The sequence below is a fragment of the Vigna angularis genome, chromosome 6, assembly GCF_016808095.1.
Source record: "Vigna angularis cultivar LongXiaoDou No.4 chromosome 6, ASM1680809v1, whole genome shotgun sequence".
Taxonomy (NCBI): domain Eukaryota; kingdom Viridiplantae; phylum Streptophyta; class Magnoliopsida; order Fabales; family Fabaceae; genus Vigna; species Vigna angularis.
In genome coordinates, this window is record NC_068975.1 from 8,561,674 (window position 1) to 8,705,852 (window position 144,179).

Genomic DNA, 144,179 nt, shown 5'->3' on the forward strand with positions numbered 1-144,179 from the left:
GTTGTCATAACATGCTCTCACTAACAGGGCTTTCCTAAATTGTACTCACTAACAGGGCGATTTGAATCGTCTTCCATCGCAACTTCAGATCTATATCTCTGACTTCTCAATGGACTAACGAGTAAAAACATCGATATTATGCGCACCGGTGCACTATACTTAACACGAGCCGAAGCCTTTTGGGCGAGACATCCAACTCTCTCATGTCCTCGCACAAAAGGAAGGGTACACTTGAATCTTTGTCTCTACTCGAGACCCAACATCCTTAATGTAGCGCAATACGAAAAGCTCACACATGATCGACCATAGTACAAGAAAATAACATAGTTTCATAAGTGAGAGAAAATACAGAAGTGAAGGGTGTGGAAATTTATGAAACATTTAGTAGAAAATTGAACATTGGTATATCTAGGAGTATGGCTTCTAGGGCCAAAGCAATTGCTTCAAACCAGATTGATAGGTCCTTCAAAGAACAATCGTTTAGATGTGTATTTGTTGAACATAAAAAGTGGGGAGATTGTTAAGACAAAATCATGTATAAGACTTATATGTCTAAACACTCTCATGTCACTAGTACAAAAACAACGTACAACGTCAATTATTTTGGCCTTTTAACGGCAAATTCGTGATCGACGTCATATCGAGAGACGTAACTTTGACGTCGAATACTATAGGTCGGTGTTACTTGTTTATATACACGTCGAGTAGTACGGAAAATGACATCAAATATGTGAATAAATAGTTATATTTAAAGGAAGATTTGGCGTCCACTCTAAGGGGATAAGACATAAAGTTGACGTCCAATAGAAAAAGGTTAGACGTAAAGTTGACATTGAATTATGAAGAACGACATTACTTGTTGTTTATATACATGTCGAGTGATAAAAAGTGGGACGTCTAATATGTGAGTAAATAGTTATATTTAAAGGAATATTTGACGTCCTTTGTTTGGGGATTAGACGTAAAGTTGATGTCGAATTATATGGGCGTCAACGTTACCCTCGCTGAGCTAGAGAGAGCTCACCCAGCATTGCATTGCGTATGGTAATCTACTGTAAATGGTTTAATGTTAATCAGTGTACGGGTTGATGATAATATATGTATATTAACGTCGAGCAATGTATAGTTGGACGTCAAATCCAATGTTTTTTTTCTACTTTTTTAACCAGACCTGAAATACAGTAACCAGTTTTCCAATTCATATATTCACAGAATTCATCAATTCATAATTTAAACCATGTTATCATCAATTCATTATATCCAATTCAAAAGTAAAACTAAAAGACTAAAGCAAATGCTATCATCAAAACAAAAAGAACCCAGTTTTCCAATTCATATATATTCACATAATTCATCAATCACTATTTATTTAAAACATGTTATTATCAATTCATAAGTAAAACTAAAAGCTAAACATATGTTATCATCAAAACAAAAAACACCTAAAGCTAGAGCTATTTAAAATGTTGATTCAAATATTCTGCCCATTCCCCTCTTATCTTCCTTATTACGGCCTCTAGCAATAAAGTGGTATTGTTGAACCGCTGCAAAATCAAGGAAACTTTACTATTAAATTCATTCAAATGTGAAAAGTTTATTGGTATTTGTAAGATTTCAAATGTAAATTTTTACCTCAGTCCATTTTGTTGCGAGTCGTGCTCAGATGATTGTTTTCATCCATGACATGATGTAGTAGCCACATGCCCACGAATTTGTCTTCTTGTTACATTAAACATGTGAAAGAACTTAGTCAATGTGAAACAACTTCAAGAATTTCTAAAAGAAATCCATTTTTACAAAAAGTATGTTCATAAATGAAAACAAAAACAAAAGAAAAGAATAATAACACTAAACATAGGACAAAAATGAAAATCGAACTACGAAAAGATCCACGGGATAGTTAAAATGTAGAAGGATTTTGAAAGGGTGCAAGATCTAAATCTCTCAACCTTTTTCTTTGGATTTCTATCACTTCTTCAAGCTTTTCACCATGCACAAAGAATTCAATCACAAGGAAATGACTCGCTTTTGTAACCTTGAAGGAGCTAATAGAAAAACAAAGAAAAAAGTTAACAGATTGTTATGAGAAATTTTATGAATGGAAGTTGTAGCGTTTTGAAAGGGTGTGAAATCAAAATGTATTAACCTTTTTTTTTGTGTTTCTATCATTCCTTCAAGCTTTTCAACATGACAAAGAATCAAACCACAAAGAAATGACTCGTTTTTGTGACCTTGAAGGAGCTAATAGAAACACAAAGAAACTTTGAAGGAGTTGTTATGAGAAATTTTATAAATGGAGGTGTAGAGGTTATCCAAGGCTCTAAAACTGTATTTATAGAAAAAAAGAAAAAGAGTAATTGTTGGGAGCCAGAATTAATGCGCCCACGTCGAACCCCCCCTATGAATTCGATGTTTTATGGAGAGACCCTTGGCTTCATCACATAATAAAACGTCGAACCCCCAAAGAATTCGACGTTCTATGGTTGGTTTAAAAGAAAAAGAAAAATATAATGAAAAAGGGATTGAATTTACGTCCATCTAATTCTAGTCGTGATGTTAATTCATTTTAGACGGCGAGTTGGATTCCAAAACGACATTGAGCGATTGAATTTATTTACAACAATACCATCGGTCATTGTTAACGTTGGTTGTTTTGTTATGGGACGTTATACGCGATTTTTGTACTGGTGTGTTTTGAAGTTTAATCAAATAACATTAAACGAGATAAGAATCTGAAAATGCTTAACTAGAAGAATAGGATAGTCAGAAACATAAGTATTGGGCTCAAAATCCCCTATCATCTAGAAACATAGAAAAGCCTTAGGAAATATGAAATGCAAAACAATTAAGTTAAAGCTTCCAAACACAACGCTAAACTACTTACAACTCAAAGCGTTTATGATAGTTATGCTAAATGTGTAAGCTATACTATACCCATCGGTAATCAACTGAATTCTCAAGAAGTGAAAAGTTGTCGAGATGATGTCTTTGATTAAAACCTTTAGAAGTTTCAAACACATGTAGAAAATAAAACTTGCTAAATGTTCTAGCTCTAAAATTACAATATCCCAAAAAGCGTTTACAATAGACTAGACGATACCATGTGATAAAACCTTTACTTCATCCGACGATGAAATTCTTACTCAACATTTGATATCTTAAAGAAAAGCTTAAATGATAAAGCTACCTCAATGGTAGAAAATGTAAAAAACACTTTGTTACTCTGAATATTCATTAAAAGTCATTAAATGTTCAACGCTCAAAAACAACATAAGTGATAAGAGATAAGACATATCTATTGCATGCACAATCTACTCTATTCTATGCAGATAACCTACAACATGCATCCATATGCTTTATTTGAAATATATCAAAAATGGACATTGGAGACAAAAAAAGACATTCGTAGAATGTTCTCTTCATAAGAAGTTATGTCTGAAAGATAGTAGAACCTACTTCGAACAAACTACTAAAAAAGTAAGTTGCTCTGAAAAGTTGCCTCTAACCAACGATTGTTTCACGTGCAAGACAAAAAAGACAAAAGATTTAAGGTTAAAAGCTCAGTCTAACATATATCTTTTGAAGAGCCTTTAAATAGAAGATCTTTCAAAGAAAGAATAAAAGAAGATACCTTTCAAAGAAAATATCAATCATACAAAAAACATTTAGAAGAAAAGCATATAGTACCTCATGCTCAAAGAGAATATCTGAGAAGAGAAAAAGAAAAGTCAAGCAATACTGTGAAGTTGTATTGTAATATTTGTTTACTATTGTAAGAAGAGAGAAAAAAGAAAAGACAAAAAATACCCAACGAGTCTATAAATTGTATTGTATTGAAAACATATCCTCTCTATGAGAGCAATCGTCTAAATGACTTGTAAGCAATTGGTTTTTCGCAATTCTGAAGAGAATTAAAACACTTGTTGTATTACTTAAGCGAGTTAAGGAAACCTAGGCAGCGTATCAGAGGATACCATGATTGTTCAGTACCAAGAGTGGTGAAACTCAACCTGTCTAAGGTAACTGGAGTTATATGCTAACTAGCGATAACAGGAGTGATGAAGAATATTGCAATACCAAGAGTGGGTGAAACTAAACTAGGCAACGTATCGGGGAATACCAAGAGTGCCCAAGGATACCGGTAGTGGTGAGAATACTCAGTTGTAATCTTGTTGAAAATTATAGTGGAACCCTCTAAAGATAGAGGAGACTAGACGTAGCTTAGTTGGAGTGAACCAATATAAAAATAGGTTTAAACCCTCAGATCATCCTCGTATTTGTTGGGGAATCTCAAGTGGGTCCTCGTATTTTCAACTGTCTCAATTGGGTCCAAATATTTGAAAAATTGAGCCAATTAACCCCTGTCCGTTATGTTTTCCCAAACGGCGTTAACAGATGCTGAGCTAAATATTTTTTAGATGGTTTGACATTGTGTATTAGTTTGTATGGGTAATGTGTTGTAGAATCAACAATTCCACTTGGAAAAGTAAAATTTTTAAGGTTGGTAACCCTAACATTTAAAGGGATCCCCTGACATTCAAAGTGTTATACATCTTCGTCTTGAGGAAGAAGTTGTGGAAGCACTACTCAACTGAGGAATGTCTCGTTCATCTTCGTCTTACAAATGCAGAGGTTAGGGCGTTCAACACAATAGTGGCATTGGTAGCAGGTTGGGCGTAAAACCCACTTGCTTCTATGGTCACAATGTAGTGTTTCGCATTACGAGAACCCCTAAAAACAAGGGCAAAAAATTATGGGGTTGCTCTAACTTCAAGGTAAGTTTAATGGAAGCGAAAATGTTAGTTTTATTTTTTGTGTTTTGACAAGGGAATGTGTTTTCTTCTTCAACAGGGTGGGAGTGAAGATTTCATTTGATGCAACTTCTTTCAGTGGTGCAGTGAAGAAGGAATTCATGAAGGAAATGTGCTGAATGTAGAAGAAAGGAGTGGAAGTGCAAGAAGTGAATAAGTGGGTGGAAGTTTCATGAAGATGGAACAAAGTCTGATGAAGATGGAAGAAACAGATGTTGAAAAGATGAAAATAGCTTGTTTAGAGAAAAGTGTTGTTATGTTGGAAAAGTAATTGTAATATTAATGTTGATGAAACTTGGTTGATTTGTTAATACAAGTTTATGTATTGTAATTTTCTATTTGTAATGTTAATGTGTGTTTTATTTATAAAGGTGACTGATTAATGTTTAATACTGTCTGATTTTATTTCTTTAATTATAATGGTCATTAAATACAGAAATGATCACTTGAAGTCTATAAGGTAAAGAAAGTGCAAAAGAAACATCATAAAGCAATGGTCAATAAACATGATATAGGAATGATCACCTAATAAATAAGCAATGGTCAATAAACATCATAAAACATTGTCTTATAAGCAAAAGAAACCTAATAACAATATTGTCTTACATTATCAAAATACACCAAAAGAAAACTGATAAAACATTGTTCCTTGATCATTAAACATTACATCATATTTAAAAGACTGTCTTCAAAATGAAAGTGCAAACGCGGGTTAATTAACTACTTTAAGTATGATTTTCGTTTGTTTTAACCGATTATTTTCGTGTTTTTGTCCTTCATAGGTGCATTCTACTTTCTCTCTCACGTGTGGCAACACTTTATTCCGATGAACCCACCTTTTGAAGGTTAGTTTTCGTTTTCATTTTGAAGAACTTATTTGTTAAACTTGTTTCTTGTTGTTGTTTGATTGAACTTGTTTGTTGTGGTTGTTTGGTTGAACTTGTTTGTTGTTATTTGGTTGAACTTGTTTGTTTTTAATACTACACTGCACGTTCATAGTTCGTACTTTATAAAATACTAAAACCTGAAATTTGTTGTTTTTATGTTTTTCAGGTCTTCGTAGAGTTGTAAAAAAATATCACAAAGGATCATAATTAATTAAAAAAATAAAAAAATTGATTAACGTCATATATTAACAAAAATCGACGTTAAATAAGGTAACATCGAATTTTTTTAATTCGACGTCAATTTAACGTCTCTTGATATGACGTCAGTTTAATTTTAACGTGAAACGCCAAAAAACACCAACGTTATACAATGTTTTTGTATCAGTGCCTTCTTGGCATTGTCCTCTTCTTTGGGGGTAATACATCTGGATATGATATAATTTCCTAGACATGTTGATCATTGATAGGATAAATGATTGTGTTGCAGGTCTCTTTATAGGTAAACTTCCTAAACCAATGCCGAATGTAGTCTTGTGCATTTAAATTCAAGAATTTCATTGTAGTAATGGTGTGAGTGCAAGGAATGCCAATAATTATCCATTTCCTACAACTACAGTCCTCATTGGCAACATTAACAACAAATTGAGAAATGTTTCTAACTTCAAATAATTTATTAGATGCCACCTGTCATGAATATAAATTGACAACACAGTTAGCAACAAAGTAGTGATAATATGAACACAAGTTAATTGTGTTACCAATAAGGAGCATTGATATCTTGAAGATAATGATTTTGATGATGTTACAAAGCGAACAATAAGAAGACTTCTGTTGTATGAGTTTAAAAGCATTTATGTATAAGAGAACACACTAGGATCGAGCAATGACCGAACGGTAAAAGGCATGAACAAAGATCGAGTGGTTGGAAGGTGAAGTGGTGGTAGAAAGAATTGAACCTAGCAACCGAACAAAGGCATGACTAAGGCCAAACGATCACAATCAGTCAAAGATCGAACAATATGTAATAGTTGAAGGTTGGACGGTGTATAGCAGTTCATTGCCGAACACTGTTCAAGACCGAACGGACACTCATAGGACCGAACAGAGTTGAACATTGGCCAAAATCAGTTGAATACCAAACGGTCACTAACAATAAAGGCCAAACAACGTACAATAGTTAAAGGGTGAAAACTGTTCAAGACCGAATGGTCATCATTAGTTGAAGATCGAACGATCGTATCAAATAAAGGCTGAACGACATATAGCAGATTAAGGCCGAACACAGTTGAAGGTTGAACAAAGCTAAAAGACCGAACGGTCACTAACAGGTGGAGGCCGAACACAGGCTAAACACAGGCAGAACAGTTAATGACTGAATGGTGTCGAACACAAGGTGAACATAGTTACGAACTGAACGACTTTGTAAAGAAGCTGAACGATATTGAGTCCAACAAACACTAGAATAAAAAGTTAAGTGTTAGAAGGTATAGAGAAATAAGCTGAGCGGTGGAAAGCTATGGGAAAGACCAAGCAAGGTATGACCAATAACGAGCAGTTAGCACTGAACGTTGGAAAGCTGTAAGGAACCTAGTCGAACGGCATGAGGATGTGTCGAATTAAACCGAGCGGTAGAAGGTTAAGAACTAGAGCCGAACAGTCGAAGAGTTAAATATCTTAACGATTCCAAGTCTCGCATATAATCAATTAGCACTTACAGTAATCGGTTATCACTGGCAGTTGTAATGCGTCTTTTAATTTTCAGAGCAATAGGTTATAAATACCTTTGCCAAACCTTTAAAATATAACTTCACGAATTTGAGAATACAGTGAAATCTGAGGAAGTTCTCAAGTGCTAGTTCTTGCTCTTGTCAAGTCTTGTGAATAGGAGAAGCTCGCGCTTTGTGTGTCAAAGGTCGGAGCGACTCTCTTCAAGTTGGCAGAGCTGTTGCTTCCTGTTCGTTTGTCAAAGGAACCTCTTCTGGTTCGTTTGTCAAAGGAAGGTTTTTGCCGCATTCTTCCGGTTCATTTATCGAAGGAAGGTGTTTTTGTTTTTGTTTTTTGTTATTCACTTTCATTGTAATTGTGAAACTGTTTTAGTGAAAAAAGTTAATCACTATTCATAGTGATTAACAACTAGACGTAGAATCTTTTGATTCGAACCAGGATAAAAGTCATTTATGTGATTTTTCTACTCTCTGCACTCTTTATATTTTCTGCTCATCAACTGTTTGATAAAACGTTTGAGAGAAAATTAAAGGAACCATTATTAATTTGACCGAACACGTTTTCCGTAATTTTTTATTACGTTGTGCGACTCGAAGATACCTGTTGTTCTAACCAACAAATTGTATGATTAAAGTTACCTTGGTAACCAATATTTGATTAACCATGATTCCTTTTGAAATTTGTTCATAACCTTAGAGTAGATAGAACCTTCATATGATGTCATCTTTGTCCTGTTGGTAGCCTATCTCTTCATAATGTAAACCTTAATGTCTTCTAACATGGTAATAATTGGCTTAGACCTAGTATGAATTACCACAATATTGAAGCCCTCACACATGTTCACAAGAGTGTCACACTGTGATGTAGGGTTGGATCTAGATCTTGACCAAAACCTAGGAGAAGTAAATGTCAGTAAATATAACTGTCAAATGTGAGTATATAAAACATTTATAAGAGTGAATACATATCTAGGTGGAATGACGATCAAGTATTTAAATGACTCTAAATTGACCTCTTTAATTTTCCTCATTTCAGACTCCCATTGTTGTGGATATGTGGTTGTTGTTGCCCTCCTCATGAGATGTTTAAGGTTTTTTTCCAGGATATTTCTTTCTGAATTTGAATATAAATGTTTAATACAAAATCTTTGTTCTACTTGAGATAGAAGATCTTGAATAGCTGGCAAAAGACCTTGACATTTTAAAATAGTGAAGTCAGTTGAGCTATATGTGAAATATATTTTAATTAACATCTACATCATTACTATTACCACCACCATGTCCAACTACATGTTCCATCTCTTTAGCAACATCATTGCCAACCTCCTCTATTTGTGTTCCAACTTGGGGATCACCCTCACCCTCCACCATTTATGTTCCAACTTCAGCATGACCTTCACCCTCACTTTCATTCGTTTTTGTTCCAACTTCACCATCACCATCACCCTGACCCTCTACCATTCCTCTTAGAACTTGACCATCACCATCACCCTGACCCTCCTCCATTTTTGTTCCCACTTGACCATCACCATCACCTTGACACTCCTCCCCTTGTCTTGCAACATCACCTTCATCATCAACATGACCATTAACCCAATCAATCCTTTCTATTATGTGTGGTTCCATGGTATTATGAACCACGTAGAGATAAACATCATCATTTAACCTTGCAATGTTCACCATATGCATAGCACCCCGATCATCAGTAGATCATTCTAACATATCTGGCACCATTGACTTACCTCCTAAATTGTACCAAAGTTCTTTCAAGTCTATATGGCTTAACTCTTTCACTCAAGCTAATATGCCAAAATAGCTCCACAAGTCGGGATCACAAGACCATTCTACTGTCTCTTCATCAAATTCTAACTTCCCATTATCATCACTAATAAAATGTCCAGTATGGTGGACCACAACTTAAATACATTCATTATCCATGCTATATTATATATGAAACACAAGATTTTAACACCTGCCCATTATGGGGGAAAACATTATTATTATTACACTCTCTACCACTCAAATAGGGGAACACTCACTAAGGAAACACTCACACAGACAGGGGACATAAGACAGAGGAACAAACTAACATCCCCACTAAGGAAAAACTCACATAGACAAGGGACCACTACTTCTAAACAATTCAAAAATGCAAAATCGAGACCACAATGTCTACACTATACATATTTCAACATGAAAAATAGGGACCACAACGCATAAATAGTGAGAGAACAACACAAAAACCCATTTCAGATTACCTATCCCTAAAATGAATACGCAGTCGTCGTAAACACAAAAACCCCTTATACATCTACACATTCCAAACAGAAAACCAACCACGAAAGGAAACTAACCTTAACTCGTGTCCATTTTCGGTTCGGTTCGTCCACCTCTAGGTGATTGTCTTTGTCTTTTCTAAGATTACAATTCCTCTTCTCAAACTAACCAAATCAAATCCCTGACTCTCTTTCTCTAATCCCAATTTCAGTAAAAATATCCTAATCTGAACAAATCCCTAAAGTAAACAATTACATTGGTGCCACGTCAAACATTCTTTATTTAAATAACAAATTCCACGTAATATAACACTTATACATCAACATATTATGTGTGTACCACGTCAGCATCTGTTAACGCCGTATGGGAAAACTTAACGGATAGGGCTTAATTGACACAAATTTTCAAATATTTGGACCCAATTGAGACAGTTGAAAATACGAGGACCCACTTGAGATTCCCCAACAAATACGAGGACAATCCGAGGGTTTAATCCTATAAAAATATCTATGCATTTATTGTTTATGTTGAGATTTTTGATAGGGGGAGCACTGGTTTAGTTGAACCCATAATCTCAGTAATATATGAGTTTTTGATGATTACAACACATAATTAATAACACATGTATTTTGTGTTACATGTTCTATGCTTACATGTTATATGAGTATATGAGAACATGATTGTGTTAATTGTTGTGTTGGTCATTGCATTTTACTGAGTTATATATGTGATTTTATACATGAATGCATGACACATGTTTTTGGATGAAAAACCACAAGCACTAATGTTGAACTTTAAAATGTGTGGCAAAACAACAGTTTGAAATCGATTACATTATGGGGTGAATCGATTAAAACTCGTGTATTTGCACAAACTTTTTCAAGTGTGCTGTGAGAGTTTTTCAAAGAGAAAAGTTTTCAAAACTTTGCATAATCGATTGCCTACGATATGTATTCAATTAAGTTTGTTACTGTTGTGAAATCTTAATGCTTGATATAACTATTACAACAACTATATTTTTTAATATGTTGACCAAGCATTAAATGTTATTAAATTAAGTGCTTTGACTGCTATTATCTGTTATAATTGAATTGGTGTATTAGACTGCATTAGTAGCAAAGTCGATTATGTTGCATCTGATACGAGTTCATCTATATATTGACGCGAATTTGATTTCTGTAAGAGACTTTGTGACTCTAACATTTTCATATTCTTTTTTAGAAAAGTGCAAAGTTTACAGAAAGAGAAAAGCTCCAAGAAACTACTTTGACCATGGTGATCAACTAATTGTGATTTCTTGAAGAGCTAGATTGTTGAGTTTTCAAAGTTTGATCTATCTGCACATTTAGGTGTCTACTGCAAGATCAGGTTCTACAATCTGCTGAAGATTGGGTTGAGTTCCCTGGTTTGATTACAGGAAGAAGGACATGCTGCGTTCTTGACTTTGAGGGTGCCTCAAAGGGGTTGGACTACAGAAGAGAGGATTCTTGCTGCTAGTCTGTTTGTATACTACCTATATTTTGATTAGAGGGTTAGAGAGGTGTTTTATATTTTTGACGTGAGGTCTCTATAAAAACCTTGTTGTAAAAATCTTGATCATTATAGTGCATTGGCTTCTTGTGGTTGGAAGGACACTAGATGTAGGCTTTGTCGAACCAGTATAAAAACTCAGCGTTTGATCTTTCTTATCCCTACTCTGTTACATTCAATCGATTATAATTTTTACGCATTCAATTAAATTTCCGCTGCATTGAAAATCTTTTAACTTGTGTTTCAAGAAAAGTATAAAGGCATCTCTTTTGGTGAAAAAGATTTTGAAAGTTTTAAATTTCATACTTCACCAATTCACCCCCCTCTTGGTGTGAGAAATTGAGCCATTCTATTTTAACAGTTTACTTTTGTCTCAATGCTTCTCTTATAAAACCTGTAATTGCATTTTAGTTTTGAATACAAGAACTTCCCAAACTGAACGATTTTTCATTCAGAGAAAGTTCTTACAAACACTGCAATGAATATTCTAAATAGAACATGAAAAGAATTTATTGTTAAAAATCATTTATAAGGTTGAGCGATTAACAACTACTTCAAAAATCTCGTACTAATGAAATTGCTATATTAGGAAGGTTGCAAAAAAAATTTTCCATTAACACTATTCAACCCCCGTTCTAGTGTTTTTCAGGTACTTCATCTTTTTCATACCCCCAAAAAATATTTTATGTAAGAACTATCTCTTAAATAACATTATGTTAACCTAACTTGTTCGAGGAAATTTGAAAGAATTTTTTATTTTATTTTTAAGACTCAAAATAGGTTATAAGGGATGATAATTTTTTCGATGAAGAAACATGTCCACATATTAAATCATGATCATTTTAGTTTTCAAACTCTTAACTCAGAGGAAAAATAAAATTCAAATGCGACAAGTTTTCCTTGGTTTTATTTTTTATTCATTTTAATTATTTTATGTGCTAAAAGGAACACTTGCGATCATTTTAAGATAGTGTCCCTTGTAGGTTGATTCTTTATGGATAAAATGGATGAAGGAAAGTGATGAAGAAGGAATTCATTTTGGTGATTTCATGCCACAATTGCTTCAAACTAAATGAGAAATGTTTTATTAATTGATTCTATTAAGTCATTTGACTAAATAGTGTTTAGTTTGTCTCATTTATTTATTTTTTCTTTTTTTTGTCATAAGAATAATTCCAAGGATAAATATGAATTCATTAAAGCAAGACATTTTTATTTTTATTTTAAATATCATGACACATTTATTGTTATGTACAAAGAAAATGTGAAGAACAAATAATAAAAGTTTTTTTAATGCATATGATGCATGAAGATGCATGTAAAAGAACCACACGCTTTTTCCCTTTGTGCTTTAAGGTAAGTTCAATGTTTTTAACGTTTAGGCATTATATATGCAACCTCACAGGGATAACTTCCTAAACCTAAACTCAAGGCCACCAAAGTTATGGTCCTTTTCACAACACTTTTCGTAATAGTTAAGGCACAACTAGATGTGAAACTATAGGTGAAGAGAACGAACTCTGGTTGGGGTTCTCACGATAGCCAAATAGGATGTAGTCCCAACTGACACCGCTACACAATACCACTAATTTTGTGTTACACTCAGACTCGGGTATAAGACCTACTCATGATATCCACAATACAATTATTGCAATAATAAAAATGAGAATATAGATAAATTATCAAAATGAATAAGAACCAATCATATGGGTGAATCGAGAGAAAAGGAAAATCACCACTGTAGAAAAGGCCTTTGACATCTGTTATATTGGCCATTCAACGTCAAACCTAACCCTAACATCTTATTGGGATGCCATGTGGACACATGTCAAAAGTGGCGTTGACTCGCGTTGAGCACCCAGATGCCTCGTTGAGCATGAAATTCCTAGTTGGCCACAAGAAGCATTTAAACGTCGGATTGTGCATTACCAGATGTCAATTGACGTCGTTTTTGGCACCAACCGACGTCCATTTTGTTTTTTTTTTAATAAAAAATAAATTTATTTTTACAATAAAACCACACCTGAAATACAAAAAATGATCCTAACACATCATAAAATTACATATACTATGCATTTCAAGTGATTATAATACTAAACAATCTAAAAAGTAATCTAAAACTTAAACTATCAAAAGTAAGCTAATTGATGTATTCAACAACAATAAAATTGTTCCTAAAGGGATGGCCATGGGTCCTAGTCCATCTTTGTAGAAGACAAGTTGTCCACTCTTGTCGTATCTTCTTAATTGTGTCTTCTGATATAGGTGATGTATTCTTGAAGCGCTACTAAATTAAGTCAAATTCATTATGTTTGCATACAAATGTTCAAAGCTGGATTTGATTTGTAATGTATGGAAGGTAAGTATCATTACCTCAATCCAGTCATTTGTAATTCCTGCTTGAATGATGATTTTAATATAAGACATGACATAATAACCACATTCCCATGAATCTAGCTGCTTGTTACACTAAAATGACAAACTAAATAGTCACACATATAGATCATACAATAACATAAAAAATGAATAAGAACTATAAATGAGTTGCAACTTTTAGATACATGATTTGAACTAGCTGACCTCTAGGTTTACCCATAACTCTATTTACATTGAAAATATAGGGTAATTTTAATATAACTATACTCATCATAAAAAAACCATGTGAACATGTTAATGTAACATTTGAAACATAAAGAGAGAAACATGTACGCTTGTAGCACAAATTTTATGTCCTTTTTCATCCTCCTATGCAAGGAACAAAACCATAGAATTGTGCATTGTCTTGGAATGATGACCATCAGTTGCCAATGAGACCTATCATAAATCACAAAATAGTTAGTGGAGTAATTAAGTAAAATTTAATCAAATTTAACATTTTTTAACACATACCCATCAATGTATGACGCAAGGTATACATCTCTTTTTGACTCATCCATCCATGTTTGCAAATAATTTTGTTTGGTCTCAAGTGTGTTACCAGAAGGTTGAATGGTATGAGGTTCAATAAATCCGTACATGGAAGACCGACCTTGTTCCACAATGACTGCGTCCATGTACCCATAACAAGAAAGTTGAGTTGTTAGAAACTAACAATCTAAATATAATTAGTATGGAAAACAATGAAATATCTTACATGCACCATAGTTGAAGGATTGAAATATTCAACATCCTATCTCCCTCAATGATCTTCAATGCATCATTTAGATTGATATATACTGGCACATGGCACTAGAGGCAAAATACTCTTAAATCCCAGTATAATTTTGTTGGTCCTTTTGACAACCTAGATAATGTTGCCATGAGCTTTGTTAGAGTGTCATCCTCTGCTTCTTCCATGTCATCATCTTCATATATCACAACCTGATGCATGGGCTGCTTTTCAAGACATATGAACGGAAATTAATATTTTCAAAGTAATCAATCAAAATTTATAAATTTAACATAAAAATACTAATAATAGAAATATAATACTTGTAGTGTGAGAATGTGTGGCATGATCATTGCTTATAAGTATTGGCATAATATTGATTCAAATTATTATCATATTAAAAAAACATACCTTTATATAGAAACCAATATTTTAAAAATATTTTCTAGTGACGTGTCTAGTGATGGGTTTGAAGAATAAAAAGGGGTGAAGATATGCATAAAACTATTGGGCTTTTGGGCTAAATTAAAGTTTGAAAATTATATATCTTTTAAGGAAATTTATTTTAATTTTTTTCTTTGCTTTTTTTTTACCCACCAATAATTATTTTTCTTTTATTTTTTATATTAGTTTTTTGGTTTAATCCTTTTCGACATCCCTATTTATGTACGAATGTCTCAATTGGGTCCTCGTTTTCTAAAGTGTATCAAAATGGTCCCTAATTTTGAAAATTGATATCAATTGAGTCCTTTCCGTTAAGTTGGCTGGACGGCGTTAAAAAAATTGATGAGTGGATGCTGAGATGATGAACGAACGCTCGTCCACCAGCGACCGAACGCTCGTCCATCAGCGAACGAACGCTCGTCGACCACCGAACGAACGGTCGTCCAGTGTGGAACGAACGGTAGTCCAGCAGTAAGAGGTCGACGAGCGTTCGTTCTATGGTGGACTAGCGTTCGTTCGCTGGTGGACGAGCGTTCGTTCGCTGGTGGACGAGCGTTCGTTCGTCATCTCAGCATCCACTCATCAATTTTTTTAACGTCGTCCAGCCAACTTAACGGAAAGGACTCAATTGATATCAATTTTCAAAATTAGGGACCATTTTGATACACTTTAAAAAACGAGGACCCAATTGAGACATTCGTACATAAATAGGGATGTCGAAAAGGATTAAACCTAGTTTTTTTATTGACTTACTTGGACGAAATTGGGTATTGACACCGATCTCATCTTTATTTGTCAATTGTAAATTGTTATTCATTTTAGTGAAAAAGGTTAATCCTATATTAGAGAGATTAACAACTGGACATAGAATCTTTTTATTCAATCCAGTATAAAAATTATTTGTTGAATTTTTTCAATTTTGTTTATGTGCTTTTAATCAACGTAAGTTTTTAGATTTATTAAAAAAACTTTTAAAAGCAAAAATTCGTGGAGGTTATTTTTAACTCTAACCAAATCACCTACCCTCTTGGTTTTTGTCCTATGATAAATATTTCGCTACATGTTTTCTACAATATGCAGACCTTTTATTAGGACACTCAAAAGTATAGTGTCGTCTTTCACCACATCTAAACCATTTGATCTCCTTACTCCTATTATCTTTGGAAGGTTCCTTTTAGGTACATCTCTCTTTTTCTTTTTCCCTATCCATAGATCCCACATATTTTGATTTTGAGGGGTAGCCCTCCCTTTTTGAATTTTCCTAGGGTAGGAGGGGAAATGATAGTCCTTTTTAAAGGAAGTTTTCCTCTTCAGTTGTTGCTCTACCTTAATACTTAGTTGGACTAGGTCATTAAGGTCCCTATAAGGTAAAAGTTATACCCTATCCCCTATCTCATAATTCAAACCACTTTGAAACTTAGCTATTGTTAACCTTGGTTCTTCCCTAATCCCAACCCTCAACATGAGCAACTCTATTTTTTGCCTATATTCTTCCACACTCATGTTCTTTTGTTGGAGCCTTTAGAGCTTGTTCATCAACTTCCTATCATAATAAGAAGATACATGCCTTCCTCTAAAGGAAGTCTTAAGCTCATTCCAATAATGGCAAAAAGAAATTTGTAATTAAGTAAGCTAGTGAACCAACCCGTGTGGGCTATGGCGGGTTCACATTTTTTTGACTTGCTAATAAATGAGCTGGGTTGAGTTTGCTCACTGAGTTTGCTCACAATGGGCATGCTCAAAAACCAAGTCCTTCATAGAGAGAGTTCTCTTAGATTACCATTACCTAAGCTTCTGGGAAAAAATCTTCAAATTTTTTTGGGTTAAGTATGTTTTTAGTCCCTAAACTATTGGTCGTTTCTGGTTTTAGTCCCTCTTTCAAAATAAGGTACAATTTGGTTCTCATTCTTTTAGAAACTTTGGTTTTAGTCCTTGAAAACTAATGTGAGACCTCGGAAAATTAAACCATAATTATCATGTCTAATCTGTTATTAATGCACTGCTGAGTCACCTGGCTGCTTCCATAAATGTACCGCGCCACACGTCCAGTGCATTAAAAACGCACTTTCCACTGCATGCACGAGCGCCACGTGTCACGTTAGAAGTTTCGGAAGTCAGAAGTGGGAGTGCAGGTGTCAGCAGAGGAGCCGCTCGTTCGTTGGGCGTGGAAATTGACAAAACTGAGTTTCGAAAAACTCTCTCTCACCTACACGCACTCTTCTTCTTCCTCAGAACCCAACCCTTCATTTTCTCTAACTTCTCTCTAGAACCAGTTCATCTTCTCTCTACTGTAACTCATCATCTCCTTCTCCGATCACGTTTCAGAACCGTAGAAACGTTCCTGAAGACGTGAACGTCATTCTGGACCGAACAGAATTTGGATCGGAACTGGTAAGTTCTCGTCGCTAATCATTCGTCCTTTTGGTTTCATGCGAACCCTAGCTCTGGTTGCATGCATGGGTTATAGGTCTGAGTTGTTTATGCTTTCTAGTGTTTTAGATTAAGTGAAAGTTGTTGAGCGAAACCTGAGGGTAGGACGCTGTTAGAAGTCGCACTAAACCTTGCTTGTTGGGAGTACACTGCTATCCAGGTAAGGGAAGCTTAATAATTTAGTTTATATGTAGACGATTGTGTGCAAGCATGATAGAAATAGAATGTATGAGATGTATGTTGTTTTGAGTATGCCTGAACGATCGCTGTTATGCCTGAATGAATATGGTATGTGTTGGTTGATACGTATGAAGTGGATAATGGATGATTATTGCATAGTATGAGTTGTTAATATGAATTCTATAAAGTATGTGAATTAAATGATGAATTGGAAATTATAAGATTATGAATCGTATGAGAAATGTTGAGTTAGAATAGATGAAAAATCTGAATATGATAAGCCTTACTATGATAAAATACGTTCGTCATCGTACGGTCTTATACCGTTCGGTTTCTAGTCAATTGCTTAAAAAGGAATTCTTTTATTTGAAAAGAGTTCTGAAATTGAACGAGCGTCTCATGAAACACTATGTTGAGCGTTCGGCTCAGCCTAGTGGTAATCTTGTAAATTAAATTAAGTTATTATCCCTTATATTTATAAAACGGTAGCGCTCGGTCTTACACTGAGCGTTCGTCCTAAATAGCGCTCGGTCTTATATCTAGCGTTCGTCCTAAGAAGTGTACGGTCTTATACCGAACGCTCATCCATACCTTTGATTTCAGAACGTACGTAAATAGCGTTCGTCTCAAATGATCAGTAAAATAATATTCGTTTTCGGTCATTGACTGACAGCCGATCCTGTTAAACAAATTGTCCTCGGTATAACTAAATAATCTTCTTTTGTATCTCTATCCCATTGAATTGGTCTAAAGTCTTTGAACCTCAATTATTTTGAACATTACGTTATATCTCTAAGAGTCGGTTTATTCAACTGATTCTAGTAGTAGTCACGTTCGTCATGTAAAAGGTGTCAGCTTTATGCTTTCTGAACAGAAGATCCTTCGGTCTCACTCTTGACGTTCGTTCTCGTTGTGTAGAGGATTGAACGCTCGTCTTTTTATGGAAGTGGAACATAGAATGAAAATGTAAATAAAAGGAAGTATTAAGATGTGCGAACACTATAAGAATGGAAATTATGATTGTGGTATTTGAACGAGCGTTCCATGGAGGAACTACTCTTATATATATATATTGAATATTAAATTTTGTAAAGTATGACTGTGGATAAGTTAAGACTCGCTGTCCATCCTGATGTTCCGTGAGTACTATCTTCATGTAGAGGAAGTATGTCATGTGTGGGAACGGCAGAAGGTCCTTAGTCCATAAGTTAACATGGGCGACGTAAGAACGGACTGACCTCGAGTGGCAGCTGTTTGGTGTATCCCAGTTACTACATCACTCGGGTGCAAGGACGCTTGTAACAACACAGATTCATACAGTCCGGACGGTCGGTCTAGTATTTATATATATATATATATATATTTTGGATGATGTTATATATTGAAGTTATGTGTTTGTTTGAATTGAAATGTTGATGTATATGTTGAAGTATGAATTAAATTACTTAAGCTTACCCTTTTGTTTTTCCTTGTGTTGTCGTCTTGTCTATGTACGTTCGACCTGTCATTGCAATGATCATCCGTGTGGATGTGAGCAGATGGAGGTGCGTCACTTGAAGAAGTGCTAGAAGAAGAAAATTTGGAAGACGCAAATCTGGTGGAAGTGGAAGTTAAAGCCGAGCCTTAGAGCGCTCGCGTGTTTGCTTTATTAGTTTGTTAGTTTTATTTTTGGACGTTCGGTCATAGTTTTGTAAGACCGTTCGTCTCTGAACTTGTGTCTTTATCGCGTTCATTTATTTCTGTAATTTTAAGCCGTTCGGCTTTCGACTCTCGTTCAGAATTGTAAAGGCTGCACTATTTTATTGGTTTAATGTAATTAATTCTGATTATGGTAATTATTATATTTCGGGATGTTCCAACTAACACCGTTAAAAATTTGCTGATGTGTCTAACGTCTCTCTGTCCACATGTACGTTTTTTACGTTTTTAATTATCCAGTACTTCCTTTTAACTACGTACGACTATTATTGGAGAAAAAAATATTTAAATGATAAATTTTGCATCCGACCCTCAATAAAAAATTTCTCTCAGGTTTTAGTAATATTTTATTTTTTTCTGTTTTGTTTTTTATCATTTACTTACCTCCCTTAAATTAAATGGTCATCATCCGCTAATTCACGTGACATATCTTTTTAAGTTATTTTACTTGAAGAAAAACAATTAATTCGATACAACAATGCTATTTTTATTTAATTAAAAATTTATCTTTTCTATTTTTTAAAGTATTTCTCAATGATAAAACCCAAAGAAAATATAAGAATAGCTAACACATTTTTTAACGTTATTTTTGTTTAAAAAGAAAAAAAAATCATATAACGTGTGAATTATTTTAAGAAGAAAAAAAAATCATATAACCTGTGAATTATGAGAGTTTGTACTTTTTTTCTTTCTTTCAATATTTCTTATTTTACTGCCAAACTAAAAAACATAAAAATTTCAAATACATATATATAATCTTCATTCAATATTTTAAAGTATGTTTTCACTTTTCACAAATAAACACTTTTTTTTGTCATTTCCTTTTCCTGTTCACCTTTTTCATTTCATCTTCTTTCATACGTTTTCAAACACACTTTGTTTCTTTCTTCTTCTTCTTTCTTCATTTGCTCAAATTGCTTCTTCTTCTGCATTGATGCATTAAGGAACAGTAAATCCTAACATCATTTCCTAACTCCTCTCAAGAAACAGTACAGAACCTAAAAGAACTAGAAAATCCTAACATCATTTCCTACATAGCACGAGATAACAAACAAACAAAAAGAGAAGCACGAGAATCAGAATTCAGTAATTCACCTTGTGAAACATGGCCTTCCAAGCGTTATCATCATTCGCGGCCTTTCGCATCAAAGAATTGGTCATGGAGAGACGGCAGAGACTGGGATAATCCAAGTAGCTGAGCGCGTGCGTCGTAATCTCCGGAACCAGTTCCTAAGACCCCGTCAACAGCTCCCCCAAGACCACAGGCACCGGAACGGGACTGGGCTCAAACATTTCAACGGCGCCGTTGAGGTAGGGCACGGCGCCTGAAGCAGCCACGGACGCTGAATCGGAGGCGCAATCGCAGTGGTGCTTCCTCGAAAATCAGTCCCATCCCCATATTACTTAACACACCTAAGCAAAAAAACAATTACACGTGGACAGAGACGTTAGACATATCAGCACATTTTTAACAGCGTTAGTTTTTGAGGACTAAAACCAAAGTTTCCAAAAGAATGAGGACTAAATTGTACCTTATTTTGAAAGAGGGACTAAAACCAGAAACGACCAATAATTTAGGGACTAAAAACATATTTAACCCAATTTTTTTTTATGAAATGGAATGCAAAAATGCACAAAGACCAAAGAAAGGTTTAACTAAAATGCTACAAAATTACCTATATATCACGAAGACCTAATAAAGGAAACAAATGAAGGAATACATGGAATGTAAAGATGTAAATTAGCAGCCCTAGGTGAAAGTTCCAAGGACACTTTGGATCCCCTTCACACATACCTTCACTTCTAAAGTGGAATTAAAACTATTACAACAATTTAGTTATGGAGATGGGATTGCACCAAAGGCATTTTCCCACGACACCAAGCAAGGAAACAAATGAAACAAAATTACAAACCAAAATTACAAAGCAAGTGAATCAAATTACAACAAAGTTTTTTGATATGTAAAGCATATTTGTAAATGCCATGAGCTTGTCTCCTTTCTTCTTCAATGTTTGTCCTCACTTTATGTCACTCCAAATGTTTGAAGTACCTGAAAAACACTAAAAGAGAGGTTAAATAGTGTTAATAGAAAACTTTTTCGCAACCAGTATGATATAACACCTTTGTCGATATTGAAAGATTTTATGAATTATTTAGATGCTCGACTTTGAAATATATTTAAGAAATGTGTTCTTTTAAAGTGTTATTCAAAAGTTAAGAGATATTCGTGGTATAGTTTTAAATAAGACTTCCTTTTTAATAAAAGTTATTTATGTAAGATTGAGGAAAATTAGTTACTAGAATTTCTTTAAGATTATTTTTAATTTTAGTAGTATTTCTTAGACTTGATTATTGATATTCATGAAAATTTGGTTAGGCGTGATTATTGATGTTGATGAAAATTTGGTTAGACGTGGTTATTGATGTTCATGAAAATTTGGTTAGACGTGGTTATTGATGTTCATGAAAAGAAGGCTTTGTATGGTTTATTTTAAATTAATAAAAGTATCCTGAGGTTTAAATTGGCCAGAGTTTAGTATGATGAGTATATGTCTCGTGAATATGTTAAAGTTGGTGAAAAATAAATAAAATAATAAATAGTTAAGTTAAAATTGGAAATGTGTGAATTTATATTCTTTATATATTTATTATGTGATTAATGTGTTAGCTAATTAAGCTTGGCCTAGAAATAAATATGTTGATTGTGTATTTATCTTGTTGGACGCACCTACGAACTTGATGAGAACAAAATTATTTCTGGATATTTTGTCCCAGATATTTTTTTGGATGGCATTAAAAATAAAAATAGAAATAAAGAGGGCTGCTGTTAGCAGGGGAGGGGGAGAGCGTTTTCGAGAAACAAGAGAGAAGACCAGAGGGAGCGAAACTCACCCAACCTCGTTCTTCTTCTTCAATTATTTTTCTCTCCTTTTCTCTTTAGAACCAAAAACCCTTTTTATGCCAGTTCTTCTTCTTCTTCATTTTTGTTTTTCCTCTTTTTCGGACCAAACCCTAGAACCGTGAGCAATGAGGATTGGAGGCTGCCAAGGGTAGATTTATTGTACGAATTGGTGAGTTGAGAGATAGCCGTGAGGACTTCGTATCAAGGTATGGGAAGTTAATTTCCTGTATGATTGATGTTGTTTATGATAATTGATAAATTGGGTGCCATCCATGTTTATGTTGGGGTTTCGTAGGGGAAATGTTAGTAATGAATACACATAAAACTTGTTTTACATTAGCATGTATAGACTTGGCAATGGGGGTGGTATGAACTAGAAGGACATTGATGAATAATGGACAGTAGAAACTGAATTGCATGATTGATTGAAAGTATATTTAATGATTCGTCCTAGATGATGACCTTAATGCTGTTTTAAGTAGTATACATGTTGCGTCATATGGTAGAATAAAAATATGACAGACATAGAGTGACCTTATGCTCAATGTGAACCTCTTGTTTGACATAAGAGTCTTGTTGCCTAGTTTTAATTATGAAGCTGCAATGAATAATATAGAAGATATGTGTTTCTGTTTATGGAGTGCTTGTGACGTGACTATCATTTGGTTTGGTATAATTCCTTAGTTTAATAAAATGGGTATAAAAACTGGTTGCTGTTTTGCTATTTTTTTTACACTAGAAATGGTGCTGTTTTTACTGTTTCTGTCATGAAAATGCTGCTGTTTTACCTTGTTTTTGCCATGAAAAAGGCTGCTGTTTTTACCCTGTTTCTGCTCAGAAAAATGTTGCTATTTTTAAAGTTTCTGCACCAGAAAATGTTGCTGTTTGAATGAAAATGCTGTATCAGAAATTTGCTGTTTGCTGATTGAACGAAAATGCTGTTTGGAATTTTAAAGTTTTGATGTTTTGGGTTGAAAATCTGCAGAATCTACTTGCTGAAATTGCTGTAAAAATGATATAAAATACTTGCTCTAATTGTTGTAAATATGACAGAATATACTTGCTTAATGGCTGTAAAGAAACTGCGTAAAATGCTTGTTGGTTGCTATTATAATTTTGGTATAATATGCCTTGTTGTCCTTGCTGAAAAATAATTGCAGGATGGTATGATTTATACATTGTCTATGGATTGGTTGGTTATGTCAGAGTGGAGTGTTGAAGGGGTATGATCAATCTTATAATGATATGGGCTGTTATATACATCTGGATGTATTCGATCTGTATATGCTGGAATTGCAGGTTATGTCATTCATTATTATGTGTTAGGATGCATAATAACTGTTGAAGTCAGATGGGTTTTAAGTGGCATGAGATAAGGGTAAAGGGGCATATTTGCTATTATCCGTTGTTCAGATTTTAAAAACACATCTTTAATGATTTGTAGCTCACGCAAATTACTTATTAGGTAATTTTAAATCTGAGAAAATGATTGGATAAATAAAGCTGTTATAATGCAAATTTGGTCTAGTGTAGCTGGGTGTTTAAACTTGTAAATGATATGAAATCACTTGATACTATAATACTGAATCTGTTTGAGTTTGTTAATTATTATAAGTTGTTGTTAGGTGTGTTTATATGATGGGAGAATAAGTGTAACATTGATTTAGCTTTTTTTAATCTGTTAGCCATTTTGGTAATAATAAATCTATAGTTGAATGAGTGCTATGGATACTAAATAAAACTGTTCGTACATTGACATTTACATATTGATAATGAACTTGGTTGATTATGTTTGAAGATGTATGAAGGTTATAGATATTATAATTTTGCTTAATTAATTCCAGATTTGTATATGATTTTTTATGATATGAATCAATGAGGCTGGTGGAGATAAATTGATAGCTTGTGATGTAGAGATAGTATAATTATTGTGCATTTAAAAATATTGGAATGTAATTGAGAAGTTGATGGTTGTTTTAAGTAGTTCAAATACAACACCATAGCAGTTGTTACTGCACCGCTGTCTCCAGCCACCATCGTGGAGCATCCATCACCAGCCACCACTGTGACGCCATAAAACCAATGCCATCCAGGTTGGTCCTCCGTTTCCTTTCCTCACAAGTAATCATTAAAAGAACAAAACTAGACAGCTCCATAAGGAATAAAACGCCCTAAGTATCTGTTTGTAATCTTGTATATAATTCAGTAAGAGACAAACGAAAAACCACCAAACAAACAAAACACATTGTGCTTTGTTACACTTAATTTTGCTTGGCAACCAATTTGATTTGCTTCCAGAAGAATTGCTCCACAATGCACGTCCAGTTTTCTCTCACAAATTTCTTATCAAAGTGACCTTATTACGGTAACGACGAGTTCATTTTACTTTAATATTTATCCAAATTCATTGCTTTTTTTGAATCAGAATACCATTTAAGATTATGTGAAGACTAGATATTTGTGGATGGTTCAGGATTAGATATTTGTGGATAGTTCAATAGGGTCCGATAGCAACATAAATAGGGTCCACAAACCTTTCAAGGATTGGCTATGGTATCCACTTAGAAGGTGCTAAGTCAACCATGTAGAGCTGGCTTAATAAGGTGGTATATGCCTTCATTTATATACTATTATTTAGCCATTTCTTTAATTGATTTGGGATCTCCAGCAAAATTTATAATGTAACCTCAACTTCTCACTTTAGAGGAATTAAACCTTCCTGTAAAAACATCTTTGGAAACGGCATTGAATTTTACCATCACTCAAGGCCGAACCAATGTTGACGCCAATTACTAGAATTGTTATAATAACACATTTAAAGCACCGAGGAAAAATTGCAGCAGAAACCAAATCCAGCATTTCACAATTTTGCTTTCACAACCAGTTTCTAAATCTCCAACTCAAAAACTTGTATATTTCTAACTGAATCCCAAATCTGGAAAAGTGGGGCTGAACCCTTTTTCAGTTACAATGAATGAAAATGACTTTAATCAAAAGGTTCAAGCTTTTAGCAGTTTTTGTACCTTCATGACTTTGCCTATATTCCACCTCATCTTTTGCGCCTTCAGCTATTTATAAGCTGGTGTGCTCTCCGCTATTGATTCTGCCACCCTTTTGTATTTGTGCTTTTGTTATTATCTGATTTGTTGCCATGCTTTAGATTGATGATTATGGTTTTTGTGTAGTCTCTCTCTTGGTAATTGCTGAATGGAAACTAGAAAACTACTATCCCTTTTGAGAACTTGTAAGAATTCGAAGTCACTGAAGCAAGGCAAGCTCATTCATCAGAAAGCTGTAACATTGGGATTGCAAAATGATATATATTTATGCAAGAATCTGATTAACTTATATCTTTCTTTCCATTTGTATGATCATGCAAAGTGCGTTCTTGATACAATGAAAAACCCATGTGAGATATCCTTGTGGAATGGCCTGATAGCTGGTTACACTAAGAATTACATGTATGTGGAAGCCCTAGTGCTTTTTGAGAAGTTGTTACATTACCCTTACCTGAAACCTGATAGTTATACTTACCCTAGTGTTATTAAGGCTTGTGGGGGGTTGTGTAGGTTTCTGTTGGGAAAAATGATCCATACATGCTTGATAAAAACTGGTTTAATGATGGACATTGTTGTTGGAAGCTCTCTTGTGGGTATGTATGCAAAATGCAATGCATTTGAGAAAGCCATTTGGCTGTTCAATGAAATGCCTGAGAAGGACGTGGCATGCTGGAATACCGTAATTTCTTGTTATTACCAAAGTGGAAACTTCAAAGAAGCCCTACGGTATTTTAGCATGATGAGGAAATTTGAATTTGAACCTGATTCAGTTACAATCACAACTGCTATTTCCTCGTGTGCCAGACTTTTGGATTTGAACAGGGGAATGGAGATTCACAAGGAGTTGGTTAATAGTGGGTCTCTGCTGGACAGTTTCATTACCTCTGCTCTTGTTAACATGTATGGAAGATGTGGTCACCTTGAAAAGGCTCTAGAGGTTTTTGAGCAGATGCCTAAAAAGACTGTTGTTGCTTGGAATTCCTTGATTAGTGGATATGGTTTGAGAGGTGACAGCATATCATGCATTCGCCTTTTCAAGAGGATGTACAACGAAGGAGTCAAGCCATCTTTGACTACTTTATGTAGTTTAATGATGGTTTGTTCACAATCTGCTCGACTACTAGAGGGAAAGTTTGTACATGGATATATAATACGAAACAGAATACAACCTGATGTTTTTATTATTGGTTCACTTATGGATCTATACTTCAAATGTGGAAGGGTAGGGTTAGCGGAAAACATCTTTAAATCAATACCAAAGTCCAAGGTAGTTTATTGGAATATCATGATTTCTGGATATGTGACTGAAGGGAAACTTTTTGAAGCCCTTGCCCTGTTTAGTGAAATGAGAAAATCTTATGTTGAGCCAGATGCTATTACTTGTACCAGTGTTTTAGCAGCTTGTTCTCAACTAGCAGCACTAGACAAAGGTAAAGAGATTCATAATCTGATCATGGAGAAAAAATTGGACAACAATGAAGTGGTTATGGGAGCTCTCCTGGATATGTATGCAAAGTGTGGCGCAGTAGATGAAGCATTCAGTGTTTTCAACTGTTTGCCAGAAAGAGATGTTGTGCTCTGGACTTCAATGATTACTGCTTATGGGTCCCATGGTCAGGCCTATGAAGCTTTGGAGCTTTTTACTGAAATGCTGCAATCCAACGTAAAACCTGATAGGGTTTCTTTTCTTGCTATATTATCCGCTTGTGACCATGCTGGGTTGATTGATGAGGGATGCCATTACTTCAATCAAATGATGAATGTTTATGGCATTAAACCTGGAGTTGAACATTATTCATGCTTGATTGATCTTCTTGGACGTGCTGGAAGATTGCATGAAGCATACGAGATTCTACATAGAAACCCTGAAATCAGGGATGATGTTAGGTTGCTAAGCGCATTAGTTTCTGCATGCCGTTTGCACAAAAATATTGATCTAGGAGTTGAAATTGCTAGAATTCTTATCGATAAGGATCCTGATGATTCATCAGCCTACATTCTCTTGTCAAATATGTATGCTTCTGCACATAAATGGGATGAGGTACGGAAGGTGAGATCAAAGATGAAGGAGCTTAGGTTAAAGAAGAATCCAGGGTGTAGTTGGATTGAGATTAACCAAAAGATCCTGCCTTTTTTTGTTGAAGACAATTCACACTTGCATCTAGAATCTGTTAATAAATGCCTTTCATATCTCACTGGTCACATGGATGATGAGTCTAAACCATTTATATATCATTTTGATGTTGAAACACTGAGACTTTGCTAGTTTTACAGTTAGCTTGGAAGCTGCAGGGGATGGCAATCCTAAGACAATGATTCTTTGTGTGAGTAACTAGCCTTTACATAATCCAGAAAAGGACCAAAAATAGCACAAAAATAAATTTGCCTTTGCTTTGCTGGATTGCTAGCTGGATTAACGAGGCTACCTTTCATAATATATGGAAGAAAATGTACTTTATTCAAATGCTCATCTAATTTTTTCTATTTAAAGTGTATGCTCACAAAGAATGAGATCTTCTCTCTTTTAGAGGTCAAATAACTAACAAAGTTGAGCTTTAGAGCTGATAGATTTGCTAGTTAGCACAAGAGCATTGTATTCTTACGTAGGGCAATTAAATTTGTGGCTTATCTATTCTTACTGTTTACTTTATCTATACCATTTTGTTTACAGTTGTAATCAATCTCCCCTGTAACTATCATGTGTCAACCTTTTCAACCTTTTTTTCCTGCCCATTTGATGGTTGTTTCCTAATGTTATGTAAAAGATGGGTAATAATTAAATGGGTGCTTGTTTTTAATTTTCCCCCACTTTGTTATCATAGACATTGTCAAACTAACTTTGGTATTGTGTTATATAAATTTGGTGTGTCTAAGTGAGCTTTTAAGCAGTGATTGAATGAAATCTATTTGGTCCCTGAATGAAATTTATAAGGTTTTAGCCGTTAGATACATTTATGAATTAATGTTTGATTGAGATTATTACTGTTACTTAATAATCCATGTTATTGCAAAATTAGTTATTTGGTTCCTGAATAAAATTTTTAAAAGTTTAAAAATTGCTAGTGATACTAGGGATTTGAGGATAAAAAAGAAAGAGTAGGAAGATGGGATTTTGTAGTCTTGGAACGAAATTGTCACTAAGTCAAAGCAATAGAAGAGTGAAAGGGTTATGAGATGATATGATTGCATGTTGAGAGGCGAATGGGGAACGTTCCAACCTTCAATTTGAGGCCACCACTGCTGGTAAATGAACTAGCAGCAATTTCCATGGGCAGATCTGAGCAATTGGAATATGAAAGAGAAGAACTCCTTTGGGAGATGGTGATGTTGCTACCGATGTTGAATCTAATCTCCAAATTTTCTCTACTTTGAATTGTTCAGGATCAGCAACTTGATTTAATGATTGTTGCTTGGTATGTTCTTGAATATGGGTTCAGGATATGCTGATTTGCAGGTTTAATGCACATGGGCGGGTAGTAATGTGAGTTCTGATTTTGGATTCAGTTCTCGATTAGGCACATCTTTCTTGTCAAGAAAACCATGCAAGGATTAACAACTTTTCTGGGTATGACTTATTCTCTTGCATATACATTGAAGAGTCCACTTTGGCCATTATGTCCTCTCTGTAGAAAATAAACGTGATACACACTATGATAGGACTTTTCAATTCACTGTGGTAATTTTTATTGAATCTTGATAACCTTTAAATAAGTGCAAATAGGACTTTGGGCCAAGTACAAAGAATAAAAACTAAAAACAAAATATAACTGACTCAAACTAAAAACAACTACTTAATTTATCTCTATCTTATATCAACTAAATAAAATAATAATGTACCTAAATAAATGAAAAATCAAAACTACCAATCCCTATTTTATCTTTATCAAAATCAAACTAAATATTACTAGACCAAACTAATAAAATAAGACTCAAACAAAATTACTAATAAACCCTTAAAATATAAGTTTAGCCAACAAAACTCCCTTGTAAACTTAAATTTTCCATCCTTCATCTTTGCACCTTGGTTTTCCAGGTGCATCATCCCACATCAGGTTTGCTTCTTCGATTAAGAAATTGGATTCTTCATTTTTTTTCTTGTTGGCAGTGTTGTCTTTCACCTTAACTGAAGTCTTTAATGTTTTGACGATCTGGTTCTTTAGGTGACTTCTCAACCATCTTGACCGACCTTTCAGCAACATTGCTTGACTTCTTCACCTTGTTCGAAATTTTACTCATAAGATTTTTTGCTTTCTCAGCATATGAGATTCTCATACCTGGATTCTTTTCAACATCTTCATCTTCTTTCCCGTTTTTGTTTGGTTCAAGAACACTAGATGCTTCATCCTCTTTGTCTTTCACCGCCTTCATCTCTTCAAGCTCAACCCTCTGTGTATTCATAATCTCATTAGCTTCATCCAAAAGCCTCCCCATCTGCTGAATGTCTTCATCTTTTCGTTTGAGTTTCTTGTCCAAGTTTTTCTTCTCTATGTTTGTCGCACCATTTACCAAGCTCACTTCATCCATTGTTGGGAATGAGCTCTCCTCCATTTCCGAGCACTTCATTAGCATTGCTAAGTTCTTTAACAACTTGGCGCTTAATCGATCGACCTTCACCTCTTGGCTCTTGACAACCCGGTTTTCTATTTCTCGGCTCTAAATACCTAGTCTCCTGCTGTTCGACCTCAAACAACTCAGTCTGAATTTACTCGGCATCAAGGTTCTTGGTCTCCTGTTGCACTACTCAGAGTTTTCAGAAAACAACAAAATCCCCATTACTTCTTCATCTTCTTCTGAAAGAAGGTTTCTCTCACTTTTCTTCTCAATTCAATATAATTTAGCAATGTGATCGGGCTTACCATAGTTGTAGCACTTCCTCGATCTACACTTGTTTGCATAGTGGTCATGCTTGCCACACTTAAAAGACTCCACTTCTAATTGATCTCCTTGGCTTTTCCCCTGTCCTCGACCGTGTTAACACATTAGCAAGTGTACCAAATCGTATCAAGTAATATAAAATTAGTAAAACCAAGTATCGTTTTCCAAGAGACTCATGTTTACTTCACAATTGTGTAATACCTTAATTAATCAAGACTTAAAAAATATTTTGTTGGTGTTTATATGCAAATGCAACAAAAGTAAATATGAATGCAAATTGATCAATTGAGGCTTAACACAAGAATGAATGGATGAAGTTGATAATATGAGATGATGATGTTGTTGGGGTTAGATTTCACCTACTTCACTTTCATGCATATTAGAATTCATCTTCTTTATTGGAATGTTAATGTCACTTTCTGAATTACTTAGAATCCGATGTCTCGGCGTAAAAAGCCTAGTCTTGATTATTAGATAACAATCCCTTGAAAACTCTAACAAATCAATTCTGCATTAAGAAAAGAAGCTTAAGACAACCAAACGTCCTATCCCTATCTCTAGGCAATATTCCATTTGGATGAAATCCTCTAGATCATGATTCATAAGATATTTCTCAATACTCAAATAAATCAAACATCATGAGTGACCAAAACAGAACAAGCATTAAGAACAAGAGAAAATCACCAACATTCAATGAAAGAAGCATAAAATGTTTAAACCATATTAAAATACATGAAAGTTTAGAGGTTACATCATCCCCAACAACAAATAAGTTTAGTTCTCCATTGTCATGGAGAACCTTGGCTTACAATGGAAGAATGAATGAATGAAAACCTTAGAAAGTGAGAAGGAAAGCTCCAGCATGCCCAATCTCCCTCTAAAGGGTCGAAATTAGCTTTTCTGTGCTTCAGCCGTCCAAAGATGTGAACCCTAGAGTATAGAAACCCTTAAATAGAACCAAATTGGATGATGGGCCAATGTTGCTGGCACTCAGCGCCCCAACTAAGGGCGCCCAAGTGTGACTGCAAAGAGACTGGCCGTCAGCGTCCTGACTAAGGGCTTCCTGGCGTCCTACGGTGTGACTTGTTGGCGCTCAGCGCCCCTAGAGGGGCGCCCAAGCGTGACTGCGAGGATAGTGGCGCTCAACGCTCCAAATGGGGGCAGCCAGGTACCCTTGCGAGACTTGTGACGCTGAGGGCCCCTAAAAAGGGCAACCAGGTGTCGTACGGTCCTTCTTCAACCTTCTTCCAGCCTTCTTTCCCAATGCTTATGTTGTCCCTCCTGGGTTCCAACTCCTTGATACTTTTGCTCCTCTTCCAATCATACCAATAACCTACAAAATTGAGGGAATTAGTGATCAAATTCATAAAATATAACCTCTCTTCACTTATTCACCAAATTCAACTAAAACAAGCTTCCTTTGTTGATGCAACATTCGCTATTTTTTTGAATCTCGACTCATCTCCTGTGTTGTAGAGAAAATACAATGCTAACCCATCTCTTGCACGTATTTTCTTCAACACTGTCATCTATCCCTCGTCTGATGTTCATCCTCATCGGGTTCATTGTACATGTCTTCCACCATATTCCAAATGTCTTGTGATCTCAGCAACACCTTCATCTGTAGGCACCAATTATCATAATTGGTCTTTTTTGTCAGTTGTGACACACTCATTTCATTGACAACGTTTGTCATCTTCCTCACAAAACACTCAAGTACTCACTATTTCCCTCACGATGTTTGACTCTCCTCTCTCTTTTTTTCCCTTCTCGGTACTTTGAGCATAAAGCTCTAATACCACTTTGTAGAAAATAAACATGACACCCTTCAATTCACTGTGATAATTATCATTGAACCTTACAACTTTAAAATAGGTGCAAATAGGGTCTTAGGTCAAGTATAAAAAATAAAAACTAAAAACTAATAACAAAAGACTCAAAATAAAAACAACTACTTAATCTATCTCTATCTTATATAAGCCAAATTAAATGACTCAAAATAAAAACAACTACTTAATCTATATCTATCTTATATCAACCAAATAAAATAATACTGCATCTTTATTTAGATGGAAAATCAAAAATATCAATTCTTATTTTATCTTTATCAAAATCAAACTAAATATTACTATATCCAAACTAATAAAATAAGACTCAAACAAAATTACTAATAAACTCCTAAAATTTAAGTTTAACCCAACATTCTTTGGTAACTATGACCTCCTCTTGCACGAGGTATTACTATTGTTGAAGTTTCAATCACTAAAGCTAAATTTTCATCTTTAACCTTGGTAGGCACACAAAGAAGTCTAGTGACTAGCCGTTCATTCAAGGAACTTGATCACCAACTAGAATATGGTCACATACATAATTAAAATTTAAATGCAAACTTCTTAGAACCAGGGTGTTTTTGCTACAGGTTAGACCATATCATGGTTTGTTGTTTGAGGGAGACTCTCTCTAGGTTTCATCAAAGAGATGTTGAATGTGGTTAGCAAAATCATCTTGGACCTTCTTCCATAAAAAACATATCTGAAGGATCTTAGTCATCAGGCTCAACTATTGCCATAGAACAACATATAGCCAGAAGTCAAACTTTTGTCATGGAGATTTAAGTTTAGCAGGAAGAGCATTAGCTTCCTTCTCCAAATGGTCATGGTATCCTTGATCAAGAAGCCACTCATCTGAAGCATATACTATAAAAGTAATTGTTCAAGTTAAGTTTTGCAGTTGCAATAAATGGAGTACTAGAAAAAAAACAAAGGATTTGCAAAGGCCATTTCAAAGACGGAGCATGTTGTACTGAATATACCTAACAACATCAAGTATGTTAAAAGAGAGAACTAAGGGCAGCACAATTTCTCGTATTATGAGTTCTATTGTTAGAAATTTGTCTGCTAATTGGAGAGAGATATAAAAAAGAGTATCTCTTTTAATTGGTTAGCAAAATTTGTATGTGTAGTAAAATTTTATTGTCTGAATGAGTCATATGTTTAAAGTGTATCTAGGCCACTGTACAGTCAGCTTTCTGATTTTACAGTAAATTTCATTCACCTCCTTCCCTTACTTTGGCCTGTTGAAGTCTTGAATGTGAAAGTTTGGTGTGGTTCAATCTTGAAACTCTTGCTGACTAGTGTTTCATGTCATGCAGCACTGACCATTAAGTATCTGATTTGCTGCAGCACACTTTCTCCAACTTAACTGATTTGCTGTCTTATGGTATATATTTTTGCAAAGTTGAAATTTTCTTTTGATTGAGCAGGTAAATTATAAAGTTACTGAATGTGTACACAAAATCAGAAAAAGAAAATCTAACTGGGATTGGATTTCTGTAAAAGTTATGGTATTTTAATGATTGGTTGTTATTGTAAATTATAATCAAAATGATTTTTTAAATACATTTATTAGAAGTGATTGAACCTAAAACGATATAAACTTTTATGTAAGAAAAAGAAATCAATGTCTGAAGTTAAAAAGAGAGTTTTGTTCAAGAACATAAATAATGCAAACACCTTTTTATAATTTATTATTATCAAATTTCAGCTTATATACAAATATTTTATACACAATTTATTTTCATAAAAAGTAACAAAAGAAAAAGACAAGTTTCCCAATTTTAAATGCTCTAGATGAAAGGATCGGCAACATTAATGAAAGCTTCCCAGTTCTCTCCTGCTTAAATATTTTACAAAATTAATTCACTCAATATAGTGCATATAATGTTAGACAAAATTCTCTAACAATTCTTGTTTTGAAGTTTAATTATATTAAGTTTAACATAATATCTAAAATAAAATAGTGTTTAATAGTTTAGGACAATATATTAGAAGTGTTAAACGTTATTATTTAAAGTGCTTAAATGATCTATAGCGACTGTCTAGGATTGCTAAAAGTTATATCTTAAACATTTTAAAAGTTATTCAAAATAAATAAGTGTTAAATGCTAGTATTTGTATCATGTCTAAACGTTTAGGTCGTTTAACATATTAAATGCATGTACGTACAATTACTCTTTTGTCTCTTGTGTCATGCTGTATTTTCTGTATAGATTATCAATTTTATGAAAAAGCTTGTTGATAATTAGAATGACATTAAGAGATATGAGGATATTCAAGAAATGTCTTTTACATGTTTTATGTCTACTATTTTCGTACATTCAACAGAGTTTCTTTGTCAAGATGTAAAATTGCTTATGACTCAATAGAGTTAAATGTTCTAGACAACTATCCTAGTGTTGATACTAGGAGTGGTGAAACTCGTCTAACCAATTTGGTTAGTTTATATATCAAAAGTGGTTAAACTTATTTTAGTGGAACCCCTTAAAAGTGGTTAGTTTGTAAACCAAAAGCGACTAAACTTATTTTATAACAGACCATCGAATCGCTAAAGTGTATAAAAGAAAGTTAAACTGTTTAGGATACAAACAACCTTGCTAAATGCTATATCCTGAATGCTTTAAAAGTTACTAAAAACAAACAAACACTAAATGCTAGTATTTGTATAATGCCTAAAGGCTTAGGTCATCTAACACATTAATACACATACGTATAAGTACTCTTTTTTCTGTTGTGTTTTGCTCTTTTATTCAATTCAAATTATCAACTTTATGAAAAAACTTGTTCAGAATCAGAACAACATTAAAAGATATAAGCATATTAAAGAAAGGTCTCTTGTATGTTTTATGTATGCTCTTTTTGTACGCTCAACACAGTTTCTCTACCATAACGTAACATAGCTTATGACTCTACCTTAAAGGCTACTAACTAGAAGAAACTCAAAAGCTATGAGTTACAAATTCTTTTTAAAGAAGTCTATTTAAAGAAGTTTGCATGAAAAGAAGAGAAGAACTTTTGTCATCAAGAATATTGCTATGCTCTCTGCTCTCTTTCTAAATCTCTTAAGAATTTTCTTAAAAATATCTTTTTACAAGTTTTCAAAATTTCTTTGTAATATTTTATATCCTTCCTAAGAGAGTTATCTTATGTCATGTAAGATTTCAAAAACACCTTTGTTGTGTTAGATTCAAAAGTGAATTCAAATACTTGTCAAGTTTAACTTAATATAGTTAAATGTTTACACAACTGGTCTTGTGTTGATACTAGGAGTGGTGAAACTCATCTAATTAGTTTGGTTAGTTTTTAAACCAAAAGTGGTTAAACTTGTTTTGGTGGAACCCCTTAAAAGTTGTTAGTTTGTGAACCAAAAGTGGTTAAACTCCTTCTTTAATAGAGAATCAGATCGCTAAAGCATCTAAAAGAAAGTTAGACCGTCTATGATACAAACAACCTCGTTAAATGCTATATCCCAAATGCTTTAAAAGTTACTAAAAAAAAAACAAGCACTAAACAATAGTATTTGTGTCATGTCTAAACACTTAGGTCGTCTAACGCATTAATACATGTACGTATAAGTACTCATTTGTCTATTGTGTTCTGCTCTCTTATTCTGTGCAAATGATCAACTTTATAGAAAAGCTTGTTCAAAATCAGAATGACATTAAAAGATATGATGATATTTAAGAAATGTCTCCTACATGTTTTATGTATGCTCTTTTTGTATGATCAACACAATTTCTCGACAAAGACATAACATAACTTATAACTCTACCTTAAAAAGTACTCCCTAGAAGAAACTCAAAAGCTATGAGTAAAAATATTTTCAAAGAAGTCTACTTAAAGGAGTTTGCATGAAGAGAAGAGAAGAACTTTTGTCATTAAGAATATTGTTATGCTCTCTGCTCTCTTTCTAAAGCTCTTAAGAGTTTTCTTAAAAAACTCTTTTTACAAGTTTTCATAAGTTCTTTGTAATATTTTATATCCTTCCTAAGAAAGTTATCTTTTGTCTTGTAAGATTTTGAAAACACCTTTGTTGTGTTAGATTCATAAGTGAAATCAAACACTTGTAAAGTTTAACTCAATAGAGTTAAATGTTCTAGACAACTTGTCTAGTGTTGATATGATGAATGGTGAAAATCGTTTAACCAGTTTGGTTAGTTTGTAAACCAAAAGTGGTTAAACTTGTTTTAGTGGAACCCCTTAAAAGTGGTTAGTTTGTAAACCAAAAGTGGTTAAACTCGTTTTATAACGGAGCATCAAATCATTAAAGCGTTTAAAATAAAGTTAGACCGCCTAGGATACAAACAACCTCGCTAAATGTTATATCCTAAACGCTTTAAAAGTTACTCAAAACAAACAAGCGCTAAACACTAGTATTTTTGTCATGCTAAAACTCTTAGGTTGTCTAACGCATTAATGCAATGACATACAAGTACTCTTTTGTCTGTAGTGTTCTGCTATCTTATTCTATGCAAATTATAAAATATATGACAATACTTGTTTAGAATCAGAACAATTTTAAGAGATATGAGGATATTCAAAAAATGTCTCTTGCATATGTTTTATGTCTCCTCTTTTTGTATGCTTAACACAATTTCTCTACCAAGACATAACATAGCTTATGACTCTACCTTAAAGGCTACTCCCTAGAATAATCTCAAAAGCTGAGTAACAAATCTTTTTCAAAGAAGTCTATTTAAAGAGGTTTGCATGAAGAGAAGATAAGAACTTTTGTCATCAAGAATGTGGCTACACTCTCCTCTCTTTGTAAAGCTCTTAAGACTTTTTCTTAAAAAAATATTTTTACAAGTTTTCAGAAGTTCTTTGTAATGTTTTATATCCTCCCTAAGAGAGTTATCCTCTATCTTGTAAGAATTCAAAAGCACCTTTGTTGTATTAGATTCATAAGTGAATTCAAACACTTCTAAAGTTTAACTGAATAGAGTTAAACGTTCTAGACAACTAGCCTAGTATTGATATTAGGAGTTGTGAAACTCGTATAACTAGTTTGGTAAGTTTATAAAACAAAAGTGGTTAAACTCATTTTAGTGAAAATCCTTAAAAGTTTTTTTTAAGGGAAAACTAGACATAACTTAGTTTGAGTGAATTAGTATAAAATCAAAGTGTGTTTTTCTGCCTTTATGTTTAAACAAGTAATATTCAATACTATTTGTAAAAAGTTTTTAAAACACTATTCAAATCTCCTTATCTAGTATTTTCCCGTGTTTGAAACAATAGTGTCTAATGAAAAGAAATTGTCTAGGATAATACGCTAAATGCTATACGTGTGTTAACATCCTAAACGCATGATGTCACTCTAAAATAAACTTTGCTAAACGCTATAGTACACGTTTCAAGTTAAACACTAATGAACGTCTACTGTTTAAATACATGTACGAATAATGCTTTCTTGTTTTTGTGCATGTACAAAGTTTTATTCAAAAGTTATGCATTGGTTCAGAAGAACGTTAAAAAATAGGAAGACATTCTGGGAATGTTTTCTCAATGCCTTCTGTTTGATATATCCGTACAAGCAACACAGTTGGCTCTAGAAAAGAAATATAGCATTTGACCTCATACCAAAAGACTATACATCTACATGAAAGTCAATGTTCTGAGTAAAGGATCTTTCTCAAAGAAACCTATATAAAGAGGATTGCATGAAGAGAAGACAATAAGAATCAAGAATTATTATTGCTCTTACTTTGTCAACATTCTCTCTTGCTTGCATTGTTTAACCTTTCTTTGAAAAGAAAATTTTGGTTCCAAGTTTTTAGATATTTTTGTATTGAAAATAAATCCTCTCTACAAGAGTTATCATCTAGACTTGTTTTTCACAAAAACACTTTGTTGCTTTTGTCAAATCAGAAGTGATTTATGAAGTTACGAGAAAACACTAGAATGGGGTTGAATAATGTTTTCATAACCCTTTTTCATTTTCACCTAGATGGTTAGGCATGCTGTACATAACACTCATGAGTTAGTTGTACTTAACTATAAATGTAATTCCATGAAGATCGTTTACAGAACTAGCTCAATATTCTCCAATAGATGTATAAGCAGTAATATATTAAAGATGTAAACGCTAGCTAAAGATTTAATGCTAACTTGAGCGTTGACTGTCTTCACCAAGAGCTAGTTACAAACAATTTTTATAATGGTTCACTCGTTAGAGCTACATCGAGTTCTTCTCTAAGTTAACTGAGAGCGTTTTATTAAATATTCAATGAAGTACAATTGAGTGTTTTAAACTACTCCTGGTGTTCCTAGTCCTATTGAGTAACGATTGTTACTTCTGACTAGTTGAGTCTGACTCAGTCTTGATTGCGTAGTATTATTCAACACTCCTTGTATCCCTAGACGCTTCTAGTATCGTTTGTGATACATCGTCTAGTTAAGTATTACTCACTCCTGGTTGTGAAGTATTATTCACCACTCATGACATCCTTGATCATCGAATAACCTCTAGTTACCCTAGACCAGTTGGGTATTCTCACCACTCTTGGTTTCTTAGTCAACAAGTAGTTGTTAATTACCCTTGACTATATGAGTATTCGCACCACTCCTGGTGTTGAGTCACCGGTAAGTGTACCGGATCGTACAAGTAATATAAAATGGTACGACCAAGTATCGTGTCCAAAGAGACTGTCGACACTAGACAGTCGTGTGATAACTCGATTAATTAAGACTTAAAAGGAACGAAATCATTGGTTTAGAATGCAAATACAGAAAATTAAATATGAATGCAGTTTTGATCAATTGAAGAGTAGCACAACGATGAACAAATGATGTTTATGTTATGAGATGAATACGTTGTTGGGGTTAGATTTCACTAAGTTTATTCTCATGTATATAAGAATTCTTCTTCTTTCATTAAAGTCAACGTCACTCACTAAATTACTTAAAAACCGATCCCTCGGTGAAGAAAGCCTATCCTTAATTACTAGTTCATATGATTTCTAGCATCCCTAATAATTAATTCTTAAGATTATGAGCTTAAGATGACCAAGACTCATACCTCATCCCTGAGAAATACTGCTCTTGGGAATAATTCTACAAGAACCTGAATTGTAAGGAACCTCCCGACACTTATGCAATTCATACATCTTGCTATGAATGAGTTAAACAAAGCAAACATTGATCACAGAAGAATTACCCTAACAATTAATGAAAGAAGCATATATTATTAAGAATCAATTCAAATACATGAGAGTTCACAAGGTTACATGATCCCCCAACAACAAATAGAAGTTAGTTCACCATTGTCATGGTGAAACTAGATGTACAATGGAGAAGAATGAGATAGAAAAACCCTAAAAGTTGAAGATGGAGGCTCCCACATCCAAATCCGCCTTCAAAGAGTGGAAGAGTGTGTTGTTGGGCCTCCTCTGCCAAAGATACAAAACCTAGGGCGTCTGGGTCCTTTAAATAGAGCGAAATCAAAACAGAAACAAAGCCCAAGCCCATCTCGTTGGCGCTCAACGCCTCACTTAGGGCGCCCGGGCGTGCTGCGATACTAAAAATAGCACTCAGCTTCACTCGGAGGGCAAGCAAGCATGGTTCTTCAGGAAAAGTGGCGCTCAGCGCCCCCAAAAAGGGCGCCCAGGCGGTGTACGATGGCTTTGGAGTCGAGGGCTCCAAAAAGGGCGCTCAGGCTTCGGGCGTTCCTACTTTCTGGTGCTTTTTCAGATCTTTCTGAGCTCCATCTCCTTGGCACTTCAACTCTGCTTCCATATTATCTCATTTTCTGCCAAAACAAGGGAATTTAAGCATAAAATCATCAAGTTCAACCTTAACATGATTTCAAGCAAGTTCTAAGTAGAAAAAAGGTGCATTTAGTATTAAAATCACATCACAGATAACAGTATTTTCAACCGTTATCACAACCCCAAACTTAGAAGTTTGCTTGTACTTAAGCAAAACAAAATATAACTCAGCTTTTCTCAACAATTACTACAATGGCTCAGCATATTTCAAAAGTTTTTCTTCCAGGACAAGTAATCACTTTTATCAGCTCATCATAAAGATGTCAGTCAAGATGTACAAATGCCTTAATTCAATCAAACTCAATGTGATGCTCATGTACTTCGACAGATGCTATCCTTAAGAATGATCAACCAACCAAGCAAAGATGAAATCATGAATTCAAAGAACTACTCCTCACCAAGGAAAGTGTTTCACTCAAGCACTCAAAAGTATATCACTCAAACACTCAAAAGTGTATCACTCAAACTCAAAGGTGTATAGTGAGGTGTTGGTGTCTCTTTCACTCTGCTATCACAATGTCACACAAATTAACTTTGCCTTTCTTTTAACCACAATCAATCATACTCACAAGCGAGTTTTCATCACAAGGTCTTTTCTCGGCTTGTAGCTTGGCTAGGCTAAGAAGAACATTGGTTTTTCTGGACAACAAAATCCTTGAGTTAAGAGAGACATTTATGATTTCATCACTCAAGCACATCCTTTCTTTCCCAGAACCATCTTCACTTATTCCCAACTTTTCCTTGCATTGAGCTTTTTCTTTTCTTTTCATTTTTCCTTTCTTTTGCTTTTGCTTTTCATTTGCTCACTGCTTAGCTCAATGCTTTTTCTTTTGATCTCTTTTCTCAAATTTCCTAGCAACCCCAAACTTGAACCTTCATCAATACCCCACAAATGTTCTCAACTTAACTCAAGGCAAAGATTTTCGAACAGGGTTTTCAAAACATGCTTAAGGCTCAAGGTTCAAAGGTCAGAACAAATTGTTCTCTTTTCATTGGGCTAAAATCATGTGTAGGCTAAAAAGGGATAAAAAAAAGAAGGCCTTGATCATATGAAACCGGCAAGCAAGTAGTTCAATCACAGAAAATTTGGACAAAATCATTCATGCTTTCAAAGTAATAGCAACTATTCACAAAAAACTCTAAAGCCTAAACCTCACACAGGTTACTTTCAAGTTCCAGAATTCAGATAAACATCCTGCTCAGTATCTCAATCAACTTTTTACCTCAAGCATCTGTTTCATACAAACTGTAAGCCATCACCTTATATAAGCACATCATGCATCATCTCAACATCACCTAATAATAGAGCATCATAAAGCACTACTGCAGCACAGTTAATTCAAGCCAAGTACATCAACCTGTACTAAAACATAAACACGAACATAAATTAAAAAGATAAGTTTAGAAAGCTGGGTTGCCTCTCAGTAAGCGTTTCTTTAACGTCACTAGCTTAACACCATTAAACTCATGTCACATCTTTGATCTTGGTGTTCTCCTTTCTTTCTCCACACCAACTTATCTTCAGCAGCTTCCTGTTCACCTTCTTGACTCTTCTTGAAATTAGAGATTCAATCTTTATCATTCCATCAATTCTGAGTTCTTTTACAACAACCCATAATTTGTTGTTGAATCTCACTGGTATGCCTGGTCTAAGTTCTTCATATTTTTCCAGGAAGTCTTGATGAACACTTCTTTCTTTACTGTCTTTTTATTCTTCCTTCACCATCGACATAAAACACTTTTCACCTTTTCTTGCCTGGCTTAGCAGCTTTTGTACTAGTCCTTAATGCATCTTCACATGCAGCTTTGAGACTAGTCTTCTTCACTTGGATCTTCTGCTCAACATTGAAGACGCTGAATATCACCTCCTCTTCTTGGTCTTTGAGTGCTATAGTTCCATCATCAACATTGATGATAACCTTGGCCGTTTTCATAAATGACCTTCCAAGAATAATAGGGGTCCCCAAATCTTCCCCCATCTCCATCACCACAAATTCCACCAGGAATCTAAGATTGTCTGTTTGAACCACTACATCTTCCACCACACCATAAGGCTTCTTAGTGGATCAATCCGCCATTTGCAAAGTCACCTTTGTAGGCTTGACTTCAAGATCACCAATCTTTTCTATCTTCTCCCACATTATTCTCCTTTTCTTTTCTCTCAACTTCACTTTTTTTCTCTTCTTTTTCTTCTCTCTTTTAATTCAACTTTTTCTTTTCTTTCTACTTCTCTCTCATTTTCCCTCTCATCACTCACGCTCACAATAGTCTTGCACTCTTTCTTAGGGTTAACTTCAGTATTAGGCCAAAAAACTCTGTTAGGCATCTCCTTTAACTTCTTGGCCAGTTGACCAACCTGTATGTAATTATTTAATATTTATTTAAATTTTTTATAATTTTATAGAATTTAATATTTGATTTGTTTTTGTGAGCCCTTTAGAAATAGAGAGAGTATTAGAAAAGGTAGAGTATTTTAAATAAGGTTTAATAGCCAATTTTGTCCCCAGTTTCGTTGACAAATGTCAATTTAGTCCCTCGTTTTAAATGTGTTTGAAATTGATCCTCATTTTTTAAATTTTGAGTCAAATTAGTCTCTTCCGTTAAATATAACCAAACAGAGTTAATGGGGTGATGATCTGGCAGGAGTCAGTGGTTATGTGTCATAATTTACTTGTGTGCGTACTGACGTGTTATGAGGTCACGAAACTCAAAGTCAGATCAACATGAACAACCAAAACCCCAGACCCAAATTCAAAACGGAAAAGAGGATCAAAAGCTCCAATTCATCTCTGTTTCACACCAATCAACATGACAAGGTTAGGATGATGAAGCCTTCCAAGGGTCTTGATCTCATCATGGAATTGTTGAACACCTTGGAACTATCCAACTGCGAGTCATTTGACTGCCACCAGGATTCCTGATGCTATCTCCGCCTTGTATGTTGCCCCAAAACCTCCACTCCCAATACAGTTGCCAACATTTAAATTTCCCGTGGCTTGGACAACACTTTCAAATGTCAATGTGACCCCAATATCAGTTAACACTGTAACTTCTTTTATTGAAGACCCAACAACCCTGGAGCTTGGCTTCCACTTCCATGTGTAAAAGAATAGAACAATCAGGGCTATAAGTACCGAAACAATGGCTGAAGCATAAATTATAGATGCTATTTTGATAGAATTGAAGTCACTCTCACTCTTCTTGACAATAGCTTGCTCTATTTCCGAATTACAAGAGTTATTATCAATCGGCCCTGGTTGATTTCCTGATGGCACAGTCAGAGACACTCCACGGCAGGGACTTACGTATGGATTCCCAAAATTTGAAAGTCCTAACCTCTAAATTCCCAATTTAAAAAACCCTAAATTCAATCCCAATTTGAAATCCCCATTTCAAACCTTGGCTCAAAACAAAACAAGACCAAAACCTGCAAGGAAGAGACAACAACCCACATTCCCAAATCAGAAATAAGGTCAGGAACCCTCTGCAAGATGACCCAGAAAAGGAGAAACGGAAGGAAGCTCCCTCCTTCCGTTGCGAATCAAAATGGAGAGAAGAAACCTCCGCCATGCCTTCATTGCGCCTTTGCTGGCTACACCCTCGCCGCGCCGCGTTGTCGCCTTCCCAAACAACCAGGATCGCAACTCTTCTCTCAACGTCACACCGCGAGTCACCGACCAGGATTCCACAATACTAAGCCACAAACCAAGAATCCCCTTCTCCAAGGTGGGATGATCCGCGAATAATGCACATAGACATGAGGAACGAAACTGATTAGGGTTTGCTTGCTCGAGATAAATGGCAGAGAGAAGAAATTGGGAAAAGAACTTGTGAATATGGTTTGTTGAGAGGAACCAACAATAAGGAAAACAAACTGGTGCTTCCCCTCTTTGCAAGGCCAAACCAGAACTATTGGGAAAGGGGAAGAAGAGAGTTGTTTCCCTAGCCAACCTCTCACACGAGACAAAGAGAAAGGGAACGAAGCATCTTATTGCGTCAACCCAACAGTGACACGTAAGCACTATCTTTTGCCACATCATCAATCCATTAATGTCATTTGTTTCTATTTAAAGGAAGAGACTAATTTGACTCAAAATTTTAAAAATGAGGATCAATTTCAAACACATTTAAAATGAGGGACTAAATTGACATTTGTCAATAAAACTAGGGAGAAAATTGGCTATTAAACCTTTAAATAATGATACTTCCTTATTTTATTTTAGAAAATATCCAAAGTATAAATAGAATTTTAGAATAAGGAGTTTCATTATCTAAAAGTTTTATCTCTCAAGAACTCTTTCCCTTAAACTTTCTCTGCAATCTCTTTAGAAATTCTCACCATTCTCTCATTTGTTTGAATATTCAAAGCCGCCTGAGGAATCATTGAGGCGAGATCTTCCTTCTTGTCCGATTGATTTCAGCTAAAGAGTAAGTTGAAATTTTACCCATTTTCCCCTAAATTTCTAGTGCGTGAATGTGAGGGGTTTCTTTCATCTTTAGGGGTTTGGGTCTTTTCTAAGGCTCTTTGTGGATCAGTGATGGTAAGGGTAGACTCTGATCAAATTATTGTAAACTGTAGGAGCCAATAGAGGTTTTGAAGGTCTGAGCTATATGTGATGGTTTAAGGACTATTGCTAAGTCTTTTTAGACTTGCTTAAGTTGATAGTTGCAGAAAATATGTAAGGAAAAGTATTGAATAAAGTTTGATTGGTTTAAAGTGGTCAAATAGACATGAGATAGCAAATATGAGTTGGGAAGGTATTTTTAAATGTTACTATAGGTAGAAAAGACTCTAAGTCATTAGAAGGTAGGGGAAAAGTGTCCAGGTCAAAATTAGAAGTAGAGTATTTTACTGATAGCACTAAGTGTCCAAATTAGGCGCTGAGGGTTGAAAATGCAAAAATTACGCTCTGGGCGCTAGTGTTCTAGCGCTAGGCGCTATTCCTGGGCGCTACTAGGCGACACTATAAGAGTTTTGGATGGTTTTTGGGGTTTTGGGTGTTCGTTTTGGACGTTCTTTAAGTCGTTTTGGGGGTTTGGACCCTTCCGAAGCTATTGGTGAGGGTTTCAAAGTTGTTTTCCTTGCTTAAGTTTGAGTTTAAAGAAGTTTTGTGTTGTTTAGTGGTTCTTCTTGGGTTGTTCTTGTGTATTAATGTATATGGGATGGTTTCATGTGATTTTTGATGACTTGTTGGGATTGTTTATGGTCCTTTGAAGTATAATCAATGTTCTATATGTTTGTATGCAATGTAAATGTAAAAGGTTATATGTACATGGTTTCAAATGGATTCTTGTCCTGTATGTAATGTATATATAAATATAGGGGTTATATGAGAATGAAAAGTGGTGTGTAATGTAATATGAGAAAATTGTGTTATGAGAAGAATCTCAAGTAGAGATTCTATATTCTAGCAAGTTGTAAGAGAATGCTTGATAGAGAGACTACGGTAAAAAGGTATCTTGATTTTCTACCAATGATATAACTCATGTAGAGTTGAATGAGGTGGAAAAGAGAATGGCAGGAAGTCTTCACCCAAGTCCACTAGGATTTTGGAGTAGAAGATTTACCTCATGGATAGGAGGTCGAGTTACCCTTGTTTCTAACTCTGAAGTATAAATACTACCATGAGTGCATGCCTTTAGTAGTCTATATCAACATTATATCTAAATAATTGATTATAGGAGTCTTTTGGTGGTATAACTGACTTTTTGATTTTTCTTAAGTGTTAATTTATATTAAAATATGAAGTATTATTTTATTCACTAGCTTACCCAGTTTCTTGTTTCTGTTTATCTATGTGTTTGATTTAAAACTTCGACTATGATCACAATTTGGTGTGAGCATAGGAGGTTTTAGGAGACAGTTTACCCGTAATGGAGTAGAAGGATGCTCTAGAGGCTTGAGAAGGAGTAATATATAATTATGTGTATAGCTGTAAATATTTTTGAGGTTTTATATAATAGTTTACCTCTTTTTGAATACTCTATATATATTAAAGTTGTAAATATGTTTTTATTACTATAGTTATTTCCTCATATAACTGTAATGATGAATTTACATATTCTGTCTGATTGTTATGTTTTATCAATATTATTATGATTTTTTTAATAATATAATTGTATTTTATAATTGTATAATTATTTAAATTGATTATTTTTTGGGTAATGTTGTTAATAAAAAAATCTAGAATAGATATGACTCGTACTCAAGGTGCATCTTCACATCACGAGAAAGTTCCTCATAGGGTGTGAGGAGAAGACCTATTGCTTCTGCTCGTAGAAGGCATGGAGAAGTCAACTTGATGTTTATGTTGAGGAGCATGGAGATGTCAGGTTTGAGGAGGATGCAGTTCAGGAGCATGCACTTGAGGAGCATGATATTCAGGAGGAAGAGCATCAAGATGTTCCTGAAGGTGGATTTCCTGAAGGTCCAATAGTTGCTTAAGTATTGACACATTAGTTTACCATCTTGCTTATGCAATATGGTAGGGTTGGGTAAGTGAAAAACTTTAATTTTAATGGTTATTGTTTAGTTGAAATAAATTTTATATTAAATATTATTGTTTAGGATCGGGGAGATTAAGTTGATCTGCCACGGAAAAAAATTAAACAAACTAGGATCCTGCGTTGAGGGCATTAGAGAAATCGTGTATGGTTCTAGTATGATGTCTCTAATTGATATTTCATATGACTACGTCGATAGGGGTCTATTATTGGCATTTATGGAGAGATTTCATTTTGAGACCAGTAGTTTTCATCTTCCGTGGGTGAGATGTCAATGACTTTGGATCACATGTCATCCTTGTTGCACCTCCCAGTTCTAGGGTAGTTTTGTAAACTGAAGGAAGTGGACTTTGAAGAAAGTCGACATGCCATTGTCGAGCTTTTAGGCATGGATGGCGGGAGAGCTGGTGTTGAGTTGCATGCAGCTCACGGTGCGAAAGTTAGACTAAGCTAGCTTCAAGACATCTATGCTGAGCATTGTGAGGAACAACAATGGAAGTATGATGCTCGGGCATATTTGTTACATTTAGTTGGATACACTATATTTGTTGATAACTCTACCATGTCCATTCGCGTGTCTTACCTTTTGCTCTTCAGAGACGTACACACATATGACCGATATCCCTAAGACATTGCTATACTAACATATATGTATGAGCAACTAGGAGATGCTAGCTTGACTTCAACCATGCAAATAATATGTTATTTGACTATAATACAACACAACTAGGAGATGCTGGTTTTATTTAATTTTTTATAAAACAAACCTAAATGTTGTTAAATAACTTAATTAATTATTTTGATATGAAAAAAGAGCAACATGCATCAAATATGAACTAAGCACAACATTCATCAGATATGAAAATAAGCACAACACAACATAAAGACATCAAATATGAAAATTCAAAAGAGAGAATACCGAATCTTGATATTCGATTCTCCCTTTATCGGATATCAACATTCGATAAAGGGAGAATCGGATATTGAGATATGATATTCTCCCTTTCGGATTTTCATATCCGATACAAACATCTTCATATCAATTTTTATTTTTTCTAAAATATTTTTATTAAATTTAATAAATTCATTCAAATTATTTTTTAACAATTCAAAATTATATAATTAAACATTTATAAATTCATACATAAATTTTAAAAAAATTATAAACTAATACAATAATTAAAAACTAATATAATTAAACATTTATAAAACAAACTTCAAGAACATGAATTGCATCAGATTTCGACATCCGATGTTGTGATTTTTGGATTTTCATGTCCGATTCTTGTTTTTGAAGATTCACTCTTCCTTGGATGTGGACATTTGATGTGCTCTCTATCGAATATACAAATTCGATAATATAAATTCATGCATCTGGAAACAAATTCTTAGAAAAAAACACTCTCAACAATGCCAACCACCATCAGTTGCCTCGAACCACCACCTCCATGCTGCCTCGAACACCACCAACTGCCTCGAACACCACCAGCTGTCTCGAACCACCACCTCCAAGCTTCCTCAAACACCCCAAGTTGTTGCCTCGAACACGAACAACCTCAACAAAAATCTCTCTGAACTCTGAAGATCATACTTAACGAAGGAGGAGAAGAAATGAAATCGGATGCAGAGGACCACACTCAACGAAGGGAAGAGAATAAAATATTAAAATAGAATGCACAATTTTGTAATAGATGAAATGGGGTGCATGATTTCGTAATAGATGAAAGGATGTAAGGTTTCGAAATATATATTCAACGCATATTTAAGGATTTCAACCCTTCATTCAATCAATACACATAATTCCTCAACAAAATAAAATTAATGCATAACCACCTCATTAATTAGAGGACATTTGAGAAAATTGGGGATGCAAAGTAAAAAAAGGATGAAACACCCGAAGTTGAGTTGGAATGGAAATGAGTCAAACTGAAAATCAAATTCATTTTTAAAATAAATATGATCCAAAATTTAAAATTCAAATGACAATTAAATTAAGATCAAACAAGATAAGTGGGATACAAACACTTGTAATAAGCTTGCAATAAGAGAAAGGACAATATGCAATCACATGGAGTATATACGGATATGACTTAGATTGAATAACATTTTAAGTCTTCAAAACATTGTGATATTTATGATTATAAAGTTTTTTATTTATAAAGGACCCTATTTATTTTTAATGAATTTTATTTTTCTAGAGTGAAATGAAAAGAAAATCACTTTTGATAAAAAAAAATATAACTGTTAATATTTTAAAACTAATATTTTCAATAATTAAATTCACCACAAACTGACTAAGACATTATAAATGGTTAATTGTTATTAATGTGTAATTTTTGTAAAGAAAACCTAATTGATCGTAATCACTATCTAAAAACCGTTTTCTTATTTACAATATTTAAATCTCTTTAGAGGAAAACCAAATCTAATTTTATTCAGAACAACTTGGTGGTGTTTACAAATGTTGTTAAACTAAAAGCTTTTAGTTTACTTTCTGCAGTTCCACGATTTCCCCCCTTAAATTGATAATTTTATTTTCCAGAAGTGAATTCTGAATTATATATTTTGGAGAATTTTCAGAACAAGTATTTTTTGGAATTTATTTTGAGCAAGATTATGAAACCAGTTTTTATAATAAAATTTTCAGAACGAAAATTTCAAAAATACATAAAATACATTTACGAATAATTTTTTCAGAATAAAATTTTCGGAATAAACTTTTCTAAACACATAATAGTTAGAGAATGATTTTCTCAAAACACCCCTGTGTAAAATGTATTCTGAAAATTATTTTTTAAAATATATGAAATATATTTCAAAAAGAGTTTTCTAGAACGATTTTTTTTTCTTATATGTTTTTTTCATCTTTTCTTTCTCTGCGCCATTTTCCTTCTTTTCTTTCTCTGCAGCAATGGTGATGTTGAAAACAGTGATAAAACCTTATTAAATTAGTAATTGTAGGGTACAGGAAGTAATAGCCTAAACTAAAATAAAACCTATTTAATTAGTGATCCTGTGCCAATAATATAAAACATTAATTAAGATGATTAAAATTAGGGTTAAATATGTTTTTCGTCCCTTAAGTATCACACGATTTTGGTTTTAGTTCCACTCGAAACTTTGATGGTTTTTAATCTTCATAGTTTTGAAACTTTTATTATTAGTCCTTAAAATTGGATGATGTTAAGTTTTGTTTGACGTGGCTAACGTCCAGCTCACGTGTCATGCACCTGATTACTTTTAATTGACGTGACAGTAAAGGTGTGGTGGTCGGTAGGCCTGGTGGGTGGTCGGCCACTCGGTCTGGTGGTCGACATGGTGGTCTTTGTCCATAACCGTTCGGTCTTTTCCCAATGTCATTCGGTCTTTCATATATTGCATTCCACCCGTCACCATAACTGTTCGGTCTTTGCCCAACACCGTTCGGTCTTTCATATATTGAACACCACCCGTCACCGTAACCATTTAATCTTTGCCAAACATCGTTCGGTCTTTGCCAAACATCGTTCGGTCTTTTATATAGTCCGCTTCTATTGCATTGTTCTGTTGATTGTAATAAAACCCACCAGGCCGACCGACCACCAGGCTGACTGACCACCAGACCGAGTGACTGACCACCCACCAGGTTGTTCGACTACCAGACATTGTGACCGACCACCCACCAGGCTGACCGACCACCACACCTTTACTGCCACGTCAATTAAAAGTAGTCAGGGAAGGTGACATCACACGTGGGCTGACCGTTAGTCACATCTACTAAAGGTTAACGCCGTCCAATTTTAAAGATTAATAGTAAGAGTTTCAAAACTATGAGGACTAAAAATCATCAAAATTTCGAGTAGGGACTAAAACCAAAATCGTATGATACTTAAGGGACAAAAAACATATTTCACCTTTAAAATTATAATCTTTTTAAAACAAAGATAATTATATTATTTTCAAATGCACAATAAAATGAATATATTATTATATTTGTTAATAAGATAATTTAAATGTAATTTATTTTTAGTTAATTTTTATTGATAAGATAATTTGAATATAATTTACATTTCACTCATCATTTTATATGTTATGAATAGTAATTTCAGTATTATTTTTCTTATTATTTTTTTCACAAAAATATTATTTAAAGAAAGCAACTACATATAATTTGTATTTTATAGTTAAGAATACATGAATGTTTTATATGTACAATTTATTAGTAAAAAATATTTATATTATGAAAAAAAATTACTTTATATTAATTATGAATTGTGTAAGGATAAAAATGAAAAGAATGATGATTATTTTTTTATATTACAGATATTTTTACTATGTTATGATAAATAGTCGTAGAAGTAAGAACGTATTTTATTTGTTCATTACTTGTTCTTTAAAATAAAATCCTAATTGCAATATACTTAAATTAAAAAAAAAATAAAAAAAATTACAGCATAAAAATAATACTACATGTAGAATAAATTATAAGCATTCAAGTAAATTGATAATATTTTAATAAAATAATATTAAAATTTAATTATTAGTCAAAAAATTAAAATAATATTTGTAATTACCTTGTTTGTATTAACTAAGTATGTTACTTGATTAAATTATATATATGAATAAAATTTAATTATTTTAACTACTTTTTTATTTTAGATTTGCAATTGAAAGTCTTTCCTGGATTCATGAAAAAGTTTCTTGTTAAAGGAGAGATGTGTCAAATTATCTTATAAACACGTGAAACTATCGAGACACGGAAACAAGTATTTCAATCATTTATAAACATAGTTTCATTCTCATGGATAAAAATAATTTTGGTTTAATGTATAGGTAGGTCTCTTTTTTCATCCAAAATTTCAAATAGGTTTCGTACTTATTTGATGTTTCAATTAAATTTTTATTTTTGAAAAATTGAAACAAATAGAAACTTGCTATCAAATTGGACAAACATCGTTTAGGAGACCCTTACGTAACATATTGACAGTATACTTTTAATTAATATGACATTAAAAATGTGATTGTGAAGTGTATTTTTTAATTTGTGAATTAAAAAATTCAGGTCAAATTGGGGAAAATTAATTAAATTAAGGAAAAACTGAGCAAAAAAAATAAAAATAAGGACAGCCTCTTTCTTTGAGAAATCGAAAATAGATTCGAAGCTTTGTTTTAGGGACTCTTCCAAATCAAAAACAGATTCTAAATCAGATTTTGAGAGCCTACACCAATGGCCTTAAGATGGACACATATTAAATACAATTTGCAAAGAACTATTGCAAGGAGCTATTGATTTGGAAGAATCCCTCAGGATGCTAGTAGACCTGTTTTCGATTTGGAAAAGTCCCTAAAGCAGTTTCGAATCTGTTTTCGATTTCTTAGAGAAAAGGACTACTTTTATTTTTATTTCTTTTGTCCAGTTTACCCTTAATGTAATTAGTTTTTTCAATTTTATTTGTAGTTTTTAATTCACAAATTAAAAAAATACACAATCATGTGTTTAATGTCACATCAATTAAAAGCATATTAAAAGCATATTGTTACGTAAAAGTCTCTTAAACGACATTTTTTTAATTTAACGATAAATTTCTATAAGAACCTAATTGAGACACCAAATAAGTATAAACCTGTTTAAAATTTTAAACGAAAAAAAAAACTAACAAAACATTAAACCATTAATTTTAATTGTCTGAAACTAGTAAATGTATCAAAATAAATCTCTGATTAAGGATTATGTGAAACGAATAGATGTACCGAAACAAATCCATAACTAAGAACTAAAAAATTTGATTCTCACTTCTGAGAACTAAAAGAAAACTTAATTATATTAAAAAGTATTTAAATCAATAATAAAAAATTATACAATAATTTATGTGATAAAAAGTATTTAAAATCTATAAGTTATTTTAATGAGATATAATGGAGATATAATAAAATATGTGAATAAGATAAGGACATAATAAACTTTAATCATATAAAATATTTTATCCTGCAGAATAAATTAAATAATATTGTTTTATTATATTTATATTTGACATGGACCCGATAATAATATGATTATTTTATTTTCAAAAGCAATAATTCTTTGTATCAGATGAAGTGATTTACAAAAGTTAAAAAAAATAAAAAAGTAATAATTTTGAATTAACCTAACAAAATGAGAACTCTTGAATTATTAGTGAGTAAAATATTTGAAATGCTTTTATTAAATCACTTTTAGAATTTATAACAAAAAGACACTACATGGAAAGTTTGTAACAAAAAAATAAAACTAACCAACAAAACTTTAAAATATAATATCCAAAGACAGGCGCTTGAAACAAAGTACCTATAAACTTCATACAAACACAAAAGTATGTAAGCAATAACATAAAGACAAATAAAAAATAATAATTTTCTTGAATTCATTCATAATGTCTCTTCACGTAACAATCCAAATTTAGGTTGAGTAATAAAGAGATGTTCATCAAATTTACTTCAACAACAATTATCATTTTATTCTTCACTCTATTTATATAACTATTCACAATGGGCACGAATAACAACTCCTTTTACCAGTAGGACATTCTTTTCTTAAGAATATGTATAGAATGACTCTACACAATAATACAAAATTAAAATAAATGATCTTAAATAAATAAAAAAGAAAAAGAATTCACTTCATCCATCAACTATTATAATTTTTGTTAACCCAGCCAAAACTATTTGATTTAACTTATCACAAAAAATACCTTCTAATCTAGATGCAAAATATTGATGAATTAAATGATGATCGTAAATCATATCATGTACCGTATTAGATAAATGCAGACGATGCCTTCTAATCTAAATGCTTAACGTTTTTAACTCAATTCCCCCCCTTAGATAAATATTAGTAAAATAGAAAAAAAAAAGTTCCATTGAATAAACTTTTCATACCAGAATGATCCGGCGGGCACTAAAAATGAAGTGAGATTTCCTACCTCACTTATGTTGTCATAAAAAACTTACAAATATTTAAATTGATAATTAAATATATAGATCTCATGAAACTTCCTTAGTATTAAACTAAAGGTTTCAAAAACTTGATCAAATTTGTTAAATGAAAGTGTTTTTCCCTCAGTATTTTTACCAAAATCTACATTGTCATTTTGAAAATCCTTAAGACTACTAGCCTTACCAATTCCCACAAAACTCTTTCGATCTCAGCACAATTGCAGCTTTTAATTAGATGTGTCTTATTTCATGTGATAATCTTAAATCCTCAATTACTTGAATAGCAATTTGAAAGTATTGAAAGATGAAAATCCAACAAGAAAGAGTTTTATATATATGAACACAAAATTATCAGACGCAAAGCGACGACCCACCCTGGAAATGCAATCTAATAAAGGACATTGGAGAAGGAAGCAGGAAAAGAAAGGAAGAAGATAAATGAAACAAGAATTTATTTTGAGTAGTCAGATGGTGCATGTTTGGTATGAATGTCTGTATCTGTTTGTTTGTCTGATCTACTAGTTGTGATAGTGAAGGTATTTACAGAATTGCAATGTTATAAAAAAAGAGATGGAATAGAAATAGTTTGCGTTGGTTGGTTCACCTAAGTTCGGCTCCACCATTGCAGTAATGGACGCCATTGGTGCGTAGTAGATTAGGGGGATACTTTACATTGAGGCGCTTTAGGCCCCATATCCGAATAGTTCGGTCATCACTCGCCGAGGCTAACATGTGAGGGTTTGCTGGATTCCAGCTCACACAGTTAACAGCTCCAGAATGACCAGGCAATGCCTCTACTAGATCCCCCGAGTTCCTGTGCCATATGTAAACCTACACCCACATACTAACCATTACTATTAAACTCAATTTCTAATATATATATATATATATATATATATATGGAACAGGAAAGTCATGCCGATTTTAAATTAATACCTGAGAATCCTCACTACCACTAGCAATGAAAGATTGCTTAAGACCACCAAAGCAAGATCTGACTATAAATCGGGTGCGTTTATGACTTCTGTACTTGCCAACAAGTTTAGGATCACCTTCTAAATTCCAGAGGTGAATTTCTTGGTTCAAAAGATTAGCCAACAAGAATCTGCTATCCTTTGACAAAGAGAAGGAAGTTATTGTCTGCTCTGCTTCAATAAATCTCTCTTCTTTAGTTTCTTTGTTGAAGAACAATATTGCATTTTCTTTGCAAATACTCAAAAAGTGTTCCCCATCACTCGTTATTTCCAAGTCAGAAATCTTAAGGGTTCTCTGTCCTTTCCAAGAGTCCACTTCTTTCCCATCTAAATCCCACATACAAATGCTCTTGTCACTGAGGCCAGAGAGTATATATTTCCCACTTGGAAACCAAGCACAGGAGACGAGACCAGGACCATTTTTTTCATAAACTTGCAGGCACTTACCAGTAGATACATCCCACCGCCTAACAGCCTCCTCCACACCACAGGTTAGGAGCTCTTGGTCATTAGGACTCCATGAAACAGAAGAAACAGATTTCAGGTGACCAGATAATTTATGCTTCATAGACACTCCACCATTCATGTCAACCTATTAAAAGAAAAGGCAAAAAGCAAAAATGTGAAACCTAATGCACAGCTTTAAGTACATTCTGACTGTGTGTGCTTCTATTGACCAATGTTTACAGAAGCATGGTACATACATGCAAGGAGTACCGGAAGACAATTCCTATCAATGACGGTTCACACAGTCAAGTAATGGAAGAGCCTTTTTAATATAGTATGTCAGAACAGTTACTTAACTTTCAATAGTGTTAGGCCATATACTTAGGACAAAGGAGTGCAAAGTTTCACATTCGTACATCACTTTAATAATTCTTAGCTATTTTAACATAATTATCAATTTCAGATGGTTGGGTAGTCGTCAGCTGCGAAAACACTATAGCAGGATAAATGTTATTTGAATTATTTTAATATAAACTAGTAATTTATACCACACATAATGACACAAGGATAAATAATTTCGTACAAAACAAGTCAAATTACTCAATCACCAAAAATCTTGGAGCAATAAGAGCATAGTAATGAAATCAAAAAATAGACAACGATGGCAAAATTAATATAAAAAAAAAAGCATAAAATTTAGATAAAAATTTACAATATAGAACAGAACACTTTATGTCAAGTAGTCATGAAGGTAACTTTTTCTGGAATTGCCAACCAAGGGTTTTCATTCCTGTTACATTTACAAAGCATAAATGCATAATAGAAAATGACGGATAGAAAACAATGTTACCCATAAAAACCTTAACCTATGTTGTTTTAGGGATAAGATTAGGTCTTTGATGCCTGCATCAGGGTAGTGGTGCTATAGTGTATGAAACTTCTTAAGATGAATACAGAAACATGTATTTCTTGAGGGCTTAATTCCCTCCATAGCTTAAGTTACATTTATAGCAAAGAGAGAGAGCTCTCTACACTTTTAACCAGTTAAGACTGGTTGTAATACACTAACACACAACTCATACACACTCACACACAACTCATAATTCTAACACTCCCCTCAAGCTGAGCTGGAGCATACAGATTGTATGTACCAAGCTTGGAACAAATGAACTCAGTTCGAGGTTCTCTTAAGGACTTAGTCAACATATCTGCAAGTTGGTCATTTGACCCAACAAACTCAGTACAAATCTCTTGGACAACAATTTTCCAAACAAACAAAGATGACAGTCAATTTCTATGTGTTTAGTTCTCTCGTGAAATACTAGATTTAATGCAATGTAGAGAGCAACTTGGTTATCGCAATACATCTTCATAGTCTGAATATTACAAAAGTTGAGTTCTTGAAGAAATTGTTTCACCCATATAAGTTCACTTGTTAGTGATGCCATAGCATCAACGGTTGATCGAGCTATTACATTTTGTTTCTTACTCTTCCATGAAATGATGTTTCCTCTAAGGAGAACACAATATCCAGTAGTGGACCGTGGACCGTCTATCAATAGGTGAGCCTGCCCAATCTACATCACAATATCTAGAGACTTGAATGCTTCCTCTATTTTCATATAACAACCCTTGTCCGGGAGCCTTTTTGAGGTACTTAGAATACGAATGATAGCATTCTAGTGGCTAAGACATGAAGCCTGCATGAATTGACTAACCACTCCAACTGCAAAAGATAGATCTAGCCTTATAATAGTGAGATAAATCAGTTTTCCAATTAGTCTTCGTTTATAGTTAATTTCTTATTTGGGTCTATAGGACTGTCTACTGGTCTACAATCAATCATACCTGTCTCTTGTAATATATCAAGATCATACTTCCTTTGAGAAACTACAATTCCATCTTTTGATCGAGCTACTTCAATGCCTAAGAAGTATTTGAGGCTTCCAAGATCTTTGGTTTGGAAATGTCTACATAGGTGTGTCTTCAGTTGAGATATTCCAGCAATATCATTTCTGTAATGACTATATCATCAACATATACTATTAGGTAAACACATTTCCCGAGATGTATGACGGTAAAAAACTGAATGATCTGCTTCACTCAATTTTAGGCCAAATAGTTGAACAATAGAGCTGAATTTTCCAAACCAAGCACATGGTGACCACTTGAGGCCATATAGAGAGCAATGCAATTTGCATACTAGTCCAGACTCTCCCTGAGCAACAAACCCTGGAGGTTGCTCCATATAAACCTCTTCCTCAAGATCACCATGGAGGAAGGCATTTTTGATATCTAGTTGATGAAGTGACCAGTGACGAATGGCTGCCATTGCAAAGAATAGACGAATAGTAGTGATCTTGGCCACGGGAGAGAAACTGTCACAATAATCAAGGCCATAAACTTGAGTATACCCTTTAGCAACTAATCGAGCTTTGAGTCAATTTTGTCGTAGAGTCAATTTTAATTGCATACACCCATCAACAACCAACAACCCTTTTTCCCTAAGGAAAAGGCACCAACTCCCAAGTTTTATTTTGTTCAAGAGCTTGGATTTTTGCAATCATGGCTTGTCTCCAACCAAGATGATCAAGTGCTTCTTTCACATTTTTGGGTATATCAATAGAAGACACTAAAGATTCAAGAGTACAATAGGAAGGAGATAATCTATGATAGCTAAGAAAGTTATAAATGGGATGTGGGTTGCGAGTGGAACGTGTACCTTTTCTAATAGCAATGGACCAATCGAAATCATCTTCAGAAGTCGTGGGAGGAAGTGCGACGATAAAGAATCTGAAGGAGGGGATTGACCATTTTATGGAAAAGCTAGATTCTCAACTGGTGTAACGGTAGGGGATGATGGTTCAGGGGGACTTTGATGGTTATATGCACAGTAGGAATATTAGACTCAATCATTAAAAGAGGAAGGACCTGTTGGATGACCTCAATCTCTTAATCAAATGAAGCGGAGTAAGGATTTTGTTCAAAGAATGTAACATTTGTAGACATGTAGTACTTCTTAGTTTCAGGAGAGTAACATCTATAACCTTTTTGATGTCGCGAATAGCCTAAGAAGACACATTTGATCGCACAGGCAGAAAGCTTGTCTAGTCTGGGAGACATGTCATGAACAAAACATACACAACCAAATACTCGAAGAGATGTGTGAAAGAGAGGTCTATTGAGAGAAAGAATGGAAAAAGGAGTCTTATGATCAAGAGAAGAAGAGGGTGTCCGATTAATAAGATAATATGCAGTTAAGATGACATCTCCCCAGTGATGGATGGGAATATGGGCACTAAGCAAAAGAATACGGGCAATTTGAACCAAATGTCTGTTTTTTCTTTCTGCTATCATTTTGTTGTGGTGTATGAGGACATGTGGACTGATGTAGTATACCATGGGAACTTAAAACTGTAGAAAAATTGGATGAGAAGTATTCTTTAGCATTATCACTTCTTAGAACTTTGATGACTTGACCAAATTGATTCTTGACTTTATTTAAAAAGGGGTGAAGAGGGATAACAATTCAGAACAATCTTTCACCAATCTTTCATCAGATAAACCCAAGTGCATCTGGAATATTCATCAATGAATGTAACAAAATACCTAAAACCAAATAAGGAGATGCGACTAGGTCCCCAGATATCAAAATGAATAATAGAAAAACTAGAATCACACGTTGATTGTGCCTTTTAGGAAAGGAAGATCGAACATGTTTTCAGAGTTGACATGACTCGCATTCTAAATTATTGAGACTACCAAGTTCAGGAAACATTTTTTTTAATTTCAACAAGTGGGGATGACCAAACCGATCATGTAACAGTTTTGGACTAGGAGCTACAACACACGACACATGTGGATGAGATCCAAAATGGTATAGTCCACCAGCTTTATATCCTTCTGCAATCCATCTCTTGGTCCCACACTCCTGTATAACAAAAGATTTGTTATCAAAAGTTATTGAACTATTTAACGATTTGGTTAACTGACTTAAGGAAATCAAATTGAAAGGACGGGACAAATAAGACAGATTGAAGATTTAGAAAGGGAGACAGGGGGACATGACCAATTCCCTTTGAGGATACTTTAGAACCATTTGCAAGAGTTATTAAATGAGATTTTTCTTGAAAAGAAAGGGTTGAGAACAAAGAGGTATTACCAGATATATGATCAGAAGCACCTGAATCAATTACTCATGAATTTTTTGATCTTTTGGGGAGTGAGAAATGCAAGTTGTTTGGTGTACTTGAAGATGGAGCTGTTTGTGCCATGCTATTGGATTTTAATAATAGATAGTCCTGATATTCATCCTCAATAAGCTTGGAATTTGAAGAGGTATCCTGAGAGATATTAGCGGTTTTGGGAGGAAAACCATTCAAGAAGTAACAGTTCTCTTGGATACGACCAATCTTTTTTCAGTATGTGCACGGACCTCGCCCTCGACCTCCACGTCCTCCTCCTCTCGTGCCACGTCCTCTTTCGCGTGTGGCAACCATGGCGGAAGGCACTACTACTTCATGAGCTTCCTAAATGTGAGCCATCGAAACCCAAAGAAGGCGCGTGGTCAAGGTTTCCATCGAAGGGACTTCATGACTAGTTAGAAGTTGATCTCAGATATAATTCAAGTCGGGATGTAGAGCTCAAAGAATCATCACCATATAATATTTGTCCAACCTCGTCTTGATATCTTCTAAAGATCCCAATTCTAGAAACATCCCCAGTTCTTCAACAACAGATTGGGCTTTAGCCATAAAAGATATCATATCATGTTTACCATTTTAAGGGATGCAAGTTTGTTTGTCGTGTCATAAAGACGTTGAATGTTGTTGGCATAATGTTTTGAGCTTTCTTCCAAAAAGAATGACAAGTTTTGAAAGCTCTAAGGGATTTAAAGGTTTTTGGTTCCACTAACGGTCATAATAGGGCACACAACTGGAAATCTGCTTGTTTCCACTGATCTATTTTCTCAGTTCGTACATGACTTCCATCTTGTTCAAGATGGTCATATTATCCTTGCCAAGAAACCATATTTCAACGATAGCAGACTAAGATAAATAATTTTTCCCATTTAGTTTTTCGAAAGTGATGGTGGGACTTTCTGATAATGCAATATTGTTGCCAGTTGCCATTGATGGTTAAAAAAACACGAAAAACAAAGAGAGATGTTTCACTTGGGTATTGGGACAATCCAAATCTGATGTCTTGAAATACTGTGATGGTGGTCGTCGACCCAACAGAAATAATGAATAGTGAAGAAACAGCAAGGAGGGAGGTCAAACAGAAAGAGGGAAGCCAAGAGGCCAAAAGAAGCTCAAGAGAGTGAGGCGAACAGAACCAGTGGTGGTGATCTTCCGGCCAAGAAAAGGCGACGCGTGAACAGTACATGCCCAAGATTTGACGAAGTGAGGCGGCGCATGACGGCGCGTGCAGACAAGACAAAGACGGCGACCACCAGAAGAATGCCCAGAAGCGTGACTAAGATAGTGGAGGACAAGCTTACAAAGATCAATATGTTTATTAAAAAGGAAGAGAATTTTTTTTGCTTGAAATGAACTCTATTCTTGCTTATTTAGTTGTTGTCCTAAGCCTCATGTTTAGTCATAAGAATATTTAGAAGCTTGTTTGGACTTTAGTTAATCTTTAAGTTTGTTTGATTCATAGTTTAGTGTATAGAAGAAAAAACATAAAGATAGATTCTCTTAGAAGAGAGATAAAAGTGGTCACTAGAGAAGTTCATAGGGCTTCTCATTCAGCTTGTCATAGAGAGTGCATTTTATGCCTAACTCAATCTCACAAAATTGACTAGACCGATTTGTTAGGTTTCTTGGAGACAAGAAACCAGATTTATAATTCAGTTTAAGAAATTAACACAGATCTTACTGCACAATGTAAATAACACTCTAAGTCTGAAAAACATAATACAAGAAAACATCCAACAGCTTCCAAGGGAAGAAATTCCATTCTACACATGACAAGCCTTGTTCTGAAAAAAAATACACTCCACCCGAGAACTAGAATAGCCCCCCTCCTTAAAGACAAAAACTACCCAACTACCAATTAAAACCTCCCCTAACTGTTGTTTAAACTCCTCCTAACTACCCTTAACCACTTCATACTAACTTCTATGTTTTATTTTTGCCAAACTATCTAAAAATTATCTACAATGTCTAATACATTACATATCCTATCATTACTCGCCACCTCAAAACAACCTCGTCCTCAAGGTTGTAATCTAAAAACTAGTCCTTAATCGTTGCAACAACTTCCCATGCGAATGCCTTAAGGCTTCCTTTCAACTGTTGGATTAATCCTTGAATCTGCAAAGATCTAGCTTTGACAATGTTGGCATATGGGGTGGCAGGGTATAAAATGTTAGGATATGGGGTGGCAAGGTATAATGGGTAATGGATATAGGAATGAAGTAAAGAGCGAAAAGTTTGTTAGGCTTTTAGGGGGAGAAAGAGAGTATAAATAAGTCTTTTAGTAATTCTGTGAGGAGAGAGTCATTTTTTCTTAGTATAGATAGGTCTTGAACCTTGTGAGGGGGATTAGGCCTCCGTTAGGGCTAAGAGGGGGATTAGGCCTCCATTAGCGCTAAGAGGGGGATTAGGCCTCCATTAGCGCTATCTGTGTACTTTCTTTGAATATCAATACAGATACCCATTCTTTTTACAGTGTTAATTCTTGTTTATGTGTGTGATTGGGTTGTCTTAGTTAGGTTTCCAACACAGGAACCTAACAGACAACATAATCTTTTGCAAACAAATGCTTAATAAACAATCTGACTCAGCTTCCAAAATCAACAAGTTTATTACTGGAGTTTGCTAGCAATCGATTTCCATAAAAGATAAGTAACCCAAGACAAAAGGGAGATCGTCCAACTTTCTTGTCCTTCTTGCATAGGGTCTGCCACTTTGTCAAGAAATACTCCCCCAACTGGTTTTCTGATGTTGGGTTTACTAGAGACACCAATATTTTGAATTCTTGGATGACTTTTTCCCCCTCCTTGTCCTTGTTACTAGTGCCATCCTCTCACGTAAAATTTCCACACTGATGCCAAACTCTCAAATAACATGTTTCCCTTGTTCCCTTCAACTATCCTTAGTTGAGGTGTTGCAAGATCTTCCCAAGAAACGTTGAGATTTTTGTTGCCAACTCTTGAACCCCTTAACTGCATTTTTTCCCGTGTTATTGATGGTTAGGTGTACTTCTGTTGTTCCTATGATGTTCTGGACTTCAAAAACATTTTTTGTCCCAACACCACCTTTGAACCATCTACACTCAAAATAGCCTCGTCTTTTACTTTACTCCCAGAAGCAATGGTTACAATGTTCCCACCACATTTGGCCTTCTTTCCTCTGTCTTCACCCTCCTTCACTGTTTTGACATATTCACCAAGACCTACCACACTATCCCCACTAAAACCAGCAGCTTTTGCAACTTCATTCTAAGGAGCAAGAGTCACAAAATTCCCATCACAGTCTTGGTCTCCACCTTTCTCTTCACTGATATCCTTTACTCTTCTTCCCACTCTATCTCCATACACAGAACCTCTACTTCCATTTGACTCTCTTTCCATGTTCTTGAGTCTTCACAAGATATCCTCCATCATATCTCTGAACCTTTGAAAGTTGGCCCTAGTTTCCTCTCTATTATCCTCAAAAGCTCTCTAATGTACTCACTCTACTCTCCATGGTGTTTGACTGATCCAGTAGGTCAGACTGATTTGTTAGGTTTCTTGGAGACAAGAAACCAGATTTATAATTCAGTTTAAGAAATTAACACACAAATCTTACTGCACAATGTAAATAACACTCTAAGTCTGAAAAACATAATACAAGAAAACATCCAACTGCTTTCAAGGGAATAAACTCCCTTCTACGCAGTACAAGCCCTGTTCTGAAACCAAATACACTCCACCCCCAGAACTAGAACACTCCCCTCCTTAAAAGACAAAAACTGCCTAACTACTAATTAAAACTTTCCCTGACTGATGTTTAAACTCCACCTAACTACCCCTAACTACTTCATACTAACTTTTATGTTTTATTTTTGCCAAACTATCTAACAACTGTGTACAATGTCTAATACATTACATATCTTATCACAAGGTGAGTTTTACATTTCTTTATGTACTATAATTTGGTTTTAACTCTAATCAATGTGGGATCTACAATAGATATTTGTGGATGGTTCAGTAGTGGCTCATTAGCAAGTGATACAATAGGCCCAACAAACCTCGCTAGAATAAACTTTGATAGTATGATATCCTCCTAGTGATTTGGTTATAATTTATGTAATGTGTTATAATTACAAATATTCACTAGAATAAACTTTGATAGTATGATATCCTCCTAGTGATTTGGTTATAATTTATGTAATGTGTTATAATTACAAATATTCAGAACGGATCCTATATTCAAGGATATTGTTATAATTACAGAAATTAGTTGATTCTATATGATCAGAAATATCTAGATTATGTATTTACCATTATGAACATTGATTGATTCTCATATCATATCTTTATTATTAGAGAATATAAAAACTTCTCTATTTATTTTATTGATTCCTTTTTCTCAATAAAAATAAAGCACTTGTGTTCTCTCATAAATGTTTCTCTCTTTCCTAAAGTTTAAATATGGTATCTAGAGGTTTCTTTTAAAACTGCATTGGCCTCGTAGACCTTTTTTCGCAAACCTTGCAAAATAATTTTCATTGTTTTAGTGCCCACTCCTTAGTTTCATTATTTTTAGCTTTCCAGAAAAAAAATGCCTTTCATCGCCACATCAACTGCCATTACAAATTATCCCATCTTCTCTAGCCATATTGTTATTATTGAGAAGATGGATGGGATTTGACTATTTCACTTAGGCTTCCAAAATCAGGTATGATTGGGCTACCTAAGATTAGGAACAATGGTTAAAGAGGCTCAATTGACAGGTGTCAAAAGCAACATGAGAAAAACCCCTCTTCCACACAATATTGCCCAGGCATCCATGGTTGAGTCGCCTGTTGCTCCTACACTACTAGCTAATCCATCGCCAACAACATTTGAAGACTTTATCAAATAGTGCCCAATAAACCAATCCCCTTATCCACTAATAACACTACTTTGGTGGCACACACTAGAAATCCTATACTTGTCTCTCTCAATCTCGTTCTCTTGGTCCTGGAGTAATTGACTCTAGTGCAACTACTTACATATCTGGTAATTGTTACCTACTCTCCTCCTTTACTAAAGCTACCAATTTGACTTTTATAATTGCTACTAGTAGTTCACAAATATAACCCGTGACATTGGTACTACCCAACCCCTCTAATCCCTCGTTGTTGACACTGTTTATGTCCCTAATTGACAATTTAATTCACTTCCTGTTACCCAATTGCCACTTTCACTAATAATGATGTTACCTTGCAGGATCAACTATCCGGTCAGACAATTGGTGCCGAATGTGAGTCACATGGCCTGTACTATTTCTATCCATCACCATCAATATGTGCATGAATAGACTCTCTGATAGACTTCTTTAGTCAAGAAGTCTATCAACACTCTCCTTCTCTCAAGAACACACAAAATAGAACTGTATAGAATGTGTATTATTGATGTATGAATGAATCAGAATACAAAGAATCACCCCCAAGGAAGCCTCTCTCTCTCCACTGGAACAACTATCCAATCTATACTCAAATGTACAAAAGAACTAACTAATCCTGTACAGAACACACACTCTATTTATAAAGTCCCCCTTCCCCTTCCCACTCACTTACTAACTCTCAAACAACTCTTCCCTCCTAACCGCCCTCTCATTTCCTCTTCCTTCTATCCTAAACCCATTATATCCTATCATCTTATATCCTATCACTCTCCAATAATGAGTCATGCACAACTAGGACATCTAGAGTTAACAAAATAACAAAAAATGGTGCTAAGTCTAAAACATTTGTCTACCTTAAATTGTGATTCATGTTAATTAGAAAAACATGTTTGTCAATATTTTCCTAATAGTCTTAATAAACAAGCTTTGTCTAATTTTTCTTTAGTTTATTCTAATATTTGTGGTCTTACCTTTATTGATACTCTTTATGGTTTTAAATATTTTGTTACCTTAATTGATGATAATGCAAGATGTAATTGAAGTTGGTTAATGGAGAATTGATCAAAAGTGTCTTTTATTTTCCAAATGTTTTATAATGAAATCAAAACACAATTTGGTATATCTATATGTGCTCTTCGTAGTGAGAATGCTTGTGAATAATTTTCTAACCAATTTCAAAAATTCATGAAATCTAACCCTTCATCAAAATAGAACATACAAATGAAAAAAAAAACACCGTATTGAAACTACTCGGAAACTTCTTAATACTTTATCTTGCTCACCATTTTTAAAGGATGTTGTTATTACAACATGTTATCTCATTAAAAATACCCCATCATTTGTCCTTAATGATTAGGTACCTCACTCTGTCTTTTTTCCTCATTTCCCCTATACAAGCTTTCTTGATATGTTCAGTCGAGATAAACATTCTTCTACATCACTCAAATGTGTCTATGGGATATCATCACTTCCAAAAAGGGTATCAATGTTTTTCTCCTACACTTCATCTGTATTTTGTGTTTGTCAACGTCTATTTCAGAGTTTGTTTCATACTATACAATTGTCCATTCTAGTGATGGCATATGTAGTCACTTTCCCACCAACTTGAATGTTCCTTCATCACCTCTAGATGACTCGGGATGCTTCTCTTACACCACTATAGGTATATCAAAGTCGTTCATGAACTATTGATATTCCAATATGAAATCCATCTTTGACAAATAAAGATATAGTAGATGGTATGCCCTATGCTTCCTCATAACCGTCTACCATACCGAGTTCAGTCTCATCTAAGAGTGATTGGCCTATTGCTATTTGAAAAAGTACAAATTCAACTTGTAACCCTTCTCCCCACTATAAAAACCTTAATTATAAGTGATGAGTGATGAGATGTATGCCCTTCAAAGTAGTGGCACTTTGTTTCACCTTGAGATCCAAAATGCATTTCTACATGGTGGCCTTGATGGAGATGTCTACAAGAAGCAGCCTCCTAGATTTGTTGTTCAAGGGGAGTCATCTAATTCAATATGTCGCCTATGTAGGTCACTAGATTGACTCAAACAATCACCCCATGCATGGTTTGGGAATTTTTGAACCCTAGCTGTTTGGAATGATTCAAAATGATGTTGACTATACTTTGTTTCATTATCATTCTGCCCACGGATGAATTTATCTCATTGTATATGTGGATGATATTGTACAACTAGAACAATATATCGCTCAAAAGTTTTAGACAAAATGTCAATGTCCTAAAAGATCATTGGTATAGAAATGGCACAATCCAAGATTGGTTTCATGGACAATAAATACCAATGGATCTAGTGTTATTGATATCAAATAACAGAAAATATTAGAGACATAAAATTCCTAAAATTCAAAGAACAGGTTATGCCAGAAGTATTGTGGACAAAAATTAAATAATATATATATACATATATATATATATATGTAGAAAATGCAATATAGGTATTGCTAACTTTAAAATATCTAGAAATGTAATTGTAACTCAAATGACGAAAGACAATAAATAACTAATAATAAATCATGTTTAAAAAATTCAAATAACAATAAAATAAATTAAAAGCCAGAATTTTCAAGTTCAAAATCTAAAATATAATAAAATATAATGCAGGAGCTGCTTGTTCAATGTGGGTAGGGTGGACATGCAGCGGGACTGCACAATAGTGAAGGAGAGGAGGATACGGGTTCAATGTGGGTAAAGCGTATCCTAAGTCAATAATTTTTGTAATGTTAGGTTTGGGCCAGGTTGTTTGGCCCAACTCCTTTTTAGAAAGAAAAAACACTTGGGCTCACTCTTAGTGGAAAAAATAGAATAAGAGAAGGATGATTAGGGTTTTCACTTCTTAGGTCGGGTCCTCATCTTCTCTTTTAGTTTCCCACCACTGTCTCCATTATTTTGTTGTTTTACACAGCCACCGCCACTACTCCTTTGTTTCCCTTATGCTCTGTGCCACCACTCAGCAACTTCTGCCTTGTCTGTTCCGCGATGCTACTTTGTGACACCCAAAAAAGTTGTATTGGCCACCGCCTTTCCAATGAGTGCCATAATATGCGAACCTAGGAGAGACTAGAACATGCTCTCTTTGAATTCTTCAATTTACCTTATCCAAAGAACTAGGACATAATGATCACCATTCATACATAATAAATCTATGCTATGTGGTTGTTTCCTTTCAGATGGAAATCAATTTGGTCTACCTTCTTTGCGCTCTTGCTTTCACTACACCTATAGACTACACTCAATCTAACACTACACCTATAGACTACACTCAATCTAACAACCATAAGTCACATCCTCGAGATAGTTTACTATCTTTAAACACACCAGTGTTAGGACAATTCTGTTCACTATTGGAAAAGTAAAGAAACAAGTTAGATAGAATTGGACATTATCGAACTTAGGATCATGTTGAAGGATGCAAATATCCTTCTTAGTCGTAAGATGAAGGGCATCTCATCATATTCTATTTGTGTGACCAGAGTGTGTAATATGACAATTGATATGTTCAAGGAACGTCAGATGATAAAAAAAGATCAGGAGAGTATGATTAGCCATCAGATATTACCTCCCAAATGATTGCAGATCGATCATTTGATGCTGAAGCTAAATATTTCCCATTATGCGAAAATTGCACATACCAAACTTCATCATCATGTGCTTCTAATATCTGCAATATTTGCAGGAAAAGAAAATAACATCAGAACATAAATGTCTTGTATGCATAAAAGTAAATGGAGGATGATCAAAAGTTTGTGCTTACTATTCATTCAAAAGACATTGCAATAAATAAAAATATTGGATCAGTACAAGACAAAGAGCAAGAAAAACAGACCACATAAGTCAGAAAACACGGATAGTAAAAACACTAAATGCGACCTTTAACATGAGTTAACATAGGAGTCTATGTTGACTTCATTAACTGATAAAACTGATAGGGCTAATCCAATACAATTTCAGATAACCATTAAAAAAGTTGGTATAGAATCATAAAAAACATACATTATCACCATGTAAATCTGCTATAACCATTTGGTGACTCCACAAGGATTAACCAACACTAATGATACCTCGTAATGACAAAACCAAAAGCCCTAAGACAAATACTAAGTTTTTTGTTTAACTTAATTATAATAGATCAAACACCCAAAATTTATATCAATCTCAATAAAGAACATAAGATAACTCAAAAACAAAACAACTACATTGTATTTCAACATTCCAAATTACAAAGCTTTAATTTCAAATTACATGTAAACCATTTTAATCATATTGTATCTTAAATGAAAAGGAATGCGCAGTGGCTGCTTAATATTTAGGTGAGCCCAAAAAGCAACTAATTGGGACTTGGCTATTATGAGTGCATAAATCCTACATCAAGTAGTATGGGATGCTCAATGAGGTATTTGAGTGTTTGGTTCTCCCCCTTAACAGCTAGCTTTTAAGGGCGGGTTTCCTAAGTGTTTGGATACTTATAAATTAATCTTAGAGTTAGTTGTGAAGATCACAAAAAGCGCTACATATGGAAGATTTTAGCCAATGGAGGTTTTGTAGGTTCTGACAACATGAAGTAGCTGGGTGAAGTGTCGTTGAATGATGCATCATAAAGTCAACTGCCAAGACGTCAATTGTTAATGGCTGTATCTAGTTGAATTTTGTATATGTACAAGCTAGAATTCCTAAAGCTATATATTTTGAAAACTTCAATGACATTGGTAGAGTATTGAAATTAATGATAAATAGTCTATAACTTTGGATTAGAACTACAGTAAGGTTTGGCATGAATAAAACTTGGGAATTATGAATTTGAGCATTAAAGCAGATTTTAATTTACTTTTTTACGGGTTCCAACCATACCACCATTTTAAAACCTCAATGGAACTTTTACTCCAATGCAAAAGTTTTATAAGATCCACACTTTAATAATGAAAGTGATGCTTTTAAGACAAATATTTCTTTATTCATATGACATAGACTCTTATACTAGACCATATTTAAAATTTTATTTCATGTTAGCACACTCCGACTGGAAGTTCTTATGAGACTCACGTCACCATTGCAGTGAAGATGTCCTAATTGTGTTTTTATTTTACTTTCAAATAACTATCTTTGTGGCATATGATAATCAAATGAGAGAATAACAGCATAACTAGTTATGCATTAAAGATAGGAGAAATAGACATAGATCCACCTAGTAAAATGAGAGAAAACGAATACTTTCTGTGATCAATGAGGATTGTGAAGAGTAAGTACTCAATAAAAATCCTAATCATAATCCTATTTTTTACCTTGCTTAAGTTGCATACAGATGACATCTCCTAAACTTCCTTTGTTGGGAGATTAAAATGATTTACCAACCTACACATATTTTGCAATGCTCCAAGGTAAGTCCTTTTCATCAAGTCCTTCTTAATCGTCAGTCATACCATGTCTCCTCAAGACCATGGTTCCCAATAATGATGACTCAAGTTGGCCCAATGCTATCCTAAAAAGTACTCGTTGTGTCATAATCCACATCCTACTTACTATTTCCTAAAAGTGTGACAAAAGCACTTGAGCATCTTGGATGACAGGAAACCTCAATTTTTGAAATGCAAACTCTTTAACATTAGAGTACATGGGAGTTAGATCCTCTTCCATGTGGGAAGAAGACATTTGTTTGTCATTAGGTGTATGTCATTAAAGTTGGACCCAATGGTAAAGGTGATCACCTTAGCTCAATTATTGTCCAAAGGATACACTTAGACTTATGGCCTCAATTAGAGAGGTACTTTCTCTCAGGTGGTGGAAATGACCATTGTTCGCCTTTTCCTTGGCATAGTGTAGTTATTTGTCCCTGGCTTCTACACTATTTGAATATTAAAAATGCTTTTCTTCTTAGTGACCTAGTCAAGGAAGTCTACATGGAGCAAAATCCTGAGTTTGCTACTCAAGCGGAGTACAGTTTGGTTTGTAAATTGTGCCACACTCTATGGTCTCAAACAATCTCTGCATGTTTGGTCTGGAATATTTAGCCACATTATTCAAACTTGTGGACTAAAACACTGTAACAGATCCTTGGGTTTTACAATCATACCTCCCTTGGAATGTGTACTTAATATTACATATTGATGGAATAGTCATTACAAGGAATTATGCTATGCTACTAGAATCTCTCAACTAAGAGAACACATGCAATAAAAAATAAGGATCTTAGAAGTCTCAAATGTTATTGGACATTGAAGTAAGCCAATAAAAAGAAGGTATTGTAATTTTTCAAAGGAAATACTTTATATATCTTAAAATAGTTTAGTATGATCAATGGTAGACCAATGGAAAGTTCTATGGACATAAATAAGAAATTAATGGCAAAACACAATGCCTTGTCCTCTTAAAATCAAGAAGAGTAACTATTATCATCTACTAAAGGTTATTATGTTTTCACAAAAGGAAAAAATGTAATAGGACATATCTAACCATCCTAACATGGTTATCAAACTCGCGAGTTAACTCGTTAACTCATCCGAGTTTGCGTTTCAACACAACTTCCGAGTTAACTCAGAAGTAAACTCGCTTTTGATGTAAAATCGGTAGAATCGGAAGCAAACCGGTCAACTTGCCCAAACTCGAGAGTTTGCAACTGAGTTGGCAAGTTTAGAGAAGAAATTTTTTAAACCAAAAACGACAACAACCATAATCGTTTGGTGCGCAAAACTGAAAAAGGAAAACTCATCGTGAATAAAATGGCGTCTCACTGCTCATTACTCGTGGTGCCACCGCTCGTGGTGCCACCGCTCGTGGTGCCATCGCTCGTGGTGCCATCGCTCGTGGTGCCACCGTTTGCTCACGCTCACGGCGCCACCATTTGCTCATGCAGCGACGCCACCGTTCGCTCACCGTGTCGCTACTTGCTCGTCGCACAGTTGTGTTGTCGTTTGCTCGCTAGCCATTCGTGTCTCTGAGGTTGTCTTCAGTCTTCTTCTCGGTTTCAAAAAGATGAGTTTTTTTTCCTCAGCTGCGCACCGTTTCTGGAGGAAGGGATTTAGGGAATTTGTGAGTTTTGTCCGTTGCAGAAAGGGACTTAAGGGATTTGTGAGTTTTTTCTTTTGTCTCGTGGTGTGCAGCTTTTAGAAAGGTAATATATATATATATATATATATATTAGGATTTTTAATTAAGAACTAACGTTGTAGTTGGAAACTAAAATTAGGAATAATTTAAAGTATGTTTAGGAATAAATCAAATTTAATTAATAGTAGTCTAAATTATCTTATTTATTAAAAAATAGAAATAAAAATAATTTAACTATTTTTGTTTAATTATTTTATTATAATATTTGAATTAATATTTTATTTATAATTTTTTTCATAAAAAAGTAAACTCTTACGAGTTTACGATTCGAGTCTACGAGTCGAGTTCACGGAGCTCTCACGAGTTTACATAAACTCTCAAGTTTGACAACCTTGCATCCTAATATATTTTTCTATTACAAATCTCACCACTTTAATTTTTTCTTCACTATAGAGGGTGTGATTCTTCATTGTTGAACCTTCTCCGGCATCTAAAGCAATTTACACATCTCTAATTAAGTCCTTTGTTGTGGCAACCGATTTTGAATTTTAGATTGCAACCATGCAAAGAACTATCCTATCTTTTGGTGTTTTATTTGCTTGTGACACCAATATCTTGAATTCTTGGATGAATTTTTCCCCACTCAAAATAGTTGCATCTTCTACTCTATACCCAGAAGTAAGAGTCACAATGTTCCCACCACACTTTGCTTTCTTTCCTTTATGTTCACCCTCCTTCACTATTTTTACATATGTACCACGACCTACCACACTATCTCCACTAGAAGCGACAACTATTGCAACTTCACTATGAGAAGAAGCAAGAGTCAACATTCCCATCACAATCAACATATGGCCATTTTTTGCCTCTAAAACATCCTTATTCAACTTGCACGATAACTGAAGTGTTTGTTAGAGAGGTTGTCAGGTTGCATGGAGTGCCCATCTCAATTGTCAATGACAAGGATCCTCTGTTTTTAAGTGATTTTAGGAAGGAGTTGTTCAAAATGGAAGGCACTCAGCTGCAAATGAGTACAGCCTATCACCTAGTGTCAGATAGGCAAACTGAAGTGCTAAACAGGGTGCTGGAGGGTTATCTGAGATGTTTTTGCTCAGAACAACCAAAGGGATGGAAGAGGCAATGGTTAGTGTATGAGAGAAGGAAGAGGAATTAAATAGCCTAATTGTTTTAACAGTTAGGAGAGGGCGGGAAAGGAACTGTATAAATAGTTCCTACTGTGTTGAGTAAGGGAGTTTTTTGGACATTAGTTGTATAGACAGGTTCTTTTGAATCCTGTGAGGGAGGTTATGCTCCCAACCATTCTTTGTACAGTGACTTCTATTGCTGTTAATAATAGAATTCATTCTTTCATCTCTATTAATTGTTGTTAGTGCGTGTTCTTGCTTGTGTTTCATACTGGGAAACCTAACAAAGCCCAATAAATTTAAACAAACTAAGAGACTGAAATAACCTAAAACTCTAAGACCCAACCCATCAACTACAAGTTAGCACAAACCTAAAACAAATGGAAGCATAGGATGTGGAAACGTTAAGACAGAGGTCAAAAAGCCTCATCCAAGAATAGTTGGAAGAAGGTAATAGAGTCTCGTTTGACAATGGCATGGTTGCAATCTTAGGAAGCCTTGTCTAATAATTGAGAAGGTTGCAATCTCACAGAGCCTTCTTTGACAATAACAAAGCTTGCAATCTCATAGAACCTTGTCCAATACAAATAAGGTTCAATACTTCACATGTTCTACTTCATTCATCATTTTTCCTCCTTGAATTTGGAATTGGCATTTATAAACACATTTAGATCAAACCTATATATAAAATTTACAACTCAAATTCAATTAACGAGGCATCTATCTCATTTTTTCAAGAGGGAAATACAATTCAATCAGTAACTAGGGAAATATCTTACCAAATATATCCTATTCTTAGATATTTATGTTATTCCTTTTTGTTATATCACTTCTTCAATATAAACAAGAATCCTCATGTCTCAATACAATACACATAATTTATTATATTCCTTCTCAATTTCTCACTTCTTAATATTGTACTAGAGCAATACCACCCACTGAGACCTATTTTGTCACTAACCCTTACAATATGATATCACAAACCTAACTAGAAAAGAACCCAAATTCATGCTTTCTCTATGTGCCAACTACTCATAGGAGAATTTTTTTTTTAGAAACCAGATATGTTCTCCAATAACTTTATCTTTTCCTTGCCATCAATGTCGACATCAAATTTACAACTCACTACTGCAGTCACAATTCACAACCTGACTTCCCGATTAGCTTTTTCAAGCCAACCAACAACTTTTTGAAAAACCTTTTCCATCAAGCTTTTCTTAAGGCCACCATTACTATTTACCTCCAACATTTTTCAAAACTGACATTAGTTCAACGAGTACTCTTTACCATCAAAGTTTTCTCCACAAGTATGGTTTACCTCCAACATTATTTCAACAAGTATTTTTCACCATCAATGTTTTCTCGACAAGTATAGGTTTCAATTGACATCATGGTATGCAGAAACCACTTTCTCCACCAGATGTTGTGCCCTCTAACCATTTTTAACATGTTCAACTCATTATGATATGTACATTCCAACTTGAAGGAGAGTGATGAAGGAAGGATTTAAAAGGATGGAGCATATTGAATCACTTTGACGAGAGAAAATCATGTCTAGGAAATACATGCTAACTTTGTCAGCTTCAACAACCAATTGGCTAACAAGTTTACAATGTCTCTCAAGGGTCTAGGGTTCATGACATTTGAAACAAGGTTGTCTCGTATGACACATGCTTCAACTGACGGGAGAGTCTTAGAGATATGATTTGATTATATTAAGTAGGGTGATAATTATTCCCCATTATACAACTAAAAATACTCATGTACATATATAACACAAGATTTCATTATATTCCTTTTTAATTTCTCTCTTCACAATATGGCACTAATGTAGTACCATCCTTCGTGACCTACTTTGTCATTGTCACTGATCTTTTCGACAGTAACCACTGATATCATAATGCCATTGTGATTAAATTTCTACACTTTTAGTTTGACTAACTTGGGCATCTTTAGTTTTTATAAATCATTCAAATATCATGAGTTATATACTGTTATTTACTTCTCTGGCTAGGAGACGAATATAATTATATAGGTAAAATCACATGAAATTCATTATTTAGTACTCTAATGAAATCATTGGCCAAGTATTTCTATTTCACTTTTACGAAGAAAAATATGTATACTATGTACGTAGACAAAAGACCACTACCTTAGAAAGATGGAGAAAACTGCATTAGAATAGCGGACTCTAGAACTTCCAGAGGTGTTTCCCTAGTTGACAAATCACAAAGGTCTAAAAATTATTATTTTGATGCTTTCTCCTCAATTCTTTTTGCTCTTCCCTTTTAGAACATATTTATCCTCTTAGGGATCATTCGCATTACAATTTAGGAAACAGTTTAGCCACCACATTTTCCACTTCAACTTTTAGGACATATTGAGATGGAACATTCCCAACTCCTCTGTTTGTTTTGTGTTTTATAAGAAAAATTCCCATCTAAAATTTATTTCGAGGTGCACATGCAATTTTAAGTTCCACCACTTCATTCCCACTGAGGAGGAAAACGGACAAGTCATTCCCATGAGAATGATTGATGCCTTACAAAATGGGCAGTGCGTTCTTACAATGCAGAGTGGGATAGTGAGTAAAAAGAAAGTTCTTCTGGCAAATTTTTGTTATATAATTACATAATCCTAGGAATAAGTTTAAATGATACAAGATAGCAGTCAAGAACGTATTGTCTTCAAAAGTTCATTCACAAATATCTTACTCCTAGGAATGAAAAACGTCATTCTCTAAACCAAATGCAACAGTAGATTTCTTAGTTCTAAACACATGAGGTACAAAGGAAACGTTATAGGAAAGCCATTAAGAAGAATGTAGGAGTCCTGGTTTGTCAAGACTCTAGAAATTATCAACAGTGCAATATTATGGCATCACTTGATTAAAGTAGCTGACCCCACCTAATAGGGAAAAAGCTTGATGTTGCTAAAACAAATCTCCATCTTTTAATTGGACCTGACAAATAGCTAGTGCTGGACTGAAGCTGCAAACAAATCTAGTTCGAAGTGGTATGTCAATCCTAATGGCAATAGTAAGCATGGAACTTCCCCAATTACAAAAAGGATATGTAAGCACCAAGTTTAAACCTGAGTATCCAGTGTATGAGCAGATCATCAATGTGTTTGGGCTCAATGAAGTGTTGCCTTAGCTTTGAGTAGTGGATTCTAGTTGATGAACAAGGGCCATTAGGAAGAACTTATTTATAGTTTATTTTGACTTAGCATATGACATAAGCACCTATGCAAAAATAGCTTATGATATGTCCACAAGATGCTTTCAGATTATTTCAATACCTTTCTCAGATAACAAATTAAAACAGCTTACAGCTTATATGGAAACAGTTTAACCACATTTTCCACTTCAAGTATAAAAACAACAAATACACAAGTACTTGCCTGGTCCAAAATTAAGTTCTTCAACCAAACAGTCCCCAACTTACAGTAAGAATATGAGTGAATGAGTGCGTGATCAGGGCACACAAATGTGTTTAAATTATTTTATTTAGGGGAAAAGTGCCTACAGTTACAGATATGTAAGTGTACACAAGATGGCGTGGAAGTATGGAGATTTCAAGGTAAAGTTCGATAGCTGAAACAACAGATGCAGATGACTAGAAGAGCATTCTAAGAAGTACATGGACATAAGTGTAATAATAGTGAGCAAATATAAGACATAAAACAAGATATGAGAGACAAGAACATTGTGGAAATAGAATTAAATCTATAATCAAACAAGTAAATGTGTGAGCGATCAGGGCACACAAAATGTATTGGAATTATTTTATTAAGGGGAAAAGAGCCTACAGTTACAGGTATGTAAGTCAACATACACAAGATGGCAAGGAAAGATGGAGATTTCAAGGTTAAGGCTGAGAGCTGAAACAACCAATGCAAATGACTAGAAGAGCACTCAGAACTAGAAGGACACAAGGGTAATAAGAGTGAGCAATATAAGACATAAAACAAGACACAACAGACAAGAACATTGTGGAAATAGAGTTCAAACTATAAGCAAACAAGGATAAGCAGAACCCAAAATGAATGGTTTCAAGTAATCCAATATAAATAAGTGAAACAGAAATCCTAGAACAAAAGTAAGCTTTAGCACCCAAAACCAACTTATAGAGAAGCTTCACGTTTACAAGTACATCTTATGATATAAAATACAAAATGGCTTCATATATTTATTGTGTATAAGATCAACACATTTGACAATTGCTGTGAAACTGCTATCACCAAAATATTATTTGGTGGTTCATCAACAAAACTTCTCATAAATAATGTCTCATCATCTCAGCAAAAGAGAAAAATGATCCACATTAAGTACATGATAATCATAGTCATTTGCCAGATGCAAAACTAAATATTCACAAAATCTAGTAAAACAGCAGTTTATATGATAGAGCAATTATTGAATGCAAGGAGACAAACTAGCAAATAGTGGCTTCATCACATAATTCCATTTGAAAGAAAAAAGAAAAAATAAAATAAAGAACATGTAAAGACAATGATGTTGCCACCAATGACTATCAAGTAACCCATACAGATTTTGCATAAAATTACCGTGAGGTTGAAAGTATAAAGTTAAATATAAAGGTTCCCATATAAACATCAGCCTATATAAATATCGGTTTCTAACCTGTAATGTCCTAGAAGGTATCTGAGTTTTTCCACAGTGATGATCTGAGTACAATGACATCTCTCTATCCAATGAGTTGTGAAACAGGCAAGCTTCTCGTTGCAAGATAAGAGCTTGTTCAACTAGATGTTCCAATCTCTTTTCAGGTATCAGTACAGTTGGGGGAAGCAGATTTTGCAATTCCTCCAGAAGTTTTGACCGAGTTCTCACCTGTACAATATCTCGCTTTGAAGAACCAACTTGGCCACATGGAGAAAGCATGCAGGAAGAAAGTTGACGAATTCTACTACTATCGGTGCTAAGAGGTGTAATCTCAGTCCTCAATGTCTTCAATGCATCCATGACCTTTTCGCCATCAAGAAGTTCAAAAAACTTCTGCTCCAATATCAAAAACGAAGCTGCCCGGAGAACATTTTCATCTGTTAAACCAATTTTATTCAATGTGACTATGCTCTCATCCCAATGGCCATCAAGTATTTGCTGCATAAACAGATTCACAACAGTCGAGTGCAAAGGTATGCCAGACTCCTCCTCTAGACGTGCCCCGCTCTTCTTGTAACCAAGCGAATACAACGCCTTTGTGATTATCCTAACAAACTCCTCTCTTTTTATAACCCCTCTGGAACCAACAACTTCGCCGTCCCCTTCAGATGACAGGGGCCGCGCCATCAAGTCGCTTGAAGAGCCTCCAACAGGCTCCACTGAACACGAACCGTTTGAGAGACCACCTAATCCTTTTGAGGATACTTTCATTCGTTTCAAAGCTGGTTCTTCATCCTCCACACCTCCCATGAAAAGCACACCTCAGCCCATATATAACAATTTTCCACCAGTGAGCCAAAAAACCAGCACTGCTATACTATAACAAAAAATGCTTCTGGAAGAATCGCATGGCACAATTTCCTGCACACAAAAAACACAACAACAATCCCCAAACACCACAAAACTCGTCACAAGAACCACAAATCGAACCGGCAAAAAGCAAATTCCTTAAATTAAATTCACGTCCAAGCACAATCCACAACAAACATAACACCACAAGCAGTATTCCCCTAAACGCAGCACTTCCACCAGATTCCAATCCCTAAGCACGAGAACTACGCTAGCACACGCCGAAAAAACTAACGAACTCGGAAATTACGGAAACCAAAACCTACTTTCTCAATAAACACACAACAATCGGAAAAAGAGCAACAACACGCGACAATCGGCGATAAAAGTCGCAGATCCATGAACTGAAAAAACGTAAGAACGCCGCGGCGATGATCCACCGACTTACCGGAGAAGCAAGAGCAGCGATCTGAAGTTCGCCGGCACCGATGAGCGATCGCCGGTGGAGCACCGCTGATTCCCCCTTCCGCGTGTTTCCGCTTTCCGCGTTACGCACCGTTTCTTCCCTTTTTCTTTCTCTCTTTTTCTCTCTGCAGTTACCGCAGCAGAAGAAGGAGATTGTGGTGTGTGGATATGTATTTATATAGAGAAATGTTTCATGGATTATTCCACTGAATTTCTCTTTTTTTTCTTTTCTATTTTCTCTTTTTCTTTCTTAGCAATTCTCTAATCTATAACCTTCTTCTGCTGTTCCTCTCTCTTCGTAATACCCTTTGCTATTGTATTGTCTATGTGGTTTGGTATATACCTAGCTTCCATCCCACTATCCCACTAGATCAACTATTGCATTTTCTTTTTCTTTCTACAAATGAAAATTCCATTCTCTTTAGATGCATTGTATGGATACATTATTAAATTTCAACCAACAAATACAAATTGAATAGTCACATATAAATGTCATACTTGAAAATAGTACATTCATGAAAACATTGGAAAAAGAAAAGGCATGGTATGGATAATTAATGTGCATATAAATTCATGTATATGTATGTATACATTTGTAAGATTATGAGGGGATAGTACTCATTGTGGTACACCCCAAATTATTTAGCTCAATTGACTATTTGATAAGTATTAAATAATATTCACATTTTTTAAGAAGGGTATCACATTTAGTGTAAGTTAGGTAACATATGAGTTAATTTAGTAGGAACTTAATAAATTGTAGGTTTATTGATTTGTAAATAATTTGGTTATTTTTTTTTCTTTAAAATACTATGATTATCTTAAACAATTTTTTTTTCTAAATATTTATAGAAAAAAATATAAGAAGGTGCAATGAAAGGGCTTCTTTACTAATTCTAAAAGATTTCATTTGTAGTATAACTTCTCAAAAGACTTTAGTTTAGGTATAAGTTAATTTTTTTTTTCTTTTTGACAATCCATCTGGATAATTTTTGGCAAGTCCAAATTTTTTTACTTTTTGTTTTATTAAGTTATTTTTTGTTTTACTTTTTACAACTTCTAAAATTTGCATCGTTAACCTTTATTGTCTATGCTAAAGTATGAATTATAAAGTTGTATTGTTTGGTAAATTCGTATAAAACAAAGAATTGAAGCTAAAACTTTCCTTTTAAGTGTATAAGTTTGTCTTCAAAGACAAATGAACCATAATGATTTAAGAGAAGTTCAAATGGCTACAAGGCCATCAGTATGGTTTACAACATCAAGGTAAGGTTTCATTTGAGTTAATGAATATGGAGGTTCCATGCACCAAAGATATTGAAGAAATTAGTGATGGTCTTCTCAGATGCATCATTCGAGCGTGAGTACCAACACCTAATTGGCCCATATAATAATATTTTTAATTGGTCTAAAAAGCCCAATAAACTAAATATATTAATATGAGATCATATGATATAATAATATAATATTTATGATATATACGATAGAGACATAATCCATTAATATTATCAAAACTCATTAATAATGTGTATTTGTTAATATACTATCTTCATAGGCTTAAAAAAAGCTATAAATATATTTCATTACAAAAGTATAGTAATTTAATAATTTTTTTTACTCATATATATATATATATATACTCACTTAAAATGATGGAATACGCTCTGAGGAGTTGATGGAATAGACTAGTCCGAGCTGGATTACAAGCTCCTCGAGATGTTCTCCATTGACGTGGAAATGAAGAAGAAACTCTAAATCGAGAGCTGACTCGAAGAAAAACCACAAATTTGAGAACGAAAACTCCAAAACTATGAACAGACTCAAGAAAATCCTAAGATTTAAGGTTTGATCGGTGTAAGTTGAAGGTTTGGTGGTTAAATATGCAATAAATTGAAGGAAAGAAGGATTGAATGGTGAAAACCCTAGAACAAGGGAGAAACTCTAGATGAATCAATTAATCGGTTCAAAGGCGAGATTGAACAAAATGAGGAATGAATGGAAAATTGTGTTTAATCGGTAGAAATCAAAGATTGGATTGAGGAAACGGTGGAAAAATACCTAGATGATGAAGGAACCCTAGGTTGATGAATTTTTTCGTTGGGAAAGAGGATTTAATGGTGGAATTAGTTGATGCAACAAGAGATTTGAAGGGAAATGGTGGTTTAGTGACGAACTGAGGCTTGCAGATGAAAAACTCCTAAGAGAAAGAGATGTTGGAACTCACGAATGAAAGAGTTTTGAGAAGGAAAATGCTCGAGAATGACTGGCTTCGAGAGAAAATGCGAGACAACTCAATGAAAACGTGGTTGAATCTGCTGACCCGCACGCGAGAGGTTATATGCGCATTGGTGAGGAGTGCGTCATGGAGGAGAGATAAATAGTGAAAGCACAATGGAAAAATGAGAAAAAGGGAGTGTGCTTGGAAGGTGGCTAGAGGAGGATCTCTAGGATTATCTAGCCTTGACTTTCAAGGAGGAATTGTTTCTGGAGTTCAAAAAATCAACTTCTCATTTATCTCAAAATTGACAAATATAATGGTGGAACTAGGTATTTATAGTGTGACCCATGCTCCATGCAAGCTAAAAACATATACAAAAGTATAAAGAAAATACAAGTAGAGGCTAATGGAGAGGACTTGTTAGGCAGTATGTAATCATTCCCTTCCTCTTAAAGAAAGATTTGTCTTGGGAGCAAACCATCATCCCCCCCTCCCCCCGCTTAAAGACAATCATCTTTATTAGGAAGAAGCTCCTCATAGTTGATAACAGTTGAAAATACCGTTATCTGTGATGTAATTTTAATACTAAATGCACTCTTTTATACTTAGAAACTTACTTGGGGTCATGTTTTTCTGTTAAGTTGTGTGAATAAGAGATTTGAGGTTGAATTTGATTATTTTATGATTAATTCTCTTTGTTTTGATAGAAAATGAGTTAATATGGAAAGCAGGGATACACTGCTAAGGAGATAGAGCTCAGAAAGGTCCAAAAAAAGCACTAGAAGGAAAGAAGCTCGAGGCTTGGGCGCCCTTTTTGAGGCTTAAGCGCAGGAAGTGCCGCTCACCGCACGGGCGCCTTTTTTTGGGGCGCTTAAGCGCCAGATGAATAAGGCTTGGGCGTACTTTGAGAGGCTTAAGCGTAGGAAGTGTCAGTCACCGCCCGAGCGCCCCTTTTTAGGGCGCTCGAGCGCCGGATGAAGAAGGCTTGGGCGTACTCTGAAGGCTTAAGCGTAGGAAGTGTCGCTCACCGCCCGGGCACCCCTTTTTGGGGCGCTTGGGCGCCGGATGTAGAAGGCTTGGGTGACCTCTGCGAGGCTTGACCGTGGAAGACCACCGTTTGCCGCTCGGGCACCCTAAGTGGGACGCTTGAGCGCCGACGACTCAGGCTTGGGCTTTGTTTCTGTTCTACTTCTGTTCTATTTAAAGGACCCTAGCGTCCTAGGTTTGGTATCTTTGGCTGGAGCAACACAACAACACACTCTTCTACTCTCTGAAGGCTGATCTGGAGGCGGGAGATTCCTCTTCTATTTTTAGGGTTTTAATATCTCATGTTTTTCCATTATTCATCTAGTTTCTCCATGTCTATTTGTTGTTGGGGAATTATGTAACCTTGTGAACTCTCATGTATTTGAATTTATTCTTAATTTATATGATTTTTCATTAATTGTTAGGGAATTCATCTGTTTCAATGGTTGCTCTATTTAACTCATTTAGTAGCATGATTTATGAATTGCATGAGTGTTGGGAGGTTCCTTACAATTCAGGTTCTTGTTGAATTCTCCCAAGGGTAATATTTCTCAAGGATGAGGGTATGAGTACTTGGTCATCTTAAGCTCTTGATCTTCAGACTTAATTTTCTAGGAACGCTAGGAATTGCACGAACTAGGAATTAAGGCAGACTTATTGCGCCGAGGGATCGGGTTCTAAGTAATTTAGTGAGTGACGCTAACATTAATATAAAAAGAAGAATTCTTATATACATGAGAGTAAACTTGGTGAAATCAAACCCTAACAACATATTCATCTCATATTAAACAACATCTGTTCATCTTTGTGTTACTCTACTATTGATCAATTTGCATTCATATTTAATTTTATGTCTTTGCATTTGAAACCAACAATCTCGTTTTATTTAAGTCTTAATTAATCGAGTTATCACACAACTGTTTAGTGCCGAAAGTCCTCTGGGATACGATACTTGGTCTTACCATTTTATATTACTTATGCGATTGGGTACACTTGCCAATCCATCAACAAGTTTTTGGCGCCGTAGCCGGGGACTCACGGTTTAAACTATTCTATTTGTTTGATTCTTGATTAACTTTGACTTTATTTTTTCTTTTTGTTTTTAATTTCTATATTTTATTCTTAAGTTGTTTTGTGTCGTTTATTTGTGTTTCTGTGCTAACAAATTTTCTATAATTTTTGTCCAGTTTACAGGATGCAATACGAACAAACTGATTTTTACCACAAGTGGAGATCTCATTCTAACATGGGATCAGATCAATTTGGACAAGCTTCCAGACAAAAACAATGGCAGCAACAACCCTCCCTCTTAGAAAGAATGGTGAAGATGGATGACACCCTTCAACAGTTCATGCAGGTGTCTGATTCTCATCATAAAAGCAATCAAGCAACATTCAAGAGGATAGAGAAGCAACTCTGTCACATGATTAAGAAGCTGGATGACTTGGGGGTAACTTGAAAACTAACTCCAGAGAGGAATGCAAAACTGTTGTTACTAGAAGTGGCAAAGTTTTAGATGAGAGAAAAATAGAGAGAAGAAAAAGGGAGGTTGAGTGAAAAAGAAAGAGATGAAAATGAGAAGGAAAAAGAAGAGAGAGAGAAGAGAAAAAGAGAGAGAAGAAAAGAAAAAAAGAGGGGAAGAAGATGAGAGAAAAAAGAAAGAATCTTATGAAAAACCCCTTCCTTACCCAAAGAATTATTCCAAGAAGGAAAAAGAAAAACAGTTTGAGCGTTTCATGGAAATCTTCAAGAAATTGGAGATTAATATACCCTTCTCTGAGGCTCTACAACAAATGCCTTCATACGCTAAATTTCTGAAGGAGCTCCTCACAAAGAAAAGGAAGTACATTGAAGAAGAAACCATTGAAGTTCAAGGAAACTGTAGTTCTATCATATAGAAGCTCTTACCCTCCAAGTATAAAGATCCAGGAAGCTTCACTATTCCTTGCATTATAGGGAATATCTTTGTTGGGAAAGCACTTATTGATCTGGGAGCTATAGTATTAATCTCATGCTGCTCTCCATGTTTGAAAAGATTGAAGGGTTGGAACTCAAGCCTACTCGGATGACTCTTCAACTTGCAGACAGATCCCTAAAATATCCTTATGGGGTAGCTGAAGATGTGCTTGTGAAGGTAGATAAATTTCTTTTTCCTGTGGACTTTGTCACCATGGATATGGAGGAGGATGTGAATGTACCTCTTATTCTTGGGAGACCTTTTATGAAAACAGCACGAGTTTTGGTTGATGTGGAAAATGAAAAACTGAAGGTGAGAGTATAAGATGAAGAAGTAAATTTTGATGTCTTTAAAGCCATGTCTCACCCAAAAGATGATAAGGAATGTTTTCATCTTGATTCTCTTGATGAAATTTGCATGATACAAGAAAATAACGCAAGTAATACTCTTTCTTTGGAGGATATGCTAGTTGACACTTGTGAAGAGTTAAATGAAAAAGAAGAAGAACTAATTGATGAGAGCTTGACTGATTTGGAAGAATTACAAAAGGTTCCTTTGCAAAACACAAAAGAAAAAGTCAAGGGAAGTAAAGTGGAGCTAAAGATGCTACCGCTGCACTTGAAGTATGTATTTCTAGAAGAAGGTGGAAACAAACCAGTCATCATCAACAACTCTCTCTCTCCCAAAGAAGAAGAAAAGTTGGTAGAAATACTCAAAGCCAACAAAGGAGCTATTGGATGGTCAATTTCAGATCTCAAAGGCATAAGTCCAACATACTACATGCACAAAATATTCATGGAAGTGCTAAAGTTACTTGAGGCTAGCATTATTTACCCTATTTCTGATAGTGCATGGGTAAGCCGAGTACAGGTGGTACCAAAGAAAGGTGGGATGACAGTTATTTATAATGAAAAAAATGAGCTCATACCCACAAGGACTGTTACTGGATGGAGGATGTGTATCGACTACAAAAAGTTGAACAATGCTACTAGGAAGGATAACTTTCCCTTCCTTTCATGGATCAGATGCTGGAGAGACTGGCAGGTCAAGCTTTCTATTGTTTTCATGGATGGATATTCTGGATATAATCAAATTGTGGTGGATCCAAAAGACCAAGAAAAGACGACTTTCACTTGCCCATTTGGAGTCTTTGCATACAAAAAAATTCCGTTTGGGTTATGTAATGTTCTAGCCACTTTTCAAAGATGTATGCAGGCAATCTTTGCATATTGGATAGAGAAATGCATTGAAGTCATTATGGATGATTTTTCAGTGTTTGGCAGTTCATTTCATGAATGTTTGTCTAACCTAGATGTTGTACTTAAAAGATGCACCCAATCCAGTCTTGTTCTTAATTGGGAAAAATGTCACTTTATGGTAAGGGAAGGCATTGTCTTGGGTCATAAAATTTCCTCCAGGGGAATTGAGGTTGACACAGTCAAAGTGGAGGTTATTGAAAAACTTCCACCACCAACCCAATGTGAAGGGCATCAGAAGTTTTTTGGGACATGCTGGTTTTTACAGAAGATTCATAAAAGATTTTTCAAAGATTGCCAAACCCTTAAGCAACCTCCTTGTTAAGGACGCCCCATTTGTGCTAGATGAAGAGTGACTTAAGGCGTTTGATGTTTTGAAAAAAAAATTGATTTCTGCCCGTTTTTGTAGCTCCTGATTGGAACCAAGATTTTGAGCTGATGTGTGATGCCAGTAATTATGCCATAGGAGCTGTTCTTGGCCAGAGAAGAGAGAAGGTATTTCACGCTATTTACTATGCAAGCAAAGTTTCGAATGAAGCCCTGTTGAATTATGCCACTACAGAGAAAGAATTGCTTGCTATTGTGTATGCCTTGGAAAAATTTAGACCTTACCTCATTGGGTCTAAAGTGATTATCTACACTGACCATGCAGCTATAAAGTACTTGCTAACCAAGCCGGATTCCAAGCCGCAATTGATCAGATGGGTACTTTTGTTACAAGAATTTGATCTGGAAATCCTCGACAAGAAGGGAAGTGAAAATGTAATTGCTGATCATTTATCCCGGTTGGTTAACAGTGAAGTCACAAGCAAGGAAGCAGAAATTTGGGAATCTTTCTCAGATGAAACACTCATGTACATCCAACAAAGGTCGTGGTTTGTTGATATGACTAATTTCAAAGCTGCAGGAGTAATCACAGAAGATCTCAATTGGCAACAAAGAAACAAATTCTTGCATGATGCCAAACAGTTCATTTGAGATGATCCTTACTTGTTCAAAATTGTAGCAGACAACCTTCTGAGGCGCTGTGTGACTAGGGAAGAAGTGGAAGGAATTTTATGGCATTGTCATGACTCACCTTATGGGGGACATTTTAGTGGAGAGAGAATAGTTGCAAAAGTGTTACAGTCAGGATTTTATTGGCCTACCTTGTTTACAGATGCTCATAATCATGCTAGGAACGGTGACAAGTGTCAAAGGACGGGTACTATCTCCAGATGTCATGAAATGCCACTACAAGGCATCCTAGAGGTTGAAGTTTTTGATTGTTGGGGCATAGACTTTGTTGGACCTTTTCCACCATCTTTCAATAATGAATACATACTGGTGGCAGTGAATTATGTGAGTAAATGGGTTGAAGCTCTTGCTTGTCCCAAGAATGATTCTAGCACTATGATTAAATTTCTGAAAAGACACATTTTCTCCCGTTTTGGAACACCCAGAGTACTGATTAGTGATGGAGGATCTCCTTTTTTCAATTTTTAGCTTGCAAAGGTACTCAAGCATTATGGTGTGAGACACAAGGTAGCTACACCTTATCATCCACAAACAAATGTGCAAGCTGAGGTTTCTAATAGGGAAATAAAGAGGATTCTAGAAAAGACAGTTGCTTTACCAAGAAAGGATTGGTCTTAGAATTTAGATGATGCTCTTTGGGCATATCGAACTGCAATGAAAACAGCTATTGGATTATCTCCTTTCCAAATGGTCTATGGAAAGGCATGTTACCTTCCGGTGGAGATGGAACATCGAGCTCTATGGGCCTTAAAATTCTTGAATTATGATCCTGGTGACACTGTAGAAAAGAGAAGAAGGCAAATTATTGAGCTTGAGGAAATGTGGCTACATGCCTATGATTCTTCTAAGAATTACAAAGAGAAGGTGAAATTTTATCATGATAAGAAGCTGATAAAAAAGGTCTTCAATCCAGGACAACAAGTGTTGCTGTTCAATTCTTGACTAAAACTTTTCCCTGGAAAGTTGAAGTCCAAGTGGTCTGGTCCATTTATGGTTAAGAATGTCCTTCCACATGGAGCAGTTGAGTTGACAGATCCATCCTTACCCACAAAGAAGTTGGATGGTCAATGGACAACGTCTCAAGCATTATTTGGGTGGTGAGGTGCAACACCTTTCCACTGTTATGGAGTTGGTTGATCCACATTGATTTTATGGTGTCAAGCTAATGACGTTAAAGAAACGCTTACTGGGAGGCAACCCAACTTTCTAAACCTTTCTTTTGAATTATTTGTTTTGTTATTGTACTCTGCTTGGATAAATTACACTACTTTGGTCCAATTGCTGTGTTTTGTGATAAGTATTGCTTTGTGATGATCTGGTGTGTTGATTGATGTTGAGATGATGCATGATTTGCTAATCTATAGGTGATGACCCACAGTGTATAAAACAGGTGTTTGAGGTAAAGTTTGATTGAGATACTTAGCAGGTTGTTTTTCTAAATTCTGGGACTTGAGAGTTTACTTGTGTGAGTTTTGGGCTTTAGAGTTTTTGTGAATAATTGTTATTACTTTGGAAGAATGAATGATTTTGCCCAAATTTTCTGTGATTAAACTACTTGCTTGCAGGTTTCATATGATCAAGGCCATCTTTTATTATCCCTTATTCTTTAAGCCTTCACATGATTTTGTCCATTGAAAAGAAAACAGTTTATTCTATCCTTTGAACCTTAAACCTTATGCATGTGTTGAAAACCCTTTGTGAAAATCTTTACCTTGAGTTAAGTTGAGAACATTTGTGAGGTATTGATAAAGGTTCAAGTTTGGGGTTACTGGAAAAAGTGAAAAGAAAAGGCATTGAGCTAAACAGTGAATACTTGAAAAGTAAAAGAAAAAGAAAAAGAAAAATGAAAAGAAAAGAAAAGCTCAATGCAAGGGAAAGCTGGGAAAAATAAAGAGAGTTTGTGCTTGAATGATGAAACCATAAAAGTCTCTCTTAACTCAAGGATTTTGTTGACCAGAAAAACCAATTTCCTTCTTAGCCCAGCCAAGTTACATGATGGGGAAGTGCATACCTAGAGAGAATATACTAAATGACATTTAAGAGAATGGGAAAGAAATTAAAAATGGAAGAGATTAAGGAAAAGGAAACTTAGGAATTGAAGATGCGCCACTTGAATAAGCTTCCAAGATAAGCATCAAGAGGAGGACCGCCACTTGCTTGAACAAGATAAGGTCTGCCCAAATTTGGGACTTTAGAGACAGAATTCTATCTCAAAGAGGATTGCAAAAGTGCAAATCAACTCAAATTCATTGAATCAAGGTAAGGTGTACAAAAAGGAGACCCCTAAGCCTTCTTATATAACCTTTGGAGTGAGCTAAGATGCAAGATCTAGGAGATGTGAGACTTTTGAGGGTGTAGTCCGTCCAGCAGCTGCTGCAGGTCTTCTAGGGACTTTTGAGTCCCACATTGCTCAATTCTCTCCACTCCAAAGGGTTTATAAGGCAACTAGTTCTCCTATAGTTCAAAATATGAAAACTAGCTATGCTACTAACTCCTACACGCCTAATATGCTCACTTTCTCTTCTCTTCTTTTTAAGATCAAGCCATGGATAGTCCCACATTGCTTTCTCTTAAAGAGAAAGAAGAGTTTATAAGCAATTATTCACAAGAACTAAGAGAAAGAAATCAAAAGGCAAATACATGCCCAAAGGAAACCTATTCTACTCTTTTTTATGCTTGTTGTCACTTTGAAAGCTCTTCATTGTTGCCCCATTTATGATCATATCATCCCCCCCAGGTTGGAGAGGATTCGACCTCGAATCTTGAAAAACCTGCAACAAAGAGAGATTAGTGACTTATTTCGTGTATAAACGAAAGCAACTCCTCCTGGATCAAATGTCAACCTGCAAAAATCATTAAACATTTTGTGAATGAATTTATGTTGACCAATCAATGGATATAAACAAGTAATAGTAAAAGAAAGTCTCCTGATATTTTTATTGCATTTAGTGGTGAAAAATAGGAGACCATTTTTAGAGAAAAAATTATTTTTGTCTGGAGTTGAATGGACCCAAAGGGGTAACACTAACTCATGATGTGTTTCACAAATGTTTATGGAATAGTTGGAAAGAAGGAAAGAGGGAGGTGAAAAAGTTGCGCAAAATATTTTTGGAACAAAGAAAGAAAACTTAGTAAAAGGAGAAAAATAGAAGGATTGAAAAACTCCCCTGTCATGTCTTGGATCTATTTGAATGTTGGGAGTGGATGGTGCCTTCAGTAACACTTCCTTTTTGACTAAGACTTTGTCCTTCTCCATTTCTCTCACAAGTTCTTCTTTTTCATTCTTTTCTCCCTCCTCTCTTTCTTTTCTCTCAGTCTCTTCTTTTACTCTCTCCTCTCTTTCTTTTCTTTCTTCATTTAAACAAGTAAACATGACCTTCTCTTTGGTATCACTAGATGAGGAAGAAGAGCTATAGGTTGGTGAAGGTAAGGAAGAGGTAGACTCATTAGTCATAATTACTTCACCCTCAATGCATGTTGCCTTTTTGGGGCAGGCAGAGGCTATATGACCATGTCCTAAGCATTTAAAACATTTAATGTGACTTGGTCTAGAAGGAGATTTAGGTGGGGAAGAGGATGGTTAGAAGAAGAATGAGGACAAGATTTGTTAGTGGGCTCCTTAGAAACATCCTTGGTTTTATCCTTTGATGATGAGGATTTGTAGAAAACATCTCTTGAAGATTTGGAAAATTTGTTGTGACAAGCTTCTTTTTTCAAGAGTTTCTTCTCTACTTTCGTGGCTCTATGAACCACTACATCTAAAGTCTCATCATCATGGAATTCAATTATATCTTGGATGTTGCTATTAAGTCCACTAATAAATCTAACTATTTTTGCATGATCATTTTCTTTAAGGTTAGTATGATGTAGGAGCACTTCGAGCTCACGAGCATACTCCTCCACACTTCGTCTACCTTGAGTAAGCCGTTGGAGCTTAATCAAGAGGTCCCTATGGTAGTATGGAGGTACGAAACGTTGGTACAAAATGTCCCTACAATTTTCCCATGTACTCGCGGGTGAGGCCATGGTTAAGTATCTCCTATTAAGCCATTGTTTGGCGTATCCCTCTAAAGCTAAACAAGCTAACTTTACACGCAAAGGTCCATTTACAGTATACAAATCAAAAATTTGGTCTACTTTAGCTATCCAATCTAGAAAAATAAACGGCTCGACTTCCCCTTTGAAAGTTGGCAAGTTCAACTTTGGTAGTGTAAGGCCTTGTTCCATAGCTTTATCTTCTGGATGCTTCTTTGGCGAAGGAAGGTATACATTTACGGTTCTAGCTTCTTGCTTCTTCTTGTAGAAACCATGATCATGACCATGAGGTTGCTCCTCTTTTGCTTTCGCGTCCTTGTCCAACCGTTTACTAATGGAGTCAAGTTGATGTTGCATTTGTTGAAAAGCCTTCATCAAATCAAATTTGCTAGAAGCACTTCCGTGATGACTACTTCCAGTGGAAGAAGAGTGTCTTGAACCTGTAGACATGGTTTTCTAAAGGCAAACAACAACAATACTTACACAAAAAATAGGTTAGAAAACAGTCCAAACACAGCAGCAAAACTGAAGTAAACAACAGCCAAGGTTCACTCACAGCAGCACCAAAAAATTAGGCTCAAAACTCACGGTGTTGATGGCAAAACAAAGCAAGATCACTCCACTCACATGCACTCTTCTTTCAAAATAGTAATGTCTCACAAGTCCACTTTGAGAGCACCAACTCAAGTCCAAAGCAAATGGAAAGATGTACAATCCACCCTTAATGCAAAGGAGCCAAATCAAGACAGCACATGGTAGAAGTCAAGAAAAATGAATGAAAACTACAAGACAAATGATGGAAATGGAACCTAAAAATCAAGAAACTTGGCACACAATAAGGAGGCAGCAATCTAATGATTTTATGAAGACAAAACAACAAGAAAAGTGGAGGCAAAACAGTGGCACAAAATGAACAAGACAACAACAAACAAATTGACACAACTAAGAAGTAAATCACACCAACATGCTATGCATACATGAAGAGTAAGATCAAATTAATGCTGGAAATAATTTGGCAAACCTCAAACCTATATATTCTGTAATTTTAGTAAAATAGAGGCTCAAAATGAAGCTAGCAAACACACCAACAATGAAGATAGCTCACAGCCAGACCAGCACAAACAATGCAAAACAGTTTTGAATTTTTTTTGTGGTGCATGCAGTTTAGGAGATTGGCTAGTCTCGGCCAAGTAAAATTGAGGTGCTTAGGTGTGTTTGCACAAAGCTAATATTTGATTGGTTTAAGACCTCTACTAATGCAGAATATATAAGCAAAGTTTACACACTTAAATCCTATGATGATCAAACTCAATTCAGCATACAAACATGGAGATGTAAAAAAACTCTTAGCTATGCAATTTCAGAAAAATACTCTAGAAAACTCCTAAAGAGGACAAACATATGACTCAATTCAAAGTTAACAAGAAAGGAAAGACACATACAATCCAGCCAAGACAAGAAATTAAAGCTGGAACAGCAAGCAAAAAGAAATAAGGACACCTAATTGTTGAAGACTTCCAATAGCATTGTTGTTGTTTGAAGAACTGTCAGCATGGATAAGGCTCTGGACAGCCACGGGACTCACCTCCAAACTGTGATATGAAGTGTTGAATCCTTGCTTAAGAGTGTTGGGAGGTCTTAGCACCGTCCAATGATCAAATTCAGCCACCACAAGTACCAAACAGCAAACAAACAATGCAAACAGATTAGAAGTCACACAACAGTAAGCACTAGACTGACATAGTGGAGAAAACAATTTACTGGGAACAGCACAGAACTAATTTGAACAAAGTGAAAATTTTACATGAAACTACACATCCAGACGAAACTTTGAAAAAAAATTGCATGGAAAACGGACTAGAAATGAAGCTAAACTAAATCATACAAGTTGACTGTATTTTCACGCAGAGGCTGGGCGAGACAGAAAATGACTCAGCGAAAATGAACATATCTAAGCTATTCTACTCTAGCATGCAATTCCTAAGAGATCAAAAACCTAAGGCTCATGATACCACATGATGGGGAAGTGCATACCTAGAGAGAATATACTAAATGACATTTAAGAGAATGGGAAAGAAATTAAAAATGGAAGAGATTAAGGAAAAGGAAACTTAGGAATTGAAGATGCGCCACTTGAATAAGCTTCCAAGATAAGCATCAAGAGGAGGACCGCCATTTGCTTGAACAAGATAAGGTCTGCCCAAATTTGGGACTTTAGAGACAAAATTCTATCTCAAAGAGGATTGCAAAAGTGCAAATCAACTCAAATTCATTGAATCAAGGTAAGGTGTACAAAAAGGAGACCCCTAAGCCTTCTTATATAACCTTTGGAGTGAGCTAAGATGCAAGATCTAGGAGATGTGGGACTTTTGAGGGTGTAGTTCTAGGGACTTTTGAGTCCCACATTGCTCAATTCTCTCCACTCCAAAGGGTTTATAAGGCAACTAGTTCTCCTATAGTTCAAAATATGAAAACTAGCTATGCTACTAACTCCTACACGCCTAGTATGCTCACTTTCTCTTCTCTTCTTTTTAAGATCAAGCCATGGATAGTCCCACATTGCTTTCTCTTAAAGAGAAAGAAGAGTTTATAAGCAATTATTCACAAGAACTAAGAGAAAGAAATCAAAAGGCAAATACATGCCCAAAGGAAACCTATTCTACTCTTTTTTATGCTTGTTGTCACTTTGAAAGCTCTTCATTGTTGCCCCATTTATGATCATATCATTACAAGCCATGAAAAGTCCTTGTGATGATAACCTGCTTGTGAGTATGTTTGATTGTGGCTAAATGAAAGGCAAAATTAAATTGTGTGACATTGTGATAGCAGAGTGAAAAAGACACCAAAACCTCACTATACACCTGTAAGTTGAGTGATACACTTTTGAGTGCTTGAGTAATATACTTTTGAGTGCTTGAGTGAAACACTTCCTTTGGTGAGGAATAGTTCTCTGAATTTCTGATTGCATCTCTGCTTGGTTGATTAATCCTTCTTAAGGATAACATCTTTTGAAGTACATGAGCATCACACTAATTTTAATTGAATAAGGCATATATACATCTTAACTGACATATGTATGCTGAGTTGATCAAAGTGATTTCTTGTCTGGAAGAAAAAGTTTTTGAAAAAGGTTGAGTCATTGTAGTGATTGTTCTGAAAAGCTGAGTTACAATCTGTTTTGCTTGAGGACAAGCAAAGTTCTAAGTTTGGGGTTGTGATAACGGTTGAAAATACTGTTATCTGTGATGTAATTTTAATACTAAATGCACCCTTTTCTACTTAGAAACTTGCTTGGAATCATGTTTTTCTGTTAAGTTGTGTGAATAAGAGAGTTGAGGTTGAATTTGATGATTTTATGACTAATTCCCTTTGTTTTGATAGAAAATGAGTTAATATGGAAAGCAGGGATAAAGTGCTAAGGAGATAGCGCTCAAAAAGGTCCAAAAAAAGCACTAGAAGGAAAGAAGCTCGAGGCTTGGGTGCCCTTTTTGAGGCTTAAGCGCAGGAAGTTCCGCTCACCGCCCGTGCGCCCTTTTTTGAGGCGCTTAAGCGTCGGATGAGGAAGGCTTGGGCGTACTCTGAAAGGCTTAAGTGCAGGAAGTGCCGCTCACCGCCCAGGCACCCCTTTTTGGAGAGCTCGAGCGCCGGATGAAGAAGGCTTGGGCGTACTCTAGAAGGCTTAAGCGCAGGAAGTGCAGCTCACCGCCCCTTTTTGGGGCGCTTGAGCGCCGAATGTAGAAGGCTTGGGCAACCGCTGCCCGGGCGCCCTAAGTGGGGCGCTGGAGCGCCGGTGACTCAGGCTTGGGCTTTGTTTTTGTTATACTTCTGTGCTATTTAAAGGACCCTCGCATCCTAGGTTTGGTATCTCTGGCTGGAGCAACACAACAACACACTCTTCTACTCTCTAAAGGCGAGAGATTCCTCTTCTATTTTTAGGGTTTCACTATCTCATGCTTTTCCATTATCCATCTAGTTTCTCCATGTCTATGGGGAACTAAACTCTTTGTGGTTGGGTAATGATGTAACCTTGTGAAGTCTCATGTATTTTAATTGATTCTTAATTTATATGCTTTTTCATTAATTGTTAGGGAATTCATCTGTTTCAATGCTTGCTCTATTTAACTCATTTAGTAGCATGATTTATGAATTGCATGAGTGCCGGGAGGTTCCTTACAATTCAGGTTCTTGTTGAATTCTCCCAAGGGTAATATTTCTCAAGGATGAGGGTATGAGTACTTGGTCGTCTTAAGCTCTTGATCTTCAGACTTAATTTTCTAGGAACGCTAGGAATTGCACGAACTAGGAATTAAGGCAGGCTTATTGCGCCGAGGGATCGGGTTCTAAGTAATTTAGTGAGTGACGTTAACATTAATGTAAAAAGAAGAATTCTTATATACATGAGAGTAAACTTGGTGAAATCAAACCCTAACAACATATTCATCTCATATTAAACAACATCCATTCATCTATGTGTTACTATACTGTTGATCAATTTGCATTCATATTTAATTTTATGTCTTTGTATTTGAAACCAACAATCTCGTTTTATTTAAGTCTTAATTAATCGAGTTATCACACAACTGTTTAGTGCCGAAAGTTCTCTGGGATACGATACTTGATCTTACCATTTTATATTACTTGTGCGATTTGGTACACTTGTTAATCCATCAACAATAGTCTTTGGAGCGAACCATCTTGGAATGACCTTATTCCTTTATTCTTTTAGATCCACTTTACTTCCTCTTGGATCAAATATGAATCTGCAATATGCATCAAATATATCTCCAATTAATATTGTTCCAATAAAGGAATTTTCTATGAAAGTAACTTTAGAATAAGGACTTCTTATATTTTGTTTTGTAGTCCTGAGAAAATTTAGAAGTCCAAATTCACATGTTATGTTGATTTTGTATTGAGTTACTTGTTTCTACAAGGGTAACAATAACTCAAGATTTGAATTGTCATATTTTGAAAACTTTCTATAGAAAATGAAATGACAATTTGTTTGAAAGAGAAGTTAGTATTTGAAGACTTAAAAATGATTGGGAAAGAATTAAAGGATTGAAAACCTTCTCTTTTAAATTTAGGTTCCATGGTTATTGTAGGAGTAGAAGTTGTCATCAGTAGCAGTGTCTCCTTTTTCTCTCTTTTCCCATTTTTGCCCTTCTCTCTTTTTTTCGTCGTATCTTCTCTTTTCCTTTTCTCTAATGTTTTCTTCTTTTATTCTCTCTTTTTCTTCTCTCTCTCTTTTCTTCTTCTCTCCTCTCTTTCTCTTCTTTTAATCTCTCTTTCTCTTTTCTTATCCTTGAGTTCCTTAAGTTTGGCTCCAAACTCAATTTCTCTAAGAAGAAAACTATGATCATTTAAAATATTAATGAATATTTTTCCCTCTTCATTGCTATCTCTCATTAGTTCTAGGTTTCTCTTAATGTAAGGAGACACAAACTTTCTTCTCATGCAAACTTTTAATTCAAACCAATTACAAATTAGGACTTTCAGTAGCTGTTTTGAGCTTTATTATAGTTGGAGTTCATTAAGCTTGCACAACTGCCTTTATATGAGTTGTTCATATATGTCTTAATCTAGAACGTGAAAATGCATGGTTTAGGTTCTGGAATGGGTGAGTGTGAGGTAAGTTGGGTGCAGGACGATAACATAGCTATCTTTCTATCTGACAATGGCAGAGCAAGTAGGTTTAGTGCAATTGGGTGTTTGAGACTAAGTTAAGGAAGGGTGAGTGACTGGTGCAAAAATGTTGTAGCTAACTATTGTTTTCTCATGACTATGTTTGGTAGCATGTAATTCATTGATTTTGAACTAGTATGAGGTTGAATGCACTGTTTTGTGTGGTTGGACAACATAATTGTTGTGGCTTGTTTGTGACGTTAGTACTTGAATATGATTGGTAATAATTTAAGGATTGTTCCCCTATGTGGTGAGATTTATAAATGGTTTTGATTTGGTGAAAAGCGACGTTGCCGTCATAGGGTACCTTGTTAGCGTATGATAGGGTTGTCCTTTATGAAAATCAACTTGATATTGAAGTTATATGTGCTAGTTGTAAGACCCGAGAAAAATAATAAATAAAATAAATTATGTTTTGTGTGATTATGTTTTGGTGAATAAGTAAATTGATTGATGTTTTATTTATTTATTGTTGCAATTAGTGATATACAAATTTAATATACTTTTCTTTACATAAATGTGGTTAATTATTTTAATTAAAAGATAAAATGGTTTGTTGTTTATATTTAAAGGAGAACTTATCTATTTTAGTAATAGTTATATATATAATTGTATAAAACAAAAAATTTACGTGACACCTTTGGTTTATGATTTTATGATATATTACAATAATTGTTTTATTTAAGAACGTGGAATTATGGTTTTAATATGGTTTAGGTTAGTTATAGTTCTATTTATATATATATATATATATATATATATATATATATATATATATATATATAACATAAATCCACACTTATATGTAGTGATAATATATAAATAAATAATTGTTGTGAGGGTCTTGTAATCTTTATATTATTGTTAGATAATAATAATATATAATATTGATAGACTTATCAAAATTAATTAGAATAAAGATATTTGATAAAATATATTATTTATGGACTCATTAGAATAAATTAGAATAAAGATAATTTTATTTTATTATATTATAAAAATAATGGCGTTTTATAAATATTTAGAAAATAAACCGAATAGAGAGAGGTATGCCTCCTATTTATATTATGTTAGCATAGAAACCCTAGCCATGAGGAAAAAAGAGACAGAAACTGTAAGAACCAAGAGGTTTAGAAGAGTTTGGAGTAGACAGGTGTAAGCAAAGGATGAGACCGAGCGATTTAGATTAAAATAAGATTGATATATAAATGAAAAGTTTCAAAAGTCTCGTCTCATTCTCTGAATACAGTTTTATCTCTCCAATTTCTTCTACTCTCTTCTTCTCTTCTCCTTCTTTCTAGAGTTCTTCAATCTTAATTCATCTGTTCAACATTCAAACCGTACCTAAAGAATCCGTGTGTCAAGAGCTTGCATTTCACCGATCGGTGTAGTGATTAGAGCTGATAAGTTTCGTTCCTTTAATTCTTGTGAATTTCTGGCACATGCAAGTAAACCTTGTTGTTTGCATGTGTTCATCAGCCTTCTTTCTCTCTTTCTAACTTCCTTTTTGGTACTTTGGTTGGTATCTTCTCACTAGTTACTGAGTTATAGGTGTTCTTAGGATTTTCTGGAAGTGAGCAAATTTCTAGAAGGGTAGAAGCCGTTCGGCTTGGTTAAGAGGTAAGGGAAGCTAGTTAATTTAATTGTTTGGTTGATTATGTATGAAAACATTGTTTGATGGTTTTGCATGTGGGTGAAATTGAATGTTTGGGTGTTAGACATTGTTTGTGTGACATGTTAAATGTTGTTATTATTGAGTTGTAGATTATCCAAACTTTGTAGTGCATTCTGGGTTGAGAAAAATGTCCAGTTTTTGGCAAATTGTAGTGTATTTTCATTCTGTAGACGGATTAACCTTGTGTGGCAGCTGATGAGTTTCCAGTTACTACACCCACGAGTGCACGAACGACCAAAAGCTACATATTCATACTAGTTTGGACGGTCGAGTTGTAGTGGTCAAGCAATATGGATTTATATGTTTTTCTGTATGTGTATGATTATCTGATATGTTTGTTTGTAATGTATGTTCATATGATTATTAAATTACATTAGCATACCCTTCTTTTCTGTTTTGCTATGTTGCTCGTTCGACATTTCTTCTGAGAAATGATCATCTGGTGGATGTGACCAGAGGATTGTGAGTGTTCGGTGGAGCAGGCGCTAGACAGAGAGGACACAACAGTTTAGACTAGGACCGATTGGTCATGTGGAGATTTTGTTTGGACCGATCAGTTGTGTTTATAGTTTTGTTCCTTAGGCATAATTATGTAAAGTTTTAATTTTATGGTTATTTTGGATAACTGTACTGTTAATACTTTATTACTTAGTAGATGACTGATCTATTGTATCATTTTATGTGATGAATCTATTATATAGTTATATTGTAATGTTTATTTTAGGAAAATGTCTTAGCGGAAAAACCAAGTAGGGGGAACTTACATTATTGACTTTTGTTATTCTTGGTTTTTATATTTTCGATTTGTTTTCATGCGTGAATTATGTATATGTGTGTTGCCATTTGGATGTATGCGTGTGAAGATATGAAAGGTTGGTGTGGGGTCATCTCGATGTACCTAGTAAATCCTTTTCAGTCGTGTGATGCGGGAAATGGGTTCTCTTCGACCGTGTGATGCGGGAAGAGGATGGTTCAAGTATTGATGTCTCTTTTGGTTTCCACCTACGATGATCGTTTGTTACGGGAGCAAATGATCATGCAGATAATTCGGATGCGGTATAGTGCGACGAGCGAATTGAGAGAGTTAGGGAAATTTACAAGTTTATTTAAAATAAACTATTTTTCTGGTAATTTTATTTTGTAATCAATTGGAATTATGGTTTATTTTGGGCTGATTGTAAAGACTTATGGAATTTGGATTTTGCAATGATATTATATTTTAAAATTTTCTATTTTTAGTCATAAATATGACATTCCAAAAATTGGGATGTTACATTCGGTATCAAAGTCAGGTTTTAAAAAATATTTTGGGGCCTTGGGAAGTGCGCTCGTATAGTTTTTGCTATGTATATCTGGAGCTTGTTGTTATTATGTGGTGGATTTGTTTTTGCATGATTTGTTTTTTTTTTCTGTTTGTGTTATGCAATTGATATACAAACATTAAATCATATAAAAGTTGACTTGATATTAGTTACCAGTTACAAATTCAAGATTTGTATTGAATTATGGTTTTACAATATTGAATTATTATTATGTTTGTTATGTTGTTGCTTTTATGTGCTACATGGTTGCTATATCTATTACTTGTCACTTTAGTTTTTATTTCATGCTATTCCACTAGTTTTTTTTATGCAGTGCAATATATTGTTTCTATACAATGCATTTGTTTTAGTATCCAAATTATTGTACTTGTACATGATGTATGTTTCTGTAAGAAATATTAGGCCTTATTTCTCCTACCAAGATGGACAGGGTGAATTGGTTTTTTTTTTCTATTCTTTGGAAAATCTTTGGAACTTTCTTTAATCACACAAAACAATAAAAAGAATAATGCATTAAAAGAGTTAAGGGATAGAAAAACCAACATAGACTTTTATACTGGGTTCGACTAAGCCTACATCTAGTCCTCTTCAACAACCTTAGTTGAAGGGAACCACTATAATGATTGAGTTTACAAACAATAATACAAAGAATACTTCTCAATGCACTATGCTTCCCCACTCAAAATCAATTACAACAAACAATAGGTGAACACCCTCATACTCTTACAACCCAGAAAGCAATCCCAACTTTCTATAACCTTAGACTGACTTTAAGAAAACCTTGAGAGCAATCCCAACTCTAAAAAAGAACAAACACAGTTCTCACCTCTAGCACAAATGCACAGAAACTCAATCTACAGATTGAAAAAGATAACCTGATCTTTACAACAGACACTTCAATAGTGCAAATATGATAAAAAACCATTGAGCACAATTCTTGACAGAATCTTGATGTATCAACCTAGATTTAATCCTTGATTCTTCAAGATGGTTCTTGGACGCTTTTTGTAATCAAAACTCAATCAACTGTTAGTTACAAAATTGTATATTCTGTATTTTGTTTTGAAACAGCGAGCAAGACAACTATTTATAGGATTTTCATAATCCTGACGCATTTTAATCGATTACGAAATTAATGTAATCGGTTAAGCTTTTAATAGTGCTATGCCAAATTTACATTAAAACAGATTTACCCGATTAAGCAATTAATGTAATCGATTGCACATATATTGTAAGTAAAAACATTTGAAAATATGACCGTTATGGCAGTTAAGACTTAACATGAAAACAGTTTTCAATGTGTACCAGATTTAACCTATTACGGAAACTGTGTAATCGATTAAGTATTACACTTAAGAAATTTGGAAAACTTTTTATCCTCAAAACACATCACTGCATTCAGCAAACATATGTTAGTAAAAACATGAGTTTTAATCGATTATGCATATAATGTAATTAGTTAAAACTTGCATTTTGCTATAGTTAAGCATTTTGCTTATATCTGATGAGACTAATTGATTACATAAACACTGTAATTGATTACTTCATACATATATGCTTTGTGCAAGTTGTTTTGTCATTTAAAAACATGAGTATGCATACTACATATGTAAACACATGTATGACCATAGTAAGTATGTAAACCAATCAGTTCAAACACAGACAAACATGTAAATGCAGATATGCATATCAAAAACATGTCAGTGTTGTGCAAGAAACATATAGAAACATTTATGTTGTTTTCATCATCAAAAACAAAAATACACAAGGGATTGGGTTTACATTGCTCCCTTATCAACAATTTCTTTATGAATACAATTTTCGAAGACGAAAATTTTTGAAGTTGGGGAGAATATAACTACCAAGAAAAATAATAAATAAAATAAATTAAATTTTGTGTGATTATATTTTGGTGAATAAGTGAATTGATTGATACTTTTATTTATTTTGTGTTGCAATTAATGATATACAAATGTAATATAATTTTATTTACATAAATGTGGTTAATTATTTTTATTAAAAAATAAAATGATTTGTTGTTTATATTTAAAGGATAACTTATCTATTTTAGTAATAGTTATATATATAATTGTATAAATAAATTTTTTTACGTGACACCTTTGTTTTATTTATATTAAAATAATTATTTTATTTAATATCATGGAGTTATGGTTTTAATATGGTTTGGGTTGGTTATAGTTTTATAGAAAATATATATATATATATATATAATATAAATCCCCATTTATATAGTGATAATATATAAATAAATAATTGTTATCAAGTTGTTGGAATGTGTATATTATTGTTAGATAATAATAATAATAATAATAATAATAATAATAATAATAATAATTTATTATTGATAGACTTATGAAAATCAATTAGAATAAAGATATTAGGATAAAATATAGGTTTAATCCTTTTCGACATCCCTATTTGTGTAGGAATGTCTCAGATAGGTCCTCGTTTTGTAAAGTGTATCAAAATGGTCCTTAATTTTGAAAATTGAGATCAATTGAGTCCTTCCCGTTAAGTTGGCTGGACGGCGTTAAAAAAATTGATGAGTGGGATGCTGAGGTGTCCTTTAATTACGAGGTGGCATGGCATCAAAAGAGTCTTGTTGACTGATTCATAACGTGACCAGTGAAGACCTGCCACATGTCAACCCCTTTCCCACCCAAAATTAGGGTTTCAGATAGGGGAAAGGAGGAAACCCAAAAACCCTAGCCGTCAGCCACCTTGAAGCCACCACCGTCAACCTTCAAATCGCCGCTATCCACCATCGCAGAAACGTGAATCGTATCAACCACCAGAATCGCGATTCCTTCGTCCTCCGCCACCAAGCGTGATTCGATCTCCTTCCTCGCAAGCTTCGCCGCAACCTCCCCCAAACCAGAGATGCAAGCCTCTCCGAATCGCGCCTTTTTTTTCGCATCTCGCAACTGCTTCGCCAAACCTTAGCGCCACAAAACCGCCGTGAAGACGCTGCCATGATCGCAACCACTAACCTTCATCACCCTCGCACCTGTCAGAGAAAACACGCAGAAACCCAATCACAAAGAAAATCAAAATCGCGCAGCTGTTCGAAAGCCATGGCGCGAATCATCTTCTCCTTCGTTCATCTCCACCTGTAACCACAATCAGACCTGCAAACAAACCCAGAAACAGAAGAGAGCCATCTCCATTCGGAAATTCGCGTGAAGGAGATGGTGGCGAAATGAATTGGGAGTCTGGCTTGGAGTTTGATTTCGGCGTTTAGGGTTCGAAGGATTTTTCAGATCGGATTGGGTTTTTGGATATGCAGGTCTGAGATGATGATTGGGAAAATGAATGGTGGCACGGTGATGATGACTTGTGGCTAGCGGTGCGGTGGCACGATATTGTTTGCGGTGGTCCGGGGTTGTGCGGCGGTGATGTTGCCGACGACGCTAGGGAGAAGATGGTAAGGAGACGCCAGGTCAACAACAACACTGTGCCACGTCAGTCATCTCAATAACCACACATCAATTTCTTTAACGCCGTCCAGCCAACTTAACGGAAAGGTCTGAATTGATCTCAATTTTCAAAATTAAGGACCATTTTGATACACTTTAGAAAACGAGGACCTATATGAGACATTCCTACACAAATAGGGATGTCGAAAAGGATTAAACCTAAAATATATTATTTATGGACTTATTAGAATCAATTAGAACAAACACTAGTGCAGAAAAAGCCTTTAACGTCACCCTTTAAACGTCTGACCCTCGAATATCCAACATAAAAAATGACAGGTGGCGTTTTTCGTAAATAAAACAACCATATAAGGGTTGATACTATTTGATGTGGTAGGATTGTGATAAGGGTTTAATATCTGAGATATAAGTGTTGTGTTGGTGTTTAAAGGTTGATTATGTTAGCTCACCCATATATTTTTTTTGTGTTGTTTGTGTCTGTGGCGATGATCGTATAATGTGTGTTATATGAGAGCTCAAATATGTATGCAAATGATATTGAAGCAACGTAATTGGCAAGAGAGGGGCTTGTAGTAGGAGTTTGAATAAAGTTTTTATGTACTTTGTGAGAGGGATTAAAGATTTGTATTAAGCTATTTATTTTCGTCTTGAATTTGGATAATTAATATTGAAAAATGTAATATCTATATTGAAAGGAAAATTTTAATTACGTTATGGTTTTAGCAAAATTCTTTAATATTTGTTACGCTTAAGTGACTCTCATATTTGGGATGTTACATGCATCTTAAGCTAACTTCTACTGTGATGATAATTTTGGAAAAGAATTTATTTTTCTTGGCTCAAATGGGATAACAATAGATATTATTTATACTTTTTAGATAAAGAAAGACGACCACACATCATTTCAAATTCAGATTGTTTTATCTTCAAGAGATTAACTTTGTGACAATACTAGATGAACTCAACCTAAGTTGTTTCTTTTTTGAAACTTTTTAAAATAATTTTTAATATTCTTGATAGGTTCAGGGATTTCCTAATTTGCATAGGCAAGAATAACTTTGGCAAGACAAATCTTATCCGATGTAAGGATTTGTGTTTATTATTATGGGTAGTGTTAGTGTTTGTTAAGGCCAATCCTTTATTTTGGGAAGATTGAAGGATGAGTGCTTCCAAGTAATACACACATCTCAATAGAAAATGCTATCAATTATTTAGAAAATTTGATAAACAAAAAAGGTATAACAACAATTTACTCAAAATGTGATATTTTTCCTTTTAGTTTTTTTTTTAAGTGAAAATAATAAAACTTGTTGACAATTTTGTTTTGAGAAATTAATCTTGAAGAAAACCAAATATGAGAATTGGGCCTAACAGGCGTAAAAATTGTTCTTGTTATCATAATGAAAAATAACGAAAATATTCAATAATTAAGTTTTTTTAATTGTCATTGTTTTTTGTGTTTTAAAAGTTTTGAAAATTTTATATTTTCAAAATTTTGATCATTGTGTTTATTTTCCAAGACTAAATAATAAGACTAGGTTTAATTGGGCTTGATGAAAATTAGGCTCGAATGTCAAACGAGATAGACTTGATGGGTCAGACAGATTGAGTTGTGCAAGTGTGACTTAGAGCAATGTTAGAGAAACAAATGTTTTTTTTTTATTGTTGGACATTTGGGGTCATGCTATTTATGTAATAATGCAAAGCAATATTGTAAGGTAAGTGTATTTTTTTCGTTATGTACCTGTTTGAAAATTCATACAAATTAATTTGCATTTTGGGTTATCTTAGTTCATGGAATCATTCTTCTTGTTAAAAAACTTCATAATTTCTTGGTCTGAACAATTTATTTAAAAAATATTCAATTAATCATTTGTTTTGAAATATTATTTGAATAATACACATGAAATTGTTCAAGGTCTTTAAAAGGGGTTAATGTGTGAATGACAAACAAACATAATTGCCCCATTTTGGATTTCAAAATGAGGGCAATGAACGATAGTAGAATAAGATTAGTTGAGATCTAAATTCAAAGTGGAGTATACGGTAGGAGAATGAAAGGGTTTAACATTTTTTTTGAAACACATTAAAAAAAATTTCCTTAATGTTTGAAAACAAATCTCTAAACAATTTGTTTTAATTATATTCTTTTTATTTTTTTTGGACAGACTTGTTTGTATGTTAAAATATTTTCCTTTAAATTAAACCTTTTAAAATATAACAATCAAACTTTGATCTATGTGGACTTTATTAAACTTGTATCATAGTATAAAAAATGGATAATAAAGGCTTGAAAATGATGTGATGGTTATTTAGAACAAGGGTCTATGAATAATATTGCATCAAGTATATTTTTGATTTCTCTTTGTTCACCTCTTTTTTCTTTTTCTATTTTCATTCTTTCTATGAAAAAACATTTATTTCTTTTTCATACCCAAAAAAATATTTTTTTAGTGAACTATCTCTTAGATAAATCGAGTGCAAACATTATGCCAACTTGACTTGTTTAAGGGATTTAAAAGAATTTTTTTTTTGTTTTATTTTTAAGACTCAAAAGAGGTAACAAAAGATAATAATTTTTTGATGAAGAAACAATCGAGACGATGTCTCTGACAAAACACGAAAATATAACAAGAAAGATTTAATAAGCTAAACACTGTCTGTTTGAAAAGAGGAAAAACCAAAAAAAGTGTTTACTTGACTAAACGATACCACGAGCTCAAAAATACTTCGCCCAACGATGAAGTATCGATGCAACACTTGATATCTTTAGAAAAGAGCTTAATTGCAAAAAGCTACCTAACGATACGAAATTGAAAAGCATTTTGTTGTTCTAAGCTAGCATTAAATGACATTAATTGCTCAACATTCAAAAACAACAAAAGTAGTAAGAAAAGACATATTTGCTTCATGCACAATTCACTCTACTCTTTGCAGATAAGCTATTTTACACGCATCCACAAAGCTGCAAATCAAATATCAAAAGTGGACGTTAGAGACAAAGGAGATAATCATAGAATGTTTTTCTCTTGAAGACATACCTAAAAGAAACGTACAACCTACTGCAGGCAAAGTACTGAAAAAACATGTTTGCTTTGACAAGTTAAACTTACCTAACGATTGATGTTGAAGAAGAAAGAGAAAGCATGAGCGTTAAGGGTAAAAGCTCAGTCTATTGCACAAATCTTCATGAAGCCTTTAAATAGAAGAACTTTCGAAAGGAAAATCAAGACGATAACTTAAGAGGATAGTCAAGTGAAAAGCTTACAACGAAACATCCATCCTATAATCATTCAAGAGAGAAGAAAAAAAAAAGAGCTCAAGAAAAAGAATACATCTAAGCTGAAGAAGAGAAAAGAGAAAAGAAGAGAAGAGAAAAAGAGAAAAGAAATCCCCTCAAACTTCATTATTATATTGCTTACTATTGTAAGAGAAAAGAGAGAACCACCTGCGAGTGTTTAGATTATTTTATATTGTAATCAAATGCTCTCTGCGAAAGATATAGTCTGAACTACTTGTAAGCAATTATTGATTAAAATTCTAAAGAGAATTAAAATACTCACTATTGATAAGGGGAGCTAAACCTACCCTTTGTATCTATGTTTTTTATGATGAACAAAAGAATGATTTTATAGTTTCTTGCACAACAAATGACATAACAATTTCTTTATCTGTATTGTGTTTGTGCTTTATATATGTATTCATTAGCTGTTTATGAATCATGCTTTAAAACAGATTGAACATTTCATTTATTGAAGAAATAGTCGGTTAAGCAATGTATATAATCTGTTAGATTTCTCTAGATCGCTTGTATGCTTTATAAGGGCAAACAACTATGTAATAACTTATTACATAAGTTGTATAATCAATTAAAACTCGTTGATATGCCAATATATGTTTCATTAGTGTATTTTTTCTATTTAGAATGGAAAGTGATTTGAAAATTTGCTTAATTATTGATATAACCGATTACATAAGTTTCATAATCGATTAAGTATGTTTCATTTCTCAAAATCAATTTCATTTAAAGCCTGAATTATTTCTAACGGTAAAAGAAAATTATTATTAGCTTATGAGAATTATATAATCGATTATATGCGCTGTATAATATGTTAAAATCAAAAAATAAACAAACATGAGAGAATCTGTTAATGCAGAAGGAAAAGCTTAACATATTACATAAATTCTGTAATCGATTATATTGCGTCAAGGTTGAGAAAATCCTATAAATAACTGTCTTGCGCACTATTTCAAAATAATTCAATTGCAATCAATTTAGTAACTAACTATTTCATTGAGTTTTGATTATAGGAGCGTACAAGAAGTGTCTTGAAGAATCAATGATCAAATTTGAGTTTTACACATCAAGCTTTTATTAAGAAAGCAAACTGAATTGTTATGATTATCTGCACTACTAGAGTTTACTTAGAAGATTAATTTCAACATTTACAATCTGTGGATTGCATTCCTGTGCAGGTGTGCCAAAGGAGAGAGCCATATGTGTTCTCATTGAGAGTTGAGATTGTTCTCAAGGTGTTAAGAGAGCTGTGATTGTTCTTTGTCTGGTAAGAGTGTGAGGGTGTTCACCTCTTGTTTTGCTATAGTGATTTTTAGTGGGGTGAGAAGTACATTGAGAGGAGATATCTCTATATTCTTGTAACTCTATCATTATAGTGAAATCCCTTCAACAGAAGACTGGATGTAGGCTTGACCGAACCAATATGAATTGACTATGTTAATCTTTCTCTATCTTTTCTCTTTTATTATTGATTCATCATTCTTGTTTTATTGATTTCAAGAAAACCAAAGATTGTGCAAAGCTTTTGAAGAGATAATTTTTTAGGCAAAATCTAATTCACCCACATCCTCTTGGTTTGAGATATAAGGCATCTCCTTTTTAACCATTGACACTAGAGTTGGGAATTCAATTTTTTTTTGAATTTTGATCGATTACCTTTTCTTTTTAATCAGTTAAAATGTTCCTGATGGCCAGTATATCTCAGACATTTGGAGAAGGGGCATACACAAATAGGCACCACTATTTGCGGGTAAGAATTACCCTTTTTGGAAAATTAGAATGAAGATTTTCTTGGAATTAGTAAACAAAGGTGTATGAGATGCTATCATCAATGGTCCCTTTGAACCAACAAAAATAGAAAATTGTAAGACAAAGGTCAAGGACTTCTCTGAGTGGAATGCAGATGAGAATAGGAGAGCGCACTACGATGTAAGAGCCAAAAACATTATCTCCCCCGCACTCATAATTGGTGAATTCTATAGAATCTCTATGTGTTCAACAACAAAAGAAATGTGGAATGTTCTAGAGGTTACCCCTGAAGGAACAAATGAAGTTAAGAGAGCAAGAAAGAACCCTCTCATCCAAGAATACAAAATGTTTATAATTAAGGATGATGAAACCATCTACGACATTTAAAAGAGGTTCACTCATATTGCTAACCATCTTCTTGCCTTGGGAAAAACTTTTGACAAAGAAGAAACCAAGATGAAGATCTTGAAAAGCTTAAATAGAAGTTGGTAGCCAAAGGTCACTGCCAAATCAGAATCAAGACACTTGACAACTATGAATGTGGCTACACTTTATGGTAAATTGAGGGAACATGAGCTTGAGCTTGACAGACTGAAAGATGAGGAAGAAAATGAACAGAAGCACACCATAGCCCTCAAGACAACTAGAAAAACAACTTCAATAAGACACATTGAATAACCTGACTGAGAATCATTAAATCATCCATGTTGTGTGCCTAAGATTTCTAATTTTTCTATTTGTATGTGTGCAGAGTTTATGGGTTAGTGTCATGGGTTTGGGTCATCTTTTGAGTCATTTTATTTGATTTTATGATCCTTTTTGCACTTTTATTTGCTGTTTTGTATCACGGAACGATTGTGTTCTTGTAATTTTTTTGGTTTCATTTGCTTTTTTCCTGGTGTCTTAGTAAAATGTCTTTGGTAGAATCCTATCTCTATTTCTAAAATTGTGTAATAATTTAGTTTCCACTCTTAGAAGTAAAGGTGTGTTGAGTGGCTCTTAAGTGTCATTTGAATCTTCACACAGAGCCGTTAGCTCACTTGTTTGCATAACATTCAATTCCTTCTACTTTCCTTGTATACATTGTCTTTTTTTTCTTTAAAGTCTCTATGGTACTTAGGTTGTTTGAAAGCATCTTAGATAAACTTTTCTGTGGTTTTAGGAGCATTTTTTTCATTTGCATTTAAATAAACATTTTGGAAGATTTTTACTTAGAAGCTTAGGTAAGGGTAATTTAAGGAAACTCTGGTTAGGAAGGACATGGTTTTTAAGCTTGTCCATTGTGACTCACCTTTCCTTCTTGGGAGCTACTTGGAACAATCTTACTCTATTGTTTCTCTTTCGAAATCATCCAACCAAAAAGAAATTTTTACTTGTGAAAATAATTTCATTCATAGTTGTGAATTGATTCGAAAACCTTAGGGAAGTCTTTTGAACTTCACAACTTGAGTAGTATAAGAGATAGTCAAGATGACTTACATCTTAGGTATGAACTTACACAAAAATTAAGCATGTTAGAGAGTATGTTTACTGAGTTTATGATGGAGAAAATGAGAGAAAAATAAAAAGTTGAGTCATCCAACAGAAGAAGGTACTTTCGAGAAACATCCATCTCTCACAGTAGAAAAGAGCTTGAAAGTAGTCACCAAAATGAAAACTTCTACCATTATAGTTTGCATGATCGTTTTTGGGATAATGATTGTTTCTATTATAGGTATAGTGAGAATGAGTTGTGTTTAAGAGTTGAGAATGACATTCCACATTTTTGTAAAGAAGTTGATCGAATGTCATACTTAGCTTGGGAAGCAAAAGGTTGAAAAACTTCATCTAGTAGTAAGTTTCATATAGTTTAGTTGTGTTCTTCTAGATTTGAGAGGCATGCATATGATTGGTGGTATCAAAGGAGAAATGATGTTAAAAATGGTATCAAATCACCTATTAAAGATTAGAATGATCTAAGAGCTTGCATGAGAAGAAATTTTGTTCTACCTTCTTTCAAGAGAAATCAAGAGGTTAAACATGAAAAGAGAGAACTTGTGGAGAAAGATAGAGAATCTATTAGAGGTGAAAAAAGTTTTTTCTTAAAGAGAAGGAGTTTGAAAAGAAACATGAGAAGATCTTGAGGGATAAGGAAAGAAGAGAAATTAAAAGAAAGAAAGAGGAACAAATACAACTAGAGAAAAAAGTTAGAAAGGAGGAAGCTAGAAGAGAAAAGGAGGAGATAGAAACGAAGGAGAAAGAAGAAAATGAGAGAAGAGAAAGGGAGGAGAGAATAAAGAAAGAGAAAGAAGAAAAATGTGAGAAGAGAGAGAGAGGAGAACCATAAAAAAGAGAAAGAAGAGATTGAGAGGAGAGAAAAGGCGAAAGAAGAAATCCTTCTCAAAGAACAACTCCTTTGAAAAATCACTCTTTGAGTTGTTACCTCACAGGTTACAAATAACTCAAGGTGAACAAAAAGATTTTTGTAAATTAGGTCTTCTAACTTTTGAAGAAAAATCTAAAACTAGAACAATAATGCTTCAAGTGTTTTGAGAGAGGGAACTGATGAATCATTATTTTCTCCTATTCACTTAGCTTTTTGTACCTCATGTAATTAGTGAATTGTGCTTAGCTGTCCATTATTTTCTCAATTATTCTATTTGGGCTTAATTTAACCAGTAATTCATATTTTAAATAATTTGAATGTTCTGAGCTTAATTATTCCCATTATTATTTTAAGGGCAATTTTGGAATTATAATTTGAACTTTAAGAGGGCTGCCAGATCACCTACCATTTTCCATCGCAGCGTTTTATTTTTAATTTCAATTGTAATTTTGTTTTTGTAATTTAGGGTAAGACTTTGACTTTGGCCCATTTTTGGGTCAGATTTAGAAAGCCATTTTCGGGGCAAACTTGGTTGGCCTAGGGTTTTGTACCTATGTTGCCACACACTTTGAACATTCCATGATTTCATTCCACTCTCATTCTCTTTGGACGTGAAAAGTGTTGGTGCTGACTTGGGTTTTCCTTTTGTTTTTCTTGCTTTCATTTTTCTCCATTTCATTTTTCTTATTTTACGTTTTGCTTTGCCTTGTATTTCCAGACCTTAATCAACGAGTGAATTACATTTCGTTTCCTTCTCTGTTTGCATTTCGTTTTTAATAAAAGCTTCAAATCTATTGGGTTGGTAATTACTGCACTGTCATAGTGATTCGACTCTTTTCCCCTCTGCATGATGCTTAATTTGTTATGTGCTTGTAATTAAGTACACACTTAGTGGTCTAATTTATGTTTAATCTATGCTTAGTTGATTGGAGTCACAATTGCTTAATCTGTGGTGGCGCATAATTGATTAAATAGGTGCATCGTATTTGCTTAATTCGCTGTTATGAAAACCAGATTAATCTTCGCTTAGTTGTTGGTTCGTGTTGGATTAGGGGTGAGAGGAGCAAATTATTATTGTTAATATGGGATTGGAAGCATTGCAATTGAACTAGTGGCCAACCTATTTTTAATCGTTGTTTAATCTAAGTTGTTTATGTTGTTAATTTGAATTCGCAAATATGCAAACTTGAAATTTTGCTTGTCCTCAAGCAAAATGTAACTTGGCTTAAACAAAATAATCATACTACAATGGTCTAGCACACCAAAAATCATTTTCCTCCAGGACAAGTAAATCACTCATGTATGCTCATCATAGAAAAATTAGTCAAGATATAATGATGCTTTAGTCAATCAAGCTTCAACTATGGTGCTCACATAACCAAGACATACACAACAGATGCAAACCTCATGAATAATCAACAACCAAGCAAGAATGCTATCATACACTGCATGGAACAATTCCTCACCAAAGACAGTGTTTCACTCAAGCACTCAAAAGTGTTTCACTCAAACTCAAAGGTGTATAGTGAGGTGACACTCTTACACTCTACCATCACAATATCACATGAATCAACATTGCCTTTCATTTAACCACATATCAAACACACTCACAAGAAAGTTATCATCACAAGGACTTTTTCAAGGCTTGTAACATGGTCGGACTAAGAAGAAAATTGGTTTTTCTAGACGACAAAATCCTTGAGTTAAGATAATGCACAATTCATTTATTCACATTAACAATCAACGCTCTTTCTTCTTTTATGTGAGAAAACAATCTTCATTTATTCCCAACTTTACTTGCATTGAGCTTAACCTTTTCTTTTCTTTCTTTTCTTTTTCTTTTACTTTTTGCTTTTGCTAAATGCTTTTCAATGAATTTCACAAAGTTCTTTCCGGTTTCTCACCACCCCAAACTTGAACCATTCTTTATTACCACAAAAACATACTCTACTTAACTCAAGGTAAGGATTTCAAAAAGAGTTTTTCCACTTTCAACTTTAAGCTCAAGGTTCAAAGGGTAAAAAGAAACATTGTTCTTTGTTGGGTTTACCTATTGGCATTGACTCTAAGGGAGAAGAAAACATGGCCTTGATCATATGTAACAAGCAAGAAAGTGGTTCAATCATAGAAAATTAGGCAAAATCAATCATGTTTCCAAAGCAATAACATTCAATCAATCAAACTCTGGAGTCCAAACACTCACAGGTTAACTCAAGTTCCACAATTTGATAAACATCTTGCCCAGCATATTAATGACAATTGAAACTGTGTATTTGTTTTTTTAACAATTATGAACAACCACCATTTATGCTTAAAAGCCTCACCAATCATTAACTCAACATGCATCATAGAACAATAGAGCAAACACAAGAATATTACTCATCACAAATAACAGTTTATCACATCATACCAAACCATTGCAACACAATTCATTAAACCAAGTACATAAACAAGCTAACATAAAAACAAAATAAAAAAAATTTAAATAAGCATAAATTTAAACAAAAACATAAAAATCCTGATCCAGCAAAATCCATCAATAGATGCTTTCATCTGAATCTTCCAGCATCCATCAGTAGATGCAAATCCTTCACATCAGCATCCATCAGTAGATGCAAATCCTTCACATCAGCATCCATCAGTAGATGCTCTCAGTAACATCCCTCAATAGATGTCTAATCTTTCTTATTAGCATCCATCAGTAAATGCTGATATTTCTAGTCTTCATTTGCATCCATCAATAGATTCTGTCAGTAGCATCCATCAGTAGACACTTAATCACATAGCATCCATCAGTAGATGCTTAATCACATAGCCTCCATCAGTAGACGTTATCATTCATCACCCTCATCAAAGTAGCATCCATTAGTAGATGCTGTCATATGAGTCTTCCTAGCATCCCTCAGTAGATGATGTTTAGCATCCATCAGTAGATTTTTTCTAGCATCCATCAGTAGATGTTGTCATTACTGCAACACAAAATCAAATCCAAACTACATAAATAATCAATTAAAAAGAAAAATCAAAAATTAGGTTGCCTCCCAATAAGCGCTTGTTTAACGTCACGAGCCTGACACCATTAAGCACAATCCGCATCTATGATGTTGGTGTTCCTTTTACTTTCATCACACCAACTTATCTGCATCATCTTCTTGTTCACCATCTTTACCCTCCTTGAATAAAGAGCCTCAATCTCAATAACTCCATTCTCTTTGATATCTTTAACCACTTCATGCATTGAGTCTTGGTGAACTAGTTTCTCTTCATCATATGCCTTCTTCATCTACAAAGATTATGATGGCACTTGAAGGCTGGCGCTCATCGCCCTCATTGGGGCGCCCAGGCGGTCATGTGTGACATCCTGCGTTGAGGGCCCTTAAAGGGGCAGCCAGGCGCCCTGCGACCTTCTTCAATCCTCTTCTCTTGATGATCTTGTGCTCCTAGTATAGATTTTAGAATTTTATCCTGCAGACACTAAAGAACACTACACTAGAGCACCCAATTAACACTAAAAGATAAAAAGATAAAAAGATAAAAAGATAAAAAGATAAAAAGATAAAAAGATAAAAAGATAAAAAGATAAAAAGATAAAAAGATAAAAAGATAAAAAGATAAAAAAGATAAAAAGATAAAAAGATAAAGAGATAAAGAGATAAAGAGATAAAGAGATAAAGAGATAAAGAGATAAAGAGATAAAGAGATAAAGAGATAAAAAGATATAAAGATAAAAAGATAAAAAGATAAAAAGATAAAAAGATAAAAAGATAAAAAGATAAAAAGATAAAAAGATAAAAAGATAAAAAGATAAAAAGATAAAAAGATAAAAAGGTAAAAATAATAACCATAACAATTAATGAAAGAAGCATAAATAAATCATAATCAATTCAAAATACATGAGAGTTTAAGAGGTTACATCTTTCTCAACAACAAATAAGGTTTAGTTGTCCATTATCATGGAAAAACTAGAAGAACAATGGTATGAAAGAATGGAAGAGATAAAAAAACCCTAGGAAGAGAATAGGAGAGCTGTCACATCCCTAAATCTACCCTCAAAGGGGTGAAATGTGTGTTTATGTGCTTATTCCATCAAAAGATACAATCCCTAGGACGTCCAAGTCCTTAAATAGAGCTAAAAAATAAAAGAAAACAGGTCTAAGCCCACTTCGCTAGCGCTCAGCGCCCTAAGTGGGGCGCCCAGGCGTGGTACGTGACAAAACTGGCGCTCACACTAGTGCAGAATTGGCCTTTAACGTCACCTCATAGACGTCCGTCCACAAAAGCCCCAACGTAGATAATTGACTGGTGGCATATCCATAAATAAGTGAAATTGTAGACGTCCATTGTGGGGGGGGGGGGGGGGGGGGGGGGGACGGACGTCTATAATATTATAGACGTCCGGGCCCCTCCCACCGACGTCTAAGAGGCTGGAACAATCACCTCTTCAACTCCCTCTGTCAGCCCTTAAACGTCCGTTGTGGAGGGGGCCGGACGTCTATAATATTATAGACGTCCAGCCCCCAATATCGGACGTTTGCGGTGCTGCAAGGGTGGTTGAAGAATTAATTGTCTTCAGCCCTTAAACATCCGTTGTGGAGGGGGACGAACGTCTATAATATTATAGACGTCCGGCCCCCTCCACAATGGACGTTTAAGGGCTGACAGAGGGAGTTGAAGAGGTGATTGTTCCAGCCTCTTAGACGTCCGTGGGAGGGGCCCGGACTATAGACGTCCGGGTCCCTCCCACGGACGTCTAAGAGGCTGGAACAATCACCTCTTCAACTCCCTCTGTCAGCCCTTAAACGTCCGTTGTGGAGGGGGCCGGACGTCTATAATATTATAGACGTCCGGCCCCCAATATCGGACGTTTGCGGTGCTGCAAGGGTGGTTGAAGAATTAATTGTCTTCAGCCCTTAAACATCCATTGTGGAGGGGGACGAACGTCTATAATATTATAGACGTTCGGCCCCCTCCACAACGGACGTTCAGCCCTTAAAAATTAATTTTCATAATTTGCAAAAACATGTCAATTGGAGTTTATAGATAAGATTGATAAAATTTCGGTTCAGTATTTGTGTTGTTCTCTGGATGCATATTTGATTGTGGTCATCGTTGACTACTCTCATTTCATGTATTTCGGAGACCAATGCGAAATGCTGCCGAAATTTTATCAATTTTATCATGTAGACTTCTTTGCACGTGTCTTAGCAAATTATGAAAATTAATTTTTTTGAATGGGTAGGGCCTAACCTTGTGAGAGTTAAAAAACTTATACTGATGATTTTACGAACATAGTATGGATCGAAGCTGGATGAATGAACGTCGCATCAGTGAAGAATATGATAAGGGTGTTTCGGAGTTCTTACAATACGTTGAACAAAATGCTAAGTCTGTGAACGGGACATATTTTTGTCCTTGTGTTCGTTGTCTTAATCAAATACGGCAAGACTTAGGCAATGTGCATGACCATCTATTCATGTACGGCATAATGAGGACTTATACCGTTTGGACTTGGCATGGAGAAGTACTGGACCAGCCTACCACGTCACGAGGAACGGATTATGTGGAAGAATGGATGAGTGACGATTTAGAGGACATGATACGTGATGTTGGTGAAGATAATTTTGGAAGAGCTAATTTGTATGATTCTCTTATTAATGATTCAGAGCAACCGTTGTTCCCAGGATGCTCGAACTATACACGTCTGTCTGCAACTTTAAAGTTGTTTAGTTTAAAAGCAAGGAATGGATGGACCGATAAAAGTTTCACCGAGTTGTTGGAGTTGTTGAAGGAGATGCTTCCAGAAAATAATACTCTACCTATTCGTAATTACGAGGCCAAATTTTTTTTATGTCCAATGGGTCTTGAATATCAAAAGATACATGTTTGTCCTAATGATTGTGTTTTGTACACAAAGGAGTTTGCTTCGCTAAAGTATTGTCCAACATGTGGTTTATCCCGTTTTAAAAAGAAATCTGACAGAATCACTGCTAATGAAGGTAATGATGGTGCACCTGCTAAGGTGATGTGGTATTTGCCTATAATACCTAGGTTCAAACGTATGTTCTCTGTAAAAGAAGATGCAAAGAACCTTAAATGGCACTCTGACGAAAGAAAGTGCGATAATCTTCTTCGACACCCTGCTGATTCACCACAATGGAAAAAATTGATGACAAATTCCCATAATTTGGTGCAGATCCAAGAAACTTAAGGCTTGCACTTGCAACTGATGGTATGAATCCTTATGGAAACTTAAGTAGCAAACACAGTTCGTGGCCAGTTATGTTGATGATTTACAATCTTTCTCCTTTGTTGTGCATGAAGAGAAAATATGTGATGTTGTCCATGATGATATCGGGTCCTAGACAATGGAAATGACATTGATGTTTACTTACAACCTTTAATTGATGATGTGAAATTGTTGTCGGAAGAAGGGGTCGACGTGTTTGATTCACATGTTCAGGAACAGTTTCGTTTGCGTGCAATGTTGTTTTGCACTATAAATGATTTCCCAGCGTATGGAAACTTGAGCGGTTATAGTGTTAAAGGTCATTTTGCATGTCCCATATGTGAAGAAAACACTAGTTACCTTCAGTTGAAGCATGGTCAGAAGACGGTATATACAAGACATCAAAAATTCCTTCCTCGTAATCATCCTTATCGTAGATTGAAAAAAGCATTTAATGGAAGTGCTGAGGATGAGGTTGTGTGCAGACCCCGGAATGGTGAAGAGGTGTACAACGAAGTCAAAAACATTGACATTGTGTTTGGAAAACAACGTAAAACTACCTCTGCAAAAAACATTTGGAAGAAACGATCAATATTTTTTAAGCTTCCATATTGGTTTGAACTTGATGTTAGACATTGTATTGATGTGATGCACGTTGAAAAAAATGTTTGTGACAGTGTCATCGAAACTTTATTAAACGTCAAACGGAAGAGCAAAGACGGAATAAAAACACGACAAGATTTGGCTGACATGGGAATTCGATCTGAGTTACATCCACAGATAATAGGAAGACGCACCTATCTGCCCCCAGCCTGTCACACACTTTCTAAAAAAGAAAAACAAAGTTTTTGTAACTGTTTAAGAAGTGTGAAGGTTCCACAAGGTTATTCTTCAAATATTAGTAACCTTGTGTCTATGCAAGACTTAAAGCTAGTTGGTTTAAAGTCTCACGATTGTCATGTATTGATGCAACAATTGTTACCTGTTGTTATTCGAGGCATATTACCTCCTTCTGTTAGGGGTATTCTGACACGTCTGAGTTTTATCTTTAATGCCATTTGCAAGAAAGTTGTTGACCCTCGAGGTTTAGATGAATTGGAAAATGAGGGAATAAGACTACTATGTCAATTGGAGATGTATTTTCCACCTTCGTTTTTTGACATCATAGTACATTTGATTGTTCATCTAGTCAGAGAAATTCGATTATGTGGGTTGGTCTTCTTAAGGTGGATGTACCCAGTTGAAAGATACATGAAGATCTTAAAGGGATATGTCAAGAATCAGTATAGACCAGAAGCTTCAATCATAGAGCGATACGTTGCAGAAGAAGCCATTGAATTTTGTTCAAGTTATATGCCATCTTGTGAACCCGTGGGTCTTCCCAAGAGTAGACATGAAGGAAAATGTGAAGGTAAGGGTGTTCGAGGTGTGAGAATTCAAAGTGTTAGTAGAAAAGAAATTGACCAAGCTCATTTGTATGTCTTAAACAACACTGTTGATGTGATTCCTTACATTTCTGACCACGTTAATGAAATAAAGGCAGCAAACCCAAAAATGAGTGAAAAATGGCATCTTAATGAACATGTGAAAACCTTCTTACAATGGTTTAAGAAAAAGATTTATGCGACTCCACATGTTTCTGAAACCTTATTGAGGTTATCTCGTGGGCCGAACACGGATGTCATTACATATGGTGGGTACTATATAAACAATATTTCTTTTCAGGCAAAGGTAGAGGATGACAAAAGCAGAGTTCAAAATAGTGGCGTCACACTACAAGCTGAGGCTGTGCACTTTGCTAGTTCTAAAGACAAAAATCCAATCACAGCATCCATCAGTTATTTTGGAATAATACAAGAAATATGGGAAGTTGATTACGTCACTTTTAGAGTCCCAGTTTTCAAGTGTAAATGGGTTGATATAAATTCCGGTGTCATGACAGATGACCTTGGTTTCACATTGGTAGACTTGAACAAGATGAATTACACTGATGAACCATTTATCATGGCTAGTCAAGCAAGACAAATATTCTACGTAAATGATCCAGCGAATAACAAATGGTCAGTGTTTTTAGAAGGAAAAAACATGCATGGACATGATGATGACGATTCTCTTGATATACTTGAGACAACATCTGTTGCATCTAGACCCACTGAAGACCCAGTTGATGACGTTGCCGATGTCATCCAGGCAATTCGTAGTGATCACAATGAAGGGATTTGGGAAAAAACAATATCTTAATAGGTTGCTATTTTTGTTTTTTATTGACTTTATATGTATGTTCATCATAATTGAATTATTACTAACCTTGTATAATTTTTCAGGTATGTCGGCCTCAGACTCAGGATCGGGAAAGACCAGACGTGGTCGAGGCGTCACCCGAGTGGTAGATGTGACATCCGGACGTGTGGATGGTCAGAGGAGACATGTTGACATTGACCCCAGATCAGGTCATCCATCAGGGCCAAATGCTGATAGGTTTAGGAGTTATCTGGGTAAGTTAGCAAAAAGTCATGTCTCTATCCTTCATGCATGTTGGGATGACGTCCCAGAGGTCGACAAGAACCTCTTATGGCAAGATATTCAGGTATGTTTATACTTCATGCAATTTGTGATATACTTATCTTTCATGTTTTCTTATCAATAACATGTTTTTTGTTTTAAACAACAACATTTTGATATTCCAAACACAGTACAAATTAGAAAGAAAGTGTTATCGCATATAGCGATAAGATGGAGGGATTTCAAGACAAGGCTGACACGACTATATGTCTTTGGAGACAGGCAACATGAAAATCCCTGTCAGCAATATAAATTCACAGAGGAGGATTGGATGCAGTTTCATGCATCTAGAGAGTCTGAGGAATGGAAGGTATGTTTCTTAACATCTGAAAATGTATTCATTGAGTTTTTATGATTTTACACTTATTTATATACACGATTTCACAGGGTAAAAGGTTAGCCGCCCAAGAAAGACAAAGGCTAAACGATGCACCACACTTGTTATCACGAGGTGGTTATGCAAAACTGGAAAAGAAACTTAGAAAGTCTAGAGCGGATGCCTTGGGACTTGAGTCGCCGGACCTAGCACCTGCACCTGCTAGGTACGAGCTGTGGAAGGCTGCTCGGACTAAATCTGATGGGAACATGACATCTTCCTCAGCTGCCTTGATCTCACAGAGAATTGTAAGTTCAAATTATAAGCAGTTGTTTGATTGTGTATCTATCACAACATGTCTTCTAAGTAACGAATTTTTTTTATGTGCAGGATGAGTTGGTTGAGAAGCAGACTCAGGGCACATTTGCTGGCCAAGGTAGGGACGACATTCTAACAACGACCATTGGAAGGCCCGAACACCCAGGACGTGTACGTGGAGTTCCTAGGGCGATTGGTCTTCGTGACTACTTTGACCCTACACAGAAAACCCCCCCATCAATGAGTCAGGAGACACTAAGGCAGATGGATCTTCAGTGGGAGGAAAGACTCAACCAAAGCATGAGATCAATGGAGCAACGATTCATGGAGCAGCTACAAGAACAAAAAGAAATACAAAGAGCGCTTGAAGAAAAGCTGCATTTCATGACGCAAGGCAACATGGGGGCCGCTGAAACTCCCACACCACCTCGGGTCAGCACTAGAGGATCATGCTCTGCTGTAGAACCCACTCAGTATAGCGGTCAGTATGAGCTGTTGGTTGATGGGGATCCCTCACGCATTGTGGCTGTCGGACGAGTGCTTGAGGGAGGGCAGACTATTCATGGTGTTCCCATATTACCCCAGCACGTGCGTGAGACGATTGACGAGGTTCGGGATCCCTAGGCTCAGGTGCCTGTACCCACTCCAGAAATTAACTTTGTGGGGGAGGCCATAGGATCATTTATAGCCTGGCCTAGAGCATTGATCATGTCACACATTGCTACTCCACAGGTATAATGTCTTTTTTATTAGTATTTCTATGTTTATTCTTCAAATATTTGTTGATAACTCTTTGACGTAAATTCTTATCTTCAGTTCACACGTCCTCAGAAGCAGCCAATTCATGACACAGTCATACATGAAGATGATGACATGGCTGAAGCGGAGGATGATCCTCTATCAAAGCTAATGACAAGATTACCCAGGTTGAAGAAAGCACCATTAGAACTATACTGGGATTTGAGAGTATTTGGTCTTCCCCCACATGTGCCAGTTTATATCCCATTATCTGATGCATTGGAGATGATTGGGGGAGACCGGATGTTGAATATTTCCATCATTCAGCTGTGGTGCATGTAAGATAGTCAATTTGGTCTTTCATATTACTTTTATTTAGATTCTTATAGTTTCTAACAACTTAACTTTGTTGTTTTAGGTACATGGACACAATCGTTGTAGAACAAGGTCGGTCTTCCATGTACGGATTTGTTGAACCTCAGACCATTCAACCGTCTGGTAACACACTTCAAAACAGACAACATTATTTGCAAACATGGATGGATGAGTCAAAAAGAGACGTATACCTTGTGCCATACATTGATGGGTAGGTGTTGTTATATGTGGCCAGTTCATTATTATAGTTTCCTTAATTAGTTAAATAACTATTTATCCTTTATGATAGCATGCACTGGCAGCTGATGGTCATCATTCCCAAAGCATGTAAAATTATATGGTTTTGTTCGTTGCATAGGAAGATGAAAAATGACTTGAGAACAATGCTTCAAGGGTAAGTGTTTCTCCAAAAATGACTTTGAATTTGATGTTCACCTTCAACTTTTATGATAAATATAGTCATATTAATTATACTTTGTGTTTTCCTTTTGTACAGAGTTATTGGTAAATCACGTGGTCAATTGGTTCAAATTTTGTATCCAAAGGTTTTAAGTCATTTATAGTTCTAATTCATTATTTTCTATGTTATTGAATGATCTAAATTCTTAACTATTTAGTTTGTTATTTTAGTGTAACCAGCAGCTAGATTCATGGGAATGTGGCTTCTATGTGATGTGTTGGATTAAGACCATCATTCGAGCTGTCATTACAGATGACTGGAATGAGGTAATGACGTATACCTTGAATACATTACAAATCAAATTTATCTTCAAACATATATGAAACCATAATGAATCTTTCTTGAATTTTGCAACGCTTCAAGAGTACATCGCCTATACCAGAGGACACAACTAGACAGATAAGGTAGGAGTGAACCACTTATCTTCTGCAAAGATGGAGTTAGGAATAGTTTTATTTGTTGTTGAACGTTGCTTAGTTTTAGTTTAAGTTTTAACTTGATAGTTTTGGTAGTGGATTATATTTTACATTAAGTAGAACTTTGTTTATATGAAACGCATATATATATTATTGCAAAATTGTTCTGGGATAATTTTTTGCTTTTCAGGTGTGGTTTTATTGCAAAAATAAATTAATTTTTTAAAAAAAAAACGCCCAGTAGACGTCGGTTAGTGCACTGTCAGACGTCTATAGACGTCTGGCAGTGCACACACCGACGTCCAACCCCACCCCTAGCACAAGACAATTCAGGCATGTGGTCGTCGGGTGACACACCTCGGACGTGTGTATAGACGTCGGGGGGGAGGAGACGATGGATGTCTGTATAAACGTCTAACGGGGGCACATTGGACGTCTATATAGACGTCTGAGGGTGTACACCGGACGTCTGCATAGGCGTCGGGCCTGACACATTGGACGTCTATACACACGTCCGATGTGGACCCCCCGACGTCTGAGTAACGTCACCCACAAAGACGTCGGGAGAAGGTCGGACGTCAAAAAGCCAAAAGAACGGACGTCTAAAGCCCTTTCTGCACTAGTGTCAGTGTTCTTAGAAGGGCGCCTAGACGTGATGCGGGAAGAAAACTAGTGCTCAGCCCTGCTCAGGGGCGCTCAGCCCCAGCGGTAGCATTCCAAAACTCACTTTTTTGCTGTTTTGGCTGTTTTGCTTGCTTTTATGGTTGATTCAGCTCTATTTATTGTTGGAGATTCTTCCAGGCACATTATTAGCTACAAAGTAAAGGGAATTTAGTGATAAAATCATAAAGTATAACCTATACTCACTTATTCACAAAACTAAAGCAAAAACATGAGTTCAAGCAAGCTTCTAAGTCAAAAAGGGTTGATTTAATATCAACATTGAATCACAGATAACAGTATTTTCAACCGTTATCAATGCTAAACCCCCCTCCTCGCACTACATGTTTGATCCTTTGACAGAACCAAAATTGGTCCTTGAGAGATGACCTAGGAGTCACTTCCCAGTACACTACACTTAATTTACACATTTAATTTGATCGAGTACAACCTTGACATCAAGAACATTTCTTTTGAATGTTCTCCCAAAAGAACACTGCTTTTAATAGATCAACACACTAGAAGCTTGGTTAACTCTCATTCTTCACTTAGTGAAGAAAAAGTTTTAGATTAAGGAGAAAAATAAATTTTCCTAAAGAAAATATTTTCAAAAATAAAAGGCCTTATTTCTTTCTTCTTTTGTATATGCTTTTATCACTAGCACAATCTTTTGAAATAAACATCAACTATATTCTTCATAAAACCTTTTCCAAAAACAAAAGGCTTTCTTGCCATGTTCTTTTGTTTACGTCTAGTCTTTTAATAATACCATGACCTATCTGTCTAACAAGAGACAAAAGCCAAAGAAGCATTTACTTAATCACATGATACCATGAGCTAAACAAATATCTCATCCTATGATGAAGTACTTATATACAATTGGTACCTTCGATTAAAAGAACTTAATTGTAAAATACTACCAAATGGTAAAAAAATCAAAAAACATTTTGTTGTTCCGAGCAAGCATTAAAGGACAACAATTGCTCAACATTCAAAAACAACAAAAGTGATTGAAAAAGTCATATCAAATGCATGCAAAATTTACTATAATTTTGCATATAAGCTATTTTCTACACGCATCCACAATGCTACAAATCAAAAATCAAAATGTGGACGTTAGAGATAAAGAAGATAATCATGGCAAAGATCGTACAACCTACTTCAAGAAAAGGATTGAAAACACATGTCTACTCTGACAAAATTAACTTACACAATGATTGCTATGAAAAGAAGAAAGAGAAAACATAAGTATCTACTACAAACTTCAAACTTAGTCTAATGGACAAATATTCATGAAGTCTATAAATAGAACATCTCTCAAGAAGAAAATCAAGAAGATAAAATAAAGGATAGTTGAAGAGCAAAAGAAAATCTTACAATGACATATCCACCCTAAATAGAAGAGAGAAAAGAGCTTAAAGAAAATAATACATCTAGACTGCATTATTTTGTAATCAAATCCTCTCGTAGAGAGATTTAGTCTGAACTACTTGTAAGCGATCGTTGATTTCAATTCTAAAGAGAATTAAAATACTTACAACTGAACTCTTTTGAGTTGAGAAATCTAGGCGCGATAGTCTAGTACCAAGAGTGGTTCAAATACTTAAAGGAAATCTCGACGAGGAACTAAGTACCTGGAGTGGTGCGAATACTAAAAGGAAATCTTGGCAGGGTGTTAAGTACCAGGAGTGGTGCTAATTCTCAGAGGAAATCTCGGCGAGGTAGCTAAGTACAAGGAGTGATGCTAATACTCATTTGTAATCGTGCGAAGATTATAGTGAAACCCTCTATGGAGGAGACTAGACGTACCTCAGTTACAGTGAACCAATATAAAATCTCTTGTGTTATTTTCTCTTCTCTTTACTAAGAAAATCCTCTTCAAGAACTTGCATTTGAGCTTTATATTTCAAAATACAAGAACTTTTGAGTTAAACGATCATTTCTCTTTAAAGGAAGTTCTTACAAAACACTACAGTAGAAATATTTTGAATAACACGACAACCTTATCAAAGTATATCAATATATTTCAAGTCGAGCGTCTAAGCTTTCAAAAGAATATTTCACACGCTTGATAACGTGTTATATCAAAAGGGTTGCGAAAAACATTTTCTAAAAACACTATTCAACCCTCATTCTAGTGTTTTTCAGGTACTTCAAGGCATCATACACACACAATACCTTCTTACAAACTTCATCAAACACCTTCATTCATGCTATTTCCACTGCACCAATTTTCATTCCGCTACACATCTGATTTGGAATTTTTTCTCTGGTGTTAAACGCTTGGAGGAGCTTCCATCAGTAATTGTGCATCTCAAATTGGGATGTTACAAAAACGATCATCACGATTATTCTCCAAGTTCTTGTTTTGATTGTAAATTCTCGCATTGATCGATATGAGTATATGAGTAATACTCAAATTATTCAATTGAGATTGAGGATGAAGATGTGTATGTACATATGTGTCATGTCTTCGTCCTCATACCCATTCTAATACCTTCCTTTGCCCTAATAGTCATCCCGCTCTCATCCTTATTTCATTTAATTTACTAAAATACTCATAGTTTATTTGGTAATATATATTCTTAGTCTTTGGTTTTATAATATTTTTTCTTTTAACTACACATTTTTTTATCTATTTTCTAATTGTCATCAAAATGAAAATCTTTCTTCTTCAGAGAGAACTTCTTTAAAAAACGAAAAACAAAGAAGAAAAAAATTGTTGTCAATCTCTTTTGAGCCATTGTGAGGTCTTCAAGTTTTTCATCTTCTTCGACTATTGTCTAACCACAATCAAGCATATAGATATATCAAATTCTCTTCATGCATCATTAAATGCATGTAGAATCTTTACTGAGCTTCTTTAATACACAACATGGATTATTAGGCCTAAGAAGGTAGATTTTTAAAGAAAAATATAGTATCTAATACAACTAATTGAATCTATGTCACTTGACTTTTTTCTTTTTCAAAAAAATTGTTTATGTGATCAAATTTTAAGCATGTTCTTCAATAGATATTTGATTTAGACATATCATTTTGAGATCTTCTCGAGAGAAATGAAGCGCTAAACATTCCCTCCATAAAGAGAATAAACATTTATAAGTCTTCAATATGTATTACGAATGTTCAAGAATTATCCTCTATTAGATGAAGTGATAGAGGACCATATGTGTGACAACACATTTGGCCCTTGACAAAGTCCATGTATAGGACAATAGAAGTAGAAGCCTTAAAGAAGAAAAATCTATTGCTTTGGAATGTGGACTACTAGGATTCTTTCTTTCTTTTTATTCTGGTACAAAATGTATAAGTGTACTTTTTTCTTTGTATTTTTCTTAGGATTTTGTAGAGGCATGATTGAACTCCCTTTGGATCTTAATTGGATCCTAATTTTGGACATGAAACTTAGCTAAGAACACAACAAAATTACCACAAAGAAATGGAGAAGGCATGAAAGAAGAAGCCTGAAGCATGAAATTCAACCTCATGTTGGATAGTCCTTGGTGTCATTTGATCAAATGTTTTTGGTAAACAAAGTGAGGTTATGCAAAGACACACACACACAATAATATTTAAGCATTTTAAGCTCTTAATCTTTATTTTTCTTAGTCTCTATGTGGGTTAGAGTTTGAGGTAGCTACCTTATTCATGTAATTTATCTTCTTATTTAAAACATTATTTGATTATTTATTTAATATTATTTTTCTTCCTCTAAAGGCTTGTTTGGCCCAATCAACCAAAACACAATTTTTTAATTTTAATTACATTTGGAAACTCTTTTGTAAACTAGGATCTAGGAAAATACTATGAATAAGGGTGAAACCTATCTAGATATAAGTTTTGAATCGTAACGTTTGATAATTAAGAAATTTTGTCGAGGAATCGACTTGATCTTCCTTAAGAAATCTAGGTATTTCTGCACCAATGAATCCATCTAAAATCAATTTCATGGATAATTAAATTAACTGGGTAATTTAACTTGTTAGGAAAGGACAATTACATTGAAAATAGTAGTGAGATCACTCTTTGATAGTTCTTTTATGTCCATTTACTACTTGTGAAAAAAATGATACATTTTCCAAAGAGTCATTGTGAGTTAACACTAAGCTTATTAAAGGGTAAACCAAACACAAACTCACCTAATTTTCGGTGTTACTTAGGGTATTTAACTACATTAGCACATATATGCTAATTTTGGTCATTTCAAAATTAAGTGTAATAAACGAACCAAAGGTTATGAGTCATAATATTCTTAATGTAATGGACAACAATCATTCGTACAAGTCAAATTCAAAGAGGTTGAATTCATTATGTTTGATGAATTCATTAGTAAAATAGTCATTTTTGGTTTAGATACTCATGTAAACTATTTTACATATTGTAGTTTTTCTTGGACTAGGTCTTACATTATGTTCTCCTTATATATCTGAGACTTTCCACTCCCTACCTGAATTTCTCACAATCTTTGCACATAATGCAAACTCCCCTTCCTCATCGAAAATGTTCTAGCTTTTGCACTCGCATAACTCTCCTCACATAGTTCTCCAATTATTAGGTTTTAGAGTTGACATATCGGGGATAGTCTGTACGGAACCTAGGAGATATGGATCTAATGAGTCTCAAACTATCAATCAACTCATCTATAATGTACTTAACACCAACTCTAACCCATAACCTTAAGACATTAAGTTTATGGGTATTTCTTCTTATATATTTGCTAACTTCACTCATTTCCACTTAGTGTGGGACTCTTGACTCCACTCTTGAATTCCTTAAATAACCAATTTTTAAAATAATTTTTTCAACCAATGACATTTCAACACTGGTGCATCAATTATTGGCTCAAATCAAAGTAAATGTTGATGGAAGCTATAATCCCTAACATGTAAATATGAGGAATAATAAAAGGTAGAGTGTGTATTTGGAGGTTTGGTTTTTTTTTTTTTTCAAAATATGAGTGGTGGAGATCACATTCATGCAAAACTTTTGAATGTAAAGGAAATCAACATTATTGGGTCAATTTTGGGTGGAATAGAAACCTAGTATCTTTGCATGTTCGTGGCAACAAGATGAACATTTATTGTCAAAAAAACAAGACAAGAGAGAGCATATGAGAGATTTATTTTCTTATATGTTGTAGCCCTCTTTTCCTAAATATGTAGCATATAATATTTTTACATTAATATCAAAAATTGCAATAGATATGCAATAAAGAGAGGGATTATAGGAGAATTCCTATTTACAAGGAGTAAATGAGAACAAAATCTTAACAATAATCTATTAAAGGTACAAAATAACAATCTAATAAAGACTAATAAAGACATAATCAAATACATTAACATTTCTCCTCAAATTTATGTTGGTAAGTCAACTAGCAAAAATATTGTAAAAAGAAATTGATGTCATTGTCGAGACAAGGCTTTGGTAAATATATGAGAACCTTGAAGATCAGTGGAGATGTAAGGTAGAGAGATAACAATGTGGGTCAAAGCTTCCCAAATATAATGACAATCTACTTCAATATGCTTGGCACATTCATAAACACTATATTTTCCACAATTTGAATAACAATCGTATTATCGACATGAATAAGTGTAGATTTAGGTTGAGAAAACCTAAGCTGCTCCAAAAGTCCACATAACCACACAACTTCAACACAAGCAGATGATATCGAACAATATTCAGCCTTAGTAGAAGATTTCAAAACACGATCTTGCTATTAGGTTTATCAATGAAGGATGTTCACTTGGGAGACACAACACCAATGAGACTTGAGGCCAACCACATAAGGGATTGACATCACTCTCAACCCAAAACCTTAAGGGAATGGGTTAATGGATCTTCACCCTTACATGGCACTCCACTTTCTCATTTCTACCAGATGTGGGACCTAGACTCACACTTGGGTTTTGGGTTGAGAGTGATGTCAATTGGTGAAGTATAAAAAATAAAACTTTCAAAAACTTTTTCACCAAAAGAGATGCCTTTAAACTTTTTTTGAAACGTAAGTTAAAAGATTTTCAATGCAGCGGAAATTTAATCGAATGAATGCAGAGCGTAATCGATTCAATGTAAAAGAGTAGGGATAAGAAAGATCAAACGCTGTGTTTTTATACTAGTTCGGCCAAGCCTACATCCAGTGTCCTTCCAACACTAGGAACCCAATGCACTATAATGAACAAGGTTTTTACAACAAGATTTTTATAGAGACCTCACGTCAAAAATATAAAACACCTCTCTAACCCTCTAATCAAAATATAGGAAATAAATAAACAGACTAGCAACAAGAATCCCCTCTCATACAGTCTAACCCCTTTGAGGCGCTCAAAGTCAAGAAAGCAACACATCCTTCTTCCTGTAATCACAACAGGAAACTCAACCCAATCTTCAGCAAATTGTAGAACCTGATCTTGCAATAGACACCCAAATGTGTAGATAGATCAGACTTTGAAACTCAGCAATCTTGCTCTTCAAGAAATCACAAGTAGTTGATCACCACGGTCAAACTAGTTTTCTTGGAGCTTTTCCTCTTTCTATAAGAATCAAACTTTCTGCAAAAGAATATGAAAATGTTACAATCAAAAAAGTTCTTACAGAAATCAAATTCGCGTCAATATATAGATAAACTCGTATCAGACGCAATATAATCGACTTTGCTACTAATGCAGTCGAATACACCAATTCAGTTATAACAGTTAGTAGCAGTCAAAGCAATTAATTGAATTCACAATTAATGCAGTCGAATAACATTTAATGCTTGGTCAAGACATTTAAAAATATAGTCATTGTGATAGTTATATCAAGCATTAACAAATTTCAAAACAGTAACAAACTTAATCGAATACACATATCGCATGCAATCGATTATGCAACAATGTTAAGCAAAGTTTTGAAAACTTTTCTCTTTGAAAAACTCTCACAACACACTTGAAAAAAGTTTGTGCAAAGACACGAATTTTAATTGATTCAACCCATAATGTAATCGACTTAAAACTGTTATTTTGGCACACAATTAAAATTCAACATTAGTGCTTGTGGTTTTTCTCATCAAAAAACACGTGTCATGCATTCATGTATAAAATCACATATATAACATAGTGAAATGCAATGAACAATACAACAACAACACAATCATGTTCCCATATACACATATAACATGTAAGCATAGGACATGTAACACATAATTCACATGTGTTATTAATTATGCATTGTCATCATCAAAAACTCAGACATTACTGAGATTGTGGGTTCAGCTAAACCAGTGTTCCCCCTATCAACAATCTCAACAAATAAGACTAATCATTGACACTAATACCACTTGTTGGGTTTTTCGAGGAGGATGAAGTTCACTAGGGAGACACAACACCAATGAAGGGGAGTTTACCAAAGTGGAAGTGACTCACCCTAAGGTTTGATCTTTCTATCCATGCACTCTTTTATTCAGTCGACTTCATACTGTACTAAATCGATTTAATTTACGCTACATAAACAAAATTTTTTCCTTACGTTTCAAGAAAGCTTTTAAAGGCATCCACTTTGCAAAAAATATTTAAAGAAAACATTGTTTTTACATTTGACCAATTCACCCCCCCCCCCCCCCCCCCCCCCTCTTGGTGTGAGAAATTAAGCCATTCGATTTTCAACAAATATGCAATGTATGAGGGAAAGAAATACTGATTTTCAATGAAAACTACATTCTTGGATACTCTAATGCGACAAAGTTAAGGATATTAACAAATATAACCCTTTTGATTAAGAGCATAGCCTAAAAAAGAACACTTAACAAATTGATTAATGAGTTTGTGATGTTCATGAAGATGCATAAAATAAACACAACCAAAAGTTTGAAGATCATAGTATGAAGGAGAATACCCAAACAACTTATAGAAAGGAGAAACATTATGTAAAGTAGGAGAAGGTAATTTATTTATTAAATGAATATTAGAAAGAGCTTCGCACCAAAACCTAGGAGGAACAAAGGATTCAAGCATAAGGGTGCGTACAACAACAAGGAGGTGACAATTCTTTCTTTCAACAACAACATTTTATTGTGGTGTGGAAGAACAAGAACATTGAGATATAATTCATCATGTTGAAGAAAATTATGAAATTCATTAGACATATATTCTTCTCTAGAATCGTATCTTAATATTTTTATGTGAGTAGAGAATTGAGTTTTAAAGAATGAGACATATCATTGAAAAACAGATAGATTGAAGAAAATATACTATAGTCATCTATGAATGTAAAAAAGTACTTATTACCTAGATGAGACACAATAGGAGAATCACCCAAACATCACTATGAATAATGTTAAAATAATTATTTGTGCGAGATGCATTATGAGAAAATGTTAAAGTTTTACTTTTCCCAAGTTTGCAAGTAGTACAATAAAAAGAAACAAATGAGTTTTTTTTATTACCCAACTAATCATATTTAAACAAAGTAAAAGTTACATAAAAATTTGGATGGCCTAAATGATTATCCCATATTTTATTCAATTGTTGATCATCTACACAGACAAGAGAAAAAACAAGACAGTATGTGGAAGGAGATAAGCATATTAGCATAAATCTGAAGAGCATAAATTTTGATGTCACTAAATATACCACTCAATAACCAACGTTAAAAATGACCAGTGACATTTTTGTAAATAAATACAATTATTAAACGTCGTTTAGAGTTGTAATTCGACGTAAAAGGATATAAAACGTCGAATTCCCCAATAATAGACGTCAAAATTAGTGAATTCAATTAAAATTTGAGCGGGAGATTGAAAATTCATTCACTTTATCTTAGCGCGCGAGACCCTCTTCTCTGCTCAAACTTTTCTCGAACGAAGTTTGACGACCATCACATGTAATATTTCTTTCATTTGATACAAATGCATGTTAATTTACTACTTTACGTATGATTTTTGTTTGTTTTGACCGATTATTTTCGTGTTGTTGTCCTTCATAGGCGCATTCTGCTTTCTCTCTCACGTGTGGCAACACTTTATTCCGATGAACCAAGGTTAGTTTTCGTTTTCGTTTTCGTTTTGAAGAACTTATTTGTTGAACTTGTTTCTTGTTATTTTTTGTTGAACTTGTTTCTTGTTATTGTTTGGGTGAACTGGTTTGTTGTTGTTGTTTGATTGAACTTGTTTGTTGTTTGTCATTGTTGTTTGTTGTTGATACTATATTACACGTTCATAGTTCATGCTTTACAAAATACCAAAAACTGAAATTTGTTGTTTTTCTCATTGTCAGATCTCGTAGGGTTGTAAAAAAGATCACAATTAATTTAAAAAAATAAAAAAAATTGATTAACGTGGTTTATTGATAAAATTCGACGTTAAATTTAACGTCAAATTTTTTAAATTCGACGTCAATTTAACGTCTCCCGATATGACGTCGTTCTCGAATTCGACGTGAAAGACCCAAAATATTCGACATTGTACGCTATTTTTGTACTAGTGTGTTGTTTCAAAGTCAAGTCTCAAGTGCTCTTATTGCAGGAAGATCTTCATGAAGACTTGTTTTTATATTAAAGCTTTTATAATTTAGTAGATTGATGTATAGGATGTGGTTTATCTTTGATTCTATGTATTGTTTGTATTAGGTTACGTTAAAATTTATTTTGAATCAGAAAACCTCATTTTCTACTCAAAATAATTGATTATCAAATTATAATAATCGATTATCAGTAATCAATTATGACTTGCCATAATTGATTATATAGAGCAATTATGAGAATTTTTAAGCAAGTTCTTTTACCGTTGTGCATTCATTAAATGCATAATCAATTATCATAATTGGATAATTGATTATCACACGTTAATTAGTTGACAACGGATTTTTGGAGGTATCCTTGAATGAGATCTTTATAAATTAGATTGGGACTCTCATTCTAAACCACGAAATAAAAAATACGACATAAGTGTATTTCGGAAAATCTTATCTGCATTGTGTGGTGATAAGTGTTCTAAGGTTTGTTGTTGTTGGCATAGAGCGAGAACTTTCACAAGGAGTGTGATTGAGTGTTGTTGTTGTTGGCATAGAGCGAGAACTTTCACAGGGAGTGTGATTGAGTGTTGTTGTTGTTGTTCAGTTAAAAGTATATCATCCTTCGTGAAGCATTCGGAGGAGGTGTTCATGCTTTGTGAAAGTGACTTTCATCTATTAGGGTAACAAGAGAGGTGGTTTCTAAACTTTTACAAATTGTTTCTTTGTGATTGTAATTTGTAATTGTTTTGTTAGTAGTGAACTGTTTATCTTGATTTGAGATAAGCGACTGGATGTAGGATTGGTAAGATCTGAACCAGGATAAAATCATCTGTGCAAATTTCTCTCAACCTTACTCTTTTTATTTATCGTTATTATTTGCTCAGTAAGTTAAATTGAGAAGAAATTTTAAAAGGCACACATTATTATTAAAAACCAATTCACTCCCTCTTGGTTTGTTAGTCCACGCTAACCATTTCACTATAGCCGCTCTGACAAAGCACAACAGAAATAGTCGTCACACTTTAGGGCCCTTCATAATGATCTTTCCACTTTATGTCCCTTCAGAATGATCTTCCCACTTTAGGTCCCTTCAAAACAATTTTCCCTAACACTTGATCATGTACAACACAAACAATACAAGAAAAGTGAACATTATAATCATGATCAACTAATTGAACAATAGATATAAGGTTTGTGGAAAAACTAGGAAACATAAAAACACTAGGCGAAAAAGGGGAAATATCACAAATATCAGTAATAGGTAAGGAGGTGTCATTAGTTATGTGAATTTGATGATAGCCATTAGATGTTTTCACATTGGTTAAAGACAACGAAATTTGTCAAATGATCAGAGGGTCCAGAATCAAGGTACCAAGATTGAAAAGAAACATGAGTATTACCTAAAATACAAATGCAGAAAAAGTTGACATAATCATATTTGTACCATTTATGGAGTAAGAGTGTTTGCAGAAGTTGTAGGAATAGAAGTTGGAACGGGCAATGTAGAAAAACTCAAATCACGAACAAAGACATGATAGGAAATGTTTTACTTCTTTTCAGGGCGAGTAGGACAAGTTGTGATAATATGCCCTCATTGCTTGTAATAGTTATAAAAATTTTATCCACAATCATTCGCAAGATAACCAAATCATTTATAACTCTAGCATTAGACAAAACGAATATCTCTAGTTTTATTCTTTCCTTAGGTAGCATAGGCCATAACAATAGGAATAATAGAATTGATATTTTGTTCCATCGTTGAATGTGTTGTGATTCGTTGCTTCTTTCAGAGAAGCACATTCAAGCAAGCATCCAAATGAGGCACAAGGTCATAATTCATCATATTGGAATATGTTCCTTGAACGTCATATTGCAACTTCATCAAAAATTGATCTCGCTTGCTAGTCACGTGTACGGTTTGAATAGCAGCTAGGGCTTCACCAGAAATATTCGCATAAATAATATTTGAATATTTAGTCCAAAGATTCTGAAAACCAAAATAATATTCCTTAATACATAGATTCCCTTACATGAAATTGGTCATCTCATACTCCAATTAAAACCTTTGAGCAACATTGGCATGATGATAAGCATTTTTCAAATAATCTCACATGCCTTAGTAGTGTTGTAAGGCCTAAGATTAATAATAAATTGTGGATCAACTGAGCTAAGAATCCAAGACATGATTTCCCATCTTTGTTTTCTCATTTTTCCAAATCTAATTCTTTGATAGGTGTTGGAACTCGACCATCAATATGAATCCATAATTCTTTTCATTTGACAAAGAGCTTAAATTGAAATTCCCAAGCAGCATAATTTTTCTTCATTAAAATTAAAAATATATGATTTAGATTTATCATATGACATAATGAAAGAAAAGATAAATATTATGTGTTGCCAAGTTAAAGCTTAGCTTGTCAGGTGTCAGGTTGAAGCTCGACCTACTAGGTTCTGGGTTGAAGCTTCTACTACTAGGGTAAAAGCTCGGTTTGTTGGGTACGAGCTCGATTACTGGTTAGGATCTTGGCTTGCTAGGTAGGAGCTCAATCTATCGGGTAGGAGCTCGGTTAGTTGGGTAGAACATCAATTTTCCTTGAAGGAGCTTAACCAACCAAGTAGACAACACCAACCTCACAAACCTATGTTCTGCGTATGAAGCGACACAACAAAACTTTCGGATCTAGACAAAAAGAAGATGACAACCAGGTAGACAGCACAAACCTCACGAACCTGTGTGCTAAGTATGAAGAGGGCGCAACGAACTCAGAAAACTTTTCGGATCAAGACAAAAAGAAAATAATGGCAGAAGATCCTGATTATCCACTAGAGGTGTTTACTCCAATCCCAAGATACACACAAGAGACAACACTAGAACCTAAGAAAAGGGCACGATTCATAGGTGTTTACTCCAACCTCAAGATACCTAGAAGAAAGAACACTAGAACCCAAAAAAAGACTATGGTTCAGAGACAAGTTTTGATACCATGTCAAAATATCAAGACAAGAGAGAACATATGAGAGGTTTATTTGCTTAGAATTGTTTTCTTGTATTTTGTAGCCTTCTTTTCTTAAATAGGCATCATAGAATAGTTTTACATTAATATTGGAGATGGAAAGAGATATGCAATAAAGAGAGATTATAGGAGATTTACTATTTAAAGAAAGTATGCTAGTAAATTCTAATAACAATTTATTAAAGCTAAAAAATAATAATTTAATAATTACAGATAATAAATACATCAACATTTATTAGGTCTTTGGTATTAAAGGATTGAGATATTATCTTTGCCCATATTCAGTGGGAACTAAAGGTGTAGTGGATAAGTTGCTAAATGAGAGAGCAAACTCGCTGAAAATGAATGCTATTTGGAAGTCCGAAATTTTTTATAAAATTTGTTGTCTACTATGGTTTATTAGCTTTGTTTCTTTTATGTTTTCCTTTGCACCAACAAAAACAAGTTTTAATTTATCATGTCAAAATTGTATTTTGCTAAACCTAAACCTCAAAATTAATTCAAGGAAAAAGATAACCCAATATTATGAAATGAATAGTGAAATGCTGGCGTCCGAATTATTGTTTACATTTTAGTCCATGAGAGGTATCTTAACATGCACTTATTATCTGTCATTGTTGTATATTTGTGATTGTGATTGTACAACCTTATGACTTCTGCTCAATTTTCATGGAATGTGATAGCAGTATCTCTTAGGGTAGGATTTCCCATTAATAAAGTTATGTTTTGAAATTAAAAACAAAATGATTACAAAATATTTCAAGCACCTTCCTTTTAAAAGGGCCCTTGAGCCTTTTATAAACATAATGGTTCTTAATATGGCTTATAGCAACTTAAAATGCTTAATCCAAAAGGGTACAAGAGATGAGGGCAAGTCCTTAGAAGACATGAAAAATTAAGAATCAAAGTTCTTACTCCAACCAACTGCCTCAAATAATGGAACTTGTGGACAAAAAGCACATAATTCAAGACATACACACCCTTCAAGATGATTTACATGCAGAGTGAACATTCACCATGTTCTTAGGCAACACTGAAGGAACTTGCTGTACTCTCCACAAATTTTCTTGCTCCCTTAAACCACCTCTTGTCTCCAGCTTGAGCCTTGCAGATGTATAGTTTGCCATCTTTCACAGTTGCTGTAATCAGCTGGTGCTTCCCACCTTCATCTCCATCAGCTGTTCTTGTTAACACAGTCAAACTGTAGTACTTTTTCCCATCAATGACAGGTGTTGCACTCTCCAAGATGTTTGCAGTTGCTACAGCATTGGAATCAAAACCACCCTGAGAAATTAAAGTTCAGAAGCAGTAAGCATATGCAACAACGTTTGGTGCATTCTTGATGATTAAACTCAAAAGATTATAGATTTTGTTATAAGAATAGAAATTTTTGATTGAGTTTAATTTCCTACACTACAAGTGTTAAGATTTTTACACTGTTAACCATTTGAAAATCACATCAGTGTAAACTTTGCATTGTTTTCTGTAAATGACAATCTATGATTGGATGACAGTATATTCTAATTAAATTCCAGACTGTAATTATTCATTTTATGTTTTGTACCACAATTTGAACAGGGCTTGCTGTGACTAAAAGTACATGTCAAATATATAATAGTTCTTTTGTTTTCATACATTATTTTCCTATGAACATTCTCATTTTTATTTCCTTGACTAGTATCTAAATTTGTTTGCATTTACCAAAAATGAAAAGGAAAGGATAACACAATAATAAGGTTAACAATGCATGTCATAAGGCTATTCATAAAATATGAATCAATTACCTCAGAGTCAGTTTGGCCAAAGAAGGCTTGTTTCCCTAGCAAATAATCCACCTGCAAAAGGGAAAACTCACGTCTTGAATTTCAGCCAGCAACTGTTGTCACCATCTTTAAACTTTGTAGACACTATTCACTTAGATTTTGGAAGCTTCACTCAAGACTATTGTACACACACTGGCTATGATATGGAGTATGAAACATAATTGTTCAGTAGAAAACAAGCCAAAGGCTATAAGTTTACCTTAGATAGAAACTCCTCAGGTGAACCATAGTCAGTGATAGACGTCTTATCAGTTGCAGTGACCATGACAGCAACATTGCTTGTTGTGTCAAAATTGTCCTCATATCTCAGAACCTGACCTGGGTACTCAACCTCTTTGCTTGGGTTCCACTTTGAGGGAATTGAGAGTTTGAATCCATTTCCACTGTATGGAAGGAAGTCTGTGTTTGTCTTTGGCTTTCCAAACACATTGGCTGCAATAAAATCAATAGTGATTGATGTCTAATTTTCAGAATACCCAAAATATTTTTGATAAAAACTATTCTGTGGTGTTTTGAGATAGTTGGTTCCCTGACATAGTATCAGAAGTTCTGTGTGATCAAGTTATAAGAAAAATATTCTAACCCTCACTAACCTCTTTCTTTCAATTATAATTTCTGCAATATGTTTAAGTGGGCTTATGGTTCAAAGCCAGAGGGCAATGTGAAAACCACTCTTAGAACAATGCATTTTTCCTATTTTGGTTCTCATTACTTTATTTCTTCATCTTTGAACTCTAACAAACTATAATTGGCAATGTACAGAATCCAGAAGTAAACTGCACACTTTAATTACAATAAAATAACTGTTGAATTAAAAGCGAAGTATTAGAGTTATTTGGCTCTAACTATCATGACACCAAAGGAAGTATGATTACCTTAAGAACTCAAAACCCGGTTTCTTCACTAAAAGTGGAATGAGTTCTACTTCGGACAAAACTTTTGTTAAAAAAAACAGTCGGAAACTATACAAACCTGTTAGGCCTAAAGGTTTTGATTGGCAAAAAAAAATTGACCTTTTTAACTAAATAAATTTCTATAAAAGTTTAAGTATAACCTATTGTCTGATCTATTTCTATTCCTATTCTCCATTGACAAACAAACAAACAATAATAAAGCATTACCAAGTAAAGTGAAAGTTCGACTATATGAACCACACAACACCATTCAGGTTCCTTAAAGATACTCTCTCTGCAACAAATATGTAAAGTTGATCACAAAGCTAAACTCAAAGTATCAAAATTGGATTCCACAACAGCCATATCAGCCACATTTGACAACAATTTTCTGCATGATTGAGGTTTATAAGGTTTATCATGCATGGTAATCACTCCAAAGATATGAGGTGTGCTTTACATATCTAAATTTGTAAAAATTTCTTATATATCTTGACTGTTAACCTAAAAAGAAGATAATTTTAACTCTAGGAAACTCATTTCCTCTTCCTTTCTCTCCTGTATCAAGAATCTACTTGAAAGATGGTAATAGTTTAGCAATGAAAGAAGTGAAAAAGGGTGAAATACCAGCTTCCCCATAGGCTGCATCAGCAGGAGAGACCTTGGAGCCGACAGCAGCAGCACCAATGAGCACAGTGAGGGCCAACCTGCGAGAGACAAGGGTGGTGTTGGCATCACCCTCTTGGACAACCTGCTTCTGTGACTTGCAGACAATGTGGTTAGGTTTGGTGGTCAGCACCTGGCGCTGTGGTGAAGCTCTAGCAGGGTTGGTGAGGGCATGGTGGTGCAGGAAACATTGGGTGGAGGCCATTGTGCTCAAAACTCAAAATCTTCACAGGTTCTTTGGCCTGTGATTACAGTGTAGTAGGCAAAGTGTGTGTGTGTGGACTTTGAAGTGGTTTTGATGTGTGGTGGATGATGTGGCAATCAAAATGTGGTTGGTTGTGGATAATTGCATTTGGAGGTCATGATTGGTGGTAGCATTAGATTGGATTTGTGATCGATGTGGGATAAGGGAGTGGGGGTTCTGATTGGTTACACGTGGCATCGTGCTAGGTATTATACTTTTTTTTTTCCTGTATGCAGTAAAGAAAATCCTCTAAAGCTCTTAGAACTTGTGTTGCATTGTTCATAGAGGACTCTTGGCATGTTAAAGTACGATCACTAACCCAACTTTTAAACCTTTTTATGGTTATTAGAATTTCTTAATTTTTTAATTGATGTGCAGTTTCTGTTTGATATACATGTGTGTCTATATATATATATATATATATATATATATATATATAACTCATGATTTTATAAATTTTAATAATTTAAGTAAATTACATTAATATTACTATTTTCTTTTCAAATTACATTAACATTCCAAAAATTTTAAAATTCTACATTTAGTCATTTTTATATTACATATCCATCCACTTAAAAACATTAAAATTACCCATAATAAAAGAGATCACCGGTAAGTTTTAGTAAATTTATTAAAGATGTGTAAGTTTTTCGTGATTTTATCAAAATGGATAAATTTTAAATTTTATTCGGATATAGGTAAATTGTGTTGGAAAACGTGACCTCTATTATTTTAAAGTCAGTGTTTCGAAACAAAACTTTAAATTTATAAATTTTCTTAATTGAGATGGTTCCTCTCAAGCACGTGTTCATTTTTCTTAGAGACATCGTGCTAACAAATACACTTTTAGTTTCTTTTAGAGAAATCTTGCTTAGATGCATGATTTTAATTTTTAATAATTTTTTAAATGGTATCTAAACATTACTTTGATAATTTGTTTTATTTTTTTTAAAATAACTTATTTTGCAACCCTTTTTACCCTTTTAATAAATTATTTTGTTTATCTATTAACTTTTTTATTCATTTAAAATGTTTATCTTTTGTGAAAAAATCAAAATGAACACATTGATTTTAATTTTAAGTTAGTATTCTTTTTTTATATAATTTATAAAATTAAAATTAATAAAGATTGCATTACAATAATGATTAATTTCAAACAAGGTTGAATATATATAATGAAGAAAAATAAATTTAATATAATGATAATTAACGTTAAATAATCAGTTAAAGTAAATAAGTAATAATTAGACTTTTTACATAAAATAATTTCTAATTATCACATCTTAATCTTTTCTTAAGAAAAAACCTTCTAGATTACCAAAAGAAATAATTCTTAAAAGGGGGCAATATGAGCTCATAAAGAAACTTTAAAACATGAAAAATTTCAAAGGTTTTCACTCACACACAAATGAACACTTAAAAACTCAAGTTCTAGAAGGTTGTATAGTTGGCTTGTAATTGTTGTGTTCTTTTTTTTAGCTTTGATTCCTTTATATAGGCTTTTGAAGATGATTGTCGTTGCATTTCTCTTGCTAAGATATGGTATTTGTTTTATCTTTGCAAACTATATAAAATATTAATCCATCCGTTAATATATGTTAATCTAGAAGTTTAAGGAAATAGTTGATCTTGGAAGGTGCTTATGACTTCTCTTAATAAGGAAACAATTCAAAACAAATATAATTTAAATACATATAAGTGTATCATGAGTGAATTATATATAATTTGTTTCCTTCTACATATTTAATATAGTTGTTGATAAACATTCTATATAAAAGCTTTTAATATGAACATTATAAATAAATGTCCCATTGAAAGTTTTACAATGTTTAACATATATTTGAAATATGTATCACTTATTTTATATTCTCTAAAATATTTGTTATTATGACTTGATTGCTTGATAAATTATAAACAAACAAAACCAATTTGGATGGTATGTTGTTATGAATGTCTACTTGATGGCTTGGTAGACTTCATTTAACATAAAACACATGTTAGAGATTAATGTAAAAAATAACATGTATAATACTTGTATGAGTATAATTCATTTAAGTATTTTTTTTTATCATAAAAAATCTCTTTAAAGAGTCTATTAATGTTAGACCATCGAGGATCTCAACATTAGACACTAATCATCATCGTTATCTTTGAGATAATTAGTCTATAAAATTGTAAAACATGCATAAAAAGTAAGACCATTCACATTAAAAGTAGCGTTGATATAATCATGTGGTAGTTCTAACTTATATACATCATTGTTTATTCTTTTAGGACTTTGAAAGGTCCATCACTCCTAAGTTATAATTTGGACTTCCTTTTAGAAGGAAAATTGTTCCTTCTCAAGTGAATTCAAACTCAATCTTTTGGTTTAAAGATGAATTACATTTTTGTTCTGATTGACATATTTAGCATATTGACCAACTTTATTTAGTGTTTTAACTTTAGTATGTAATTTTTTAATAAATTGTGATTTTTCAAATCTATCATTTCCCAACATAGGTTAGAAGTTGGAATAGATGCAAAGTTAAGAGGTTTTAATGAAATGAATCCATATACAAACTAGAAATGAGAATAAAAAATTATTGTGTTACCCACCTTATTTTATTTAAACTTTATATGAAATAAACATTACTTTCATCTCTCTAATTCAATGAAATGAAGCATCTCTATGGTTAAAACAGTTTTATTAAAAACTTTGGTTTGTGGATGACAAGTCGTAGAAAGCAAGAGTTTAATTCCTAATTTTCCTCATAAAGTCTTATGAGAGTGGCTCAAGAACTTTTTGAAAGTTTGTCTCTTAATTATTTCCTTAAACAAGATATTTGTAATATAACATGCATCATGAACATTGTGGCAATAAAATGGGCTATTGTAGAAACTTGTTTGACTACCATAAAGATTGAATCATGTTCATCATCCTTTGACCTTGGAAGCCTAAACACAAAATCCATTGAAATATTCATCCAAGGCAAACTAGGGACAGGAAAAGGGTTGTAAAGTCTATAGGGTTAGAGCTTATACTTGACCTTTTTATATGTTATGCATTCCTCACAAAAGTTGAGTATATTTTTTCATATGTGGTGAAAGAAATGTTTATGATATGTAGCTAAGGTTTTTTAAATCCCTAAAATATCTCACTAATCCTCCTTCATAAGTGTATCCCTCTAATTTTGAGAACGTAAACTCTTTTACCTTTAAAAAGAAATTTATCTTCTTTAAAGTAGCCATTGTAAGACCCCTTTGAGCTCTTAATACAAATTTTAGAAAAGTCAATCTTTTGGTTACAACTCTCTTATGTGATTGATGAATACATATTTATGCCCTCATTTAGTCTTTAATCTTGATTTCTTAATTGGTTTTTTGTACTTTAAAATATTCTATTAATTAGAATTTGTTATAATTAGGTTCATTGATGAGATGCAAAAATATTTTAAAATAGTTTTTTAATTGCACAAATGTTCTTTGGATATTTTAAGGTATGTTAGTGTAGTTGCACTTAAGTTGAGCTCATGGAGGTATAGAAATAAATTGGTTAAAACTTCATGACACCTCAAAGATAAATCCAAGAATAGAAAATAATCAAAACCTCAAAAATCCAAGTCAAGCGTTGCATGAAGAAGGCAAGAAAAACATGAAAAGTAAAGAAGTTTGGCTAAACCAATAAGAGGGAATAGGCTACAAAAATTGGACCATACGATTATCTTTATTTTTTGTACAAAAGGGTTTCGATAATTGACCAGTGTTTAAAATATAATTTTGGAAAAATATATCTTTAGATATTTTATTTAATATTTTTAAATAATTATCTTATTTAACTATATTTATAAATATCAAAAGATAATATTTGTCAAATCTTTTTTAATCTAGTAAAGATTTTCTTAAATACTTTTTACCTCCACAAAAATCAAATATATCTTAAAGATATTGAATGATTTAGAAGATAATTGAAGGAGATTACATTATTGGAAAGAAGATTACAACAATAGAAAAGCCAAAAACAAAGCTCGGTCCAATTTCTACATAAAGAGACTCGGGGAAACACATTAGGAGAGCTTAAGAACTCTTTAAAGGACTTCATTTCATTCTCTCCACCATCTTTCACGTTCTCCACCCTTTATTCATATATTTTTCTATTGTTTCTACATTCCATGGAATATTAAGCCTCTAGGATTGATTTTATTGTAATTTCTTAACTAGATTCTGATGTTAGATGAATAAATTTGTTTGTTCTTTTTATTATTATTGTGATTTATTTTTTTTATCTATGTTCTTTTTATTGCTAAGATTAATCTAAAAAGTTCTTGCTTTTGATTGAGAAGTTACTTTGGTTTAAAGTGAAAATGCCAACAAATTAATTGAGAAGTTACATTGATTAATTTGAAATCTTAAACAAGAAGTCTGTAGAAATAGATTGATCTAGTTTCTCAACCAAGAGAGGGAGGGGGGGGGGGGTGAATTGGTTTTGTTTAATAAAAATTGTTCTTTTGAAAAACTTTTCAAAATCTTTGAACCTTTCTTGGAATGGAAGAAAATAAAGAATGTAAGGAAATAAAAGAGTGAAAGGATAGAAAGATCAATACCATAGTTTATACTGGTTCAGCCTCAATGCCTACATCCAGTTTCCTTTCAATCAATCTGAGATTGAAAGTAAATCCACTAAATAGATTGAGTTCTACAATAGGAAATACATAGACACCCTCTCAATGTACTCTCCTTTCTAACTCCAAATCTACTATAGTTAAACACACAGAAAGAACAATCCTATTTCTACAACCCCTTTGAGATACCACACTCAAAGTAACCAGAACTCCACAAGTTCTCTTCCTAGCCAACAACAACAGGTAAACCACAATCACAGATGATTGCAAACAATTTTGAACTTCCAGTAGAACACCTCTCAGTCCAAATTGATCAAACTTTGAAAGTACACAATTCTTCAAGAATCCTTGATTTGATTTCTTTCCAAATGAAATTCTTCTTGATTCTTGGAGAACAGACGCTTCTGCAATTATGAACTCAACAAACTTTATCAGATATGAAAGTTATGATTCAAAAAGTTGTTTAATGCAAAGAGTTGTGCGTCTTATTTATAGATATGACAGTATTGATGCAATCTAATCAAATACATTATTAATGTAATCGGTTAAGCAATTAATACTACTATAGCAGAATTACATTTAACACATTTAACAGATTAAGCAATTAATGTAATCGATTAAGTAATGAATGCAAGTCATAACATTTAAAAATATGACTGTTAAGGTAGTTATGACTTAACAAGAAAACAGTTTTCAATTAAAGCTCATTTTAACCGATTAAGAAAATAGTGTAATCGGTTAAGTACAATACTTCAACACATTTGAACCTTTTTCAATCCAAACCTCATCAATGCACTCAGTAATCAATTATAGGCAAAGACAAGAGTTTTAATCGATTATACATATAATGTAATCGATTAAAACTTGTAGTTTTGTCATTGTTAAGTAAATACTGATATCTGGTGAATTTAACAGATTACATAAACACTATAATCGATTAATTCATACAGATATGCAATGTGCAAAAACTTTTATCAATTTTAATCAATGAATATGCATGTCACAGATATAATCACATATATAAGCAGGGTGAATATGCATAACATATAGTTCAAGCACAATTACAAATATAAACAATAACTTTGTTCAATGTGTGTGCAAGAAACTATAAAAATATTTATGTTGTTGTCATTATCAAAAATATATATGGGATATATGGGTTTAGGTGTCACATAGCTTCCCTTATCAACAAAGTTAATAACAATAACTTTTAGAGAACCAATGACAAATCCTATTTTCTTTATTATTGTTTTTATCTCTTTTTATCTTTTTGTAATTTTATTTATTTCTTTTATTTATTATGTTTTTATATAATCTCTTATTTATTTTGTTTGTTTTATAAGAACTAATTCGTTTAGAATCAATTTTGTGTTTATTGAGAAATTTTTTTTTATTTTATTGGCTATTATTTTTGAAGTTTTTTAAGTGCTAACAAAGACAAAAATAAACTTTTTTTTATCGTAGAGTAGTTAATTTTGCACCTACATTGGAAGCGTCATTAATTCACTCTCACACCGGTGTAGGATAGTAACATCTTTTTGTAGGTGTAGGCTGACATTTGGGAGGTGCAAACACCTCCTTAGAAAAAAGTTTATTCAGGAACTCAGGTTCAACCCCTCGTGATTGACTATGGTAGGTTAATTTTAATGAGTGATTCAGCTCCTTGCTTAAGGAATTGGCAGCAATAGGTTTCTCATGTTAAGACTCTAATTTCAACAGGTTTTCATAACTTAGTCCAGTCTTTAATCCACTGGTAGGTGCATCTTATATTGCTATTTGGTTTAGCTTTTAAGGCTTTAAGGAATATCAATAACTAGTTGTAATTCAATTTGCACCAAGTTGTAACGAGTAGAATTCACATTGATGCAATGATTGCTTCCAATTTCCAACTGCATTAGAATCTAATCAGCTCCACCTCTCAAGTTTAATGCACAACTCCTTAAATTCTTCACTGTATTTCTCAAAACTAAAATACACATCAGAATTATAAAAAACTATCTTTTATTACTTACAAAGACTAAAACAATGCAAAATTATTATTTGAACTAAAAGCCTACCTAAAGACTCTATATTTATACATTTTCACAAAAACATTTACAAGAAAATTCTTGCATGTATGTCATCTATGAAGATGTAATATTGATGATACGATAATTCTTGCATGTAGATCTACCATCCTTTTAGGGACATGAATAGCAACAATTACACATAAATTCTTATTATCTTACAATCATCCCTTCTCAATACCCAACTTGCTTTTACATCTTTTTAGACTCTTTTGAATCAATCGTATAAATTGGTTTCTTAGGTAAATAAAAATCAAGAATAAAATCCATTGGACGTTTGATGCCCTTAGAAATGATAACTCTTTGGTGGATATTGTAAAACATCATCAAATTCTTCTAGGACAATTTCTAAACTGTTATAATTAATACGAAAGATTGAAGAAAAAGAGGGAGATTAATTAATTCACTTGGATATACAATAAAATATGCATCTCTGTCTAAATATTACTTGAAACAATTTTAGTAATGTCTATACGTGTAATTAACAAAAGTAAAGATCCATAAAAGTAGACAAGACATTGACATTCCCAATTAAAGCACCAAAATATATA

General features: G+C 34.3%; 4 protein-coding genes across 21 annotated transcripts; 2 read left to right on the plus strand and 2 right to left on the minus strand.

Annotated features, from left to right (window-relative positions):
• The first annotated feature begins 21,911 nt into the window (after nucleotides 1-21,911).
• Nucleotides 21,912-45,434, plus strand: LOC108342962 (pentatricopeptide repeat-containing protein At5g27110). 17 transcript variants are annotated; one of them, XR_008249783.1, is made up of 4 exons: nucleotides 21,912-22,237; nucleotides 24,016-24,396; nucleotides 28,545-28,655; nucleotides 33,117-33,244. XR_008249783.1 is itself a non-coding variant. In XM_052878771.1 (4 exons), exon 4 carries the CDS (start codon nucleotides 25,239-25,241, stop codon nucleotides 27,354-27,356), a length of 2,118 nt encoding a protein of 705 aa, XP_052734731.1. In that variant the 5' UTR covers nucleotides 21,912-22,237; nucleotides 23,192-23,254; nucleotides 24,013-24,124; nucleotides 24,330-25,238; the 3' UTR covers nucleotides 27,357-27,893. The 17 variants fall into 17 exon arrangements, 8 of the variants coding, with proteins under 8 accessions (XP_052734731.1, XP_052734730.1, XP_052734732.1 ...); XR_008249779.1 differs by lacking the exon at nucleotides 33,117-33,244 and adding an exon at nucleotides 32,385-33,106; XM_052878771.1 differs by lacking the exons at nucleotides 28,545-28,655; nucleotides 33,117-33,244 and adding an exon at nucleotides 23,192-23,254 and having other exon boundaries at nucleotides 24,013-24,124; nucleotides 24,330-27,893.
• Nucleotides 45,435-53,456: 8,022 nt separating this feature from the next.
• On the minus strand, nucleotides 53,457-78,095 carry LOC108342768 (WD repeat-containing protein 26 homolog). Of its 2 annotated transcripts, none has more exons than XM_017580561.2 (5): nucleotides 77,682-78,095; nucleotides 76,403-77,305; nucleotides 67,131-67,232; nucleotides 53,958-54,587; nucleotides 53,457-53,852 (listed from the first exon to the last, which is right to left on the minus strand). In XM_017580561.2, exons 2-5 carry the CDS (start codon nucleotides 77,192-77,194, stop codon nucleotides 53,622-53,624), a joined length of 1,755 nt encoding a protein of 584 aa, XP_017436050.1. In that variant the 5' UTR covers nucleotides 77,195-77,305; nucleotides 77,682-78,095; the 3' UTR covers nucleotides 53,457-53,621. The 2 variants fall into 2 exon arrangements, with proteins under 2 accessions (XP_017436050.1, XP_017436051.1); XM_017580562.2 differs by having other exon boundaries at nucleotides 53,457-53,865; nucleotides 77,682-78,042.
• A 7,731-nt stretch (nucleotides 78,096-85,826) lies between these two features.
• Nucleotides 85,827-86,273, plus strand: LOC108341403 (uncharacterized). Its single transcript, XM_017579090.1, has 2 exons — nucleotides 85,827-86,036; nucleotides 86,136-86,273. Exons 1-2 carry the CDS (start codon nucleotides 85,827-85,829, stop codon nucleotides 86,271-86,273), a joined length of 348 nt encoding a protein of 115 aa, XP_017434579.1.
• Nucleotides 86,274-134,082: 47,809 nt separating this feature from the next.
• On the minus strand, nucleotides 134,083-136,995 carry LOC108343537 (oxygen-evolving enhancer protein 2, chloroplastic). The gene is made up of 4 exons (XM_017581882.2): nucleotides 136,679-136,995; nucleotides 135,358-135,590; nucleotides 135,120-135,170; nucleotides 134,083-134,619 (listed from the first exon to the last, which is right to left on the minus strand). Exons 1-4 carry the CDS (start codon nucleotides 136,920-136,922, stop codon nucleotides 134,359-134,361), a joined length of 789 nt encoding a protein of 262 aa, XP_017437371.1. The 5' UTR covers nucleotides 136,923-136,995; the 3' UTR covers nucleotides 134,083-134,358.
• Nucleotides 136,996-144,179: the final 7,184 nt, after the last annotated feature.

What these genes read in the sequence shown, in the direction of transcription:
- LOC108342962 (XM_052878771.1), top strand. Translation starts at nt 25,239, where the DNA reads ATGGAAACTAGAAAACTACTATCCCTTTTGAGAACTTGTAAGAATTCG.
- LOC108342768 (XM_017580561.2), bottom strand. Translation starts at nt 77,194, where the DNA reads ATGGGAGGTGTGGAGGATGAAGAACCAGCTTTGAAACGAATGAAAGTA. An exon ending in TACCTTCTAGGACATTACAG is followed by an intron (nt 67,233 to 76,402) that starts GTTAGAAACCGA and finishes CAAATATTGCAG; the next exon opens with ATATTAGAAGCACATGATGA. An exon ending in GTGGTAGTGAGGATTCTCAG is followed by an intron (nt 53,853 to 53,957) that starts GTATTAATTTAA and finishes ATGTGGGTGTAG; the next exon opens with GTTTACATATGGCACAGGAA.
- LOC108341403 (XM_017579090.1), top strand. Translation starts at nt 85,827, where the DNA reads ATGAAAACAGCTATTGGATTATCTCCTTTCCAAATGGTCTATGGAAAG. An exon ending in CTAAGAATTACAAAGAGAAG is followed by an intron (nt 86,037 to 86,135) that starts GTGAAATTTTAT and finishes TTCCCTGGAAAG; the next exon opens with TTGAAGTCCAAGTGGTCTGG.
- LOC108343537 (XM_017581882.2), bottom strand. Translation starts at nt 136,922, where the DNA reads ATGGCCTCCACCCAATGTTTCCTGCACCACCATGCCCTCACCAACCCT. An exon ending in TGCAGCCTATGGGGAAGCTG is followed by an intron (nt 135,591 to 136,678) that starts GTATTTCACCCT and finishes ATTTTATTGCAG; the next exon opens with CCAATGTGTTTGGAAAGCCA. An exon ending in TTGGCCAAACTGACTCTGAG is followed by an intron (nt 134,620 to 135,119) that starts GTAATTGATTCA and finishes TTAATTTCTCAG; the next exon opens with GGTGGTTTTGATTCCAATGC.